This window comes from Hyla sarda, chromosome 3 (assembly GCF_029499605.1).
Source record: "Hyla sarda isolate aHylSar1 chromosome 3, aHylSar1.hap1, whole genome shotgun sequence".
NCBI lineage: Eukaryota > Metazoa > Chordata > Amphibia > Anura > Hylidae > Hyla > Hyla sarda.
In genome coordinates, this window is record NC_079191.1 from 163,013,914 (window position 1) to 163,158,092 (window position 144,179).

Here is a 144,179-nt window from a genome sequence, read left to right on the forward strand (position 1 = left end):
CGTAAATAGTCACCCAGGACCTGGTTAATTCTTTCTACTTGCCCATTGGATTGGGGATGATAAGAAGAAGAGAAGTTTAATTTAATCTTGAGCTGTTTACAGAGGGCTCTCCATAATTTAGACACGAATTGGACGCCTCTATCCGAGACGATCTGTGTGGGCAAACCGTGAAGACGAAAAATGTGTACAAAAAATTGTTTTGCCAACTGAGGCGCTGAAGGGAGACCAGGAAGAGGAATAAAATGTGCCATCTTGGAAAATCGATCAACGACCACCCAAACAACAGTGTTGCCACGGGATGGGGGTAAGTCTGTAATAAAGTCCATACCAATCAGAGACCAAGGCTGTTCGGGGACAGGCAGAGGGTGAAGGAGACCAGCAGGCTTCTGGCGAGGAGTCTTATCCCGGGCACAGACAGTACAGGCCCGCACAAAATCAACAACATCCGTCTCCAGAGTCGGCCACCAATAGAAACGAGAGATGAGTTGCAAGGACTTTTTGATGCCCGCATGGCCTGCGAGGTGGGAGGAGTGACCCCATTTGAGAATCCCGAGACGTTGACGTGGAGAAACGAAGGTCTTCCCTGGAGGAGTTTGCCTGATGGAGACTGGAGAAGTGGAGATCAGACAGTCAGGAGGAATGATGTGTTGCGGAGAGACCTCTACTTCCGAGGCATCCGAGGAACGAGAGAGAGAATCGGCCCTAATGTTCTTGTCGGCAGGGCGAAAATGAATTTCAAAGTTAAAACGGGCAAAGAACAACGACCACCTGGCCTGGCGAGGATTCAGCCGTTGGGCAGACTGGAGATAGGAGAGATTCTTGTGATCGGTGTAAATGATAACTGGAAATTTTGATCCCTCCAGCAGATGCCTCCATTCCTCAAGTGCCAATTTAATGGCCAGTAGTTCCCGATCCCCGATGGAGTAGTTCCTCTCCGCCGGAGAGAAGGTCCTAGAAAAAAAACCACAAGTAACAGCATGCCCAGAAGAATTTTTTTGTAGAAGGACCGCTCCAGCTCCCACTGAGGAGGCATCAACCTCCAATAGGAAGGGTTTAGATGGGTCAGGTCTGGAGAGCACGGGAGCAGAAGAAAAGGCAGACTTGAGCCGTTTAAATGCGTCTTCCGCTTGGGGAGACCAGGACTTAGGATTGGCATTCTTCTTGGTTAAAGCCACGATAGGAGCCACAATAGTGGAAAAATGTGGAATGAATTGTCTGTAATAATTGGCGAACCCCAAAAAACGTTGGATAGCACGGAGTCCGGAGGGGCGTGGCCAATCTAAGACGGCAGAGAGTTTATCTGGGTCCATTTGTAGTCCCTGGCCAGAGACCAAGTATCCTAGGAAAGGAAGAGATTGACATTCAAACAGACATTTCTCCATTTTGGCATAAAGTTGATTGTCTCGAAGTCTCTGAAGAACCATGCGGACATGCTGGCGATGTTCTTCTACGTTGGCAGAAAAAATCAGAATATCGTCCAGATACACAACAACACAGGAATGTAAGAGATCACGAAAAATTTCATTAACAAAGTCTTGGAAGACGGCAGGGGTGTTGCACAGGCCAAAGGGCATGACCAGATACTCAAAGTGTCCATCTCTGGTGTTAAATGCAGTTTTCCATTCGTCCCCCTCCCTGATGCGGATGAGATTATATGCACCTCTTAAGTCCAGTTTGGTAAAGATGTGGGCACCTTGAAGGCGATCAAAGAGTTCAGAGATAAGAGGTAGGGGGTAGCGGTTCTTTACCGTGATTTTATTAAGTCCGCGGTAATCAATGCAAGGACGTAGGGAGCCATCCTTTTTGGACACAAAGAAAAATCCAGCTCCGGCAGGAGAGGAGGATTTGCGGATAAACCCCTTTTTTAAATTTTCCTGGATGTATTCAGACATAGCAAGAGTCTCTGGGGCGGACAGAGGATAAATTCTGCCCCGGGGTGGAGTAGTGCCCGGGAGGAGGTCAATAGGACAGTCAAAAGGCCTGTGAGGGGGTAAAGTCTCAGCTTGCTTTTTGCAAAATACGTCAGCATAGTCCATATAAGCCTTAGGGAGACCGGTTACAGGGGGAACCACAGGGTCACGGCAGGGAGTACTGGGAACCGGCTTAAGACAGTCCTTGAAACAAGAAGTACCCCAGCTCTTGATCTCTCCTGTGGACCAATCAAGGGTTGGGGAATGGCGTTGAAGCCACGGTAGTCCAAGGAGAATTTCGGAAGTGCAATTGGAGAGGACCAAAAACTCAATTTTTTCGTGATGAGGTCTGATGCACATTAGGAGGGGTTCCGTGCGGTAACGCACGGCACAGTCCAATCTTTCATTGTTAACACAATTGATGTAGAGGGGTCTGGCGAGACTGGTCACTGGGATGTTGAACCTGTTGATGAGAGAGGCCAAAATAAAATTTCCTGCAGATCCGGAATCCAAGAAGGCCTTAGTAGAGAAGGAGAAGGTAGAGGCAGATATCCGCACAGGCACAGTAAGGCGTGGAGAAGCAGAGTTGACATCAAGAACTGTCTCACCTTTGTGCGGAGTCAGCGTACGTCTTTCCAGGCGGGGAGGACGGATAGGACAATCCTTCAGGAAGTGTTCGGTACCGGCACAGTACAGGCAAAGATTCTCCATGCGGCGTCGTGTCCTCTCTTGAGGTGTCAAGCGAGACCGGTCAACTTGCATAGCCTCCACGGCGGGAGGCACAGGAACGGATTGCAGAGGACCAGAGGAGAGAGGAGCCGGGGAGAAAAAACGCCTCGTGCGAACAAAGTCCATATCCTGGCGGAGCTCCTGACGCCTTTCGGAAAAACGCATGTCAATGCGAGTGGCAAGATGAATGAGTTCATGCAGGTTAGCAGGAATTTCTCGTGCGGCCAGAACATCTTTAATGTTGCTGGATAGGCCTTTTTTAAAGGTCGCGCAGAGGGCCTCATTATTCCAGGATAATTCGGAAGCAAGAGTACGGAATTGGATGGCGTACTCGCCAACGGAAGAATTACCCTGGACCAGGTTCAGCAGGGCAGTCTCAGCAGAAGAGGCTCGGGCAGGTTCCTCAAAGACACTTCGAATTTCCGAGAAGAAGGAGTGTACAGAGGCAGTGACGGGGTCATTGCGGTCCCAGAGCGGTGTGGCCCATGACAGAGCTTTCCCAGACAGATGGCTGACTACGAAAGCCACCTTAGACCTTTCAGTAGGAAACTGGTCCGACATCATCTCCAAGTGCAGGGAACATTGTGAAAGAAAGCCACGGCAAAAGTTAGAGTCCCCATCAAATTTATCCGGCAAGGAAAGTCGTAGGCCGGAAGCGGCCACTCGCTGCGGAGGAGGTGCAGGAGCTGGCGGAGGAGATGATTGCTGAAGCTGTGGTAGTAGCTGCTGTAGCATCACGGTCAGTTGAGACAGCTGTTGGCCTTGTTGCGCTATCTGTTGCGACTGCTGGGTGACCACAGTGGTGAGGTCGGCGACAACTGGCAGTGGAACTTCAGCGGGATCCATGGCCGGATCTACTGTCACGATTCGGCTGGCAGGAGGTGGATCCTCTGTGCCAGAGAGGGATTGGCGTGGACCGTGCTAGTGGACCGGTTCTAAGCTGCTACTGGTATTCACCAGAGCCCGCCGCAAAGCGGGATGGTCTTGCAGCGGCGGTAGCAACCAGGTCGTATCCACTAGCAACGGCTCAACCTCTCTGACTGCTGAAGATAGGCGCGGTACAAGGGAGTAGACAAGAGCAAGGTCGGACGTAGCAGAAGGTCGGGGCAGGCAGCAAGGATCGTAGTCAGGGGCAACGGCAGGAGGTCTGGAACACAGGCTAGGAACACACTGGGAAACGCTTTCACTGGCACGATGGCAACAAGATCCGGCAAGGAAGGGAAGGGGAAGTGAGGTTATATAGGGAAGTGCACAGGTGAATTCACTAATTAGAACCAGGCGCCAATCAGCGGCACACTGGCCCTTTAAATCGCAGAGACCCGGCGCGCGCGCGCCCTAGGGAGCGGGGCCGCGCGCGCCGGGACAAGACTGACGGAGAGCGAGTCAGGTACGGGAGCCGGGATGCGCATCGCGAGCGGGCGCCTGCCGCATAGTGAATCGCATCCCGGCTGGGAGAGGTATCGCAGCGCACCCGGTCAGCAGGTCTGACCGGGGCGCTGCAATTGCGAGAATGTTGCGAGCGCTCCGGGGAGGAGCGGGGATCCGGAGCGCTCGGCGTAACAACATATACCTGGAAGACACGTGGCATATACTCAATCCTGTCATGAAGGATTCCGACTTCTATGTTGCACCTCACAAAATCTACCATAGAATTTGGGAGAATTTTTTGCTATAGGAGAAGTTCACAAAAAGGCAGCTCTCTACAGGTCAAGTCTTTATTAGTGCAAATTTCCACACTAGATAATTTCACAAGAAGTCAAAAGGTGAAAAAGTCAAGTTGCTAAGTAGCTAAACGTTGAATTGGTGAAGACTTCAAGGTTAGCTCATTTTAAATATTATCTCCGCATGGATAGATGCTTCAAACTGACTGACTGCTTCAAAGCATGAGCAATTGTTATTCTTCTGGACCCCATGGTTGGAGTCCAGAGATAAATGCAACAATCCTAATTCACTCCATCCCCTTTTGTTTATTATTTGGCATTTAATGTATTTCTTTTGGCACTTCCTTATGTTATTTACTTACTACAGCTGTTCCTATACTACTGCTATGTCATTCTACAGGTATTTTCCCCTTGAACCTCCTTGTTATTTGCCATGTATTGTACTTTTAATTTGGCATGCATGTTTTTTGTTTCATATGTCTAATTTCAATAAAAAATATATTTGACAAAAAAATGTGGTTAGGTTGCAAAATAGTTAATTTCCAGTATATAAATTGTGCCTGTATAATGTGCTTTGGCCTTGTGTGATTTAGTAGGGTGACCAATGAAAAGTGTGCACTCTAAGTAGGGATATTAATGAATAGCACAGTACCTGGGTAATTTCATATACAAAAAATAATGTTAAAAAAAAAATAATTACATATATATATATATATATATATATATATATATATATATATATATATACACACACACATATATACACATATACACACACACAACAAGTGTGCAACAATATGTGAATATATACTGTATTCAACCTGGTACTAGGGGGAGGGGTTTCATATATGAACTCCTAAAGAATTAGAAACAAACACTAGAAGAATTGGAATCATTTCAAATGAAATAAAAATATTATATTTTATTGGAATATTTAAAAGCAGAAAAAGGGGGAGCAAACTGACAAAGGGGGGGGGGGGGAATAGGACATAAACAATGGCGTCACTACTTCCAGCACATGTAAACATTGGTAAATAATGTGGCAAAGAAGAAATAGGAACACTGTACAGGTTAATAAAATGTGCGCATACAGTACCAACCTCAAACAAAAATCAATAAAGTGCAAAGGTGCAGCAGGAGTGAAGCCACCTCAACGTATTGGCGATATCCTTTGTCCTGGGGGTGGCATCCTCTCAGTGAAAGAGACTATTTAAACCCATATGGCCCAATCAGAAAAACGGACACATAATCAATGCAAACATTATGTACCTGTGTAGTGCCTCAATAAACACCTATCTCCATTGCAGCGCATGGATCACCGACATCCGGACGCCGCCCGTAGTTCCGGGTATCGCGTCAGCTGACCAGTCATGTGACAATCACATGACGGGCAGGGGGAAATGCGAACCCGGAAGACCACGGCGCCGGAGGCCGGCGCATGCGCACGGAGATGGGGACGGCAGAAAATAAATAAAGTTATGAGTTGAAATAAACAATGTTTGCATAATAAATAAATAATAAGAAAAGTGAGAGGTAAATAATGACTAATAATTAAGTGCAAAATGCATTAATACAATTCATTTGAAAAGAACATGTAAAAATTAATTCTATAGTTGAAGTACATATGTATTAGAAAGGATGATTATTAGTGAATTAAATATTATCATATGTGAAGAAATATGTATAAAAAAATTAAAAAGTCATGTCGGTGAGCAAATATATATGTACAGTGGATGACAAACATCATACACTGTACAGTGCAAAAATAACACACATCCCAAAGGTGAATAAAGTGGATAATTGAATGATAAAAAAGCTAAATAAAAAAATATATATATTATAGATATTTAATAAAAAAATGTGAAAAAAATCTATGTTAAGAGTTTATGTACAACAAAATGAATAACCAAGTGAAAAAAGGAGGGGGGAAAGGAAACGGGGAAAGTGGAAGGAGGAGGGGATAGGAGGGGAAGGAAAGGGAAGGAAGGGAAGGGAAAAAAGGGGAAAAAGGGAACGTGGTTGGATTTCATTTCTTGATTTACTTTTCTTTCCTTTACATCTTATTCTTCCTTGAAAAAGATGCTGTAGGGTGTAAGTGTTACTCCTGAAGGGCCAAAAAAATTTAATGTGGGGGGGGGTCCATTGTTCTGGCACTATGGGGGCTTTGTAAACACATATGGCCTTCAATTCTGAACACATTTTCTCTCCAAAAGCCCAATGGTGCTCCTTCTCTTCTGAGTAATGTAGTGCACCAGCAGAGCACTTTACATCCACATATGAGGTATGTTCTTACTCAGAAGAAATGGGGTTACACATACCGGGTTACACGTACGTTGGGGTGGCGTCACTCCTGCGGCACCTTTGCACTTTATTGATTTTTGTTTGAGGTTGGTACTGTATGTGCACTATTGAGATTTCTGTCCTTTTATTAACCTGTACAGTGTTCCTATTTCTTCTTTGCCACATTATTTACCAATGTTTACATGTGCTGGCAGTAGTGACGCCATTGTTTATGTCATATTCCCCCCTTTGTCAGTTTGCTCCCCCTTTTTCTGCTTTTAAATATTCCAATAATATATAATATTTTTATTTCATTTGAAATTACTCCAATTCTTCTAGTGTTTGTTTCTAACTCTAAGAAGGGAATAGGCTTGTAGATGGTTTCTAGGTTCAGGATTACTGGACTTAGATATGAGTTGGTATTATAGTGTACTGCACAAAACAGTAGTGTTCTTTCAGTGAAATGTGGTTATCTCTGAATATGTTTTTTTCCCCACTTTTTATGCATTCAACATGTAGTTAGGGATCTTCTGCAACATGGATAAAACTTTATTGTCAGTTTTAGGGGTTGGTTTTTAACTAACAATTCTGCAGACTCCTAACAGCTGAATTAATGACCCACTAGCTGAGTTTTTCCTTCCTAATCCTTGTTGGGGAGGAAAATAAACAAAGGAGGAAGCTTTTGACTTCATATCCCGTCCTCATATATTGTTGTCATATCCCGACCTCCTATCCCGTCATCATATCCCGACCTCCTATCCCGACCTCCTATCCCATCCTCCTATCCCGTCCTCCTATCCCATCCTCCTATCCCGTCCTCCTTTCCCCTCCTCCTATCCCGTCCTCCTATCCTGTCCTCCTTTGCCGTCCTCATATCTCTACCTCCTTTCCCGTCCTCCTTTCCCGTCCTCCTATCTCGACCTCCTATCCCGTCCTCCTATCTCGTCCTCCTATCCCTTCCTCCTATCCCATCCTTCTATCCCGTCCTCCTATCCCATCCTCCTATCCCGTCCTCCTATCCCGTCCTCCTATCCCGTCCTCCTATTCTGTCCTCCTTTCCTGTCCTCCTATCCCATCCTCCTTTCCCGTCCTCCTTTCCCATCCTCATATCTCGACCTCCTGTCCCATCCTCCTTTCCCGTCCTCCTTTCCCGTCTTCCTTTTCCGTCCTCCTATCCAGTCTATCTATCCTGTCCTCCTATCCCATCCTCCTATCCCATCCTCCTATCCCGACCTTCTATCCCGACCTTCTATCCCGTCCTCCTATCCTGTCCTCCTATCCTGTCCTCCTATCCTGTCCTCCTATCATGACCTCCTGTCCTGCCCTCCTATCTCGACCTCCTATCCGGTCCTCCTATGACGACCTCCTATCCCGTCCTCACATCTCAACCTCCTATCCCTTCCTCCTATCTCGACCTCCTATCCCGTCCTCCTATCCCGTCCTCCTATCCCGACCTCCTATCCCGACCTCCTATCCCATCCTCCTATCCCGTCCTCCTATCCCGTCCTCCTATCTCGACCTCCTATCCCGACCTCCTATCCCGACCTCCTATCCCGTCCTCCTATCCCGTCCTCCTATCCCTTCCTCCTATCCCATCCTCCTATCCCGTCCTCCTATCCTGTCCTCCTATCCCATGCTCCTTTCCCGTCCTCCTTTCCTGTCCTCATATTTCGACCTCCTTTCCCGTCCTCCTTTCCCGTCTTCCTTTCCCGTCTTCCTTTTCCGTCCTCCTATCCAGTCTATCTATCCCGTCCTCCTATCCCATCCTCCTATCCCATCCTCCTATCCCGACCTCCTATCCCGACCTTCTATCCCGTCCTCCTATCCTGTCCTCCTATGCCGTCCTCCTATCGTGTCCTCCTATCACGACCTCCTGTCCTGTCCTCCTATCTCGACCTCCTATCCGGTCCTCCTATGATGACCTCCTATCCCGTCCTCATATCTCGACCTCCTATCCCTTCCTCCTATCTTGACCTCCTATCCCGTCCTCCTATCCCGACCTCCTATCCCGACCTCCTATCCCGACCTCCTATCCCGTCCTCCTATCCCGTCCTCCTATCCCGTCCTCCTATCCCGTCCTCCTATCTCGACCTCCTATCCCGACCTCCTATCCCGACCTCCTATCCTGACCTCCTATCCTGACCTCCTATCCTGACCTCCTATCCTGTCCTCCTATCGCGTCCTCCTATCGCGTCCTCCTATCCCGACCTCCTATCCCGGTCATCCTATCCCAGTCCTCCTATCCCAGTCCTCCTATCCCGTCCTCCTATCCTGACCTCCTATCCCGACCTCCTATGTAGACCTCCTATCCCGACCCGTAATATGTGTACCAGTTATTGAAATATCTCCAGTCTTACGGAAGTTATGTGGGAACATACATTTCCCATTGATTTGCATGGGAACAAAAACACTGACCCTCACAAATGGGGGTAGTTAAGGGTTAAATTAACTATCCAATATTTTAAGTGGACATATCAGTAACATGTGACCAAGTATTATCGAAATATCTCAAGCCGTTTGGAAGTTATGCAGTAACATATATTTCCCATTGACTTGTATGGGACTTTAAACATAAACCCCTCCCCTGGCAAATGGGGGTGAGTAAGGGTTAAATCAGCTATCCTATGTTTGTTGTTGACATATAAAGCCTCTTTCACACTATGAAATAGTTCCGTTTAGGAACTTCCGTCACAAGTTCCGTCCCTATATCTGCGAAACCCGGCCGTTACAAAACCCCTGACGGCCGTGACAAAATCGCATTGCAGTCTATGGGGTTTTGTAACTGCCCGTTTGCACCCGTATATGCCAGTAATTCATTACGGGCGTTATACAGTGACGGGACATTGTGGCGGAAAAGTTACTGCATGCAGTCACTTATTACGTTCCATGAGGGGTGTAGTTTCCAAAATTGGGTCACATGTGGGGGGGGGGGCTTTGTAAACACATGTGGCCTTCAATTCTCAACAAATTTTCTCTCCAAAAGCCCAATGGCGCTCCTTCTCTTCTGAGCATTTTAGTGTACCAGCAGAGCACTTTACATCCACATATGGGGTATGTCCTTACTCAGAAGAAATGGGGTTACACATTTTGGGGGGCTTTTTTTTTTCCTATTTTCCTTGTGAAAATAAATAAATTAGGGTAACACCAGCATTTTAGTGTATTTTCTTTTCATTTTTCCATCCAACTTTAATGAAAATTGTCAAACACCTGTGGGGTGTTAAGGCTCACTATACCCCTTGTCACTTTCCGTGAGGGGTGTATTTTTCAAAATGGGGTCACATGTGGGTATTTATTTTTTTGAGTTTATATCAGAACCGCTGTAAATTCCTGTGCAAATCACCAATTTAGGTCTCAAATTTACATAGTGCGCTCTCACTCCTGATCCCTGTTGTGCGCTCGCAGAGCATTGTACGCCCACATATGGGGTATTTACGTACAAATTTTCGGGGGTCTTTTTTTCCTTTTACCTCTTGTGAAAATGAAATGTATGGGGCAACACCAGCATGTTAGTGTAAACATTTTTTTTTTTTTTACATTAACATGCAAGTGTAGACCCCAGCTTTACCCATTCATAAGGGGTAAAAGGAGAAAAATCCCCCCAAAATGTTTTAGGCAATTTCTCCTGAGTACGGAAATCAATGCCTTGAAATATGACAGGGCTCTGAAGTGAGAGAGCGCCATGCGCATTTGAGGCCTAAATTAGGGATTTGCAAAGGGACGGACCCAGATGCAAAAATTACACTTGCCTCCGATACCATAATTCCCCTACGGCAATGTTTCCCAAACAGGATGCCTCCAGCTGTTGCAAAACTCCCAGGATGCCTGGACAGTCATTGGCTTGGTTTTGCAACAGTTTGGAAACAGTGCCGTACCAGACATTTTTAATTTTATTGTGTGGGGGGGGGGGGGGGGGTAACTGTGTAGGGGTATATGTATATGTAGTGTTTTACTTTTTTATTTTGTGGTGCAGTGTAGTGTTTCTAGGATACATTCACATGGGCGGAGGTTTACAGCGAGTTTCCTGCTGGGAGTTCGAGCTGCAGCTGTTGCAAAACTACAACTCCCAGCATGCCCCTTTGGTTGCCCGTGTATGCTGGGGGTTGTAGTTATGCAATAACTGGAAGCACATTGCTGCAAAACACTGGGAGCTTTTTACTTAACTCAGTGTTTCGCAACCAGTGTGCCTCCAGCTGTTGCAAAACTGCAACTCCCAGCATGTACAGTCTATCAGTCCATGCTGGAAGTTGTTGTTTTCAACAGCTGGAGGCACACTGGTGGTGAAACACTGAGTTAGATAACAAACTCAGTGTTTTGCAACCAGTGTACCTTCAGCTGTTGCAAAACTACTATGCACTACTATGCACTTACAACCAAAGGGCATGCTGGGGTTTGTAGTTTTGTAACAGCTGGAGGCACACTAACTCCCAGCATGCACTTTGGCTGTCCGTGCATGCTGAGGGTTGAAGTTATGCAACAGCTGGATGCACAAAAATGTGCCTCCAGCTGTTGTATAACTACAACCCCCAGCATGCACAAACTTCCAAAGGGCATGCTGGGAGTTATAGTTGGGCCTTCTGCTGTTGCATAACTACAACTCCCAACATGCCATTGTTTGCATGCTGGGAGTTGTTACTTAGCAACAGCAGGAGGCCAGCCTTACTTCCTGTTGCTGAACAGCGAAGATCCTGCCTGCCGCCGCCTCCGCTGCTGGGGCCCCGATCCTGCTGTCGATGCCAGGGATCGGGGGCCCCAGTTTCAGGTACACACTCCCAGCACCCGCTCTCACACTTCGGAACAGGGGCGGAGCGGGTGCCGTTAGTGACACCCCCACAGCAAGCGTCCTGATTCGTCGGCTGATAATGTCCAGTGCCACCTCACTCCTGCTGCTAAAGGTTGATAGGTGCCATCTCGGACAACACCTAGCATTCTTTTTTTCCGGGTCACCGGGGAACCTGATTGACCGGGGGCTTGTCCCCATTTTATCTTCTACATTAAGCTAGATTTTAAAATATAAGTAATTTACAAATCTGTTAATTTTCTGGAACTGGTTGATTTAAAAAAAAAAAGTTTTCCACCAAAGTACCCCTTCAAGCCCAGGATAGAGAAATAGAATGTTAGGGCCCAATCTGAAATGAGGCCAAGTAAAGGGGATACAAGTTTGATCAAAAAGTGTGCTAACAGCCTCAAATTTACATTTTTAGTTAATAGTGTATATCAGTAATGCAACTCAGAACACTCCATGGGAGAGATTTATCAAAACCTGTGCAGAGGAAAACTTGCCCAGTTGCCCATAGCAACCAATCAGATCACTTCTTTCATTTTTCACAGGCCTTCATAAAAATGAAAGAAGCAAGCTGATTGGTTGCTATGGGCAACTGGGCAAGTTTTCCTCTGCACAGGTTTTGATAAATCTCCCCCTATATCTCCAGTACACATGTGCCTTAGCGTTTGCCCAGTTCTGCTGCAATCTTTACTTTTGAATGTTTTGCATTTGACATAGCAGCGTGCACACTTATCTTCATTGTATTAATAGGGGTGCTGACTATTTTTGTTTTTTGCATGGTTTCAAAGTAGGTCCTAAAAGATTCTGAAGTGGCCTTTACAATCACCTGATCCTTAGAAAATATTTGATGAAATTTATAGAAGGCATTGATATTGGTGATCTTAGAGAATATGAATGTGACTGATAATGGTGATCTTAGAGGATATGAATGTGAATGAAATAATCATGAGTCTATATTCTCTAGGGTCTATAGGGTCTAATGTTTAATTTTACTATAAAGTACAGAAGACAGAAATCTCATTCTAGTTTCAGATGAGCGCTGTGTTCAGGTTAAAGACAAGAAACTGATTTGACTTTTCTCCATTTGATGCAGTTTATTGCACATGTGCGCCACCATTCCATTCATTTTCTATGGGACCTGCTGGAGTTTCAGCTGTCTACATGGCTAACATAAATAATTAATAGAGAGGGGTGCACGTGAGTAATCTGCTTCTCCATTCATGGCAATCATGTGATTGGGGTCTTACACATTCAGATCTCTATGATGACCCCTGGATGTTATAGGTTGATCCAGGTGTTGGTACTGTGAAGAATGAGACCAGCACCAGCAGAAAAAACATATGTAAATGTATTTTATGCAAAGAAGTTGTCCAACACGACAACGATCATTCAATGCCTCTGCTGTATTAAAGAACAATATACTCCTAACGTGTTAAACACAGAATGCGCTTAGTCATTTCCCATGACTAAGGGCATTCTGCATGAAACACGTTAAAAGTGTTTACCTATTTGTATGTTACTTGGCAAGAATATTGTTCCTTAATAATGCAAAGCAATTGAATGATTGCTGTTGTGCTGACAACTTTTTTGCTGTGAATACTGATTGCCTGGGGACGAGGCCGTCAGGATCCGTGCAAGAGCATGATATACAGGAAGGGGTGAGCTGTAGCACTGGAGAAGTCTTAAATGTATTTTATGTATTGTAAAAAGCCAAGCAAATCCCACCATAAATCTCCAGTGGATAGTCCTGAAGAGGTTAAAAGATTGGATCACTGATCACATGTAGTTCACATGAGCATCTGCTGGGACACTGTGTAACCTCTTGCGGCACTGAAGACAATTTGTCTGGAAGGCTCAGCTGGAAAAGTGTGACATACTCCAAAAACATTTCTGAAAATGTCTTTTCTACACAATAAGCCTCTTTATTGATACATAGTTCACAACACAGATTTTTCCTCTGATACTTAAACAGTTGCCAATTGTTTGGGTCCTAAAATGGAATTTACTATTCAAAGTACATTTATTTCAACAGAAGAAATTGCTTTAGGGGGCAGTTCACTGAAAAAGGAATGTTTAAAACTGCATATATGACATAACACATTCAGCCTTTAAAATTTGAACAAAATGAACAACTAAAACTTGTAAATCTTAAAATTTTGACACTCAAACGGGCACCCTAGAGAGTATATTTTATATACTCATATATTTATACATTTGTTTCAATAAAATAATGAATACTCAGTACATATTGGTATGTATGAGAATTATTATTAGAAAGACTATAAAAAAGAGACAAGAAAAATAAGAAAGACTAAGAAATAAGAAAGACAAGAAAAATAAAGTACAAAGTAATTGTTTTGGCACTTGATGACAATAAATTATAACAGTCCTACAACCAGGTAAGGGAAATAAAATGATTATCGGAGGTGATTTCTAAGGTAAGGTGTGAAGGCCTAGCAAGACTGTCCACAGAGTTATAGTGTGGCAATAATCACAGGATCAGCAGCTTAGGGGTTCTCATATAAGGTAAGGATTTTAGTTACATTTCACTAACACTTAATGGGGATCATTTACTAATATGATCACACGACCAATGCGACACAATCTGCTGCAGTGTGTGACCAAAAAAAACTGAAAAAGCCGACATACCCGTCAATTTTCAAAAAACACAGCAAATTTACTAATGTTCAGACTTAAATTGAGGTGAATTTGAGCTCTGAAAAACCTGACAGCTCAGAGCAATTGTAAAGAAAAAAAAAAAAAAAAAACACCGGGAAAGGCAACAAATTGATAAATCCCATGGAAAAAAAACTGTCTAGAAAAAAACCCACAGAAAAAACTACACTACACTCTTAGTAAATGAGACCCATCTTCTCTGTGTTCTTGTTATGTGGGGAGGTTCTCCTCATCCCAAGACATTGTGCTGCCCGGGTCCAAAAGGGAAATGTTGTTTTTCATATGTATGCATGTGAGCCAGGCATACAAATGAAAGCAGCGTTAGCCTGTCTGGGGATCCAAGACAAGTGTCCTGGATCCCAAGTAGCGGCGGCGGCGGGCGGCAGGCCCTTTACCCGGTCGGGCCCTCGGATCATAAATTGAACTGGCCGGTTAGTTCGCTCCCACCTGCCTGTTAAAAATCTTGCATTTTGCTGCCCCTACCCCATTTTGCAGCCCTGTTCAAATTACTTAATGCACATCTTGTTATTATTTTCTTATTTTCCCCTAGAATGCCTAGTAAAATAACAAAAACTTGAACTCACCCCCTCTCCATTCCCTCATAGCTCCAGAATCAGCACACCCCATCTCAGGCCAGTCATTGGCTTAAGCAGACTGCTGACAGTCTGCTTAAGCAGAAGCCATAGGCATGACAATGCCATGCGCCAATCACTGGCCAAAGCTGGACAACAGTCTGCAAAAAGGGTGCCCTGATATCAAAGATATGAAGGAGAGGAGGAAGGTAAATAAAATATTTTGGTATTTTATTAGGCAGGCTGGAAACAAAAATAAAATAAAAAATCCACCAGACAACCCCTTTTTAGTGGAACATAGTATAGTTACATAGTTACATAGTTAGTATGGTTGAAAAAAGACATACGTCCATCAAGTCCAACCAGGGAATTGAAGGGAAGGGTGTAAGGGGATAAGGGAAAGGGATGTCGTTTTATAATTCTGCATAAGCATTAATGTTATTTTGTTCCAGGAATGTATCTAACCCTGTTTTAAAGCTGTTAATTGTTCCTGCTGTGACCAGTTCCTGAGGTAGAACTTTCCATAAATTCACAGTCCTCACGGTAAAGAAGGTGTGTCGCCCCTTTAGACTAAACCTTTTCTTCTCCAGACGGAGGGAGTGCCCCCTCGTCCTTTGGGGGGGTTTAACCTGGAACAGTTTTTCTCCCAATTTTTTGTATGGGCCATTTATATACTTATATACGTTTATCATATCCCCCCTTAAACGTCTCTTCTCAAGACTAAATAATTGTAACTCCTTTAATCGCTCCTCATAGCTAAGATGTTCCATGCCCCATATTAGTTTAGTCGCGCGTCTCTGCACCCTTTCCAACTCCGCAGTGTCCCTTTTATGAACAGGCGACCAAAACTGAACAGCATATTCCAGGTGAGGCCGTACCAATGCTTTATAAAGGGGGAGTATTATGTCCCTGTCCCTCGAGTCCATGCCTCTTTTTATACATGACAATATCCTGCCGGCTTTGGAAGCAGCAGCCTGACATTGCATGCTATTCTGTAGTCTGTGATCTACAAGTACACCCAGATCCTTCTCTACCAGTGACTCTGCCAGTTTAATCCCCCCTAAGACATACGATGCATGCATGTTCTTAGTACCCAGATGCATAACTTTACATTTATCCACATTGAACCTCATTTGCCAAGTGGATGTCCAGACACTTAGTCTATCCAAGTCGTCTTGTAACTTATGCACATCCTCTATAGACTGTACCGTGCTACAAAGCTTGGTGTCATCTGCAAAGATAGAAACAGAGCTGTTAATACCATCCTCTATATCATTGATAAATAAATTAAACAGCAGCGGGCCCAGTACTGAACCTTGGGGTACACCACTAATAACCGGGGACCAATCAGAGTACGAATCATTGACCACCACTCTCTGGGTACGATCCATGAGCCAGTGTTCAATCCAGTTACAAACTAAAGTTTCCAAGCCCAAGGACCTTAACTTACCTGTCAGACGTCTGTGAGGGACAGTATCAAACGCTTTGGCAAAATCCAGAAACACTATATCCACAGCCATTCCTCTGTCAAGGCTTCTACTCACCTCTTCATAAAAGCAAATTAGATTGGTTTGACAACTTCTATCCTTAGTAAACCCATGCTGGCTATCACTTATAATACTATTATCCCCTATGTATTCCTGTATGTAATCCCTTATAAGTCCTTCAAACAATTTACCCACAATGCACGTTAGACTTACCGGTCTATAATTGCCTGGCGAAGACCTAGAGCCCTTCTTAAAGATTGGTACCACATTCGCCTTGCGCCAGTCCCTTGGCACAATACCAGACACCAGAGAATTTCTAAATATCATGAACAAGGGTACAGATATTACTGAACTTACCTCTCTAAGAACCCTTGGGTGTAGTCCATCCGGCCCTGGAGATTTGCTTACATTTACTTTACTTAACTTACCTTGTACCATCTCTACATTAAGCCAGTTCAGTACATTATATGATGTGTTACCAGCACTGACCTGGCCAATGTCAGCTCCTTTTTCCACAGTGTATACAGAACTAAAGAACCCATTCAGTAACTCTGCCTTCTCTTGATCGCCCGTGACAACCTCCCCATTATCATTATTAAGGGGTCCTACATGCTCTGTCCTTGTTTTTTTTGTATTTCTATATCTAAAAAAATATTTAGGATTAGTTTTGCTTTCTTTGGCCACCTGTCTCTCATTTTGAATTTTTGCTGTTTTAATTACATTTTTACAGATTTTATTAAGCTCATTGTACTGTTTAAATGTTATAGCTGACCCATCAGATTTGAATTTTTTGAAGGCTATTTTTTTGTTGTTTATTGCTCTTTTAACCTCATTTGTCAGTCATGTAGGATTTAGTTTTATTCGTTTATATTTGTTCCCCTTTGGTATATATTTAGCTGTATAGTTATTTAGAGTTGATTTAAAGATGTCCCATTTACCTTCTGTATCAGTATTTGAGAACACCTCCCCCCAGTCTATGTCCTGTAGTGCAGCTCTCAGCCCAGGGAAATTTGCCTTTTTAAAGTTATATGTTTTTGCTTTCCCCGTCTGTCTTTGTTTTCTACATTTTAAGTCAAAAGTAACTATATTGTGGTCGCTATTACCAAGGTTTTCCCTGCACAGTTACATTACCAATCAGCTCTGCGTTGTTGGAAATGATCAGATCCAACAAGGCATCACTTCTTGTTGGGTCCTCCACAAACTGGCCCATAAAATTATCCTGCAATAAATTTAGGAATTTTCTCCCCTTTGTAGTTTTAGCCAGCCCCCGACCCCAATCTATATCTGGATAGTTAAAATCTCCCATTATTAGTGACCAGCAAATGTGTCAAGACCTTTCGGGTCTTCTTCAAGAAAATTAGGTCAGCCTATTTTGCATTTGAATTACATCAATTACTACCGTCTGATTCATTTTCAGGATTACAATGTACAACACCTTCAAGACGTTTTAATTAAAGAAGCAAATAAAGAGTCAATATGGTCCTTTGACCCCTTGGATACTTTCAGTAGAAATTTAGTTGGATTTAGGCCTGGAGCATGGCATGATTACCAGGAAGGAACAGTTCATTCAACAGGTAAAGACACCATGCACTGTGACTTTTTATATAGAGTAACAAAGAGTTGGACACCTTTCTGTTCGATTATTGGATTTTGTCCTACATCATAATTTATTTATTTTTTTATCACAATTTGCATGTCTCTGCAGCCGCAATGGATGCATATTTGGCTTCATTCTACACCAACCTCTTTTTGAAGTGTCCCTTGCCAAGCCAGTATTGGTGTCTAGGTAAGCACCAAACCTCTTCCGAAGAGTAATTTCCAAAAGTCTACCCAAGATGTGCAGAGGCATTACATTTTAGGTATTACCCCTGTGTGGGGGCTGTAACATTGGTTCAACCATGATGTCTACTTAAGTCTTTATCAATCCAAAAGACAACAAACCATATCAGATTTAGAAGTACATTGACTATAAGACCTCTCATGTAATATAAGTGCTGATTTGCCCTATGGAAAAGAGCACCCTGGCTAAAAGAGACATTCGGTATAAGTGATCATTTACTTCGGTGGCATGACATTTTCTACAGTATCATACAGAAAACCCTACTAGACTGAGAGACATAGGACTACAAAAAATATCTTCACACATTAGGACAGGTGCATCACCTGTCAGTTCACCCTTTGCATGCTGTGATCACCATTGATTGCAGCATGCAGGAGGTTAAATTGCGAGAAATGACTAAGTCTGATGCAGCCATCACCCTCCACATAAAGTGCATTATATATACCTAACACATATTGATAAAGTGCATCCGTGCATATTGCGTTTAAGAAACATCAATGCTTCACACCACTTCACAGTGTTCCGCATATTAAATTTTAGAATAAAATGACAGTGCTAGTGACAGTAAAACAACATGAGAGAGGCAAATCATACTTATATCATACTCATGATTTGCTGCTCTCATGTTGTTTTACTGTCACTAGCACTGTCATTTTATTCTAACATATGCGGAACACTGTGAAGTGGTGTGAAGCATTGATGTTTCTTAAACGCAATATGCACGGATGCACTTTATCAATATGTGTTATTGATATATTTTTGATACTGTAACCACTGAAATCACATTGTTAAACAATTATGTTTATGCACACCTTTGTATAAATATCCTGTTAGCCACACTGGTTGTTAGAGCTTGAGAAAGACTGCAATTGGGCAGTTGAAACTAGAAATGAGCGAATCGAACTTGGCGAACCCAAATTCGTTACGAATTTCATGAAAAATTCAATTTGCAACGAATATCGCCGCGATTCTATCGCACGAATCGCTTCATTAAACTCCATTTTACAGCGTTCCAGGCTATTGGAGACCTAAGATGGCGGATCCACATGTGAGTACATGGGGCAGGGGATTATGGAAGGGCGGGAAACAGCGGCGGGAATGAAGGTAGGCGGGCTGACCCTGAACCACATGTGAGATGCAGCCTATCAGTGTTCACTGACCCCTGTGATGTCACAGCCTCTATATAATCGGCAGCCATCTTGCCTCTCTTCATTTCATCTATGCACTCAGATGGAGAGGACGGGACTGTGTGTGTGTGTTAATAGCTCATACCACAGCGTTACACTGAAACTGCTAGTCACATCAGCATTAGGGAAAGGCAGGAGTGCAGAGTGCTGTGCTGTTACTCTGAGAAGGATCATTGATAGCTAAACCTCCTATTCACGTTATTGAGCATTGCAGCAGAGAGGGGCAGATAGCTGTCAGCTGCCTCATACAGATCTCCAAGCTGCCTGAACTTTCTGAAGCATCTTATCTCCTCATTTTTTCAGCTCTATTGAGTTTATTTTTGCTCCACAAATCTTCTGCTGCTCAGAATTGTGTGACAGAGTGCAATTTAGGGTTTAATCCCTAGATTTATTTATTATTTTTTTTTTGGTTCTGCACTGTTGGATCCTGCTGCTGTTCAGAAATAAGACATATTAGTGTGGACTTTAGTGCCTTTTTACTATTTTTCACCTGTTACTCTGTCTCTGTGCTAAATTCAGTGTTATACCACACGTTATACACCTGCCGGTGTATTAAAGAAAAAAAAGGGTTTCCTGTGTAAAAATACGCTTAACAGTGGCCTTATCATTGCAAAGGGCCTACATACAAGCAAAAAGTGTACCACATACCACCTTTTTTTCTGTCTCTGTGCCAAATTAAATGTTATACCACACGTTATACACCTGCCAGTGTATTAAAGAAAAAAAAAGGTTTTCCTGCGTAAAAATACGCTTAACAGTGCCCTTATCATTGCAAAGGGCCTAAATACAAGCAAATAGTGTACCATATACCACCTTTTTTTCTGTCTCTGTGCTAAATTCAGTGTTATACCACACGTTATACACCTGCCGATGTATTAAAGAAATTTTTTTTCCCTGAGTACAAATACACTTAACAGTGGCCTTATCATTGCAAAGGGCCTAAATACAAGCAAATAGCGTACCATATACTACCTTTTTTTCTGTCTCTGCGCTAAATTAAATGTTATACCACACGTTATACACCTGCCAGTGTATTAAAGAAAAAAAGTTTTTCCTGAGTACAAATACGCTTTTTCAGTGGCCTTATCATTGCAAAGGGCCTACATACAAGCAAATAGCGTACCATATACCACCTTTTTTTCTGTCTCTGTGCTAAATTCAGTGTTATACCACATGTTATACACCTGCCGGTGTATTAAAGATTTTTTTTTTCCTGTGTAAAAATACGCTTAACAGTGGCCTTATCATTGCAAAGGGCCTAAATACAAGCAAATAGCGTACTATATACTACCTTTTTTTCTGTCTCTGTGCTATATTAAGTGTTATACCACACGTTATACACCTGCCGGTGTATTAAAGGAAAAAAAGTTTTTCCTGAGTACAAATACGCTTTTTCAGTGGCCTTATCATTGCAAAGGGCCTACATACAAGCAAATAGCGTACCATATACCACCTTTTTTTCTGTCTCTGTGCTAAATTCAGTGTTATACCACTCGTTATACACCTGCCGGTGAATTAAAGAAAAAAAGTTTTTCCTGAGTACAAATACGCTTTTTCAGTGGCATTATCATTGCAAAGGGCCTAAATACAAGCAAATAGCATACCATATACCACCTTTTTTTCTGTCTCTGTGCTAAATTCGCTGTTATACCACACGTTATACACCTGCCAGTGTATTAAAGAAAAAAAAGTTTTTCCTGAGTACAAATACTCTTTTTAAGTGGCCTTATCATTGCAAAGGGCCTACATAAAAGCAAATAGCGTACCATATACCACCTTTTTTTCTGTCTCTGTGCTAAATGAAGTGTTATACCACACGTTATACAACTGCCAGTGTATTAAAGAAAAAAAGTTTTTCCTGAGTACAAATACGCTTTTTCAGTGGCCTTATCATTGCAAAGGGCTTACATACAAGCAAATAGCATACCATATACCTCTTTTTTTCTGTCTCTGTGCTAAATTAAGTGTTATACCACACGTTATACACCTGCTGGTGTATTAAAGAAAAAAAAAGGTTTTCCTGCGTAAAAATACGCTTAACAGTGGCCTTATCATTGCAAAGGGCCTAAATTCAAGCAAATAGCATACCATATACCACCTTTTTTTCTGTCTCTGTGCTAAATTCAGTGTTATACTACACGTTATACACCTGCCGGTGTATTAAAGAAACATTTTTTTTTTCCTGAGTACAAATACGCTTAACCTCTTTAGGACATAGGGCGTATGGATACGCCCTGCATTCCGAGTCCTTAAGGACCGAGGGCGTATCCATACGCCCGCGGGAATTCCGGTCCCCACCGCTAGCCGGTTGGGGATCGGAGCCGGATGCCTGCTGAAATCGTTCAGCAGGCATCCCGACATATCGCCCAGGGGGGTCACTATGCCCCCCCATGTCGGCGATGGCCGCAGATCGCTGGACAATTCAGTCCAGCGATCTGCGGCAATTCCGGGTCAATCGGGTCTCCAGTGACCCGGAATTACTGGCTGATCGGGGCCGTCAGAGACAGCCATAGCCTGCAGGGGTGAGGTGGCACTGGTGCCACCTCACGATCACCCTGATTTGTCGGCCGGATTACTGGCCAACCAATCAGGGCGCCTGCTGCGGGTGTCACTCCCGCATCCCGCTCCGCCCCTCTTCCGGAGGACGTGAGCGGGTGCGGGAAGTGCACCCCGGGTGCTGGGGACCCCGATCCCCGGCGTCAATGTTGGGATCGGGGCCCCAGGAGCAGCGGAGGCGGCGACGACGAGGGACTGACCTGTGTGCCGGGAGCAGCAGGAGGTGAGTGACAGCCTCCTGCTGTTGCTTAGCAACAGCTCCCAGCATGCAAAAAGGGCATGCTGGGAGCTGTAGTTATGCAACAGCAGGAGGCAGACCACCACAACTCCCTGCATTCCCTTATGGGCATGCTGGGACTTATGGTTTTGCAACAACTGGAGGCACATTTTTTTCTATGGAAAAGTGTACCTTCAGCTGTGTACAACTCCCAGCTTGCACAAACAGCTAAAGTGCATGCTGGGAGTTGTAGTGGTACATCTGCTGGTTGCATAGCTACAACTCCCAGCATGCCCGTTGGCTGTCAGTGACTGCTGAGAGTTGTAGTTTTTCAACAGCTGAAGGCACACTGGTTGTGAAACTCAGAGTTTTTTTTTTTTACCTAACTCAGTGTTTCACGACCGGTGTGCCTCCAGCTGTTTCAAACTACAACTCTCAGCAGTCACCGTACACCATGCACCGTACATGCTTGGAGTTGTAGTTTTGCAACAGCTGGAGGCACACTGGTTGTGAAACAATGAGTTAAGTCACAAACTCAGTGATACATAACCAGTGTGCCTACAGCTGTTGCAAAACTAAAACTCTCAGCATGTACAGTCTGTCAGCGCATGCTGGGAGTTGTAGTTTTGCAACAGCTGGATGTTCCCCCCTCCCCAATGTGAACGTACAGGGTACACTCACATGGACGGAGGTTTACAGCAAGTATCTGGCTGCAAGTTTGAGCTGCGGCAAATTTTCTGCCGCAGCTCTAGCTGCCAGCGAGAAACTACTGTGAACCCCCGCTCGTGTGACTGTACCCTAAAAACACTACACTACACTAACACAAAATAAAATAAAAAGTAAAAAACACTACATATACACATACCCCTACACAGCAAATCTCCCCTCCCCAATAAAAATGAAAGCGTCTGGTACGCCACTGTTTCCAAAACGGAGCCTCCAGCTGTTGCAAAACAACAACTCCCAGTATTGTCGGACAGCCGTTGACTGTCCAGGCATGCTGGGAGTTTTGCAACAGCTGGAGGCACCCTGTTTGGGAATCACTGGCGTAGAATTCCCCTATGTCCACCCCCTATGCAAGTCCCTAATTTAGGCCTCAAATGCGCATGGTGCTCTCACTTTGGAGCCCTGTCGTATTTCAAGGCAACAGTTTAGGGTCACATATGGGGTATCACCGTACTCGGGAGAAATTGTGTTACAAATTTTGGGGGGTAATTTCTGCTTTTACCCTTTTTAAAAATGTAAATTTTTTTACATATGCAAAAGTCGTGAAATACCTGTGGGGTATAAAGGTTCACTTAACTCCTTGTTACGTTCCACGAGGGGTCTAGTTTCCAAAATGGTATGCCATGTGGGTTTTTTTTTGCTGTCCTGGCACCATAGGGGCTTCCTAAATGCGGCATGCCCCCAGAGCAAAATTTGCTTCCAAAAAGCCAAATGTGACTCCTTCTCTTCTGAGATCTGTAGTGCGCCAGCAGAGCACTTTTCGCCCCCATATGGGGTGTTTTCTGAATCGGGAAAAATTGGACTTCAAATTTTTAGGGGTATTTTCTGCTATTACCCTTTTTAAAAATGTAATTTTTTTGGGAAAACAAGCATTTTAGGTAAAAATTTAAATTTTTTTTTTACATTTGCAAAAGTCGTGAAACACCTGTGGGGTATAAAGGCTCACTTTATCCCATGTTACATTCCCCGAGGGGTCTAGTTTCCAAAATGGTATGCCATGTGTTTTTCTTTTTGCTGTTCTGGCACCATAAGGGCTTCCTAAATGCAGCATGCCCCCCCAAAAACCATTTCAGAAAAACGTACTCTTCAAAATCCCCTTGTCGCTCCTTCCCTTCTGAGCCCTCTACTGCGCCCGCCGAACACTTTACATAGACATATGAGGTATGTGTTTACTCGAGAGAAATTGGGCTACAAATATAAGTATACATTTTCTCCTTTTACCCCTTGTAAAAATTCAAAAATTGGGTCTACAAGAACATGCGAGTGTAAAAAATGAAGATTGTGAATTTTCTCCTTCACTTTGCTGCTATTCTTGTGAAACACCTAAATGGTTAAAATGCTGACTGAATGTCATTTTGAATACTTTGGGGGTGCAGTTTTTATAATGGGGTCATTTGTGGGGTATTTCTAAGAGGAAGACCCTTCAAATCCACTTCAAACCTGAACTGGTCCCTGAAAAATTGTGATTTTGGAAATTTTGTGAAAAATTGGAAAATTGCTGCTAAACTTTGAAGCCCTCTGGTGTCTTCCAAAAGTAAAAACACGTCAATTTTATGATGCAAACATAAAGTGGACATATTGTATATGTGAATTAAAAAAAAATTCTTTGGAATATCCATTTTTCTTACAAGTAGAGAGCTTCAAAGTTAGAAAAAAGCAAAATGTTCAAATTTTTCATCAAATTTTGGGATTTTTCACCAAGAAAGGATGCACGTTACCAAAAAATGTTACCACTATGTTAAAGTAGAATATCTCACGAAAATACTATCTCGGAATCAGAATGATAACTAAAAGCATTCCAGAGTTATTAATGTTTAAAATGACAGTGGTCATATGTGCAAAAAATGGCCGGGTTCTAAGGTGTTAAATGGCTGGGTCCTTAAGGGGTTAATCCAGTAGACCCCAGTCTTGCATGATGCTTCTATTGGCTGACTGAACAGGAATAACATGGTGTCAATAATGTGACCTGGCATTCAGTTAGCAGCATGGTTACATGACATACATTTGTTGGGTCAACACACAGGACACATTCTTTACTTAATTAGAAATAATAGTGGAAAACAGATTTTATTGTGGTGATTAAAACTACCTAACTTGTTCAAATATACTTATATGTTACTTACTGTGGCCATCACTGGGTCCCCATGGCTGCCACTTTCTAGTCACAACTGGAGACCCCTGATCAGTCTGATCAATGGGTACATGTGAGCAGCAACATAACTCAATCTCCTCCTGTTTCCCTGCTGTTAAGTCCTGTAATTAATTACTGTTGATAATTAGTACGATCTGACAGTATTAGCTTCTATCTTTTACTGGTCAAACAAAATGGAGTCCAAAGAGTTTTTTACATGAGACAAACAAGACAAACATAACTAACATTGTTTCACTTCAGAACCTCTTGGCTACAGAGCCATCTAGTGACACCAGACATACATAACAGACAATACATAACACTATCCTCTTCCAAAGACTGCTTGTTACAGTCTTTATGGCATATGTGTCACAAGTGTCACACAATTCTACCATGGCTCGGATCCAACCTGCACCCTCTCACCAGCAGGTAAAGGAGAGGGTGTACCATGTAAGCAGACACCTAAATTGTTTAAAGTGGTGTTAACTATACATGTTCTGCCATCCATATAAGCATCACTGCAGGCTCTTGTATCCTCTTTAATGTTACAGCAACATTTTGTGACTAAAATACAATCTTACGGCATGGTGGCTCAGAGGTTAGGACTGTCACCTTGCAGCACTAATGTTGTTGCATATTTTTGTAGGTTTCCTTCCACATTTCAAAAGCTACTAAGATAAGATTATACACCCAAATAGAGACATTGACCAATTTGGTGATCTCTATACAGAGCTTTAGAAAATGTCAGTGCTATAAAAAATAAATGCATTATATAAACATCAGATCAGAAACCCCAATACCTCTATAATTAAATAGACACTGTCATTTGTAAAAACAAAATGATAGAATGTGAATAATAACATTGTATGTATATTTTTAATATACATTGGCTACAAAATGTGTATATTTTTGGGTGAAAATGCTGTCTTGTTCCTGCAGCTGTTGCCTTTGTGTCTCTCTGTAGATATAAAATACAGAAAGTGTGGAAGGGACAAGCAGGGCTCTGTGCACTGAGGACAAGCAAGGCTCTGTGCAGAAAAGGACAAGCAGGGCTCTGTACACTGAGGACAAGCAGGGCTCTGTACACTGAGGACAAGCAGGGCTCTGTATACTGAGAACAAGCAGGGATCTGTATACTGAGGACAAGCAGGGCACTGTGCAGTGAGGACAAGTAGGGCTCTGTACACTGAGGACAAACAGGGCTCTGTACACTGAGGACAAGCAGGGCTCTATGCACTAAGGACAAGCAAGGCTCTGTGCACTAAGGACAAGCAGGGCTCTATACACTGAGGACAAGAAGGACTCTGTACACTGAGGACAAGCAGGACTCTGTGCAGTGAGGACAAGCAGGCCTCTGTACACTGAGGACAAGCAGGGCTCTGTGCAATGAGGACAAGCAGTGGTCTGTGCACTGAGGTTATGTGACATGCTCCCAGCTTACACTGCAGGCTAATTGACAAGCCAGGAGCCTGCACAGAGCCCTGCTTGTCCCGCCCACACTTCCTGCATTTTGTGCTAGCCAAGAAACGCATGCAATAGCTGCAGGGGCAAGACAGCCTTTTTAACCTAACAATATACACTTTTATCTAAGCGCTCATGACAGCACCCCTGGAGGGAACCTCCTTCCGCCGGACAGGAAACCTGGGAACATAAAAAGGGACACACCTCTCCACACCTCAGTTCAGGTTTCCTGTCCTTCCGTAGGATGCCTGGGAGCTGTCTCCATACCTCTCCAAGGGGCTGAAGATCCAGCAGATGTCTCCTCTGGTGAGCAGCCGTAAGCCTGCCTGTGGGTCCTGCAAGGGTCCAGTGAGGTCCCGACAGCCCTGCATCTCTGTCCTTTCCCCCTTTTTTAGCGACGTTAAGGAGGTGGGGACTGTAGAGTAGCATGGCTTGCGCCAGCTCTCCCGTCTCTGGGGCCGGCACGTCACTTGTGCAGTTATGCCGGTGAACGTGACGTCAGCTCGGCAGAATAGCATCACTTCTGGTTCTGGCTTCATTCAAAACAGGCACAGGATTTCTCCATTTTGAATTCCCTGTCGGCGTTTCCAGCGTCTTGAACCCTGTGGACAGCAGGCAGCCCACAGCAGTATCCAGCAGCCTGCTGCAGTACCAGCCTGCAGGAGCTGAGCAGACCATTCCTGCTTGCCTTGCAGTGTTTTTTTGCTGAAAAACTTCCTCCAGCATGTCGGAACATTTGGCAGAGGGAAGTGGCCACTCCAAAAAGAGTAGTTCCAGCCCGGCTACGGAGTTGTGGATCTACTTCTAGGTGATACTTTCAATTTCATTCTATATTCTGCCAGCTAAGTCAGGCTATTGTTTCCTTTTGTAGGGGAGCAAGAAGTCTTTTTCTAATAAAGAATGTGCAGAATGTAGGAAGCCATTAGATCCTGCCTATAAAAAATGTGCAGTCTGTATTGAAGTTATTTTGGCCCAGGAGTCCTCTGCAATTGCTAGCAACCTAACAGTAATGATTCCGGAAGAGATAGATTCATCCTTTAAAGGATTGGGAGTTATCGGGAATGTGGGTGCTTCAGCTTCTTCTGTGGTCACCCCTGCTATTTCCAATCCCCCTAGTGTTCAAGAAAAAAATATTCCTCTATATTCCTCCTCTAATGAAGAGCAAGAGGAGTTTAAATCCAAATTGCTCTTTTCTCCAAATGATACTGATCAGCTCCTCAAAGTAATCCGCCTAAAAGCAAATCTTGATGAAAGTAGAGAGACAGTCATGGCCAAGGATGCCCTATATGAAGGCTTAGGTCATAAGAAATCCTGTACATATAATTTGCATAAAAGTATCAAGCAAATGATTGATAAAGAATGGGATGATCCTGAGAATTTTTTTTCTCCCCCCTAAACTCCTTAAGAGGAAGTACCCTTTTGAGGAGTCAGTTGCTAAATCATGGGATAGAGCCCCGTTAATTGATGCCCTGGCGGCTAAGATGAAATCCACCTTGCCATTTGAGGATCTAGGAACCCTATCTGATCCAATGGACAAAAAAGCGGGGTTCTTTAATAAAAAGACCTGGGAGGCAGCCTCAGCTTCTATCAGAACCAACGTAGGTGCTTCATGTGTCGCTCGCTCTCTAAGAGTCTGGCTTTCATAATTAAAGACCCAGAAGAGATCTTGGAGTCTTTACCTGTGATTTCCAAAGCAGTAGATTTTTTGGCAGACTTCTCAGTGATTCTGTAACATTGGGTGCCAGAGCAGGCGCTTTATTCAACTCTTCTAGAAGGACCACATGGCTTAGACAGTGGAAGGGTGATGTGGACTCAAAAGGCAAACTATGTTCCATCCCTTGCATTGGAGATAACCTTTTTGGTCCCGTCTTAGATGACGTACTAGAAAAGGCTCCTGATAGGAAAAAAGGATTTACCACTCAAGGGTCATACTTTCAAGACAATAGGAAATTTAAAGTCCCTAGCTAAGGCAGAGGTTTCCTCTTCAATCCCAATAAATAATCTAATCCAAAAGATACCAAGCAATGATGGCTTTCTCCCAGTGGGGGGGGGGGGGGGAGCATCTGTTCAGGTTTGCAGGGCCCTGGGAGAAAATTTCTTCCAGCCCCTGGGTTCTATCTACTCTGAGATCGGGTCTCCTTCTAGAGTTCCGGTCTTTTCCTCCAGACAGATTCTTCTTCACTGGGATAGTGAAAGATTCCCGGAAACAAGAGGCCATGATAGCATAAATAAAATCTCTTCTGCTCAAAAAAGTCCTGGTTCCAGTCCGTAGGGGAGGAGGAAGGGAGAGGATTCTATTCTCCCCTCTTCTTAGTAAAACAAAAAAAAAAAAAAAAAAACAACAACAGTTCTTTAAGGGTAATGATACATGAATGAAACAATTTCCTGTCATACAAAAAATCAGGATAGAGTCCCTAAAATCCATAATTCCTCTGCTATTTCCAAACTGCATGATGGCCTCTGTAGATTTAGAAGAGGCCTACTACCATATTCCCATCCACAACTCTCATCAAAAGTTTCTAAGAATGGCGCTCTTTATAGAAGGGGCATGGGTCCATTTACAGTATCAGGCGCTTCCCTTTGGGGGTCTCTCAAGCCCCAAAGGTATTTACCAAAGTGATGGCGGAGGTGGCAGCTTTCATGAGGACCAAAAACATCCACATTTGGATGATTTACTGATTGTATCAGACTCCTCAGAAACCTTTCATTTGCATATTCAAGTAGTTTGTTTCATATTAAAAAATCTAGGTTGGAATCTGAATCTAAAGAAGTCAAATTAACCCCTTCCAGGCAGTGCATTTTCTTGGGCATCCTTCTGGATTCAGAGTCTCAGCTTTCTCTCCTGCCTCTAGCCAAACAGATCCTCATCAAAGACAGAGCAGAAGTTATTTTCCAGTCTCACTTGTGCACGTTCAGGGAGGCGATGTCAGTACTAGGTCTGATGACTTCTTGTGTTGTAGCAGTGAAATGGGCTCAGTACAGATCCAGGATGTTACAGACAGATCTCCTTCAAAAATGGGATTTATAGAAAAAAGCAAAGGCGCTCCATAGTGGAGTATCACTGGTATAATGATGAACCAGGGGTGGGGGAGGGGTGAGCAGCCACTTACCGCTACAAGTTGTGTACCTGCATACAGAACAATGGATAACGTTTGTATTAGCATGATGTCCCATCTGCAGCCTTCCTGGTAAGTAGATACAATCTAGAAGGAGCTTCGGAATGGCACAGGAATAACCTTGACGCTGATCGGGATGAATGGAGCAGGAGTCGCAGTACTTGAAACAAAGACTTTATTTGGACCAGGATGCAACGCAAAACACTCCTGCTCAATTCATCCCAATCAGCTCCAAGGTTATTCCTGTTCCCCCTTGGGATTTGAATGTGGTGTTAGATGCCTTATCAGGACCACCATTTGAACCTCTGGATTCCATTTCCGTCAAGTTGCTCACCCTCAAAATGCATTTCCTCCTGCCAATAACCACGGCTAGGAGGGTAAGAGAATTACAAGTGAGCCTTTCCTCCTTATCCCAAGATCCTAGACAATAGAGTAGTAATGAAAACTTTACCATCTTTTCTGCCAAAAGTGGTTTCAGAGTTTCATAAATCTCAGGAGATTATTCTTCCCTCTTCCTATGATGAGCCGAGACACGAAGGTGAAGTCAAGTTCCATAACCTTGATGTCAGAAATTGCCTCCTGAAGTATCTGGACTATACTAAGGACTTTCATTCTACAGAAAATATTTTAGTCCAATTTTCTGGCCCTAACAAAGGCAAGACTGCTTCTAAACCGTCTATTAATAGATGGATCAGGGCATCAATTACATTAGCCTACACTACAAGGAATCAGGATCCACCTTCCTTTTTTTCAGCTCACTCTATGAGAGAAGTGGCCTCTTCCTGGGCAGAGAAGGCTGAAGCCTCTTTGGATCAAATATGTAGGGCAGCTACATGGTCCCCAAAACATACCTTTTTAAAACACTATAGGTTGCAGCTATATCCTGTCCTTTAGGCGGTAGTCCCGCCCTGATTGGTTGCTATTTTACTCAACAGGGGTGCTGTCATGAGCGCTTAGGTAAAGATAGATTACTTACCAGGTAATCTGTTTTTCATTAGCTCATGACAGCACCCCTCATTTATCCCGCCCTAAAAAAAGCAAATAATTTTTTATGTTGTTTAATGTATCTAGAGAATGAAAATAATGTTCTATGTTTATTGGCTCTATTGGAGTACTTTACTTTGAACTGAGGTGTGGAGAAGTGCGTCCTTTTTTATGTTCCCAGGTATCCTGTCCTGCAGTTGGAGGTCCTCCCTAGGGGTGTTGTCATGAGCTAATGAAAAACATATTACCAGGTAAGTAATCTATTTTTTTTTTCTTTTTTTAGCCAATGTATAATAGAAATATGCATATAATGTTGTTAGCTACATCATATAAAGGAAATACATGTAGCCCCAAATTGTGCTACTGCACTGACAGCAATTATTAGTGTATTTTCTTAAAGGTGCAGCCACCTGTTTATTGAACAACATGTTAAATATGGTACACACAAAAAATTTCCACATTAGTCCCTTAAACAGTCATATTAAAGGTGAGATCTGGCCATACCTTATTATTCTCAGTGTGAGACAAAAATGTCTCAGATTTTAGTCTCAGACATTTAGGAACCAATCTTAGCTCAGCTTCCATTTCTCAAAATGAGCTGTGATTGGTTGGTAAATGTCTGAGACAAAAAATCATTGGATCCTGCTGATCCCCACTTCCTAGTCTTGTGTGGCAATGATTACGTGGCCAATTACTGGAGGAGACAGGGTCTTAATATAAAATTTGAATAAATGTAGTCAAACAATGTCATATGCAAAAGTATTTTTAGTTTTCAGGATATGATATGGTTTTCTTCTTCTAATAACCTACATTGATGCACAATGCTTGAAGCAATGACAAGTTGTCACTCACTTATCAAATTGGATGGAAAATTACAAGGCGATCCATTAGACATGAAGATGTTTGATGGTACAGGTTGGGTAAGTTTCAAATATTCAAATAAAAACCATAATATATGTTTACGTTAGGCCTGTTCATTAACATATCTGGACAGTTCTAGCAGTCACATATTTTGTCAATAGTGTTGGTTTCTAGTTAAAAGACACCCAGGCATTATATGTTTTGTATACCACAGTACAAAACAGCCCATGTAATGTATAATATACTTAATATATATTATATTTTTCAATGTGTGGTTGTCAGTTGTACATGTCATTGATCAGAATTAGCTCTGTGTGATATACTTGTTTTTCTACAGTTAAGAACGTTGTTATGGTCAAATTCATCTAAAAAAAAGTAAAGCAACTTTACAAATAGCTCTAAGAAAAATATGCCTTCATTTTGTTTTCATAGCTTTCAGAAAAAAAAAATGTAATTCACTAGATAAGGACTGCAAAACTTAAGTTGCAAAAATATACAGCCAGTAAAGTGTACTTGTCATTTCAGGCTGTGTTGTGTGTGAACATGAGGAATTTCTCCCCTGCAGAGTGCATATTACTTTTCATTTCTCCATGAGTTGGGGGGGGGGGGGGGTGGAGAGTAACCTCTAAGATGGCATTTTCGGTAAAAAGTTACACACAAAATACAACAAATCAAAGAAAAGCTTGAACATATTGGATATAAATGAACAGAAAATCACTTTGCAGTAACTTATCTGGTATGAAAAAAGAGGGGATTAGCATATAAGCACTAATGTAAACTTGGTATAATTTAGTCAGCCTAAGAACTACCAGCAGCATAGAAAACATTATAGGGCAGTTTGAGGATGTGAATCAGGAAATGCGGTACAATCCTATACTTAAAATAAGCTTCTCTAGTCCATTTGCAGCCTCTCTGCTTTTGTCTTTCTACAGTACCTCCTCACTCCTCTCCTTTTTTCCTACCTCCCGCCTCCTAAGACTTCTATAAGCAGCATGTAAACAAATTTTTCAGTGAAATTAAACTGTTCCAATTGGATCCCTGCAGGGCATGTGATGGGGTGTTATCTTACTAGTGCCCTGTTCTATGTGTGTTTTACATATTTAAACTCTGTTATAATGTTTATACAATGTTTTATTCTATTTATGCTATTGCAACTGGGCATGGCTTGGAGCAGAAGGGCTAACATGCTCATATACACATAGATAGGAAATTTCCAGACGAAAGAAAAGAGTTTGCTCTGGGCTTGCCTCTCTCTACTGGGAGGAAAGTGAATTGCATTAGTTCTGGTTTAGGAACACTAGTAAGAGAAGGTGTAGTTCAGCCTCACTTCTTGAGGGGCCTGCAGATGAACGTCTTCACTTAGTGGAGAGGAGAATAGCCAAGGAAAGCCTAGATTTCCTGTAGCTCCTGCTAAGAATTCCTGAAATCACATTGGGGTTATATAGTCTTCCTACTAAGAATCCTGTCCAAGACCTTCTGCCTACTAGTCCCATCTGAAAGAGGGTCCGACTGTAGTATAGAAGTCAACAGAGTTGCATGACATCTTTGGGATAAACTTTTCTGGGGAGACAAGTGGATATTGGATGCCACTTCCATAATGCAGGGAGGTATATTCTCCTTGGGTTCATGTGCCTGTACCAGAAGCCGAAGATGCAAGTCTGGGGCAGAAATTTAAAATTGTATTACATTTTCCGGGCGGGTTTTAAACAAGCAGTTTTTGAAAATGAAACCCCACCTGCATAAAGACGTGCTGGTGCTTTAGTGTCCAAAATAAACAGTTGACAATTTCTCTTTAAATAGGTTCTACAGTGTTTTTTTTTCTAAATTACCTAGTACCAGAAAGTTATGCATATTAGCAAATACTACTATTTATTAAACGTAAGCCTTCCAGTATTTATTAGTTGCTGGATGCCTTGGATGAAGGTGTTTTCCAGTCAGATACAGTGCTCCCTGCTACAACCTTTGTCTATGTCAGGAACTGTCCAGAGAATGCCCAAATACACGCCCCCTTCCTTTATTTGTATAGGAGAAGGGGAGATACACGAATACTTTGTCTCCATCTAACCAATAGAGATACATGGAGGGCATAATCCATGTATGAGAGAAACGGGGTGCTGGGCAGAAGATCAGATACTTATCCCCTATCCCCGAAATTCTGTGGATAGGGGATAAGCACTTTTTTTTCCCGTAAAGTCTTCCCTGTAGGTCCATAATTATACAATAATTTGCCAACTCCCTGACAAAAGATTAAAATAATTATTATAATCATTTTTAGGGTTTAATAGACCTTTCCCTTATCTTGCTGCCAGCAGAGAGGCAATACAAACCCTGAAAGATTAACTGATAACTCAGAATCCTCATGTGAACTGGCTGCATATAGAAATTTTTCTCTTGAATACCTTTTTAATATAAGTTCTAAACTTAATCTTTAGAACAGGAATTTGAAGATTATAAGGCAAACACTAAAGAAGAAGACAATTTAATAAATAGCTGCACAATGGTAAAACCTGGACCTAATGCTGCAAAAGCAAGTTCGCTGTATTCAATTTTCTTGTTGCTTTAAATGATTGTTTATGGTACAAATTTAAAGGGGTACTCCGGCACTTAGACATCTTATCTAGAGATGAGCGAACTTTTCAAAAATTCGATTCGGCCGATTCACCAAATTTTCCGAAAAAGTTTGTTTTGTTTCGAATTTGTTTGCGGCGAATCTATATTTAAAAAAAAAGGCTATTTCTAGCCTACATACAGCCTCTATGGGGGTATAGAACACTTTGCTGTGTTCTAAAACGCATATGGAGAGTGCTGGGTTAGTGAAATAATACTGTTATTCAGAATAACATGCAGATTACCGGCCTCACTTTTAGAATCACTGCCGCACAGCAGCACAATTACAGAGCTTGGTGGTGGCATCAGTGTCAGGAGACCATATAGTGACTGAATGACACAGCGTGGAGGTGTTGTCAGCATGAGGAGACGATATAGTGGCTGAATGGCACAGCGTGGAGGTGTTGGCAGCATGAGGACACCATATAGTGGCTGAATGACAAAGCATGGACAGGTTGTCAGCATGAGGAGACAATATAGTGGCTGAATGGCACAGCGTGGAGGTGTTGGCAGCATGAGGACACCATATACTGGCTGAATGGCACAGCGTGGAGGTGTTGGCAGCATGAGGACACCATATAAAGGCTGACTGACACAGCGTGGATGTGTTGGCAGCATGAGGAGACCATATTGTGGCTGAATGACACAGTCTGGAGGTGTTGGCAGCATGAGGAGACCATATAGTGTCTGAATGACACAGCATGGAGGTGTTGGCAGCATGAGGACACCATATAGTGACTGACTGACACAGTGTGGATGTGTTGGCAGCATGAGGAGACCATATAATGGCTGAATGACACAGTGTGGAGGTGTTGGCAGCATGAGGAGACCATATAGTGGCTGAATGACACAGCGTGGAGGTGTTGGCAGCATGAGGACACCATATAGTGGCTGAATGACACAGCATGGAGGTGTTGGCAGCATGAGGAGACCATATAGTGGCTGAATGACACAGCATGGAGGTGTTGGCAGCATGAGGACACCATATAGTGGCTGAATGACACAGCTTGGATGAAGCTGAAGCATGAGGACACCATATAGTGGCTGAATGACACAGCATGGACAGGTTGTCAGCATGAGGAGACCATATAGTGGCTGAATGGCACAGTGTGGAGGTGTTGGCAGCATGAGGACACCATATAGTGGCTGAATGACACAGGTGGAGGTGTTGGATGCATGAGGACACCATATAGTGGCTGAATGACACAGCTTGGATGAAGCTGAAGCATGAGTACACCATATAGTGGCTGAATGGCACAGTGTGGAGGTGTTGGCAGCATGAGGACACCATATAGTGGCTGAATGGCACAGCGTGGAGGTGTTGGGAGCATGAGGACACCATATAAAGGCTGACTGACACAGCGTGGATGTGTTGGCAGCATGAGGAGACCATATAGTGGCTGAATGACACAGTGTGGAGGTGTTGGCAGCATGAGGAGACCATATAGTGGCTGAATGACACAGCGTGGAGGTGATGGCAGCATGAGGAGACCATATAGTGGCTGAATGACACAGCATGGAGGTGTTGGCAGCATGAGGACACCATATAGTGACTGACTGACACAGTGTGGATGTATTGGCAGCATGAGGAGACCATATAATGGCTGAATGACACAGTGTGGAGGTGTTGGCAGCATGAGGAGACCATATAGTGGCTGAATGACACAGCGTGGAGGTGTTGGCAGCATGAGGAGACCATATAGTGGCTGAATGACACAGCATGGAGGTGTTGGCAGCATGAGGACACCATATAGTGACTGACTGACACAGTGTGGATGTATTGGCAGCATGAGGAGATCATATAATGGCTGAATGACACAGTGTGGAGGTGTTGGCAGCATGAGGAGACCATATAGTGGCTGAATGACACAGCGTGGAGGTGTTGGCAGCATGAGGAGACCATATAGTGGCTGAATGACACAGCATGGAGGTGTTGGCAGCATGAGGACACCATATAGTGGCTGAATTGCACAGCTTGGATGAAGCATGAGGACACCATATAGTGGCTGAATGACACAGCGTGGAGGTGTTGGCAGCATGAGGACACCATATAGTGGCTGAATGACACAGCTTGGATGAAGCTGAAGCATGAGGACACCATATAGTGGCTGAATGGCACAGCGTGGAGGTGTTGGCAGCATGAGGACACCATATAGTGGCTGAATTACACAGCGTGGATGTGTTGGCAGCATGAGGACACCATTTAGTGGCTGAATGGCACAGTGTGGAGGTGTTGGCAGCATGAGGACATCATATAGTGGCTGAATGACACAGCGTGGAGGTGTTGGCAGCATGAGGAGACCATATAGTGGCTGAATGACACAGCATGGAGGTGTTGGCAGCATGAGGACACCATATAGTGGCTGAATGACACAGCTTGGATGAAGCTGAAGCATGAGGACACCATATAGTGGCTGAATGACACAGCATGGACAGGTTGTCAGCATGAGGAGACCATATAGTGGCTGAATGGCACAGTGTGGAGGTGTTGGCAGCATGAGGACACCATATAGTGGCTGAATGACACAGCGTGGAGGTGTTGGCAGCATGAGGACACCATATAGTGGCTGAATGACACAGTGTGGAGGTGTTGGCAGCATGAGGACACTATATAGTGGCTGAATGACACAGCTTGGATGAAGCTGAAGCATGAGGACACCACATAGTGGCTCAATGGCACAGCGTGGAGGTGTTGGCAGCATGAGGACACCATATAGTGGCTGAATGACACAGCGTGGATGTGTTCGCAGCATGAGGACACCATATAGTGGCTGAATGGCACAGTGTGGAGGTGTTGGCAGCATGAGGACACCATATAGTGGCTGAATGACACAGCGTGGAGGTGTTGGCACCATGAGGATACCATATAGTGGCTGAATGACACAGCTTGGATAAAGCTGAAGCATGAGGACACCATATAGTGGCTGAATGACACAGCGTGGAGGTGTTTGCAGTATGAGGACACCATATAGTGGCTGAATGACACAGCGTGGAGGTGTTGGCAGCATGAGGACACCATGTAGTGGATGAATGGCGCAGCCCGTTGTTGCCAGCAGCATGAGTAGGCACTAGGCCTTCACAATCCCTAAGTTTAAAAGATGAATTAAGAAATTTAAACCGAAGATTTTGGTGCTACCTGTGAGAAAATGTGAAATTCCCAGACCCAGGCCCAACAGCGGCATCAGTAACCCATATATTGCCTGAATGACACAGCCTGGAGTTGCTTAATGCACGAGTACACACCAGGGTTTTCACAATCCCCCCCCCCAAAAAAAAAACACGACAATTTTGGAAATTTTTGAAAAAGATTTTGGATAGCGGGTGCTACCTATGAGAACATTTGAAATTCCCAGACCCAGGCCCAACAGCGGCATCAGTAACCCATATATTGCCTGAATGACACAGCCTGGAGTTGCTTGATGCACGAGTACACACCAGGGCGTCACAATCCCCCCCAAAAAACACCACAATTTTAGAAATTTTTTAAAAAGAATTTGGATAGCGGTTGCTACCTATGAGAAACTTTGAAATTACCAGACCCAGGCCCCACCACAGCGGCATCAGTAACCCATATATTGGCTCAAGGACACAGCCTGGAGTTGGCTGATGCACCAGTACACACAGTGCTTCACAATCCCCCCCAAAATCAACAAAATTGTATAATTTTTTTTTTAAATGTATACCTTTGTGTAAAAACAAGCGCATAACCAACAGTTCAGAAGACTCTATAATGCAAAAATAATAAACCACACAATGTTTGAAATAAAAAAAAAAAAGAAATTATAGCATGTGTGTAAGCGCATCTGTCTCCAAAAGATCAGATCACCAAAGGAGTTTTTTTTGCCAAAAATGATTAAGCAGAGTTAATCCCTCTCCATATTTTTTTATTTATTTTATTTTCATTAAAAAATCACACGCAACAAGCGTTCCGTTGTGTAACGGTTAGCATTCTGCAAAATTCAATTTTATTACTGATAAAATTATCAGTAAATTTAAAAATAACACTACCCAAGAGTGTTTAATTACCCAATACATTGCACCAGGAACAGTCAGGAGTAGACCTCAGCAGTACCCAAGAGGCTTTAATAACCCCTTACATTGCACAATCAATTGCGAGATGGAGCAATAACAGGTGTGTTATGGCCTCAGATGTCTGGGCCACACTATCGCTCCACTGAACGGATTAGCGTGTCTCTATCTTTCACCGACAGGTGCAGGTAAACCACTACCTCTCTGAAAAGTAAGCTTCCTCGAAGCAGGTGGTCTCCCCCAGGCACGTTTGTCTCCTGAATTTCCACTACTGCCACACCACGCTGACTGCCAACCGTGCTACCGCCTTGCTGACTCAAGGGCAACCTGCAACTCTCTTCTCCTGATGATGATTAAGCCCCTTCTGCACCCGACTCACGTTGGCAATAGGGATCATTATTGCCAGGAAAGAAGAATCACAACTAAGTGCGGGTCATAAGCTAGGGTTTATTAAGTCCCTGGCCATTGTACACACCGCATGTCTCTACTAACAATTGGATGGTTTAGTGAGGTCCTCAGATTGTCCCCGGCGGGGTAGGAGAAAGCCCTGGCAGAGCGCAGAGAATTTTACGAGCATTGTTGAAATTTGCATTAAGCATGTATTTAGCTACTGCTCAACTTCAAAAAATTATAGGCCCAAGGCCAGAGGCACCAGGGAGGCAAGTAGTTCTTGAAAGACACAGAATGATTCTAGAGAAGTCATTCGCAGTACCCAAGAGGGTTTCATAACCCCTTACATTTAAAGATCAATGTTGACATTTGCATTAAGCATGTATTTAGCTACTGCTAAACTTCAAAAAATTATAGGCCCAAGGCCAGAAGCATCAGTTTCCCCCATATTAGGAGCATAGTTGTCCCCCAGATTAGGAAGCATAGATGTCCCCCAGATTAGGAGCATAGTTGTCTCCCAGATTAGGCATCATAGATGTCCCCCAGATTAGGCAGCATAGTTGTCCCCCAGATTAGGAGCATAGTTGTCCCCCAGATTAGGCAGCATAGATGTCCCCCAGATTAGGCAGCATAGATGTCCCCCAGATTAGGCAGCATAGATGTCCCCCAGATTAGGAGCATACTTATCCCCCAGATTAGGCAGCATAGATGTCCCACAGATTAGGCAGCATAGATGTCCCCCAGATTAGGCAGCATAGTAGTCAGCGCGGGCCGGTCAGAGCCAATCAAAGGGCCGTATATGGCAAGCGGGCCATACAATGCCCAGGTCTGCCCCAGAGGGCTTCATAACCAACCATAATTGAGAAATTTTTGTTGTAGGAGCATGGTCAATCTACTCCGAGCCATCTGGCATTGGTGGCTGGAAATCTGGCTGATTTATCCCTGATTCATCTTGACAAACGTCAGTCTCTCCACATTTTTAGTGGACAGACGAGTTTGCCTTGGGGTGACTATGGCCCCGGCCGCACTAAACACCCGCTCTGATGGCACACGACTGGCCGGGCAGGACAGCTTCTCCAGGGCAAACTCTGCTAGTTGTGGCCATAAATCAAGTTTGGCTGCCCAGAAGTCCAGCGGATCTTCAATGGTTGTTGGCATGGCCATGTCAAGGTATGCCACCACTTGCTGGTTCAGGTCCTGCTCCATGTCTACCTGCTGCTGATGAGTTGCTTCACTATGCGGGTGAAGAAAGCTACTCATCAGCGACTGTAGACTCAGGCTGCTGCTGTTTGAGCTGGTACTGCTCCTGCCCCCCTCCCCAGCAGCCATGGCAGTGGAAGGTGAGTGCAGAGAGCCCCCCAAGTCAGACCTGCAAGTGGATGGACCATGTGGCCGATAGGCATCAGCCAACTGACTACGTAGAAACTCTCTGAAGTAGGTCAGTTTGTCCTCCCTCTCAAGCGAGGGTCTAATAAGGTGGAGATCCAGATGTCATCCCTCTGACGAATTTTGACAATTCGGGGGTCACTACGCAAGCAACTGAGCATGCATCGTGCCATTTGTGCCAGTGACTCGGAGGGACTACCTGCCTCCATCTCCACTGCATACTGCCACGGTGTGTCTGGGTCCTCTGTCTCAACTTCCTCATGACTATAGATGAGCGAATCGAATCTGACGAATCCCAATTCGTTACGAATTTCAGGAAAAATTTGATTCTGATCGAATACGAACTTTCAAATCGATCGCACAAATCTCTTTATTAAACTCCATTTTCCTGCGTTCTAGGCTTTTTTAGACCTAAGATGGCAGCTCCACATGTCAGTACATGGGGCAAGGCACCATGCGAGGGCAGGAAGCTGGCGCGGGAATCAAGGTAGGCGGACTGACCCTGAATCACATGTCAGATGCAGCCTATCAGTGTTCACTGACCCCTGTGATGTCACAGCCCTATATAATCGGCGGCCATCTTCCCTCCGGTCATATCTTCTCCATACGAGATAGGGAAAGGAAGTGACTGCACGTCTGTGTGCTGATCGCATACAACGGCGTTATACAGCATCCGGCCACTACGAGTAGCGGTGACATCAGCATTAGGGAAAGATACAGGGCACAGTGTTGCTGCAGTTCTGACCGAGAACGATTCTAGCAAAACCTTGTATTCTCCTTACTCCATATAGCAGGCATAGAGGTGCTGCATAGCAGTCACCTGCGTCATAGATCTCACAGCTGTTTTACCTGTATGGAGCATATAATCTCCTCTTTTTTCACCCCAATTGAGTTTTTTCTGTTGCTCCACAAATCTGATTCTCACAATTGTGTGACAGAGTGCAATTTAGGGTTTAATTCCTGTAAAAAAAAAAATTCTGTGGTGCTGCCCGGTTGGGTCCTGCTGCTGTTCAGAAATAAGCAGGGACGTGCACACATAGGAGTGAAAGAGGGCTGGAGCCCCTGCCCTTTTCCTCACCTGCCCCTCTAGTGCCCTCACAAAAGGAGCTACAGACTCAGGGTGACAGGTGCAGTAAAAAGGATCCATTGCTGGGGAGATTTGCATGTGGTTTAATGGAGGGTGCTGTGCTCTCCCTGCAGGAAGGGGGCGCCACTCACCCTGTCATTATCTGCCATCTGCTTCTCTCCACACGGAGGATACAGGAGCAGTGGAGGCAGAGAGAAGCCCCGCCCACTGTCTGCCCGGCCACAACCAGCCTGTGCAGAGGGGGATGGAGCCCTTACTTACTGTAAGTAACTGAAAATATAAGTGAGTGATTGTATGTGTGTGTGTGTGTGTGTGTGTGTGTGTATATCTTTATGTATGTGCCTGTGCAGAGAGGGATGGCTGGGGCCTTAGTGTAAGTGAGTGTGTATATATGAGTGACTGTATGTCAGTGTGTGTATATATATATATATATATATATATATATATATATATATATATATATATACACATCATACTGACACATACATACACACATAGATTCACTTGCTCACACACATACATATATAATGTGAGCAAGTGAATGTATGTATATGTGTGTATATATCTGTGAGTGATTGTATGTGTGATCCTGTATGTATGATGTGCCTGTTGGCTATATCTTTTAGTATATATTCCATGTTGTATGTATTTGTCAAAGTGTCTCTTTGTATGTGTGTACATTTCTTATGTACTGTATGTGCCCTTATGTTATGTGCTTGTATGTATTGTATGAAGCACATTATTAGGGAATTATTGGAGGGATGTAAGCACATTATATAGAGAATTTATGGAAGCACGGAATATATTTTATTTATATTGGAACATTATATTTTTATGTATTCTGGCACTGTGTATAGATCCTTAACCTGTCAAGGACCCAGGGCGTAAACTTACGCCCTGAGTCCCGGTCCTGCGATATAACGCGGGGTCACACGGTGACCCCGCATCATATCGCGGCGGGCCCGGTGTCATAGTGAAGCCGGGACCCGCCGCTAATAGCACGCGGCACTGATCGCGGTGCCACGCGCTATTTACCCTTTAGCCGCGCGCTCAAAGCTGAGCCGCGCGGCTAAAAACAAAAGTAAAAGTGCCCGGCTAGCTCAGTATAATTGCGGCATCCCGAACAGCTGTAGCACAGGAGAAGGTCTTCTTACCTTCCTTCCTGCAGTCCGATCGCCGAATGAATGCTTCAAGCCTGAGATCCAGGCTTGAGCATTCAATCGCCGAAAACACAGATTGATCCAGTCCTATGGAGATGGATCAATCAGTGTAAAAGATCAGTTAATGCAATGCTATAGCCCCCTATAGGAGCTATAATATGGCATAAGAAAAGTGTAAAAAAAATCATTAACCCTTTCAATTATCCCTTCCCCTAATAAAAGTTTGAATCACCCGGCATTTCCAAGAATAAAAAAAACACAGTGTATATAAAAATAAACATATGTGGTATCGTCGCTTGCGGAAATGTCCGAATTAAATAAAATATACCGCTTTTTAAACCACACATTAAATGGTGTACGTGCAAAAAAATTCCAAAGTCCAAAATAGCGAACTTTTTAGCACTTTTTATTCCACAAAAAAGTGAATAAAAAGTGATCAAAAAGTCTGATCAGAACAAAAATGGTACCGCTAAAAACTTCAGATTACGGTGCAAAAAAGGAGCCCTCATACCGCCCTGAACACAGAAAAATAAAAGTTAAAGGGCTCAGAAAATGACAATTTTAAACGTATAAATTTTCCTGCATGTATTTATGATTTTTTTCTGAAGTACGACAAAATCAAACCTATATAAGTAGGGTATCATTTTAACCGTATGGACCTACAGAATAAAGATAAGGTGTCATTTTAGCCGAAAAATGTACTGCGTAAAAACGGAAGCCCCCAAAACTTATAAAATAGTGTTTTTTTCATAAATTTTGTCGCACATTGATTTTTTTTCCCGTTTCACCGTAGATTTTTGGGTAAAATGACTAATGTCATGACAAATTAGAATTAGTGATGCAAAAATAAGCCATCATATAGAATTTTAGGTGAAAATTTTAAAGAGTTATGATTCTTTAAAGTTGAGGAGGAAAAATTGAAAATGAAAAAACGGAAAAAGCCCGGGTCCTTAAAGGGTTAATGGTGGCACAGTATAGTTAAATAATAGTGGCACAGTATATAGTTCATTAATGGTGGCACAGTATATAGTTCATTAATGGTGGCACAGTATATAGGGAATTAATAGATGAATGATGGCACAGTATATAGATCATTAAGGGGGGTACGGTATATAATTTAAGGGAAACTGACAGGCTGTTTACTCGCACTAAACCCAATACACTAGGTTACAGTGCAGGAGAACAGGAGAAAGATAATGTTATACTTACTAAATGTGGAGCAGCCGTTTTCTAGGTATTGCCCCACATTGCTAGTATGCAAATTCAGTCTTGTGCGCAATGGAGGCGGAGCTTCCTGCCTCCGTCCTGTATGCTGTGCTATGCCTGGATGTCTTTGTATATTTATAATTCTTTTTTTGCCAACTTGTATATTGTAGCATGTAAGCATATATTAGTGCGGTGTCCATCTCTTCAGTGTAAGAACCAGAGCTGTGTGGAGATTCCTGCATAAGGTGGGTGCTGGGTAATTGGGGATAGGTGCTGGGTGCTGGGTGATTGGGGATAGGTGCTGGGTGATTGGGGATGGGTGCTGGGTGATTGGGGATGGGTGCTGGGTGATTGGGGATGGGTGCTGGGTGAGGCTGGGTACAGTGCAATAAAGAGATCAGTCCGGGGCATATAGGAGGAGATTTATTAAAACCTTTGCAGAGGAAAAGCCTTCTGCAAAATGAAAGCAGCGATCTGATTGGTTGCTATGGGCGACTGCACCGCTCTTTCTCTGCACAGGTTTTGATAAATCTCCTCTATAATTCAGTATATTATAGTGCAGCTGTAACATGTTTTCTGTAAATAAGACTGACAGCACAGCCAAAGTGTATATACACATGGCAGACCTCAGAGAAACTGTTCTTGACTTTATTTTACAAAAGCACCAACTTTTATGGGATTAGGAATGTCAAGGTGGCCTGGCCGGAGGTCCACTGTGTCCCTGGGCCGCAGCCCATTAAGTCTGGCAGACGTTTTTTTAAATGATGAGAAGTGCCCTCTTTTTTTACTTGAGCCCCTGCCCTCTAAAATGTCTGTGCACGTCCCTGGAAATAAGTAATATTAGTGTGGACTTTACTGCCTTTTTACCATTTTTCACCTGTTACTCTGTCTCTGTGCTAAATTCAGTGTTATACCACACGTTATACACTTGCCGGTGTATGAAAGAAAAGAAAAGTTTTTCCTGCGTGCAAATATGTTTAACAGTGGCCTTATCACTGCAAAGGGCCTAAATACAAGCAAATAGCATACCATATACTCCTTTTTTTTCTGTCTCTGTGCTAAATTCAGTGTTATACCACACGTTATACACCTGCCGGTGTATTAAAGAAAAAAAAAAAGTTTTCCTGCATACAAATACGCTTAACAGTGGCCTTATCATTGCAAAGGGCCTACATACAAGCAAATAGCGTACGATATACTACCTTTTTTTCTGTCTCTGTGCTAAATTAAGTGTTATACCACACGTTATACACCTGCCGGTATATGAAAGAAAAAAAAAGTTTTTCCTGTGTACAAATATGCTTAACAGTGGCCTTATCATTGCAAAGGGCCTAAATACTAGCAAGTAGCGTACCATATACTAACTTTTTCTCTGTCTCTGTGCTAAATTCAGTGTTATATCACACGTTATACACCTGCCGGAGTATTAACCTCTTAAGGACCCAGGACGTATGAGTACGTCCTGGGTCCCCGTCCTGCGATATAACGCGGGGTCACACGGTGACCCAGCATCATATCGCGGCGGGCCCGGCGTCATAGTGAAGCCGGGACCCGCCTCAAAGCTGAGCCACGCGGCTAAAAGTGAAAATAAAAAGTGCCGGTTAGCTCAGGGAGCTGTTCAGGATCGCCGCAGTATAATCTCGGCATCCCGAACAGCTGTAGCACAGGAGGAAGGTCTCTTACCTTACTTCCTGCAGTCCAATCGCCGATTGAATGCTTCAAGCCTGAGATCCAGGCATGAGCATTCAATCGCCGAAAACACTGATTGATCCATTCCTATGGAGATTAATCAATCAGTGTTAAAGATCAGTTAATGCAATGTTATAGCCCCCTATAGGAGCTATAATATTACATTAAAAAAGTGTAAAAAAATCATTAACCCTTTCAATTATCCCTTCCCCTAATAAAAGTTTGAATCACCCGGCATTTCCAAGAATAAAAAAAACACAGTGTAAATAAAAATAAACATATGTGGTATCGCCACGTGCGGAAATGTCCGAATTATAAAAATATACCACTTTTTAAACCACACATTCAATGGCGTACGCGCAAAAAATTCCAAAGTCCAAAATAGCGCATTTTTGATCACTTTTTATACTACAAAAAAGTGAATAAAAAGTGATCAAAAAGTCTGATCAGAACAAACATGGTACCGCTAAAAACTTCAGATGACGGCGCAAAAAATTAGCCCCCATAGCGCCCTGAACACAGAAAAATAAAAAGTTATAGAGGTCAGAAGATGACCATTTTAAACGTATAAATGTTCCTGCATGTATTCATGATTTTTTTCTGAAGTGATATAAAATCAAACCTATACAAGTAGGGTATCATTTTAACCGTATGGACCTACAGAATAAAGATATGGTATCATTTTTGCCCAAAAATGTACTGCGTAAAAACGGAAGCCCCCCAAAACTTACAAAATAGTGTTTTTTCATTAATTTTGTCGCACATTGATTTTTTTTCCCGTTTCACCGTAGATTTTTGGGTAAAATGACTAATGTCATTACAAAGTAGAATTAGTGACGCAAAAAATAAGCCATAATATAGAATTTTAGGTGAAAATTTTAAAGAGTTATGATTTTTTAAAGTTAAGGAGGAAAAATTGAAAATGAAAAAATGGAAATAGCCCGGGTCCTTAAGGGGTTAAAGAAAAGAAAAAAGTTTTTCCAGAGTACAAATACGCTTTTTCAGTGGCCTCATCATTGCAAAGGGCCTACATACAAGCAAATAGCGTACCATGTACTACCTTTTTTTCTGTTTCTGTGATAAATTAAGTGTTATACCAAACGTTATACACCTGCCAGTGTATGAAAAAAAAAGGTTTTTCCTGCGTACAAATACGCTTAACAGTGGCCTTATCATTGCAAAGGGCCTAAATACAAGAAAGTAGCGTACCATATACTACCTTTTTTTCTGTCTCTGTGCTAAATTCAGTGTTATACCACTCGTTATACACCGGCTGGTGTATTAAAGAAAAAAAAAGTTTTTCCTGTGTACAAATACGCTTAACAGTGCACTCATCATTGCAAAGGGCATACATACAACCAAGTAGTGTACTATTTAGTACCTGTATTTCTGTCTCTGTGCTAAATTCAGTGCTGTGCTATTCCACACATTAGTATACACCGGCTGGTGTACACAGCAAAAAAAAAAAGAGTTTTTTATGCGTATAAATACGCTTAACAGTGTGCTCATCATTGCAAAGGGCATACATAGAACCAAGTAGTGTAATATTTACTACCTGTTATTCTGTCTCTGTGCTAAATTCAGTGCCATTCCACACATTAGTATATACCTGTTGGTGTATTTAAAAAAAAAAAAAAAAGTGTTTTTTTCTGCGTAGAAATACACATACCAGTGTGCTCATCATTGCAAAGGGCATACATACAACAAAGGAGTGTACTATTTAGTAACTGTTATTCTGTCTAAGGCTTATATACTTTGAAAGGACAGCCGTAAGTAATCGCCTGCTGCTGTTCTATACCCTCATAAACGCACTAAGTATGTCAGGCAGGGAAGTGCCAGGACGTGCACAGAGAAGGGGCAGAGGCCTACATACGTCAGGCAGAGTTGGCAGCAGATTTGGGGCGAGTGGCAGCAGGAGTTGCAGCAATAGGCCTGAGCTTCCGTTAACACCCAGCGGTCATGACGTCGACCCATCTCTACTCGTCAATTGGTTTGCACACTCATCCCCATCATCACTAGCGACATCTGACAAGCCCAGTCAAGAGTCAGTGGGTTCCTCAGACACAACCCTCAGTTGGCATGGCCCGGGAGCAGTCCCAGTAATCCCATTGCCTTTGTCCTATGATGTTCCCTCTCCCAAAGAAGTATCTCATGCTTTGGGTTCAGCTCCACTGTTTAGTGAGGACGATGTAATAGAGGACAGTGAGCAGCTAATGGGCAGCCAAGAATGTGAGGAGACATGCGTCGCTTGCTCCGCAAGGCGGCCAAGTAGTGATGCGGTGAGTGACGTGTCAAAATTCGTCAGCGCGATTACTTCTGGATCTCCACCTTATTAGACCCTGGCTACCGGCCCAGAATGGGGGCCTCTTTTACACCCACTGAGAGGGAGGACAAACTGACCTACTTCAGGGAGCTTCTACGTAGTCGGTTGGCCGATGCCTATCGGCCACATGGTCCTTCCACTTCCAGGTGTGACTCGGGGGGCCCTCTGTGCTCACCTTCCACTGCCACGGCTGCTGGGGAGGGGAGGGGTGGAAGGAGCAGTACCGGCTCAATCAGCAGCAGCCTGAGTCTACAGTCGCTGATGAGTAGCTTCCTTCAGCCGCATAGTGAAGCTATTCATCAGCAGCAGGTGGACATGGAGCAGGACCTGAACCAGCAGGTGGTGTCTTACCTCAACATTACCCTACCAACAACCGTTGAAGATCTGTTGGACTTCTGGGCAGCCAAACTCGATTTATGGCCGCAACTATCAGAGTTTGCCCTGGAAAAGCTGTCCTGCCCGGCCAGTAGTGTGCCATCAGAGCGGGTGTTTAGTGCGGCCGGGGCCATAGTCACCCCAAGGCGAACTCGTCTGTCCACTAAAAATGTGGAGAGGCTGACGTTTTTTCAAGATGAATCAGGGATGGATCAGCCAGGATTTCCAGCCACCAATGACAGATGGGTCTGAGTAGATTGACCATGCTCCTACAACAAAATTTTCTCTATTGTGGTTGGTTATCAAACTGTCTGAGGCAGTCCTGGACATTGTACGGCCTGATTGCCACATACGGCCCTTTGATAGGCTCTGCCCGGCCCGCGCTGATTGGGGGACAACTATGCTGCCTAATCTGGGTGACAACTATGCTCTTTATCTGGGGGAGAACTATGTTCCTAATCTGGGGGACAACTATGCTCCTAATCTGGTGAATATCTATGATGCCTAATCTGGGGGACAAGTATGCTCCTAATCTGGGGGACATCTATGATGCCTACTCTGGGGGACAAGTATGCTCCTAATCTGCGGGACATCTATGCTGCCTACTCTGGGGGACAAGTATGCTGCTAATCTGGGGGACATCTATGCTGCCTAATCTGGGTGACAAGTATGTTCCTAATCTGGGGGACATCTATGCTGCCTAATCTGGGGGACAATTTTGCTCCTAATCTGGGGGACATCTATGCTGCCTACTCTGGGGGACAACTATGCTGCCTAATCTGGGGGACAACTATGCTCCTAATCTGGGGGACATCTATGCTGCCTAATCTGGGGGACAAGTATGCTCCTAATCTGGGGTACATCTATGCTGCCTACTCTGGGGGACAACTATGCTTCTAATCTGGGGGACATCTATGCTGCCTACTCTGGGGGACAACTACGCTGCCTAATCTGGGGAACAACTATGCTCCTAATCTGGGGGACATCTATGCTGCCTAGTCTGGGGGACAACTATGCTGCCTAATCTGGGGGACATCTCTGCTGCCTAATCTGGGGACAAGTATGCTCCTAATCTGGGGGACATCTATGCTACCTATTATGGGGTACAAGTATGCTCCTAATCTGGGGGACATCTATGCTGCCTAATCTGGGGGACAACTATGCTCCTAATCTGGGGGACAACTAAACTCCTAATCTGGTGGACATCTATGCTGCCTAATCTGGGGAACATCTATGCTGACTAATCTGGGTGACATCTATGCTGCCTACTCTGGGGGACAAGTATGATTCTAATCTGGGGGACATCTATGCTGCCTACTCTGGGGGACAACTACGCTGCCTAATCTGGGGGACAACTATGCTCCTAATCTGGGGGACATCTATGCTGCCTAGTCTGGGGGACAACTATGCTCCTAATCTGGGGGACATCTCTGCTGCCTAATCTGGGGACAAGTATGCTCCTAATCTGGGGGACATCTATGCTACCTACTCTGGGGGACAAGTATGCTTCTAATCTGGGGGACATCTATGCTGCCTAATCTGGGGGACAACTATGTTCCTAATCTGGGAGACAACTAAACTCCTAATCTGGTGGACATCTATGCTGCCTAATCTGGGGAACAGCTATGCTGACTAATCTGGGTGACATCTATGCTGCCTACTCTGGGGGACAAGTATGCTCCTAATCTGGGGGACATCTATGCTGCCTAATCTGGGTGACATCTATGCTGCCTAATCTGGGGGACAACTATGCTCCTAATCTGGGGGACATCTATGCTGCCTAATCTGGGGGACAACTATGCTCCTAATCTGGGGGACATCTATGCTGCCTACTCTGGGGGACAAGTATGCTCTTAATCTGGGGGACATCTATGCTGCCTAGTCTGGGGGACAACTATGCTTCTAATCTGGGGTATATCTATGCTGCCTAATCTGGGGGACAAGTATGCTCTTAATCTGGGGGACATCTATGCTGCCTACTCTGGGGGACAAGTATGCTCCTAATCTGGGGGACATCTATGCTGCCTAATCTGGGGGACAACTATGCTCCTAATCTGGGGGACATCTATGCTGCCTACTCTGGGGGACATCTATGCTGCCTAATCTGGGTGACATCTATGCTGCCTAATCTGGGGGACAACTATGCTCCTAATATTTGGAAAACTGATGCTTCTGGCCTTGGGACTATAATTTTTTGAAATTTAGCAGTAGTTAAATACATGCTTAATGCAAATGTCAACATTGATCTTTAAATGTAAGGGGTTATGAAACCCTCTTGGGTACTGCGAATGACTGCTCCAGACTCATTCTGTGTCTTTCACAAACTACTTGCCTCCCTGGTGCCTAAGGCCTTGGTCCTATAATTTTTTTGAAGTTTAGCAGTAGCTAAATACATGCTTAATGCAAATGTAAACATTGATCTTTAAATGTAAGGGGTTATGAAAACCTCTTGGATACTGCAAATGCATGCTCCAGACTCATTCTGTGTCTTTCAGGAACTACTTGCCTCCTTGGTGCCTCTGGCCTTGGGCCTTAAATTTTTGGATGTTTAGCAGTAGCTAAATACATGCTTAAGGCAAATTTCAACAATGATCGTTAAATTCTCGACGCTCTGCCAGGCCTTCTCCTACCCCGCCTTGGCCAATCCGAGGACCTCACTAACCAACTCACTAACTAATCCAACCGCTTATAGCGACGGACGGTGTGTACAAAGGGCAGGGACTTAATCAATGTCAGCTTATGACCCTTACTTACTGGTAATTCCTCGTTTTAAGGTTAAATAATTGCAATCCAAGATCCCATAGGGGACCATAGTAGAGCGTCCGCCGCATCCATACATAATACAGGAGCATCACCGCGGGTGTCAGGAGTGATACCCTCAGTGATCTTTCCTTTACTACAAGTACTACTACTCCCAACATGGAGTACACTCTGCTCCATGCTGGGAGCTGTAGTACCTGCATTAATAGACAGATCGCAGCGGGTGTCAGAAGTTACACTCGCTGCGATATGTCTATTAATGCAGATACTACAGCTCCCAGCATGGAGCAGAGTGTGTTCCATGTTGGGAGTATTAGAACCTGCAGTAAGGAACAGATCCCAGGGATGTCACTCCTCCTGACACCCGCTGCGATCCTCCTGATGTGAATGTCGGGATCAGCTGTTCTCAGGGCTACAGAGCCGGGAGAACAGCTGACGCTGAGCCGTAGGTATACATCGTATATCTACTGCCCAGCAATAACTTACAGTGAGCCTGCAATGTGTATACTGTATACACATTGCTGGCTCACTTAACCCCTTGCTGAGCTGTGCGCTATGCGTAAGCCCAGCAAGGGAAGAGTTAATTTACACTGCTGGACAGTGTAGGTTAACCCTTTGGGCGGTATACACTATATACAACTATCTATAGATCTATAGCTGGGAGTTGTAGTTTTGCACCAATTGGTGGCTCCCTGTTTGGGTAGACATTGCATCATGGGTGCTCTCCCCAGCGGAAAGTGCCAGAAATGTCATAACCAATTTTTTGTGTTTTTTTTCTTCTCGTTTCAGATCCGTGTATGCAGAGGATTACTGCGAATTCGATTGATTATGGCGGATTTTTTTTTCTTTTAATAAAATGGTTAACGAGGGCTGTGGGGGAGTGTTTTTTTTAAATAAAATAATTTTTCCAATGTGTTGTGTTTTTTTTTTATTGAATTTTAAGGGTTAGTAGTGGAAGCTGGTCTTATTGACTGAATCCATTACTAAGCCAGGGCTTAGTGTTAGCCCCCAAAACAGCTAGCACTAACCCCCAATTATTACCCCGGTACCCACCGCCACAGGGGTGCCGGGAAGAGCCGGTACCAACAGGCCTGGAGCGTAAAAAATGGCGCTCCTGGGCCTAGGCGGTAACAGGCTGGTGTTATTTAGGCTGGGGGGGCCAGCAACAATGGTCCTCGCCCACCCTGGTAACGTCAGGCTGTTGCTGTTTGGTTGGTATTGAGCTGAGAATGAAAATACGGGGAACCCTATATGTTTAAAAAAAAAAAAAAATATTTAAATAAATTTAAAAAAACGCATAGGGTTCCCCGTATTTTCATTCTCAGCACAATACCAACCAAACAGCAACAGCCTGACGTTACCAGAGTGGGCGAGGACCATTGTTACTGTCCCTCCCCAGCCTAAATAACGCCAGCCTGTTACCGCCTAGGCCCAGGAGCGCCATTTTTGACGCTCCGGGCCTGTTGGTACCGGCTCTTCCCGGCACCCCTGTGGTGGGTACCGGGGTAATAATTGGGGGTTAGCGCTAGCTGTTTTTGGGGCTAATGCTAAGCCCTGGCTTAGTAATAGATTCAGTCAATAAGACCAGCTTCCACTACTAACCCTAAAAATTCTATAAAAAAAAAACACAACACATTGGAAAAATTATTTTATTTAAAAAAACACTCCCCCACAGCCCTCGTTAACCATTTTATTAAAAGAAAAATAAATAATCCGCCGTAATCCATCGAATCTGCAGTAATCCTCTTCATACACGGATCTGAAACGAGAAGAAAAAAAAAACACAAAAAAAATGGTTATGACATTTTTGGCTCTGTCCGCTGGGGAGAGCACCCATGATGCAATGTCTACCCAAACAGGGAGCCACCAATTGGTGCAAAACTACAACTCCCAGCATGCCCATTGTAGTTTAGCAACAGCTGGAGTCTCCCTGTCTGGGTAGACACTGCCAGAAGGGTCTGTTCACATTATACAAAACGGACAATGTTAACAGAGCTTCAGATTAACTAGCCTTGTTCCCTTCTGTAGCTCTGCCCCCTAATGATATCATCACTAGGGGGTGGAGCTACACGGACCTGCCCGGTACTCGAGGGAAGTAAGCGGACTTCGTCTTCTGTATACACTATATACAGCTATCTATAGATAGCTGTATATAGTGTATACCACCCAAAGGGGTAACCTACACTGTCCAGCAGTGTAAGTTAACTCTACCCTTGCTGGGCTTGCGCATAGCGTATACTGTATACACATTTCAGGCTCACTGTAAATTCTTGCTGGGCAGTAGATATACGATGTATACCTACGGCTCAGCGTCAGCTGTTCTCCCGGCTCTGTAGCCCTGAGAACAGCTGATCCTGACATTCACATCAGGACGATCGCAGCGGGTATCAGAAGGATTGACATCTGTTGGGATCTGTCCCTTACTGCAGGTACTAATACTCCCAACATGGAGCACACTCTGCTCCATGCTGGGAGCTGTAGTACCTGCATTAACCCCTTAAGGACGCAGGACGTAAATGTACGTCCTGTTGCGGTGGTACTTAACACACCAGGACGTACATTTACATCCTGTGCATTACCGCGGGCATCGGAGCGATGCCCGTGTCATGCGCGGCTGATCCCGGCTGCTGATCGCAGCCAGGGACCCGCCGGCAATGGCCGACTCCTGCGATCTCGCGGGCGTCCGCTATTAACCCCTCAGGTGCCGGGATCAATACAGATCCCGGCATCTGCGGCAGTGCGCGATTTAAATGAACAATCGGAATGCCCGCAGCGCTGCTGCGGGGATCCGATCCTTCAGAACGCCGCACGGAGGTCCCCTCACCTTCCTCCTTCCGGCTCCCGACGTCTTCTGCTCTGGTCTGAGATCGAGCAGACCAGAACAGAAGATAGCCGATAACACTGATCTGTTCTATGTCCTATACATAGAACAGATCAGTATTAGCAATCATGGTATTGCTATGAATAGTCCCCTATGGGGACTATTCAAGTGTAGAAAAAAATGTAAAAAAATTTAAAAGTAAAAGTTAAAAAAGAAGTGAAAAATCCCCTCCCCCAATAAAAAGTATAAGATCCGTTTTTTTCTATTTTACCCCCCAAAAAGCGTAAAAAAATAAATTTTATAGACATATTTTGTATCTCCGCATGCGTAAATGTCCGAACTATTAAAATAAAATGTTAATGATCCCGTACGGTGAACGGCGTAAACGTTAAAAAAAAAAGTCCAAAATTTCTACTTTTTTAATACATTTTATTAAAAAAAATATAAAAAATGCATTAAAAGTTTTTTATATGCAAATGTGGTATCAAAAAAAAGTTAAGATCGTGGCGCAAAAAATGAGCCCTTATACCGCCGCTTATACGGAAAATTAAAAAAGTTAGAGGTCATCAAAATAAAGGGATTATAAACGTACTAATTTGGTTAAAAAGTTTGTGATTTTTTTTATGCATAACAATAATATAAAAGTATGTAATAATGGGTATCATTTTAATCGTATTGACCCTCAGAATAAACAACACATGTCATTTTTACCGTAAATTGTACGGCGTGAAAACGAAACCTTCCAAAATTAGCAAAATTGCGTTTTTCTTTTTAATTTCCCCACAAAAATAGTGTTTTTTGGTTGCGCCATACATTTTATGATATAATGAGTTATGTCATTACAAAGAACAACTGGTCGCGCAAAGAACAAGCCCTCATACTAGTCTGTGGATGAAAATATAAAAGAGTTATGATTTTTAGAAGGCGAGGAGGAAAAAATGAAAACTTAAAAATTAAATTGTCTGAGTCCTTAAGGACAAAATGGGCTGAGTCCTTAAGGGGTTAATAGACATATTGCAGCGAGTGTAACTTCTGACACCCGCTGCGATCTGTCTATTAATGCAGGTACTACAGCTCCCAGCATGGAGCAGAGTGTACTCCATATTGGGAATAGTAGTACTTGTAGTAAAGGAAAGATCACTGAGGGTATCACTCCTGACACCCGCTGTGATGCTCCTGTATAATGTATGGATGTGGAAAATTAAAAAAGTTAGAGGTCATCAAAATAAAGGGATTATAAACGTACTAATTTGGTTAAAAAGTTTGTGATTTTTTTTATGCATAACAATAATATAAAAGTATGTAATAATGGGTATCATTTTAATCGTATTGACCCTCAGAATAAACAACACATGTCATTTTTACCGTAAATTGTACGGCGTGAAAACGAAACCTTCCAAAATTAGCAAAATTGCGTTTTTCTTTTTAATTTCCCCACAAAAATAGTGTTTTTTGGTTGCGCCATACATTTTATGATATAATGAGTTATGTCATTACAAAGAACAACTGGTCGCGCAAAGAACAAGCCCTCATACTAGTCTGTGGATGAAAATATAAAAGAGTTATGATTTTTAGAAGGCGAGGAGGAAAAAATGAAAACTTAAAAATTAAATTGTCTGAGTCCTTAAGGACAAAATGGGCTGAGTCCTTAAGGGGTTAATAGACATATTGCAGCGAGTGTAACTTCTGACACCCGCTGCGATCTGTCTATTAATGCAGGTACTACAGCTCCCAGCATGGAGCAGAGTGTACTCCATATTGGGAATAGTAGTACTTGTAGTAAAGGAAAGATCACTGAGGGTATCACTCCTGACACCCGCTGTGATGCTCCTGTATAATGTATGGATGTGGCGGATGCTCTACTATGGTCCCCTGCACGGCCGTATATATACACATATTCCTATTTCTCACAGAGAGCTGTGATTGGCTGGAACCATCTGGCCAATCACAGCTCTGCGGGAAATATGAATATGTGTATATATACGTGAGTGCAGGGGACCATAGAAGAGCTGCCGCCGCATCTATACAAGAGGATCACAAGGGACCCCGGAGATCTGTCAATTAGTACAGGTAACTACTACTCCCATCATGGAAGAGTGTGTTCCATGCTGGGAGTAGTAGTACTACCTAAAATTTTTTTTTTTTTTAAAGTGAAAAACACGCACACAATACATTTTTATTATTGTCGGCTACATTTTTAGTGCTTTACCCGCTCACATAAATTGATCCCTGTTTAAAAATTAATAAACATTTCATAATATTTTCCATCACTACTGTATCTTTTTTATTATGATCTTTTTTATGGTACCCTACGAAATTTTAATAAAAAAGGTATCTCCATAATTTCTTAGGATCGCTAAAGTCCAAAAAAGAATAAAAAGATTTACCGAATGTACCCGAATACCGAATGTATCTGAAAAATCAAACTGTATCTGTATCCTTTTTATTATCTTTGTTATTAGAATGAATTCTTTGCGTTCGTTTACAGAAAACAAAAGCATTAGTTATTTACCGCATGCATTTGGGAAATAACGAATGCATTCGTTATTTTGCTATTTGTATTATCTTTGCTATTCGGGAATGTTCAAAATATGTTTTTGTGCATTCGGATCGGTCCGAATGCCCGAAAACGGTAAAATTCGGTAAATTGGACATTAGTGCCGAACCGAATTACACATGTCTAAATTGGACTTTTCCTCAACTTACCACCCTCAATCCAATGGTTAAGTCGAAAGGGTGAACCAGGTCCTGGGGGACTATCTTCACCATTTTGTCTCTGATCGCCAAGACGACGGGGCCGATTTATAACCCTGGGCCGAGTTTTCCTACAACCATAGGAATTCCAAATCCACTGGGACTTCACCCTTCTTTTAGGTCTATGGGCTTCATCCTCGTCCTCTTCTTCCCTTGTCTTCCTCTACCAAAGTTCCTATGGCTGGTGAACTAGTGCGGAATTTCGCTTCCAGACTTGTCACTCCCTTCTATATGCCACGACCCGTATGAAGTCGCAAGCAGACAAGAAAAGACGTCCTCCCCCCGAATTCTCTCCTGGAGAAAAAGTGTGGTTATCCTCCAAATATATCCACTTTAAGGTACCCTCTTTTAAACTGGGTCCAACCTATTTGGGTCCCTATCAAGTCAAAAAAAATGACTAAATCCTGTGGCTTATTCCCTCCATCTGCCCTCCTCTCTCTGGATCCCGAATTCCTTCCATGTCTCCGTCTTGAAGCCTGTCATTCACAATCATTTTCCTCAAAAGAATGTCTCGCCTTCCCCCATCTCTGGTACCTCTGATATTTTTGTTGTTAAGGAAATCTTGGACCCCAAGCTGGTCAGAGGGAAACTCTTCTTTCAAGGGATTGGGAAGGATTTGGGATTGGGAGGAGAGATCTCAGGAACCGCAGGACAATACCCTGGACCAGGACCTTTTCAAAAAATTTCTGAACAGCAAAAGGAGGGGGAGACCGAGGGGGGGGGGGGTTACTGTCATGCTTCACACTCTGGCCATACGCACCGCCGGCCATTACGCCCATAATTAGTTGTACACCTGACACTAATCTATAAAGTCCCTACACCTTCCACACTTTCCTGCCAGATCTTCAGTGCCCCTAGCCTGAGATTAAGCATTTCATTTTGCCTGTTTGCCTTACCCGTGTATCCAGACCTTCCTGCAACGTTATTTGACTCCCCACCTTTGCCGCCTGCCTAGACCTTCGGCTACATTTTACTACGCTACTGCCTTATCCTTTGGTACCTTGCCTTGTCCAGCTTCCTGTGTGGTCAAGCCGTGTCGGGGGTAGCTACCTGGGTGTCACCTGCCACAGCAAGCCCAATCTTCCTTGCAGCGGGCTCTGGTGAAGACCAGCGGCACCTTAGACTCCGCTCTCCCATACGGTCCGTGTCATCAGCCACACAGGTCCGAGGATCCACATCCAGCTCCATAACAGCTGCACTACCTGAGCCACTTGTGTGAGTTGTACACTCCGTATCATGCTACCAATGAAAGCATCGCCAGCATTCAAAAGTGACCAAAACATCAGCCAGGAAGCATAGGAACTGAGTATGATCTGTGGTCACCACCTGCAGAACCACTTCTTTATTGGAGGTATCTTGCTAATTTCCACCTATTGTCTGTTCCATTTGCACAACAGCATGTGAAATTGATTGTCAATCAGTGTTGTTTCCTGAGTGGACAGAAGTGTGATTTCACAGAAGTGGGATTGACTTGGAGTTACATTGTGTTGTTTAAGTATTCCCTTTATTTTTTTGAGCAGTGTTGGATGGGATGTAACAGTATATTTAACCCCTTAAGAACCAAGGGCGTACAGGTACGCCCTTGGTCCTGCTCTCCTGATATAACGCGGGGTTACACAGTAACCCCGCGTCATATCTCGGCGGGCCCGGCGTCATAGTGAAGCCGGGACCCGCCTCTAATAGCGCGCAGCGCCGATCGCGGCGCCGCGCGCTATAAACCCTTTAGCAGAGCTGAGCCGCGCGGCTAAAAGTGAAACCGAAAATGGCCGGCTAGCTCAGTCGGGCTGTTCGGGATAGCCGCGGCTAATCGTGGCATCCCGCGGGAGGGCCCCTTCCTGTCTCCTCGCTGTCCGATCGCCGAATGACTGCTCAGTGCCTGAGATCCAGGCCTGAGCAGTCATGCGGCAGAATCGTTGATCACTGGTTTCTTATGAGAAACCAGTGATCAGCATAGAAGATCAGTGTGTGCGGTGTTATAGGTCCCTATGGGACCTATAACACTGCAAAAAAAAAAGTGGAAAAAAAAGTGAATAAAGATCATTTAACTCCTCCCCTATTAAAAGTTTGAATCACCCCCCTTTTCCAATAAAAAAAACACAGTGTAAATAAAAATAAAAATAAACATATGTGGTATCACCGCGTGTGGAAATGTCCGAATTATAAAAATATATCATTAATTAAATCGCTCGGTCAATGGCGTGCGCGCAAAAAAATTCCAAAGTCCAAAATAGTGCGTTTTTGGTCACTTTTTATATCATTTAAAAATGAATAAAAAGCGATCAATAAGTCCTATCAATGCAAAAATGGTACCGTTAAAAACTTCAGATCACGGCGCAATAAATGAGCCCTCATACCGCCCCATACACGGAAAAATAAAAAAGTTATAGGGGTCAGAAGATGACAATTTTAAACGTATTAATTTTCCTGCATGTAGTTATGATTTTTTCCAGAAGTCCGACAAAATCAAACCTATATAAGTAGGGTATCATTTTAATCGTATGGACCTACAGAATAAAGATAAGGTGTCATTTTTACCGAAAAATTTACTACGTAGAAACGGAAGCCCCCAAAATTTACAAAACTGCGTATTTTTTTTCAATTTTGTCGCACAATAATTTTTTTTCCGTTTCACCATAGATTTTTGGGCAAAATGACTGACGTCATTACAAAGTAGAATTGGTGGCGCAAAAAAAAAGCCATCATATGGATTTTTAGGTGCAAAATTAAAAGAGTTATGATTTTTTAAAGGCAAGGAGCAAAAAACGAAAATGCAAAAACGGAACAAAACCCGGTCCTTAAGGGGTTAATATTATAATGCTTAACTTCCTAAAAAAAAGATGCAAAACATGCAAAATACCTACATAAAAGGACATGACAAAATCACACAACTTTTTTGCCATCCCCACAAGTTATACATATAATTTTTCATTTTATTACCAACAAATTTCACTTCCAGTATTCATTATATAAATGTGTATTACATTTTTTGTATACACATGTTTGTTAGAATTTTTGAAAAATAAAAACACATTGGCATTCACTTACAATTATAAATCATATTTGTACTCATCCATAATTTTTCTTTCACATCTCTTTGTATGTGTTCATTCACCCATTTTTTCTCAAGACCATGTAGCTTGCAGTATTCACCATTTTCACTTGTCATACACTCATCATCACTGCTAATATGTATTTATTTTCTCATATTGGTTTTTCTTCTCCCCTAATTTAGATCTCATGACATTTATGCTCTGGATTTATCTAATGCACTTTCTCCATATTTATTTTTACCAATCCCATTATCCATGTATACATATATTTGTATTAATTCACTTATTTATTTATTTATCTTTGGATTATTATCTCCTGTATTATTCATTTTCTTATTCACCTCTTAGTATAATTAATTTATGTATTAACCCATCAACTATACTCTGGGCTATGTGTGTGTGTGTGTGTATATATATATATATATATATATATATATATATATATATATATATATATATATATATATATTTATTCATATTATGTGTCTAGTTTGATCTGTGTCACAAAGTTGTCGCTGCTTACTGTGGTTGCCGACACATCTCCCCTGTTCATCTTGCGCGGTCCCACAGGTATATATAACTACACAACTATTTGGATGCCGTCACCCCCAGACGAAGGTCAGCAGACCGAAACACATGTAGGGGTGGTAGCATCCTTGGGCCTGTTGTAGTTACTTTGCATTATGGTATGTATTCATTAGCTTGAATCTTAAAGGGGTACTACACTGGAAAACATTTTTTTTAAATCTACAGATGCCAGAAAGTTAAACAGATTTGTAAATTACTTCTATTAAAAGATCGTAATCCCTCCAGTACTTATCAGCTGCTGTATACTAGAGAGGAAGTTCTTTTCATTTTGAATTTCCTTTCTGTCTGACCAAAGTGCTCTCTGCTGACACCTCTGTCCATGTCAGGAACTGTCTAGAGCAGGATAGGTTTGCTATAGGAATTTACTCCTACTCTGGACAGTTCCTAAAATGGACAGAGGTGTCAGCAGAGAGCGCTGTGGTCAGACAGAAAGGAAGTTCAAAAAGGAAAGAACTTCCTCTGTAGTATACAGCAGCTGTACCAGAAGGACTAAGATTTTTAAATAGAAGTAATTTACAAATCTGTTTAAAAGTCTGGCACCAGTTGATTAACAAAAAATGTTTTCCAGTGGAGTACCCCTTTAACTGTTGTGGCCCTCTACCTTAGATCTATTTACGTACATTGTAGTTGCACTTTTGCTTAGCTCTATGTCCCTCTACTAGGACTTGAGCCTGTAGTAGTTTAAAGGGTTACTCTGCCACAGACATCTTATCCCCTATCCAAAGGTTAGGGGATAAGATGTCTGTTTGAAGGTGTCCTGCCACTGGGGACCCCCGCAATCTCTGCAGCGACACAGCTGTCATCACCCCCCGCTCCCTTAATACAAGTCTATGGGAGGGAGCATGATGATCGCTATGCCCCCTCCCATAGACTTGTATTGAGTGGGCGGGATGTGACGTCACGCGGGTGGAACCGTAAGGTCATGATGCTCCGTCCCCTCATCGCCCCGTCATCACGCACAGAGCCAGTGTGCTCTCTAGTGATCACGGTAGGGTGGCGCTGCAGAGATCACGGAGGTGCCCAGCAGCGTGACCCCCGCGATCAGACATATCCCCTATCCTCATCGCCCCGTCATCATGCACAGAGCCAGTGTTCATGTTGTTTTTGCATAGTTATTCATATACTAGGCTTAAATAGCTGGTGATATATTGTTAAATAATACTAAAAGTAATACAAGAAATGACCTTTGAAAGAGTATTTTGTAAGCAAAGTGAATTCATAACTTATCTGCAATAACCTTTTTTTTTCCTCCACAGTGCATGTCTTCCCCAAAATTACAGCGCAGGAAATGTGACATTGAGAGAACATAGATATGCTGAGAACTTTTTAACAGCAATAATATTTCTTATAACTGGCTTCCAATTTATTATTGTGGAAATTGTGTTTGCCAAAGGGAGGCCATTCCGACAGCCTTTATATACCAATTGTAAGGTACCATTATTGTTGAATATATATCTTTAAAAGGATATTCTGGCCTTAGATATCTGATCCCCTACCCTATACAAAGGATAGGGTATAAGATGTCTGATCGCAGGGGTCCCGCCGCTGGGACCCTCCCTCGTGATGTCATTCATGTCTATGGGAGGGGGCGTGACAGCCTTTACATTCTCTTACATAGATAAGCATGGAGGGGGCGAGGCATTGCGTTACGTGGGGGCATGGCATAATTTATCTGTCTCGGGAGCAACACCCAGCACAGAATGCCGGGAGCTCCACCGACATTACAGGGGGTCCCTGGTGCGGGAACCCCTGCATTCAGACACCTTATCCTCTAATCTTTGGATAGGGGATAATATGTCTAAGTCTGAAACCGGGGGTAATTCAGGCATCGGGCCACGAAACGTTACACACCCCTAGGCGCTTCGTCAGGCCGATGAGAAGTCTCAGCGGCCTGACGAAGCGCCTAGGGGTGTGTAAAGGTCCATGGCCCGATGCCTGAGCTCCCCCTGGTTTCCATCCGCCGCCTCCCTGCTCGGACCGGTGTCCGGTCCCTTGATCACTGCATCTGCGTGACCTGCCTGCTACGGAATGGTGAGCGCTCCGCTTTCTTTCTTCTTCTTTTTCTTCTTATGTTACATATGTTACTATCTTGTTCTTCAGCGGGTAGCGGTCACCTCGCTACCGCTATCTCCACCTGAGTCAGACATCCATAGTTTGATTGCACAGTATCTATAATATACAGTGGTGCTGGCTATACTTTCTCTCTTGGCGATAAGAATTTACAAATCTGTTTAACATTCTGGCACCAGTTGATTTAAAAAATAATGTTTTCCAGCGGCGTACCCCTTTAGAAGTTGAGGAGGAAAAACCAAAATTGATGGTCTGTGTCCTTAAAGGAAAACTGTCAGCTAGTTCACCCACACTAAACCCAATATACTGGGTGATAGTGTGGGTGAACTGGAGTCCATACATGAGTCACTTACTTTTTTGAGTGTCCTGGCCGCTTAGTATTCCCTTGCTAAAGTTGTGTTTTCACTCTTCTCAGTGGCGTTTTAAAGATGGGTCCCCCGCCGTCCATCTCGCTTTGGGTCCCGGAGGAAGGGGCCTAAGCCCGCTCCCGTTGTTTGCATTATAATTTTCTTCAACCAGACAGAGCGGTGCACTCAGGGGGCATGTGACTCCCCATCACTAGGATGTGGTGTTGAAGAAAATGAATATCTAAGCAACGGGGCGGGCTTAGGCCCCTTCCTCTGGGACAAAAGCGAGAAGGACGGCGGTGGACCCGCCTTCAAAACGCCACTGAGAAGACCGAAAACATAACTTTAGCGGGGGAGTACTCAGCAGCCAGGGCACACAAAAAAGTAAGTGACCCCTGTTTGGACTCCTGTTCACCCACACCATCACCCAGTATATTGGGTTTAGTGTGGGTGATCTAGCTGACAGTTTTCCTTTAAGGGGTAATCCCTTTTGCAACAGTAACACTGTTCAGATATGGAACATACATTGCGTACTGTTTTGTTGAAACATCCGTATCCCATCCTTCTGCCACAATGTTTTAATGAGTGAAAAAAAAAATCTTGAAGTTTTAATCAGCCCATGTAAATGTCACCCATGTTTTTTTTCCTGTGGATGGATTTTTATATTGGACTGTATGAGTGACTGTGACTTGCAGCCCAAATGCCTAATGTGCCAACTCATGCACCTATGCCCTTGCTTTACCCATTACTGCTGTGAATCTTGATATTACTAACTATCAAGAGCAAAAACTGGGAATTAGCTATCTATATAAGAACTGTAGCTAGATATCATACAGTGGGGCAAAAAGTATTTAGTCAGCCACCAATTGTGCAAGTTCTCACACTTTAAAAGATGAGAGAGGCCTGTAATTTTCATCATAGGTATACCTCAACTATGAGATACATAATGAGAAAAATTTTTGAGTGAAAACCTCCTTCCATGAGCAAGGGCATTGAAGATGAAATGTGGCTGGGTCTTTCAGCATGACAATGATCCCAAATACCCCGGCCGGGCAATGAAGGAGTGGCTTTGTATGAAGCATTTTAAGTCCTTGAGTGGCCTAGCCAGTTTCCAGATTTAAACCCCATAGAAAACCTTTGGAGGGAGTTGAAAGTCTGTGTTGCCCAGCGACAGCCCCAATCATCACTGCTCTAGAGGAAATCTGCATGGAGGAATGGACCAAAATACCAGCAACAGTGAGTGAAAACCTTGTGAAGGCTTACAGAAAACGTTTGACCTCTGTCATTGCCAACAAGGGGTATATAACAAAGTATTGAGATGAACTTTTGTTATTGACCAAATACTTATTTTCCACCATAATTTGCAAATAAATTCTTAAAAAATCAGACGATGTGATTAAATACATTTAACTATTTTTGCCCCACATTTTTGCAAACATAGTGAGAAAGACTGCTATTCTTCAAACAAGGAGGACATATTCTCTCTCTCATTATATTTTATTATTCTATACCCTCTACCTCTAATGTGGTTTTCTTTACATGTGTACTTGTGATACTGTTCATAATTGGTTTAAACCAATATCAAACTATTTGTTTAAGACATCTTTCATGCACTTAGAGCTTAACCTCTTAACAACCATGCCCAGTGCATCCACAAGATCGCGGCAGAGACTCGGCTGTAACACACAGCCGAGACCCTGCTGCACAGCAGTTTAACCCTTACAGCCGTGGTCGGAAGTGACTTCGGGCTGTAAAGGTTATGACAGAGGGAGGGATCTCCCTCTGTCTTCCCTGCAGCACCCCGCAACGTGATCGCGGGGTGCTGTGTGTAATCCCCGACGGGCGGGAGCCTGCCGTACTGCCAGGACCGAAGTAAAACTTCGGTCCCGGCAGTTTAACCCTTACAGCCGAGGTCTGAAGCGACCGCAAGCTGTAAGGAGTTTTGACAGAGGGAGGGAGTTCCCCTCTGTCTCTCTCCTGTAGCACCCCGCAACGATTGTGGGGTGCTGCATGTTACCTGGGCAGCCGGGGGTCTTTATTAGGACCCCCAGGTCTGCCCTGGTTATTGCCTGTAAGGACTTGCCAGAGGCACATCCTGATATGCTGCCTGCCAGTGTAAAACTAGCAGGCAGCATATAACTGCAATGCTTTGGAATACTATTCCAAAGCATTAAAAAAAGTGAAAAAAATATATGAAATAAATAAAAGTGTAAAAAAAAGTGTTAAAAAGTAAAAAAAAAAAAAATAGTGTAAAAAAAATGCATTTATTGAATAAATATAGTGAAAAATAAATAATGCATAATGTGTAGGATCACATGGCACACATCCGTAGCATATTACATGCTTCGGATGCATGCCAGCAGTCACCATAATGAGCTCCCTGCTGCAGCTGGGTAGCTTTGTGTATCCACTCATAGTAGCGGATTTCCCGCCGGCATTCATTAGCAGACACACTGAGCTACTCAGCCGCAGCAATGATCTCGCCCTTGTGGCTGCTGGGGGGAAATCGCGGTGTGAAAAATGCTGCGGATGCTCTCTATGTGACCCTACACTGTGTCCCTTTCATACTGCGTTTTCCGCAGTATGTTAGAGGTATCTATCAGCATCACGTCAAAAAAGTGATGCTGACGTATACTGTAGCAGTTCCATTAATTTCTGACATTACAACGGACACCTATACTGCAGAAATGCAGTATGAATGGGGACTATTCATATAATGATGCCCTGAAAGCCAAAAGGGGCTCCTTTCCTTCTTGGTCCTACCAGGCAGTCAGGCAACCAGATATGGCCTAAGTAGGGGTACTGCCCATCCTGGGACGATCAGGGTGATAAAATATGGGCACATTTCCTCCATTTCAAAAGCGACTTACCAACATGATGTCCCAAAAATAAAGAATTTGTGGGAAAAAAAGCTAATTGCTATGTTTTTCCACTGACTTTGAAAAAATTCTAGCCACACAATAAGGGCACAACGTGCTCACTTTTGCCCAAGGTGAATACTTTAGGGGGTGTAGTTTCAAAAATGGGGTCTCTTCTGGGGGTGCAGTATTGTTCTGACAGCTAGAATGCTTTGCAAGATGAAGTGCGGCCTATAATTTGTATAATGATATCCTGAAATCAAAATGGTGCTCCTCTCCTTTTGGGTCCCACCATGTGGCCATGCAACCATATATGGTCTAAGCCGGGGTATTACCGAACACGGGACGAACAGCGTAATAAAATATGGGGCGCATTTTCTACTTTTCAGATGCAATGTACAAAAAATATGTACCAATGAGGCATTTGTGGGGGAAAAAAGAAAATTTTAATTTTTCCTCTGACTTTGTAACCATTCCAGTCACACAAAAAGGACTCAAAGTACTCACTTTTGGTCTAGGTGAATACTTTAGGGGGTCACTGGTGGGGGTTCAATATGGTTCTGGCAGCTAAAACCCTTTGCGGCCTATAATCCATCCGGCCTAAGATGATGCCCTGAAAGCCAAATGGCGTTCCTCTCCTTCTTTGTTCTGCCACATGGCCAAGAAAACAAATATTGCCTAAGCAGGGGTATTTCCAAACACGGGCCAAGCAGCTCAATAAAATATAGGGTGCATTTCTTTCAATATCAGAAGCAATTTACAAAAATATGCCCCAAAAATATGCATTTGTGAAAAAAGCTAATTTTGAATTTTCAACACTGATTTTGTAATAATTCCTGCCAAAAAAACTATGGTGTTAAAATAGTCACTGTACTCGCTAGCAAATACCTTGAGGGGTCTAGTTTTTAAAATGGGGTTTATTGGGGGGGGGGGGTCCTATGTTCTACCACCTCTAAATTTCTGCAAACCTAGCACATAAAAAAAAGATGTAAACTACTATTTGGTCAGAAAGTATAAATATATGCAACCTATTAGTGTTAAAATAGCAAAAAATCTTTATTTTTTTGAAAAATGTCATGATTTTTTGCATTGTAAAAAAAAACTACAAATGATATCGGCTTACTTTTACTATGTGCATGAAGGACAACTTGTGACAAAAAAACATTGTCAGAATTATAGTGATAGGCAAAACGTTACCAGAGTTATTCCATAATAAAGTCCGACATCCCCGATTTGAAAAAACAGGCCTGGTCTTTCAGGGGCGTATAGGTTTACGTGTATTAGTCCTTAAGGGGTTAAATAATGAAGATTTTATTATGAGTTAATCAATAACATAATTTGTTTCCATACATATTTATTTGTATTAATTGTGTTTTATAGCCTGGAGGTCTCGCCCATTTTTTTTAAATATAATTTCCACATGAAACAGGGGTGATTTATATTTATATATTTTTTTAATACATTTGAGTTAAAATAATGGACATATTTTTGCAAAATACTGTGTTGTTTAAAGTTTAAGGAAAAGTAGCGGTTTATGCAGTCAATATAATTTGTGGTTGTAAGGCTGTGTTCACACGACAGGTTTTTAATTGAAAGTATTGAATACAAAACCAGAAATGGATTGAAAAAAAAGAAGGAAAGAATGAGACTTTTCTACTTTTACATTCCATTTCTGGTTTTGTATTCAATACTTTCAATTAAAAACCTGTCGTGTGAACACAGCCTTACAACCACAAATTATATTGAATGCATAGACCGCTACTTTTCCTTAAACTTTAAATAACACAGTATTTTGTAAAAATATGTCCATAATTTTAACTCAAATTTATTAAAAAAACAAAATATATAGATATAAATCACCCCTGTTTCTCATTAAATGTTTTTTAAATAATAAAAAGTGAAACATTTGGTATATGCAGAAATTGTGTAAATTGGAACTTAAAAGGAGATGAGGAAAAACAAAAACACAAAAATGAAACCTGGCTGTGTACTCAAAACCAAAATGGGATGTGTCCTTGAGAGGTTAATAGTTATTCATTGTGTTGTTGTTTTGTTTATTTTGTTTTCCAGATCTTCTATCAATTATGATTGTTATTCAAATTGCAGTTTATTTATTTGTTGTTTTTGCTGATATTGACACATTATACACTGCTATGGAGGTATAGTATTTTAGTACTTATATTGATAATTCATTATAAGCTAAGCATCCATTCCTAAATTGCTACTATAGAATAATGTTTTTATAAGACCGAAAAAGAATAGGCTCAGCTGTAATAATTTGAATTGGGTGCCACCAAGTGTGCCAATTGTATAATACCAGATTAAGAAAAAACAAGAAAAAGTAGGTATACAAAAAAAGGTGCACACCAAAAAGTACCAAAAGTAGATATTCCGAAAAAAATCCTTTTTAGAAAAACATAGACTAGACACACATTTAAAAACACTTAATACGACGGAACACATGGGGTTTAGGGTGGCATTTGTATATATCCATGCTTTCTGATTTGGTCCTCCTTCCATTATAGTGGGGTGTTATGTATATACTGCTTTTTGCTATTAAGTTTATTAAGTTACATGATTGCAATATTGAACTGATTCATTTGAAATCATACACTTTTTTGTCCATAAGTATTAATTCTGTGTATATATTGTGATTTCAGTCAGGTTTTTTTTAATATTATGAGGGCAGGTGCCCTGTGAGTACTCAAAAGGGCACTCTGTGGTTCAGGTTCATGTGGAACCATTTTAAGTGTTTTTAAATGTGTGTCTAATCTGTGTATTTCTAATAAAGATTATTTTGTAATACCTACGTTTGGTACTTTTTGGTGTGCACCGTTTTTTAGTGTGTCTACTTTTTCTTGTTTTTTCAATAATGTTTGTATAAGGTCATGTTTACACAGTAGAATCTGTTATCATAGCAGTAAAAAAACTGCTCTCTTTTTTAAAGTGTGTAAACATGATCTAAATGGGCAAATCACAATTTTATTCATGTATTCATCTATTTGCAAATAGTACTTTATTCTACATTACTACTTATAAACAGTAATATTATTTTGGGTACAAAATCATGCAATGCCAAGTGATCCAGGATATTACTTTGTAAATCAGTGAGATAAGCAGCAAATACCCAACTGGTCTTCAGTTGCCTCTTTCATTTCATTTTTTAAATGCCTATTTTTCAATTATTTTTTTCTACTTCTCACAACATCATAGGAGAAAGGGGACGTGCAGAGATACATTTTTTTTTTTTTACTATGAAATTCTGCAAAGGCTGCACTTTCCACCCATGTGAAACTATTGACAACTTTTTTTAAGAGTTCATTTTTTACTTTTTTTTGTATAAGTTTGTCAATCAGCAGTGCATAGGGGCAGGGGTACCATGACTTAAAGGGGTAGTCCAGTGGTGAAAAACTTATCCCCTATCCTAAGGATAGGGGATAAGTTTGAGATCGCGGGGGGTCCGACCGCTGGGGCCCCCCGCGATCTCTCTGTACGGGGGCCAGGCTCTCCGCCGAGATAGCGGGTGTCGACCCCCGCACGAGGCGGCGGCCGACACGCCCCCTCAATACATCTCTATGGCAGAGCCGGAGATTGCCGAAGGCAGCGCTTCTGCTCTGCCATAGACTTGTATTGAGGGGGCGTGTCGGCCGCCGCCTCGTGCGGAGGTCGACACGCCCCCTTCCAGCGGGCTGTCGGGGCTCCGTACAGGAGATCGCGGGGGGCCCCAGGGGTCGGACCCCCCGCGATCTGCAACTTATCCCCTATCCTTAGGATAGGGGATAAGTTGCTCACCACTGAATCACCACTGGACTACTCCTTTAAAGGTTATCTTTTTGAGTCTTAGAAGCTTCAAAGTTTTCTCATTTCGAGATGGATTTTAAATTGCTATATGATTTAGTATTTAAACTTCAAAAAAAATATTGAATGTAAATAGCAAAATCATTTTGGGCCCTATCACAAAATTTTTTAGGTTTTCTATTGTTTAATTGTATAGACATTTGTGTAGGTAAGTGATATGATCACTGACTTCATTATTTTTGAAAAATATAAATACACAAATAAAGATATAATTAAATGAGTAAATACATAAATAAATAATAAATAAATACAATTGCAGGAGAGGCTCTTGTGTTTATACCAATTTCAGTTTTTCTGGATTATACAAAATAAATTCTTATAATACAGATGATTCAGATTAAAGAGGTGTAGTTTCTTTGGACACACAGTACTTTATTTTTACATGTAGTCTCGCATTCTCACATTGATTATGGTTACTACCTACCCCCCCCCCCCCTTTTTTCAGCTTTTGGTGCTTTATGTGCTCCTGATTCTTTATTTATTAAAGATATTCTTTTTATCTTATGTACGATTAACCCCTTAAGGACCCAGCCATTTTACACCTCAGGACCCGGCCATTTTTTGCACATCTGACCACTGTCATTTTAAACATTAATAACTCTGGAATGCTTTTAGTTATCATTCGGATTCCGAGATTATTTTTTTCGTGACATATTCTACTTTAACATAGTGGTAAAATTTTGTGGTATCTTGCATCCTTTCTTGGTTAAAAATCCCAAAATTTGATGAAAAATTTGAAAATTTTGCATTTTTCTAACTTTGAAGCTCTCTGCTTGTAAGGAAAATTGATATTCCAAATAGTTTTTTTTATTCACATATAAAATATGTCTACTTTATGTTTCCATCATAAAATTGACAAGTTTTTACTTTTGGAAGACACCAGAGGGCTTCAAAATTCTCCAGCAATTTTCTAATTTTTCACAAAATTTCCAAACTCACAATTTTTTATGGACCAGTTCAGGTTTGAAGTGGATTTGAAGGGTCTTCATATTAGAACTACCCCACAAATGACCCCATTATAAAAACTGCACCCCCCAAAGTATTCAAAATGACATTCAGTCAGCGTTTTAACCCTTTAGGTGTTTCACAGGAATAACAGCAAAGTGAAGGAGAAAATTCACAATCTCCATTTTTTACACTCGCATGTTCTTGTAGACCCAATTTTTGAATTTTTACAAGGGGAAAAAGGAGAAAATGTATACTTATATTTGTAGCCCAATTTCTCTCGAGTAAGCACATACCTCATATGTCTATGTAAAGTGTTCGACGGGCGCAGTAGAGGGCTCAGAAGCGAAGGAGCGACAAGGGGATTTTGGAGAGTATGTTTTTTTTTTAATGGTTTTTGGGGGGCATGTTGCATTTAGGAAGCCCCTATGGTGCCAGAACAGCAAAAATCCCCCACATGGCATACCATTTTGGAAACTAGACCCCTTGAGGTACGTAACAAGGAATAAAGTGAGCCTTAATACCCCACAGGGGTTTCACGACTTTTGCATATGTAAAAAAATAAAAATAAAATTTCACTAAAATGTGTGTTTCCTCCCAAATTTCACATTTTTGCAAGGGTTAATAGCAGAAAATACCCCCCAAACATTGTAACCCCATCTCTTCTGAGTATGAAGGTACTCCATAAGTTGACCTGAGGTGTACTATAGGTGAACTACAATGCTCAGAAGAGAAAGAGTCATATTTGGCTTTTTGAGAACAAATTTTGCTCGGGGGCATGTCGCTTTTAGGAAGCCCTTATGGTGCCAGGACAGCAAAAAAAAAAAAAACACATGGCATACCATTTTGGAAACTAGACCCCTTGTGGAACGTAACAAGAAATAAAGTGAGCCTTAATACCCCACAGGGGTTTCACGACTTTTGCATAGGTAAAAAAAATAAATAAATCACTAAAAGGTGTGTTTCCCCCCCAAATTTCACATTTTTGCAACTGTTAATAGCAGAAAATACCCCCCAAAATTTGTAACCACATCTCTTCTGAGTATGGAGGTACCCCATAAGTTGACCTGAAGTGAACTACGGGCGAACTACAATGCTCAGAAGAGAAGGAGTCATATTTGGCTTTTTGAGAGCAAATTTTGCTCGGGGGGCATGTCGCATTTAGGAAGCCCCTATGGTGCCAGGACAGCAAAATAACCCCCACATGGCATACCATTTTGGAAACTAGACCCCTTGCGGAATGTAACAAGGTGTAAAGTGAGCATTTACCCCCCACTGGTGTCTGTCATATCTTTGGAACAGTGGGCTGTACAACATTTTTAATTTGCACAGCCCACTCTTCCAAAGATCTGTCAGACACCTGTGGGGTATAAATTCTCACTGCACCCATTGTTACATTCCGTGAGGGGTGTAGTTTCCGAAATGGGGTCACATGGGGATTTTGTTTTTTTTGCGTTTGTCAAAACCGCTGTAACCATCAGCCACCCCTGTGCAAATCATCTCAAATGTACATGGCACACTCTCCCTTCTGGGCCTTGTTGTGTGCCCCCAGAGCACTTTACGCCCACATATGGGGTATCTCCGTACTCGGGAGAAATTGCGTTACAAATTTTGGGGGGCTTTTTTCCCCTTTACCTCTTGTCAAAATGAAAAGTATAGGGCAACACCAGCATGTTAGTGTAAAAAGTTTATTTTTTATACTAACATGCTGGTGTAGACCCCAACTTCACCTTTTCATAAGGGGTGAAAGGAGAAAAAGACCCCCAAGATTTGTTAGTCAATTTCTCCCGAGTACGGCGATACCCTATATGTGGCCCTAAACTGTTGACTTGAAATACGACAGGGCTCCGAATTGAGAGCGCCATGCGCATTTGAGGCCTGAATTAGGGATTTGCATAGGGGTGGACATAGGGGTATTCTACGCCAGTGATTCCCAAACAGGGTGCCTCCAGCTGTTGCAAAACTCCCAGCATGCCTGGACAGTCAACGGTTGTCCGGCAATACTGGGAGTTGTTGTTTTGCAACAGCTGGAGGCTCCATTTTGGAAAGAGTGGCGTACCAGACGTTTTTCATTTTTATTGGGGAGGGAGGGGGGCTGTGTAGGGGTATGTGTATATGTAATGTTTTTTACTTTTTATTTTATTTTGTGTTAGTGTAGTGTTGTGTTTTTAGGGTACAATCACACGGGCCGGGGATTACAGCGAGTTTCCTGCTGCGAGTTTGAGCTGCCGTGCAAAATTTGCTGCATTGCAAACTTGCAGCCTGATACTCACTGTAAGCCCCTGCCCATGTGAATGTACCCTGTACATTCACAGGGGGGGGGGGACCTCCAGCTGTTGCAAAACTACTACTCTCAGCATGCCTGAGAATGTTTGGGAGTTGTGGTTTTGCAACAGCTGGAGGCTCCAGTGTGCCTCCAGCTGTTGCAAAACCACAACTCCCAAACATTCTCAGGCATGCTCGGAGTAGTAGTTCGGCAACATCTTTAGAGCGTGATGTTGCCAAACTACAACTCCCAGCATGCTTGAAGTTGTAGTTTTGCAACATCTGGAGGACTACAGTTTGCAGACTACTAATACAGTGGTTCCCAATCTGTGCCCTTCCAGATGTTGCAAAACTACAACTCCCAGTATGCCAAAACTGTCCAGGCATGCTGGGAGTTTTAGTTCTGCAACATCTGAAGGGCCAGATGTTACAGAACTACAACTCCCAACATGCCTGGACAGTAAGGGCATGCTGAGGATGTGTAGTTTTGCAACATCTGGAAGGGCACAGTGGTCCAAAAACTGTGGACTTCCAGAAGTTGCAAAACTGCAACTCCCAGCATGCCCAGACGCCAAGGGCTGTCTGGGCATGCTGGGATTTGTAGTTTACAGGGTCCCAATACAGCAATGCATGTCGCTTTACGGCGATGTGCATTGCTGTAAAGGGCCCGACCGCGGCTGAAGATCTACTCACCTGTCGCCACCGCCGCCATCTTCATCGCCGGGATCCGGGTCTTCAGGGACGAGGTAAGTACCGGGGCCGGTCCCCAGCACTCCCCCGTCCCCCGCCGCGTCCTCCGGTCTTCCTCCCGTCCTCTCCGGACTTCAAGGGACCGGGCAGGACGGGAGGAAGTAACTGTCCCCCTCCTGCGAAGTAACCGCCCCCCTCCTGCGATTGGTCAGTTAACTAACCGACGGATTGCAGGGGATCGGAGGAGGTGGCAGGCTTGCCACCTCGCTCCTATACTTCAGCATGGTCCTGGCTGTCTGAGACAGCCGGGATCATGCGAAATTACCGGGCGGTCGGGTCCCAGAGACCCGATCAGCCCGGTATCGCCGCAGATCGCAAGGGTGATTTCCCTTGCAATTTGCGGTGATCGCCGACATGGGGGGCCTACATGGCCCCCCTTGGCGTTTGCCCTGGATGCCTGCTGAAGGATTTCAGCAGGCATCCGGTTCCGATCTCTTCCCGGCGAGCGGCAGAGACCGGAAAACGCCAGGACGTACGGGGACGTCCTGGGTCCTTAAAGCCCAGGGTGTGGGGACGTCCCTGTACGCCCTGGGTCCTTAAGAGGTTAAACAGAGCTTAAAGGGGTACTCCGGTGAAATTTAAACAGATTTGTAAATTACTTCTATTAAAAAAATCTTAATCCTTCCAGTACTTATTAGTTGCTAAATAATACAGAGGAAATTATTTTCTTTTTGGAACACAGAGCTCTCTGCTGACATCATGACCACAGTGCTCTCGGCTGACACCTCTGTCCATTTTGAGAACTGTCCAGAGTAGGAGAAAATCCCCATAGCAAACATATGCTGCGCTGGACAGTTCCTAAAATGGACAGAGATGTCAGCAGAGAGCACCGTGGTCATGATGTCAGCAGAGAGCACTGTGTTCCAAAAAGAAAATCATTTCCTCTGTAATATTCAGCAGCTAAGTACTGGAAGCATAAAGATTTTTTAATAGAAGTAATTTACAAATCTGTTTAACTTTCTGTCACCAGTTGATTTCAAAAATAAGTTTTCCACAGGAGCACCCCTTTGAACTAGATAAATACTTTTGTTTTTTTAAATGTATTTTAAGTTTGCAATAAAATTTTACTTTCTTTAATTACTTGAATGAATATTCCATACACATCATACACAGAATATTTAAATTTATTTCATATCCAGTGTATACACATATTACATTTTTTTTTATCATATTCTGTGTCATTTTGGTTAATAATAATATAATATTGAAATTAGTATAATTTCCATTGTTTCAATGAATTATTGCAATGAAAAAAGTTTATTTATTTTTAAATACATTTTTGATTTATTCTTTTTCTGTCTTTTTTTCCATCATTCAGCTTGTTTGTACCCCATATTACTGGAGAGTGAACATCTTGATCATGGTCCTTGTTCTCTTTGTTGTGTCATATATTGCAGAGGTAAGTGAATCTGAAGTATGTTATTAATTAATTGTTTACTATAACAAGTGTAACAAAAATATTATATTACCATAAGGTAATATGCAAATAAGCTTTCCTCCAGAAGGAAGAAAGCTGGCACTCTAGTACAACCTATCAGGGATATCTTCCCTGTAGATACTTATCTAGAAACTCTCCTCTGGAATGAGGAGACACCAATCTATAGACAGAGGTTTTGCAGTTTCCCCCTTGTCATCACAGAGCAGAGCACTGGTTAACGGTGTAGAAGGCATTTGGCATAGCTCTCTAGAAACTGCCAGGTGGTAAATCCCTAGTCAAGACTTTTTAATGGGACAGCCATTGACTTACTGGAAAGCTACAAACCTAGGTGACACTAATATGTTTATTTTTTCTAAAGACAGCTAATTTACATATGATTTTGATGAGGTAGCATTGTCTTGCCTTAAAGACTCCCGCTGGCATCTGAATGCCTCCCCAAGTAGAAACAGTAACCTCCCAGAACCATAGACAGCCCAGCATACAGATGTATAAAAAAAACAACAGATAGAGACAGACATTTATGTGAAAGCAATTGTCTATTTTATATGTATATTCAATAGATCAGTGTTAGTCAAATAGTAGATTGTGATTTACCAAGAGACTTCAAATCATTGTTTAGTAGATGTCAATCAGCACCAGGCTGCTTTCTTGCACACTTTAAAGTGTGTCCCTTGACATGTTACCCTCTATCCAAAGGATAGGGGATGACATGTCTGATTGCAGAGGTTTAGGACACTAGGACACTGGGACACCACCCCCCCTCCCCCTCCAGTCCGACGCTGTGACGGGCTGGTGTTATGCGTGGAAGACACTTAGCAGACTGAGTACTCAGTAAAGCAGAGGCTTAAATGCCCTCCATTTGTGACATCACAGAACTGATCTGACTAATTATGAGGTTACTGACGTCTAATGAGGATGTCAAACCAATAGTTATCCTTATATCCTTCCTACATTCCAAATAACTCCTATCCTGATGTCTCTAATAAACATGTCCAATTTATGTCATCCTGGTTGCAGAGAACCTGGTCTGTCTCCTGCTCTTTGCATCCAGTCCACCAGTGCGCATGCACAATTGGGACCACTCACATTCGAGTGGGGTGATGATGAAAATCATGGATCTCATCCCGAACTACACTTGCACAACAGTGAGCAGCACAAAACGCTGGACACTGATTTAATACACAAATTTCATATGCACAACAGTAAGCCGCTCAGAAAGCTGGACACTGATTCTATACATGGGTACCTGCCAGGATGTCAGGGACCGATTGGCAAGGACAGGTAGAGTGAGCCCTAAACTGACCCTAAAACCGCTCTCCCTGCCTACTTGCCCACTCACCCTAAATGGTGAGTCGACAAATGGGAGCCAGTTCCTTCCTGCGCTAAAGTGCAGTGGCGTAAAAACAAATAATAAACATAGACGGTCACAGGCCAGAAACGGAAAACTACTAGACATCCAGATATACCAGACAGAATACAAATACTAACAATGCCAAATATAACTCACAAACAGAATATAGTGAATTAACAAACAGTTCACAAAACCGGATATAAGATAAACGGCAGACATGATAAAAATGAACAAGACTAGAAATTATTTGAATATACAGCAGAATCCAGGAGATGAAGGGGATAGCGGAAGAACTGAGAGCCAAAACACTGAAACTGAATGGATAAAATAGAACACTGTTCACATACATGTACAAGTACAAAAGACAAAGATCAGATCAACCAAACAGGATATAAATATAAGACACTGTTCACACTGGGAAACAGAACATACAAACTGGACTTCATAAAAAGGATACAAGAACACCAAACTCTACAACGTAGAGGAACACTGGTCAGGATACTAGACAGGATATTTCTCAAGATACAAGACTAGAACCGGATGAGTCTGAATAGACTCCAGAAAACCAAACAAGATATCAATTTACAAGGCATAGGTAACAAGCAAGACTCAGACACAGTGTGAATACAGACAAAACTAAACAGACATAATCCCAAAACCGACAAATGTAACACAAACTAAAAGCTACAATGAACAAGACTATTTCACCATGGCTAAAACTCAGATAATATCATAGGATAAATACACGGTGCATGCTCAACCAGACTTAGAAGTGCATTGCACACACAGACATGGTGGCATTAAACTAAATAACCAGCAACTTGAATACAGACTGAGCTGGAGTTATATAGCCACACCCACCTAGCACATGTGTGAAAGGCTTAACTCTTCCACGCCTGCAAGAAAAGCACAGAAAACAGATAATGCATGGAAAACAAGGCCTGAACAGGGCCTAAAACTGGAAAATGCAAAAATAAATAAACGGACATTACACAGGATGAGCGCATCTGCCAGGATTATTCCGCTCATGACATCCAAGCTAGACTATGTCATTCACATAGACCTAAGTTCCAGATTAATAATTAGGGTAAGTATGGGACAATTTAGGATCTGAAAATAAATATAATCACACAATAAGTCTGCCGTGCATTATTGACTGTACTGAATTTCAGCACTAGTACAGGCTGACACTAGTGATTGATGGTACCAAAATCACAATGTTGTCACGATGCCGGCTGGCAGGTAGTGGATCCCCTGTGCCAGAGAGGGATGGCGGGGACCGCGCTAGTGGACCGGTTCTAAGCCACTACAGGTTTTCACCAGAGCCCGCCGCAAAGCGGGATGGTCTTGCTGCGGCGGTAGTGACCAGGTCGTATCCACTAGCAACGGCTCACCTCTCTGGCTGCTGAAGATACTGAAGATAGGCGAGGTACAAGGGAGTAGGCAGAAGCAAGGTCGGACGTAGCAGAAGGTCGAGGCAGGCAGCAAGGATCGTAGTCAGGGGCAACGGCAGGAGGTCAGGAACACGGGCTAGGAACAGACAAGGGAACGCTTTCACTAGGCACTAAGGCAACAAGATCCGGCAAGGGAGTGCAGGGGAAGTGAGGTGATATAGGGAAGTGCACAGGTGGGAGCCAATTAAGCTAATTGGGAAGATTGGGCCAGGCACCATCATTGGTGCACTGGCCCTTTAAATCGCAGAGACCCGGCGCGCGCGCGCCCTAGGGAGCGGGGCCGCGCGCGCCGGGACAGGACCGAGGGAGAGCGAGTCAGGTACGGGGGCCGGGGTGCGCATCGCGAGCGGGCGCTACCCGCATCGCGAATCGCATCCCGGCTGAAGGCGGGACCGCAGCGCACCCGGTCAGTGGATCCGACCGGGGCGCTGCAACAACGAAGATGAGGCGAGCGCTCCGGGGAGGAACGGGGACCCGGAGCGCTCGGCGTAACAGTACCCCCCCCCTTGGGTCTCCCCCTCTTCTTGGGGCCAAAGAACCTGAGGAAAAAAAACTCAATTTTTCCGTGATGAGGTCCGATGCACATTAGGAGGGGTTCTGTGTGGAAACGTACGAGACAGTCCAATCTTTTATTGTAAAAACAATAGATGTAGAGGGGTCTGGCGAGACTGGTCACAGGAACGTAGAACCTGTTGATGAGAGAGGCCAAAAAACATTTTCCTGCAGATCCGGAATCCAGGAAGACCATAGTAGAGAAGGAGAAGGTAGAGGCAGATATCCGCACAGGCACAGTAAGGCGTGGAGAAGCAGAGTTGACATCAAGAACTGTCTCACCTTTGTGCGGAGTCAGCGTACGTCTTTCCAGGCGGGGAGGACGGACAGGACAATCCTTCAGGAAGTGTTCGGTACCGGCATAGTACAGGCAAAGATTCTCCATGCGGCGTCGTGTCCTCTCTTGAGGTGTCAAGCGAGACCGGTCAACTTGCATAGCCTCCGCGGCGGGAAGCACAGGAACAGATTGCAGAGGACCAGAGGAGAGAGGAGCCGGGGAGAAAAAACGCTTCGTGCGAACAAAGTCCATATCCAGGCGGAGCTCCAGACGCCATCCGGAAGAACGCATGTCAATGCGAGTGGCTAGATGAATGAGTTCATGTAGGTCAGCAGGAGTCTCTCGTGCGGCCAGAACATCTTTAATGTTGCTGGATAGGCCTTTTTTAAAGGTCGCGCAGAGAACCTCACTATTCCAGGACAACTCGTAAGCAAGAGCACGGAACTGAATGGCGTACTCGCCAACGGAAGAAACACCCTGGGCCAGGTTCAGCAGGGCAATCTCGGCTGAAGAAGCTCGGGCAGGTTCCTCAAAGACACTTCGAATTTCCGAGAAGAAGGAGTGTACAGAGGCAGTGACGGGGTCATTGCGGTCCCAGAGCGGAGCGGCCCATGACAGGGCTTTTCCAGACAGAAGGCAGAACACGAAAGCCACCTTAGACCTTTCAGTAGGAAACTGGTCCGACATCATCTCCAAGTGCTGGGAACATTGCGAAAGAAAGCCACGGCAATACTTAGAGTCCCCATTAAATTTGTCCGGCAAGGACAGGCGGAGGCTAGGAGTGGCCACTCGCTGCGGAGGAGGTGCAGGAGCTGGCGGAGGAGAAGATTGCTGGTGAAGTTGCGACTGAAGTTGGTGCGCAATGGTGGACATTTCCGACAGCTGGTGGGTTAGATGGGCGATCTGTCGGGCTTGCTGGGCGACCACCGTGGTGATATCTGAGGCAACTGGCAGGGGAACCTCAGCGGGATCCATGGCCGGATCTACTGTCACGATGCCGGCTGGCAGGTAGTGGATCCCCTGTGCCAGAGAGGGATGGCGGGGACCGCGCTAGTGGACCGGTTCTAAGCCACTACAGGTTTTCACCAGAGCCCGCCGCAAAGCGGGATGGTCTTGCTGCGGCGGTAGTGACCAGGTCGTATCCACTAGCAACGGCTCACCTCTCTGGCTGCTGAAGATACTGAAGATAGGCGAGGTACAAGGGAGTAGGCAGAAGCAAGGTCGGACGTAGCAGAAGGTCGAGGCAGGCAGCAAGGATCGTAGTCAGGGGCAACGGCAGGAGGTCAGGAACACGGGCTAGGAACAGACAAGGGAACGCTTTCACTAGGCACTAAGGCAACAAGATCCGGCAAGGGAGTGCAGGGGAAGTGAGGTGATATAGGGAAGTGCACAGGTGGGAGCCAATTAAGCTAATTGGGAAGATTGGGCCAGGCACCATCATTGGTGCACTGGCCCTTTAAATCGCAGAGACCCGGCGCGCGCGCGCCCTAGGGAGCGGGGCCGCGCGCGCCGGGACAGGACCGAGGGAGAGCGAGTCAGGTACGGGGGCCGGGGTGCGCATCGCGAGCGGGCGCTACCCGCATCGCGAATCGCATCCCGGCTGAAGGCGGGACCGCAGCGCACCCGGTCAGTGGATCCGACCGGGGCGCTGCAACAACGAAGATGAGGCGAGCGCTCCGGGGAGGAACGGGGACCCGGAGCGCTCGGCGTAACAAATGTGTACACTAGTATAAATTAAAGGCATCCAAATCACAGTATTATTCCCATGGAATACTAATAACACACATGAGTCAGTAGTTAGTGATGGATGGCTGAATAGCGTACTATTAGAACAAGTTCAGAATCAAAAAACTTTATACAAATGTACAACCAAGCAAAGGTCAAAAACTGATCTTAATTATAACGAGAACAGCCAGGAATCATGATAACCACGTGATAACCACTGTCAAACAATAAAGGCTGTGTACAAAGAACCCTCATTTAAACCAGACGGACTTGACTCTTCTTTCAGAAGAATTTTCTCTAAATTACCCCCTCTAGGTCCAAGCTTAATTTGTCGTATGCTGCAGAATTTAAGTTTCTTGGGGTCGCCACCATGTACCTCCCATATATGTCTGGCGAGTGGAATGTCCGCATGCGTGTTGATACAACTCACATGCTTGGACATCCTCCATCTCAGCTCCTGGATAGTCTTGCCCACATACACTTTTGGACAGGGACAAAAGGCAGCATAGACAACCCCTTTGCTGCAGAAATTTACAAAATCAAAGAGCTTATAGACCTTATGGACACTTCCCTAGTATGGGCCAATATAATTTTAGTACGCCCACTACTTCACTTGACTTTTTGTCAAACGTGCCAATCATCTAATTGACTTTGTAGAGAGAGTACTCCAGTATCTAGTAGTATCTCCAGTTTCAAATAGCTGAGGTCGCAGTGTATCCTAAGCTCTCCAATATGTCTTCTTCAGATGCCTTCGGGGATAACCTTTATCTGTGAATCTTTTAGTGAGTTTTTCACACTCCTGTTTGAACAATTAAGCCTGTCAATCAAATTAACCAAGATAGTTTACAGATCACCAATTTGTCCGGGATCAAATTGAATGCCTCTCAAAGTCAAGTGTTATCGAAGGGTTTGTCTTTTTTTTCCCGACTCCACAATTTGATCTGTTTAATTGGGTAAAAGATGTTAACCACTTTGCAAGAAAATTTCACTTAATAAATACCATCTTATTAATTTGAGAGGTGAATTTACCACCAGACAAAGAGAAGTGGATGCTCTAGAGAATCTAGTGGGTCTCCTTGAGGAGAATGAGGCTGATCTAGTGGTCCCATTGCCCCTTTCTCCTCCTTAAAGGTAAGCAGTAGAATATCTCCTCCTTTTTCCTAAAATAACAATATTGACACTTTTGTACAACATGTCTCTTAAAATTCAATTGAATAAAAAAAAAGCAAAACCTTACAATTTTAACATACGTGAAGTGGGAAGCTTTGAAATCTTTGGAACAAAATGAGGCAATTGAAATAAAGCCATCAGACAAAGGTCGTAATGTGGTCATCATGGCAAAGGAGGATTATATTGCCATGGTTGCCAGGTTACTTGATGATCGTGAAACTTATGTTATACTCTTTAGGAATACCACTAAAGACTATCTATGTGAGCTGAGGCCCTTGCTCCTGGAGGCTAAATCATCTGACCACACTACAGAGGAAGATTTCAAAGACCTGTTCAACCCATCTCTGTGGTAGCTACATTCTATGCACTTCCAAAGGTGCATAAGAAGACCAACCCCCGTAGACCAATTGTCGCTGGAAATGACAATTTAATGCAAGAGTGTAGCAAGTATGTTTACCCCTTAAGGACTCAGGCAATTTTAGTTTTTGCTATTTTGTTTTTACCTCTTCACCTTTGAAAAATCATACCACTTTCAATTTTGCACCTACAGACCCAATTATAATTCATAATGATATTACTTATTTTATTGCATAATCTGCGGCGAAAAAAAAAATATTTGTGAGGTGAAATAATAGAAAACAAAACAAAAAAAGCCATTTTGCAACTTTTTAGCGCTTCCGTTTCTATGCAGTGCACTTTTAGAAATGACACCTTATCTTTATTCTGTAGGTCCATAAGGTTACAAGGATACCCAATTTATGTGGTTTTTATTTTATTTAACTAGTTAAAAAAAATTATAACTACATGCTCCAAAATTAGTATGTTTAAAATTGTCATCTTCTGACCCCAATACTGTAACTTTTTTATTTTTCCGCATACAGGGATGTATGAGGGCTCATTTTTTGTGCCGTGATCTGTAGTTTTTATCGTTTTTTTGTTTTGATGGGACTTTTTAATCACTTTTTATTAACATTTTTATGGTATATGAAGTGTCCAAAAATGCACAATTTTGGACTTTGGTATTTTTTCACGTGTATGCCATCGACCGTGCAATTTAGCTAACCTTATATTTTAATAGTTTGGACATTTACGCATGCGGCAGTATCACATATGATTATTTTTATTAAATTATTTTATTTAAAAAATAGGAAAAGGGGGGTGATTCAAACTTTAAAGGTGTATTCCAGGCAAAAACATTTTATCCCCTATCCAAAGGATAGGGGATAAGATGTTTGATCACAGGGGGGGGGGGGGGCGCTGCTGGAGATTCAGTACCCACATAGAATGAGGGTGCTGCAGGGAGATCGTGGGGGGTCTCAGCAGCGGGCCCCCCGTGATCAGACATCTTATCCCCTATCCTTTAGATAGGGGATAAAATGTTTTTGCTCGGAATACCCCTTTAATTAGAGGAGGGGCTAATTCACATTTATGAACTTTTTTTTTTTTTTACACTTTTTCCTTTTTTTTTTATACCTCACAGGGAGCTATACCGTGCAATCTTTTGATTGCATACTCTGATAAATGCTATGCATTGATCAATGTTATTGGCGCTCTGCTGTTCCATCCTTCTGAGCCACCTTGGAGCAGTAGATCGCCAATCAGATGTGGAGGAGGCAGGTGAGCACCCTCCCACGTCCAGTAAGCTGAACAGGACATCACAATTTCTCCGCTGAGCTGCCGGGATAGTTTCCCTTTAATTTTAGACGGCGCAATCAACTTTGATCATGACATCTAAAGGGTTAATGTCGGGCATCAGCCCGATCGGCAGTGCCTGCCATTAACCCTGGGTCCTGGCTGCTGATAGCAGTCGGGACCCACGGGGTTTAAAGCGTTCTTCGCTCATGAGAATGCTTTAAACCCCGGTAATGGGACTCCGGACATACAGGTATACCCTGAGTCCTTAAGGACTTGGGAATGGGGGCGTACCTGTATGCCCTGCATCCTTAACTGGTTAATGAGATCATTATTTCGTTTGTTAGCACCCTACCTTCATACCTCAAAGACACTGTATGCAAGATTCACAGAATATCTGTTTCTAAGAACACTTTTTTGGTCAGCCTAAATGTCAAGGCCCTGTATAGCAATATCTCACATGACCCAGGCCTAAAAGCAGTTGCACATTTTCTTTGCAAAAAAGGGATTCAGTATAATGCTCACAATTATTTTGTACTTTCACTTAAGCTTGTCCTCCAATTTCTTTATCTTTAAAGGAAAATACTATCACCAAATAGGAGGATCAGCTATGGACATTGTTTGCACACCTACATATGCTAACCTTTTTCTCGGGTGGTGGGAAGTTACTATAGTATTCACTGAGGACAATTCTAATTACACTGAGTACGTTTTATTTTGGGGACATTTTATTGATGACATTTTGATTTTGTGGGATGGTAGCAGGGATCTTATTCACCAAAAAGGGATCATTGTTTTGGATTTGAACATTGTAATTGATGATGGGGGTGGTCTTCAAACTAGCGCCTTTAGGAAGGAGACAACAAGGAATAACTTGTTACGTTGGGTGAGTTGGCACCCCACTCCCCTTAAAAAAGGAATTCCAATTGGAAAATTCCTACGCATGAGGCGGAACTGTTCTCAGAAGATGGTGTTTAACAGGAGTGTGAAAAACTCACTTAAAGATTTGTGGGTAGAAATGATCCCAGATGGCATCTGAAGAAGACATTTTGGAGAGCTAAGGATACACTGTGACCTCAACTATTTGAAACTAGAGATAAAATTAGTACTCTCTCTACAAAAACAATTAGATGCATTGTCACGTTCGACAATAAGTCGAGTGAAGCAGTGGGTGTACTAAAATCCTATTTGCCCATACTAGTGGCAGATGAAGACCTGAGAGGAGTACTTAGAGAGTATCCAACTATCACTAATAGGCGGGGTCCTAACCTTAGGATCCACTTAGTACACAGTCACTTCTCTTTGGAGCCCAAGTCCCCTTTGCTTAGAAATATGACACAAGGAACATGTCCATGTGGTCAATGCAGCTTCTGCTGCTATACCCTGCAGACAAAAAGATAAGTGCTTTGATTTTGTAAATTCCTGCAGCAAAGGGGTTGGAGAAGCAAGTAGATCAAAATACAAATTGTGGATGTGCAGCTATGTATCCGTTTCTCTATTTTTGTTTTACTTGTTTGTCACTGTAATGCTAGAATGATACATATATGACCCCTTTTGGACCAAATTAACATTACATTCTCAATACGCTGAAGGCCTATATTGGGATAGGAAGGTATGTTGATGTATACAGCAATGTACCTGTATATGTTTTTGCAGGACTTAGATTCTGAGAAGATGTACCCCAAATATGTGAATGGGACCTTACATGGATAGAAAATGCTAGTTTTCTTAAATTTTTGAATTCTTCCACACATAAAGACTTATGATTTTTCTTCTTTTTTTAGACATGGTTTATTGAAAATAGAAAACTCTGGCTCTGGATAAAGAGAATATTCAATTGCAAATCAAAGAGCCAATACAGAAAGTTACAATGGAAACTGCAGAAAGATCCAGAGTGGCCTCCACAGAACAGAACGGACTATGCTGTCCAAAAAACCTCTGTAGAGGAATGTGACATTGTTGCTGACAGTAACCCCCATTATTGCACTGCACCAAGTCTTGAAAAAGAATCTGAAGAAACATTTGTAACTGTAATGTGAACATTATAGTGTTAAAAGGTGTAAAAGTAAATGAAATTTGTTTTCCTAGTAAAATGTGAACCAATTATATTCTTATGTAAAATCCTCATGTAGATTCATTTAGATAAAGATATATTCGAAGGTATTTAAAAATGTACTGTAATGCAATAATATATATATATATATATATATATATATATATATATATATATATATCAGTCAGTTATATATGTTAGCACTGCAGTAATCTATGAATATAGCTAAAAATCATAAGTGAACTGCAGACAAGTGAAATGCAAAGCGATAGACCTTCTGGCAAAGGGGTTGTCCAGGATATAGCTTTTCAAATATCCACCTTATACTTGAATAATAAACTTTTCAATACAGTATGTTAACATGTTAGTTAGAACCCTTCCACCTTCCCTATTTTTATGGTGCCCATTGTACTGAGCATCACTGCATGCAAATATTGCAATGGTGCTTACATCCATACATGACCCCTCCTTGACAGTCTGTGCAATGTATTGGACACCTGTACCAGGCATGAACAGGCTGCAGTTGGGTCACATATTTGACATGGTTGTGACAGAAAGCTTGTTTGTGCAGTTTAATGGTGTCCATTACATTGCACAGATTATATGGGTGGGTGGACCTTGTATGGACTTAATCTTAACTGTACTATTTAATGCAGCAGTAGGCATTGAGATCCCCACATACTATCATGCTATGAATTATTCTGAGATCCTTGGGTGTATTAGAGTAATTAAAGTTTAAAAATGCCACTGGGATCTGGTTAACTAGTCCTCAGGGTGGGTCTCGGTGGCTGCTCCCCATCCAGGCAACTTGAGTGACACGTCTCTTCCTTGCAGTGTATGAGTATAATAAGTAGAAGCAATTATTACAATTCCCACAGTTTATGTTTCTATACAAAACAAATAGTGGTTCATATGGTTGGACATGACAATATTAATACACCTAGTACATAAAATAGCACATATTCAGTTTTTTTTTAGAAAATGAGTTGTGGTTTTCTATACTATTATGGTTATGTGCTTTTCTATACTGATGAACTGTATGTCACAACAGAATTATAAAAAATTTTTAAATATGCTGTATTGTACTGGTCTTAAGTGGATACCTACCAATGCCTTTCCTTTTATTTAAGAGTTCCTTGCTTTTGGCACACTAGAAACTTACATTGCCTATAAGGTGGAGTTGATCAACAAAATGTATTGGGAAAATGGGCACATAGAAGCAGACATATTAGCAGTGGAGAAACAATATTTATACTAGAAGTCAAATATACTTTTGCAGAACAAGTTTAAGTTTGATTATGTCAGTGTTACCCAACCAGTGTGCATCCAGTTGTTGTAAAACTACAATTACCAGCATGCCTGGACAGCCTTTGGTTGTAATTTTGCAACAGTACAAGGCGCACTGGTTGGGAAACAAAAATAGAGAAACAGAAACATAGCCATACTGTCACGATGCCGGCTGGCAGGTAGTGGATCCTCTGTGCCAGAGAGGGATTGGCGTGGACCGTGCTAGTGGACCGGTTCTAAGTCACTACTGGTTTTCACCAGAGCCCGCCGCAAAGCGGGATGGTCTTGCTGCGGCGGTAGTGACCAGGTCGTATCCACTAGCAACGGCTCAACCTCTCTGACTGCTGAAGATAGGCGTGGTACAAGGGAGTAGACAGAAGCAAGGTCGGACGTAGCAGAAGGTCGGGGCAGGCAGCAAGGATCGTAGTCAGGGGCAACGGCAGGAGGTCTGGAACACGGGCTAGGAACAAACAAGGGAACGCTTTCACTAGGCACAAGTGCAACAAGATCCGGCAAGGGAGTGCAAGGGAAGTGAGGTATAAGTAGGGAGTGCACAGGTGGAAACTAATCAAGGTAATTGGGAAGATTGGGCCAGGCACCATCATTGGTGCACTGGCCCTTTAAATCGCAGAGACCCGGCGCGCGCGCGCCCTAGGGAGCGGGGCCGCGCGCGCCGGGACAGGACCGAAGGAGAGCGAGTCAGGTACGGGAGCCGGGGTACGCATCGCGAGCGGGCGCCACCCGCATCGCGAATCGCATCCCGGCTGGAGGCGGGACCGCAGCGCACCCGGTCAGTGGATCTGACCGGGGCGCTGCAACAACGAGGATGAGGCGAGCGCTCCGGGGAGGAACGGGGACCCGGAGCGCTCGGCGTAACACATACATTCAACATTTGTATTTTGATCTACTTGCTTCTCAGCATAATTTCAAAAACTAACAGGTTGTTAGTATACATTTTGATAAAAAAAAGTACAAGCCCACTCTCCACGTCAAGGCCACCTAGTCAGAGTGGGTCCCTAACCCCACACTGGCATAGCGCAGGGCGGCGACCACTGCCTCCACAGCATAAATCCCACAGGTTGGGGAACTCTAATCTATATAGAAATTGAGAGGTTAGGGGCCCACCACAATGAGGTTTTGTAAGAAAAAAAAATCATCAAATTTCTAGATCATGTTGATGTGAAAAAACCACAGTGCTGCTTGTTGGCTGATCTGGTACTTTTAGCCCGTTAGCGACACAGTACGTAAAGGTTTACCTTCAATCTATTCTTACATATTAGATTACTGCAAAACCAGTACCCCTACAGTACTAACCTGTATAGTAAAGTTAGCAATTATGATAGAATATACATTAGAGAATTGCTTAATATACTTTCCCCTAATATCCAAGCACAGGATAATAAAGACTTATTCTGTGTTTACTTTTATTTCTGTTCCACAAGGTTACATGTTTACATTATAACTACAAAGTAATATATTATACAAGATCTAAACGAATAAAAAAAAAATCCAAAGCTTATATTAGGGATGAGCGAATCGAATACGATGAATCCAAATTCGTGACGAATTTCAGGAAAAATTTAATTTGCAACAAATGCGAATATCGCCATGATTTGATCGCGCAAATCGATTCATTAAACTCCATTTAGTGTGGTCCAGGCTCTAGGGCATCTAAAATGGCAGATACACATGTGAGGACATGGGGCAAGGTATCCTGGGAAGGTGGGAACAAGGGTAGGTGGGATGACCCTGAATCACATGCAGCATGCAGCCTATCAGCAGCCAGTCACCCCTGTGATGTCACAGCCCTGTATAATCGGCAGCCATCTTGCGGCCAGTCACTTCAGCCTTTTATTGCAGAAAAATCTTTTTATTAAAGATGTTGAAGTGCCTCAATCTGTGATTTATTCAGAAGCACCTTTTTAAAACTCCCTTTAAAAGGGTACTGCTGTTTCGAACATTTATGGCGATAAATATCTAAGATGGAGAACCCCCTTCAACTCTGATGAACTGTATTCTGTATATAGTAATTGTACAAAGTCTAGAAGCCAAGTATTTAAACAGTGAGTCCAATGTCAAATGCATTCTTTATAAAATAAGTATCAGCTTCATTCCACAAACTGAAAGATGTCTGTTTCCTGAAAGAAATCCGGTCTGCAATCCAGTAGGAAGAAATACTTTTACACACAGCACATTCTGTACCTTGGCAGCAAATACACAAATGTTGCTTAATCTGCAAAATAGACATATGAGACATATCTTCCACCGTGATAATGTACCTGTTGTATAACCAAGCTAACCAAATCTCTGTAGCTAAGGATTTAAATACAATCCTTAGTTCTATGTTTAATCCCATCAGTTCTTATTTCTGCAGTTAAATCGATAAAAAGAATAAACAGGAGAGCAGATCATTTTTCAGCAGTAAACAAGCATTGTATGACTTTTTTTTCTGTTATGTTTGTTGGTCAAATTGTGTATTTTTAGGGGAATTAATTACGTTTGTTTATTAGAAAATGACTTTTAATACCACAATACTGGTTTTTGATACTTAATATAACAAGAAGCATTTGTTGCATTGATTCATTAAGATTTTAATCAATACCAGCAGTAGGATATGTGACATTGTATTTGTATGCCATAATTTCATAATGCATGCAAATCTTTAAATACAGAGCACAATGAAGTTACTTTGTATGTATTATGTATGAAAGTTATTCACAAGATGCATTATTGAATGTCAAGATACTGTAGTTTAAAAATGCCTTTCTTATGTGCAGCATATGTTGATCAGCCATGACATTAAAATGTAAATGTAACATTTAGTATCTCACGTAAGTGAGAACACCACTCCCATTTTTGTAAACATTTTATTATATCTTTTCATGTGACAGGACTAAAGAAATTACACTTCGCTACAATGTAAAGTTGTGAGTGCGCAGCCTGTATAACAGTGTTTAATGTTGTGTCCCCTCACAATAACTCGACACACAGCCATTATTGTCTAAACCTAGGCACCTAGGCCACCATTATTTCCAGCACTTCCCTAAGCCTTTTTTGGCATGGGAGTTTACCATCCACTGGATGCTGGAACTTTGGAAACATACTCTGTGGTGTGATAACTCATGTTTCTCTATCTTGCAGTTTGATGGACATGGTCAGGAGAACATTATCAGCCTGACTGCATTGCGCCACTTGTATAGTTTGGTGGAGAAATAATGCTATGGGGTTATTGGGCTAGGCTCCTTAGTTCCAATGAAAGGAAATCCTAATGCTTCAGCATACCAAAACATTTTGGACAACTGTATGCTTCTTTCTTTGTTGGAACAGTTGGAGAAGATCATTTTTTTGTTTCGGCATGACTTGGCCCTAGTACACAAAGCAAGGCATGGTAAAGGCATGGTTGGGTTAGGTTAGTTTAGTGTGGAAAAACTTGACTGGAACACACGAAGGCTTGACCTCAACCCTATTAAATACCTTTAGGATAAACTAGAACTGATGCTGCAAATTAGTTTCTATCTTCCAACATAACTGTCTGACCTAACAAATGCTCTTTTGGATGATTGGGCATTACATTGTAGAAAGTCTTCCAATAAGAAGCTGTTATAACTACAAAGAGGACCAACTCCATAAGCATGTCCATGGATTTAGAATGGGGTGTCCTAAAAGATTCTGTAGGTTTACTGTGTAAGTGCCCCAATATTTTGCCTATAAAATGTAGTTACTGTAAAAACTAACGACAGGGATACATGACATAATAAATCATATACAGAATACCGTATTGCACAAGCAGGAAAGTACAGGTGAAAGTCATATTGTGGTGATCAAAGCAGGACCTGCATTTTGCAGTACCTACTTCAATAAGGGTGAACTTGACCTGAACAGTCCTGCCTGATGCTGACTCTAAAGGGTTTTTTCCTATATTGGCAAAAAAAAAATGGGAGCCATGGAAACTTGACATGATCCAAAATATAAGTCCACCAAAGGAAACATGTGGCCCATGATACAAGCTAATAAAGATTGAAATTAGAAATATAGTGAAAGATATATCAGTCATGAATCTAGTTAACTAACCAGGACGTTTATGCAAAAAAAAAAAAAAACACAGGAATCAATCCAGAATATCTATGAAAGACATTACATTTCTAAACCGTGTTCCAACATTTTTCACACACATTTTGTAGGTCCTTTAGAGAACCTTAGAGTTTAAGACCTTATCAATTGTCTTTTTTTAAATTACAAAACAAATATTGATAGTGTGCTACTAAAAAAAAATTGCATGGCAACATAAGCTCATGAGCATACTGATGGCATCCTGAAAACATGCCAAACCACAGATCTAATGTGACATATATTCTAGTTTTCAAAGGAGGAAATAATTTAAACAAAATAATAAAAACATTACAGGTGAAATGACAACCAAATAAAGAGTAAAATGAGGGGGAATTGGGAATGAAGACAAGGGAGAACAGGGTGACAAAAGCAATAGTAAGATATACTCCTACAATGTATGCAATAGAAAATATTACCATGCAGACAAACAACACTGACATGTCACATATATTCTAAAGCACCTATTTGGGCAGAGTCAAATGGCCATATCAAAATAATAATGTTTGAAGTAAATGAAAAATTCTTTAACCACCTTAATGTGTTAAATCAGACAATTATCGCCATTGTAAGATAGTTACAAGTTTATTTTTTTTTTAAGTTTTTCTGTTTTTTTTTTATTTTTTTTTACAGGTCTATCATGTTCATAAAAGGAGGTAATGGGAATGGGTATAGATGGATGAAAAGGAGGGGATGTGATTTTTCTTTCAAACTCATTTTTATTGAATTTCAAACATACATGGAATTCAGTAAGCACAATGTAAAAGTGTAATTAAATTGTAGTATAATAATCAGCATGTTAACAGTTCTACCATTTCGCATATGAATTAATGTTGTTTTGTTCTAAGAGGCTCTCAACTGTTCCTTAGGTGACCAGGTCCTCGGGTAGACTGTTTCATAAATTCACAGTTATGCATTGCTGTGATGATGCCCGGGCCAATCATATTTGCTCTCAGCCTCTATGTCCTTCTCAGGTGGATATCAATTCCCAGCTATTCCTTGCTTGTGTTTGATTCAGCTTGTTCTATTCAGTATTTTGATCTTGACTTATAACATGTTTAAACTCTGCTTAGTGATTTGGTACCTTTACTGCTATGAGGGTTTGGACCTGGGTTGTTGACTACATTTTCTTTGTTTGTTCATTCCCCATGCTTTGCACCTTCTGCTTTGCCTGTTAAAACTTTGTGCCCTGACCTATTTCGATAACCTCCTTACAGTGTTGTGTATTGTTTTGGACTTTGTTATGTCCTGGCACTTAATGAGAATAGGAACCAACATCTAGTTGAGGTTCAATTTTTTAGGGCGGATACTTAAGTTGCCAGGGAAAGTGGCACTGGGTGAGCTCAGGGTTGCACATATCATTGCCCTATGTGTCATCTTATAGTAAAGAAGTCTTGTCACTCCCGGAGATTCAACAATTTTTTTGCCAGGAAGAGGGAGTGCCCTTTTTTAGGACATTTTACTTGAAACAGTTTTTCTCCATATTTTCTGTATGGGCCATTTATATACTTAAATAGGTAGATCATATCATTCCTTAACATGTCTTCTCAAGACCAAACAAAAGTAATTATTTCCATCTTTCCTCGTAGATAAAATGTTTTATGCCCTTTTAGTTTAGTTGCACGTATTTATACTCTTTCTAGCTCCAGGACATCCCTTTTATGAACCTTCAAATGATAAACTCGAGCTTTGGTTATTTAGCAAAAACTATACATGATAGATAAGGTTTCTATTCTATCATATAAAACATTGATAGATTCATTATACAGTGATTAAGCTTTGATAATATTATTAAAGGGATATTCTAGGAAAAAAAACATTTATAATATATTCTGGCTCCAGAAAGTTAAACAGATTTGTAAATTACTTCTATTAAAAAATCTTAATCCTTCCAATAATTATCTGCTGCTGAAGTTGACTTGTTCTTTTCTGTCTAGCCATAGTGCTCTCTGCTGACATCTCTGCTTGTCTCGGGAACTGCACAGAGTAGAATAGGTTTGCTATAGGGATTTGCTTCTACTTTGGGCAGTTACCGAGACACGTTGTTAGGATTCGGCATGCTGGATGTGGATCCTCTGTGTCAGCGAGGGATTGGCGTGGACCGTACCGGTGGACCGGGTCTAAGCTGCTACTGGTATTCACCAGAGCCCGCTGCAAAGCGGGATGGTCTTGCTGCGGCGGTAGCAACCAGGTCGTATCCACTGGTAACGGCTCAACCTCGCTGACTGCTGAGAAGACGTGGGACAGAAGGACTAGACAGAGGCGAGGTCAGACGTAGCAGAAGGTCAGGGCAGGCAGCAAGGTTCGTAGTCAATGGTAACGGCAGAAGGTCTGGAAACACTGGTAAGGCAATCACAGGAAACGCTTTCACTAGGCACAAGGGCAACAAGATCCGGCAAAGCAGGGAAATGGAAGTGAGGTTATAAAGGCGTGGAGCAGGTGGAAGCTAATTACACTGATTGGGCCAGGCACCAATTAGTGATGCACTGGCCCTTTAAATCTTAGAGAGCTGGCGCACGCGCGCCCTAGAGAGCGGAGCCGCGCGCGCCAGGATGTGACAGGCGGGGACCGGGACAGGTAAATGGATTGGGATGCGATCCGCGAGCGGGCGCATCCCGCTATGCGAATCGCATCCCCGTCGGCAATGTCAGTGCAGCGCTCCCGGTCAGCGGGTCTCACCGGGGCGCTGCAGAGAGGAGAACGCCGCGAGCGCTACGGGGAGGAGCAGGGACCCGGAGCGCTCGGCATAACACACGTGTCATCAGGGAGCACTTAGACAGAAAAGAACAACTCAAATTCAGCAGCTCATAAGTACTGAAAGGATTAATATTTTATAATAGAAGTAACTTAAAAATCTGCAAGACAGGAATGGTCAGCTCTCCAGACACATTAAATCACTCCTCAAGTGCAGACCACCCCGGTGGATGGTCTGGAGATTATGCATCCACAAGACCTCCCTATTTTGCAAGGATCTGACTCTATCTCCTCCTCTCAGATGCCTACGAACACATTCTATGCTGCAGAAAACCATGTTAGATACATCACCACCGTGTACGTCTCGAAAATGTTTAGAAACAGTAGAGGCGTTCACATGCGTTTCTTTAAAAGGCGTTTTGTGCTGCCCACATACATAAGTTTACAACTGATACAAGACATAACGTAAACCGTGAACATAGTCTGACAGTTGATAAACGATCGAATAGGGACGCTCTGTTTGGTTTTAAGATTTACAAATTCTTTAGTAACCTAAGCGTGTTTGCACACCACGCAGCGTGTAAGTACACACTTAAAAAAAACCTTTAAGCTGCAACCAGGCTGGACTAGTATCGCTGCCGGTGGAAAACAGGCTAGGGGACCAGATATTACCCAGAGTCGGAGCACGTCTTGAAGAAAACCTGCAACCGCTCCGTGTGTATTTGGCCAAGATTGGATCCTGTGACAACACCAGCTAATACTTTTTACAATTTTGGTTATCTCATGATATTCTCTACTGAAAGTAGTAACAAACGTGTCGTTATCTTCATTACGCCTCTTTGAACCTGTACTGCCCTTACCAGAAGAAATTAAAAGATCCCTCCTGTCTTTCGCCTGAACCTTGTCAAGAGCTCTATTAATTATTGTCGGGGAGTAACCCCTGTTTAGCAAGCGCTTTGTAACTACAGTAACCTCATTATTGTACAGGTATTGTGAAGAACAACTATGCATTGCACGGGTGAATTCACCCACAGGCACAGCAGCAATTGTATGTCTAGGATGACAAGACTCAGCTCTCAAAAGAGAGTTGCCAGCACAAGCCTTGCGATAAGTAGATGTGTGAACCTGAGGGGTATTCGTTACCAACTGAATGTCTAAAAACGAAACTTGGGTTTTGTTCCATGTAAACGTAAACCATAGATTAAATGGGTTATTGTTAACAAAATCCATAAAATACTGTATCCTACATGCGTCTGATTTTCAAGTTATGACCACATCATCCACAAACCTACCAAAGTAGGCTATGTCTTGTTGGAATGGGTTGTCCTCACAAAAAATGTATTGTAATTCCCACCAGAAAACAAAAATGTTAGCAATTGAGGGTGAGGCTTTAGCGCCCATTGAAGCGCCCATTTTTTGAATAAAAAAATTTCCAAAAGAAAAAAAAATTATGTGATAGCAGATAACGTAAAGCCTCAAAGACAAACTCCTGTAACTCAAGACTATAGGTGGAAAATGTGGACATAATGTAACTGACGGCCAAGATAGACAGATGGTGGGGTAAAGATGAGTACAAAGATTTGATGTCCACAGTGAGCCAGGAGTAGGACGAATTCCACTCTACCTGGTCAACTATGGACAACAAATGTTGCGAATCCTTGATGTAACTGGCACATAAAGGAACCAAAAGCTTTAGAATCGAATCCACCCACTGGCTAAGGCATTCGTTCAAGGAATCGATTCCTGCCACAATGGGTCTCATAGGGGGGGGGGGGGGGGTCGGTCCTTGTGTACCTTAGGCAGTGAGTGGAAGACAGGGGTAGTTGGGTTATGAACCAGGATATAATCATACTGTTTTTGTGAAAATACTCCTAAACCAAGACCAAAATCCAGCACTGCCCTCAGATCCTCCCTAAAAAGGGAGGTTGGATCCGATGGTAGTTTACCATAGGTGCTCTGGTCTTCAAGGATCTTTTTATTCAACACACTATATAAACCTGCGTCCAAACATACCACCATACCCCCCTTGTCGGCTGCTCTCACAACCAGCTGGTTATTATCCTTGATCTGTCTAACAGCCAGATTTTCCTGCTTGGACAAATTACCAGGACCCCTGCGTGTACAGGAATTCTTAAGTTCCACCAAATCATGCATAATTAGGTCCTGGAAATTGTCCATAGCAGGTGATCTGGAGTACACAGGATAAAAATCAGGATTACTCATAAAAAATTCACCAGAAACATCGGTCAAATTGGTTACTTTCATGGATTCTATTTCTAACAATCTAAGATTGCAAAAAGAAATCTGTTCATGGAAGGAAAAACAATTACATTCAGAAACATGCGTTATTGGTGCGTTGGAGTGTGAATTGGACACAGATTCCAATACATCACTGTGAAGAGCACCCATAGTATCACAAGAGAAAGTCTCTGATAAATTAGTGACATCTTGAGAAAGTTCCGGAGGCATGAGGGCAAAGTGTCTCTTTAAGGTCAAGGATCTTACAAAATGATTAACATCTCGGATAGTCTCAAATATATCAAAATGGTATGTGGGTGAAACACCCAAACCTTTGGACAAAACTCCAATCTGGGGCGCAGACAAAATGGTGGCAGACAAATTAAATACCTCACTGATTCCGGTTACTGAGTCCTCGGCCTGCTCTCCTGAGGAGAGCGTCTGGTGCCGATGTTTCCTCCCCGCTCTCCTGCCTCGTTTTTTGGCTTCCTGCCTCGGGGATTGCGATAGGGTGGATTACCAGATGGATTCCTAGTGACCAAAACGGCATTGGACTCGGAAGCATCCGAAAAATCAGACATGGAATCCGAAGTCTCCGACTCAGGTGAGGTAAATTTGACCCTCTGTACAGATTTTGCGTTTTTCTTTTTGCGTAGGATGGACTTTGTGGGGATAACTTTATCCCACTCCCCCCAAGCATATATTTTATTCGACTTTAAGTCATGGAGGTCACGTTGGAACTTTAATTTCTTTGTTTCTACCAGGTTAGCTTCAAGGCGTGCAATATTGTCCTTTAGTTTGGTGTCGAAGTCACAAACAATAGGCATAGTGGAGAAGGAAGTGAGATCCTGCTGGATGGTTTTGATCTCTGTTTTTACATTGGAAAGAGAGTCTCGTTCCGTAGTTAAGAGCACATCCATTAGCTTCAAAGAGCAGGTAGTTAATGCATCATCCCACACTTGTTGTGGGGAGTTTTTTAATTCTTAATCCCCTCGGAATGAGTCTCTCCTCCCTATATTTTTCCATAGTGGTAATGTCCCACCAGAGTTTTGTTTCACGAACCAGCAGCTTTTCCAAAGTGTTCATGTTAAGTTGTTACACAAAGGTAAGAATTACTGTAAAGAGTGCACACCACAAAGTTAGTATATATATATATATATATATATATATATATATATATATGTATATATATATATATATATATATATATATATATATATGTTAAAGGTTGAATGACAACCTGGGTTTATGGGAGGGGCCTGGGTGGTATAAATACCAGCACGTGCAGGTTCAGGTGCACGTTGGACGTCACGCTGTAGGGGATCAGCTGACACGCCAGTCAGCTGATGCACAGGAGTCACGGTTTTCAGGGTAATGGTAAGCGTCCGGGGCCGGCCGGCGTGCCGACATCTGCGGCAGCCCACTCTCCGGAGGTAAGCCGGAGCAGGAAGGGCACCCTAGGTCAGCCCCGGCCCCGGTTTTAGCACTTCCAGTCCTTTAATTATGTTCCCACCCACGCACCGGGTTCCCGTACTCCGTCCCCGATTCCCCCGTCCCGAACTCTCCTCAGCTCTCTTTGTGGTGGCTCCTGGACCCCTCCCCCCCCCCGTTGCCGTTTTAACTCTGCTGGGCGGTGCATAGGGAGGGGCCTTGGCGGCTACTGGGTTGCCCGAGCAGCAGAGGAGATTCTGACCTCTGAGGGTGGGCCCGAATCCCTTGCCTGGGAGTTTTACCGGGGTTACCGCCACCCGTGGCCGAGTGGCAAGATCGGTTTACCCCCACCCCCACCCCGCTCACCAGAGCGGTGCCGCCGGGTCACATGGTGTGCGGGGGGGCGGGGCCCACTGCCGTCTCGGTGCCCGGCTGGTCCTTCACCTGGATTTCTGTGCCGGGTCACCTCCTCCTTTCGGTCGCCCGGCCGCGTGGTCCGGGGGGCGGAGCCCATGACTGTCATGGTGCCCGGCCTGGTTCTCGCGCCGGGCTCTCCTCCTCCTCACTCCCCGTGGCTCAGGGCGGCGGGATCGGCGTCCTCCCCGTTTGCTGGGGGCGGCGTCGCCGAGCCGCGTGGTATGCAAAGGGGTGGAGCTAAAACTTGCAAGCGGGTCAATACACCGGCTTCCCTATAGACGGGGGACTCATCTAAGGGCCCGGCTCCCCGTGACCACAGGGCCGCGGGTATGCCAAGGGGGAAGTCTCCGGTGCAATTCCCCTCCTCCACTTATCACACTCGAGGTTTCCCTGCCGGATGCAGGGTCCCCACGGACCACGTTTAGTGGTGGCTGACGGTTCACGTAGTGGCCATGCCATGCAGCCGCTCACAACATTGTGCCACACAGTCACTCATAACAGTTAATAACGCACAGTCGCTCACAGAATTTTATTTTGTACAGTCACTCGGCATTCATACCTGGCAGTCACCTAGCATTTATACCGTCCAGTCACTCATAGCTTTCACTCCGTGCAGTCACTCATAGCATTTACACTGTGCAGTCATTACATGTTACCATACAGTATACACGCATATATTTTCGTTCAGTATACACTTACATTTACTATATGGTATTCACACTTGCATTTACCATATAGCATACACACTTGCATTTCCGTACAGTATACACGCTGGTATTTTCCATACAGTATACATGCTTGTATTTTCCATGCAGTATACACGTTTGTATTTTCCGTACAGTATACACGCTGGTATTTTCCATTCAGTATACACGTTTGTATTTTCCATACAGTATACACGCTGGTATTTTTCCATACAGTATACACGTTTGTATTTTCCGTACAATATACACGCTGGTATTTTCCATTCAGTATACACGTTTGTATTTTCCATACAGTATACACGCTGGTATTTTCCATACAGTATACACGCTTGGATTTTCCATACAGGATACACGCTGGTATTTTCCATACAGTATACACGTTTGTATTTTCCATACAGTATACACGCTTGTATTTTTCATACAGTACACACGCTGGCATTTTCCATACAGTATACACGTTTGTATTTCCATACAGCATACACGCTTATATTTCCATACAGTATACACGCTTATATTTCCATACAGTATACACGCTTGTATTGACCATACAGTATGCACGCTCGTATTGTCCTTACAGTACATGCTTGTATTTTCATACAATAGAACACGCTTGTATTTTCATACAATAGAACACGCTTGTATTTTGTACAATAGAATACGCTGTATTTTCGTACAATAGTACACGCTGGTATTTTCATACAGTAGGACACACTCGTATTTCCATACAGTTTGACACACTTGTATTTTCATACAGTAGGACACGCTTGGGTTGTCATACAGTATGACACGCTTGTATTTTCAAGAACATGCTTGGATTTTCATACAGGGTACACGCTTAGATTTGCATACAGTGTATACGCTGTGTTTCCTACAGTGTAGGTGCTTGTATCATCCAGGTAGAATGCACGCTTGTCTTGCATACAGTATAGATGCTTGTATTTGCATACAGTATATACTCTCGTTTTCTCTTAGAACATGTGATTGTATTTGCATACAAAAATGCGATTGTACATTCACACAGTATACGCGCTTGTAAGGTAGGCACGCTTGCATTTTCCATATAGATTACACACTTGGGTTTCTTACGATGTACACACTCATGTTTCTCATGCAATATTCACACTGCTGTTTCATACGGTACACATGACTGTAATTTGTACAGTATGAACGCTTACTCTTTCACACAGTGTACATGCTCGTATTTCCAGTACAGTATACATGCTCGTATTGCCAGTACAGTATAGACGCTAGTATTTCCAGTACAGTGTTCTCGTATTTCCAGTACAGTATACACGCTTGTATTTCCAGTACAGTATGCATTCTAGTATTTTCAGGTCAGGATACACGTTCGTATTTCCAGTAAAGTATACACGCTCACTTTTCTATATAATATACGTTCGTATTTTCTTTATACAGTATACACGATTGTATTTTCCGATGGTATTGTCTGTACGGTATGCATGATTGCACTTTCCATAAAGTATACGCAATTGTATCTTCGGTACAGCAGGCACGATTGCATTTTCCGTTCAGTTTACATGTTTGCATTGTCCGTACAGTATACATGATCAGTATACATGATTCAGTGTACATGATTGCATTTTCCTTACAGTATACATGGTTGCATTTTCGGTACAGTATACATGATTGCTTTTTCCGTACAGTATACATGGTTGCACTTTCCATACAGTATACGCAATTGTATCTTCTGTACAGCAGGCATGATTGCATTTTCCGTTCAGTATACATGATTGCATTTTCAGTACAGTATACATGATGGCATTTTCCGTACAGTGTACATGATGGCATTTTCCGTACAGTATACACGATTGTATTTTCCGTACAGTATACACGATTGCATTTTCCGTACGGTATACACGATGGCATTTTCAGTACGGTATACACGATGGCATTTCCATTCTGTAGGCACGCTGGTGGTTGCCATGCGGTGTGCATGCCGGTGGTTGTTGTGGGTGCGCGCACTGGTGTCTACTGTACGGCGGGCATGCTGGTGTTTTCTGTATGGTGTGCCCGCCTGTGGTTGGCATACGGGGTGCGAGCGGGTGTTTTACCATTCGGTGTGTGTGCTGGTAATTAGCACACAGTATACATACTTGTATGTTCCATTCAGTTACACGCTCAGTTTCCATTAGGGATAACACGATTATGTTTTAGATGGTGTGACTCTCAGGTTTCCGATGGGTTAAAACGTTGATGTTTCATTACGAGATTTCATTCATATTTCCATATGCCATGGCATACTATTGTTCACCATATGGTACAACACGCTCATGTCACATACGTGGCATACGCATAGTTTTCCACACGTTATTATACGCTTATGTGTCTATACGGCATAACACGTGGTGTTCCATACGATTAATGCGATCAAATTCCATATAGCTTACACACACCCGTAGGCCTTCCATACGGTATTACACGCTTACCGGGCTATAGTATAACTGGATCATGTTTTCACACCGTGGTAAGCATAGGTGTCTATGGTAATTGGGTTAGACATGTCTTACTGAGTGCATTTTCACCATTTTGGGTCATGTCCCGTTTACAGGTTGTGGATATTCTAAACCTGCCTGCCACGTCTGCAGGGGAATACATCATTTGGGCTATTGTTTCAGACACGTTTTCCTGAGCAATAGCAGCTGCACACATAGAGGAGTATATACCTGATATGCCTGACTCATTCTCAGGTGGGATATACTACTTGGTTATTGTTGCTGACACATTTTCAGAGCAATAACATCACCACACATAGGCAGCTGTATACCTGTTATGCCTGTCACGTCCTCAGGTTGGGATGCACTGTATAGTCGTATGTTCTGACACGTTTCCAGGATACGACTGCCATACCGGTATTAAAGTGATCATTTACGGGTGAACTGAGTCTGGTTGCTATAATATGGGTATGTATACCTATGTAATTTCGCTTACTATCATAGCATTTACTACAGCACATGCGCTACGTAAGTTCGAGCATTCTATGTATAAGTTACTACTTGCATGACGCGATGCTTATCTGCCCTTTTGTTTCGGGTACCCAGTAAAGGTCTCTGTACACGTACGTTATTTTAAGCAGGTTACTTAGTCCTGATTCTACGTTCATGAATAGGTCAGGTTACGTTAACATACCACCGTTATAGGTTCTACGTCAAGCTATCTTACTTTGCATACAGTAGTCATACGCTTACGTCATTGTTGCGGGTATGACACTACGTGCTAGGCATAGTGCTTACTTTCATGGTAACCACAGTGCACGGATCTTACACGTGATGGTCATTTGCATCAGGCACATAGGCGCATTATCAACCATTTTGGATCAGGTTACGTTTACAGGTTACGGATATTCTCACACTGCCTGCCACGTCTGCAGGGGAATACATCATTTCGGCTATTGTTTCGGGCACGTTTTCCCGAGCAGTAGCAGCAGGACACATAGAGGAGTATATACCTGATATGCCTGACACGTTCTCAGGTGGGATATACTACTTGGTTATTGGTTATTGTTGCTGACACGTTTTCAGAGCAGTAACGGCACTACACATAGGCAGCTGTATACCCGTCATGCCTGTCACGTTCTCAGGTGGGATGCACTGCATAGTCGTATATTCTGACTCGTTTGCAGCATACGACTGTTATACCGGTTTCAAGTGATCATTTACAGGTGACCTGTGCACACATGTTAACATGGTTCAGTTAGTTGTTTTCTCCCATAGTTATGGTCGTTGATTTAGGGAATAGTTCATGGTATCGGCCAGGGGCGGACATATCACTTGTTCAGCCGGTTCGGCTGCACAGGGGCCCAGCGTGTTAGGGGGCCCACCTAGTGGCCCAGGTCACATCCTGGGCCTCACAGTCTGGGCCCCTGCAGGGCCCCGGCCAGTACTTCATACTAAATGCTGCAGCAACAGGTCCCGGACCTGCCGCTGACAGCAGTAATTTACCTTTAAACCGTCCGGGCGAGACGGACAGGCCAGGGGCTGATGGGAACAGACGTGCCCCGCGCAGGCATGCACGTCTGTTCCAAACCCCTGACGTCACGTGTCATGGCCTCTGACCCCGGCAGAAGCGACAGGAGCAGCAAACCCTCCCGCCTCACACGGCTGCATCGCCGATAAGGTGAGCAGATAAGGTGAGGAGAGCGACGGTCGGGGGGGGGGGGGGGGATTGTAATGATGATGAAGAGGACAGGAGGGGTGTTGAAGAGGTTGGTGGTGTAAAGATAAGAAGGATTGGGGGTCTGGGAGAGCGTAGTGTGGATAAGGAGGACCAGAAGGGGGGTCAGGGGTGTAGTGATTAGGGGGTTTAATGTTGATGAGAAGGACTGGGGGGGTGTCAGCTGTGTAATACTGATGAGGTGCTTAAGGTATATGAGGTGATGAGGAGACTGAGGATGGAGTGCATGGGGTGATGAGGAGACTGAGGATGGGGTGTATGGGGTGATGAGGAGACTGAGGATGGAGTGCATGGGGTGATGAGGAGACTGAGGATGGAGTGTATGGGGTGATGAGGAGACTGAGCATGGAGTGCATGGGGTGTATGGGGTGATGAGGAGACTGAGGATGGAGTGCATGGGGTGATGAGGAGACTGAGGATGGAGTGTATGGGGTGATGAGGAGACTGAGGATGGGGTGTATGGGGTGATGAGGAGACTGAGGATGGAGTGCATGGGGTGTATGGGGTGATGAGGAGACTGAGGATGGAGTGCATGGGGTGATGAGGAGACTGAGGATGGAGTGTATGGGGTGATGAGGAGACTGAGGATGGAGTGTATGGGGTGTATGGGGTGATGAGGAGACTGAGGATGGAGTGCATGGGGTGATGAGGAGACTGAGGATGGAGTGCATGGGGTGATGAGGAGACTGAGGATGGAGTGGATGGGGTGTATGGGGTGATGAGGAGACTGAGGATGGAGTGCATGGGGTGATGAGAAGACTGAGGATGGAGTGCATGGGGTGATGAGGAGACTGAGGATGGAGTGCGTGGGGTGATGAGGAGACTGAGGATGGAGTGCATGGGGTGTATGGGGTGATGAGGAGACTGAGGATGGAGTGCATGGGGTGATGATGAGACTGAGGATGGAGTGCATGGGGTGATGAGGAGACTGAGGATGGAGTGCATGGGGTGTATGGGGTGATGAGGAGACTGAGGATGGAGTGCATGGGGTGATGAGGAGACTGAGGATGGGGTGCATGGGGTGATGAGGAGACTGAGGATGGGGTGCGTGGGGTGTATGGGGTGATGAGGAGACTGAGGATGGGGTGTATGGGGTGATGAGGAGACCAAGGATGGGTTGTGTGGGGTGTATGGGGTGATGAGACTGAAGATGGGGTGCGTGGGGTGTATGGGGGTGATGAGACTGAGGATGGGGTGCGTGGGGTGTATGGGGTTGATGAGGAGACTGAGGATGGAGTGCATGGGGTGATGAGGAGACTGAGGATGGAGTGCATGGGGTGATGAGGAGACTGAGGATGGGGTGCGTGGGGTGTATGGGGGAGATAAGGAGACTGAGGATGGGTTGCGTGGGGTGTATGGGGTGATGAGGAGACTGAGGATGGAGTGCGTGGGGTGTATGGGGTGATTCAGTGGTGTATCGTGGTTGGCAGTATTATATTGATAGAGTACAGTGGTTGGCAGTATTATATTCAGGGGGTACAGTATTTGGCAGTATTATATTCGGGGGTACAGTGGTTGGCAGTATTATATTCAGGGGTACAGTGGTTGGCAGTATTATATTCAGGGGTACAGTGGTTGGCAGTATTCAGGGGGTACAGTGGTTGGCAGTATTATATTCAGGGGTACAGTGGTTGGCAGTATTCAGGGGGTACATTATTTGGCAGTATTATATTCGGGGGTACAGTGGTTGGCAGTATTATATTCGGGGGTAAAGTGGTTGGCAGTATTATATTCGGGGGTACAGTGGTTGGCAGTATTATATTCAGGGGGTACAGTATTTGGCAGTATTATATTCGGGAGTACAGTGGTTGGCAGTATTATATTCAGGGGTACAGTGGTTGGCAGTATTATATTCAGGGGTACAGTGGTTGGCAGTATTATATTCAGGGGGTACAGTATTTGGCAGTATTATATTCGGGAGTACAGTGGTTGGCAGTATTATATTCAGGGGTACAGTGGTTGGCAGTATTATATTCAGGGGTACAGTGGTTGGCAGTATTATATTCAGGGGGTACAGTATTTGGCAGTATTATATTCAGGGGGTACAGTATTTGGCAGTATTATATTCAGGGGTACAGTGGTTTGCAGTATTATATTCAGGGGTACAGTGGTTGGCAGTATTATATTCAGGGGGTACAGTATTTGGCAAGGTTATAATGATTATTGTCATCATACAGAGGATGAGGATCTACTGACAAATTAAGGAACCAATGATGTCCAGGTGTCAGACTCTGCAGAGAAGATGGAAGAAATCCTGGTGTCTGGACCAGATGAAGAAAAAAAGTAAAGACAACAGAGAAGACGTCACTCACGTCAGTGATATCATTGTGTATCCAGATCCTGCATCTAGAGGGGTGACTGGCAACAATGAGAAACATTAACAACATGGAGAGGAGTCTCGTGCTCACTGAGCAGGCACTCTCGGGAATAGAGGTGGGGGAGAACAGTGGGAAGGAGTTGCAGGACAGTCAGGCAGTTAGCTGGGTTACAGTTAGAAAGAGGGGTAGGGGAAAAAGTGTCAGGGAGGCTAGTCCTGAACTGGCACACCCCAACAAGTTTGCCCGCTTGGCAGATGAGGGGGATGCCATTACAGAGCTAGCAGAACTGCAGCAGGATACCGCCTCAGACCGCCAGGGGGGTGTCTGCTCCAGTAAGGAGGAGTACAGGGCAGGCCAGACAGGTACTAGTGGTGGGGGACTCAATTATTAGGGGGACAGACAGGGCAATCTGTCACAAAGACCGGGATCGCCGAACAGTGTGTTGTCTGCCTGGCGCACGAGTTCGACACATAGCGGATCGGGTTGCCAGGTTGCTGGGCGGGGCTAGAGAGGACCCAGCAGTCATGGTACATATTGGCACCAAGACAAAGTAAGAGGTAGGTGGAGTGTCCTTAAAAATGATTTCAGGGACTTAGGCCGCAAGCTTAAGGCAAGGACCTCCAAGGTAGTATTTTCTGAAATACTACCAGTACCACGAGCCACACCAGAGAGGCAGCGGGAGATCAGGGAGGTAAACAAGTGGCTCAGAAGCTGGTGTAGGAAGGAAGGGTTTGGGTTCATGGAGAACTGGGCTGACTTCGCTGTCGGTTACCGGCTCTACCGTAGGGACTGGCTACACCTCAATGGGGAGGGTGCAGCTGTGCTTGGGGAGAAGATGGCTAGAAGGGTGGAGGAGTGTTTAAACTAGGGACTTGGGGGGAGGGAACCTACAGCAAAGAGGGGGAAGATAGTGTAGATAGAGAGGTGGGAATTATAAATGTACCTGGGGGTGTAGCGGAGGGAGGGGTTAGAATAGTTAATAGGAATAGGCTTCATAGGAAAATAAAACTTACACACTTGAATCCCATTAACCCCAATAACATAAAGGATGGAAATGTAAAGTGTATGTTCACAAATGCCAGAAGCCTAGCAAATAAAATGGGGGAGCTTGAGGCCTTGATACTGGAGGAACATATTGATATAGTTGGGGTCACTGAGACATGGCTGGACTCCGCGCATGACTGGGCTGTCAATCTGCAGGGGTTTACATTGTTTCGCAAGGATAGAATGAACAGAAAAGGTGGTGGAGTCTGTCTGTATGTAAGAAGTGGTATGAAAGTCAGTGTGAACGATGCCATAGTGTGTGATGATTCTGAGGAGGTGGAATCACTGTGGGTAGAATTACAAAAGGAGGGAAATACTGAAAAAATAATATTTGGTGTAATCTACAGACCCCCTAATATCACTGAAGAGATAGAAGTTCGGCTTCATAAACAAATAGAGAGGGCCGCCCGGGCAGGTACAGTGGTAATAATGGGAGATTTTAACTATCCAGATATAGATTGGGGTCCGGGGTTGGCTAAAACTACAAAGGGGCGACAATTCCTAAATTTATTGCAAGATAATTTTATGGGCCAGTTTGTGGAGGACCCAACAAGAAGTGATGCCTTGTTGGATCTGATCATTTCCAACAACGCAGAGCTGGTTGGTAATGTAACTGTGCGGGAAAACCTTGGTAATAGCAACCACAATATAGTTACTTTTGACTTAAAATGTAGAAAACAAAGACAGGCGGGGAAGGCAAAAACATATAACTTTAAAAAGGCAAATTTCCCTGGGCTGAGAGCTGCACTACAGGACATAGACTGGGGGGAGGTGTTGTCAAATACTGATACAGAAGGGAAATGGGACATCTTTAAATCAACTCTAAATAACTATACAGCTAAATATATACCAAAGGGGAACAAATATAAACGATTAAAACTAAATCCTACATGGCTGACAAATGAGGTTAAAAGAGCAATAAACAACAAAAAAAATTGCCTTAAAAAATACAAATCTGATGGGTCAGCGATAACATTTAAACAGTACAAAGAGCTTAAGAAAATCTGTAAAAATGTAATAAAAACAGCAAAAATTCAAAACGAGAGACAGGTGGCCAAAGAAAGCAAAACTAATCCTAAATATTTTTTTAGATATATAAATACAAAAAAAACAAGGACAGAGCATATAGGACCCCTTGATAATGATAATGGGGAGGTTGTCACAGGCGATCAAGAGAAAGCGGAGCTATTGAATGGGTTCTTTAGTTCTGTATACACTATGGAAAAAGGAGCTGACATTGGCCAGGTCAGTGCTGGTAACGCATCATGTAATGTACTGAACTGGCTTAATGTAGAGATGGTACAAGGTAAGTTAAGTGATATAAATGTAAGCAAATCTCCAGGGCCAGATGGATTGCACCCAAGAGTTCTTAGAGAGGTAAGTTCAGTAATATCTGTACCCCTGTTCATGATATTTAGAGATTCTCTGGTGTCTGGTATTGTGCCAAGGGACTGGCGCAAGGCGAATGTGGTGCCAATCTTCAAAAAGGGCTCTAGGTCTTCCCCAGGAAACTATAGACCGGTAAGTTTAACGTGCATTGTGGGTAAATTGTTTGAAGGACTTATAAGGGATTACATACAGGAATACATAGGGGATAATTGTATTATAAGTAATAGCCAGCATGGGTTTACTAAAGATAGAAGTTGTCAAACCAATCTAATTTGCTTTTATGAAGAGGTGAGTAGAAGCCTTGACAGAGGAATGGCTGTGGATATAGTGTTTCTGGATTTTGCCAAAGCGTTTGATACTGTCCCTCACAGACGTCTGACAGGTAAGTTAAGGTCCTTGGGCTTGGAAAATTTAGTTTGTAACTGGATTAAACACTGGCTCATGGATCGTACCCAGAGAGTGGTGGTCAATGATTCGTACTCTGATTGGTCCCCGGTAATTAGTGGTGTACCCCATGGTTCAGTACTGGGCCTGCTGTTGTTTAATTTATTTATCAATGATATAGAGGATGGTATTAACAGCTCTGTTTCTATCTTTGCAGATGACACCAAGCTTTGTAGCACGGTACAGTCTATAGAGGATGTGCATAAGTTACAGGATGACTTGGATAGACTAAGTGTCATGGCATCCACTTGGCAAATGAGGTTCAATGTGGATAAATGTAAAGTTATGCATCTGGGTACTAATAACCTGCATGCATCGTATGTCTTAGGGGGGATTAAACTGGCAGAGTCACTGGTAGAGAAGGATCTGGGTGTACTTGTAGATCACAGACTACAGAATAGCATGCAATGTCAGGCTGCTGCTTCCAAAGCCGGCAGGATATTGTCATGTATCAAAAGAGGCATGGACTCAAGGGACAGGGACATAATACTCCCCCTTTATAAAGCATTGGTACGGCCTCACCTGGAATATGCTGTTCAGTTTTGGGCACCTGTCCATAAAAGGGACACTGCAGAGTTGGAAAGGGTGCAGAGACGCGCGACTAAACTAATATGGGGCATGGAACATCTTAGCTATGAGGAGCGATTAAAGGAGTTACAATTGTTTAGTCTTGAGAAGAGACGTTTGAGGGGGGATATGATAAAAGTATATAAGTATATTAATGGCCCATACAAAAAATATGGAGAAAAACTGTTCCAGGTTAAACCCCCCCCAAAGGACGAGGGGGCACTCCCTCCGTCTGGAGAAGAAAAAGTTTAGTCTCAAGGGGCGACATGCCTGCTTTACCATGAGAACTGTGAATTTATGGAACGGTCTACCTCAGGAACTGGTCACAGAAGGAACAATTAACAGCTTTAAAACAGGATTAGATACATTCCTGGAACAAAATAACATTAATGCTTATGAAGAAATATAAAATCCCATCCCTTCCCCAATATCGCGCCACACCCCTACCCCTTAATTCCCTGGTTGAACTTGATGGACATATGTCTTTTTTCGACCGTACTAACTATGTAACTATGTAACTATGTAACTATGTGTATTTTCCTAACTGTCCCATCAGAGCTGTAGTCACTGATATAATTGTGTAGTCTCCTGACTGTCCCATCAGCTGTAGTCACTTCAGACATGATGGGAGTTGCAGCTTTCCAACATCTCGGGAGCCACTTGAACCAAGGTGATTGGTGGGGGTCACATGAGTCAGACCCCCACCATAAAAATGGGCTGTTTATTTTAAAAGGCCTGGGCCTATTTTTGGTCCCAGTCTGGCCCTGCCTGTAAGTCACTTCTATCACTAAGGATAAGAAGCCAAGGAACCAGGGGGTGCCAAGGGGTGTCGTGCTAAGTCCAGGGGTGCGAATGTTAAGGGGAGCACAGCCCTCTGCCTCCCAGCTAGATACGGGTCAGGCTGACCCGGGGGAGTACTCACTGGGCCGCGCACTGAGAGGGACAGGGGCCACCCGGAGCCCACCTCAGGAGCCGTTCCATCCACCTGTGGTGGACAAGGCAAGTGGCGACACTACACGCGGGGTAAGTGGAGGCCCTCCGGTGGGGTCTAGGTACATGAGGGGGCACAGTGCTGTGGGGGGGGGGGGGGGGGGGCAGGCACATTTTTTGCACAGGGGCCTTCTGCTGTCTGTGTCCGCCCCTGGTATCGGCAGTATATATCTGTAATGTTCTGTGTCTCATGACACTTGGGTTTCTTTTTAGGGCTCCCTACGGTTGTCAGGTTTTGGCCATAATCCTGGAAACTATATACTAGGTTTACGGATAGTGGGTCATGTGGTACAGTAGGATAGGGAGCGGGTTGGTCAGTCCATTCAGCAAGTTCAGGTGGCGAATATGCACATGGTGTCTAGATGGTAGCTAGGGCTTCTGGTGAGGTAGGTGTCATTATAGGGATGTCCGCAGTAATATCGGATACTCGCTGAGGGGGTTGGGAACATGGCCTGAAGGCTGGGTCGGCAGCTCAGGCTCTGGTATCACAAGGGCATATTATACCACTCCCCTAAGCATGCTGTTTTTTGCCCCCTTAAGGCGTACCCCCCGACGGCGGCACGGACACACCTCTGCCGCAGATTAGATAAGGTAGGTTATGTCCGGTATTCTTGTTACAGGATAGGAAATAGGGTTATAGTTATCATGGTATGTTAGGTTAGGTAGGCGTACGTTCCATACGCACTGAAAAGGCCCTGACCATAAGTTAAAGGTTGAATGACAACCTGGGTTTATGGGAGGGGCCTGGGTGGTATAAATACCAGCATGTGCAGGTTCAGGTGTACGTTGGACGTCACGCTGTCCCACCCATCAGCCCTCCCTCTTTTTTCAGGTCTTCCTTCAGCCTCATTCAGGGTATGCCCCCTTAAGGCGTACCCTCCGACAGTGGCACGGGCACACCTCTGCCGCAGATTAGATAAGGTAGGTTATGTCCGGTATTCTTGTTACAGGATAGGAAATAGGGTTATAGTTATCATGGTATGTTAGGTTAGGTAGGCGTACGTTCCATACACACTGAAAGGCCCTGACCATAAATATATATATATATATAACAAATTTTATTAAGTATCACATTGAGAATACAAGACAAAAAGGGCTAAAATCACTTAAAAAGCTCTAAATCGAGCAACCTCTACAACATGGGAGAGGGGCCATGAACCCCCTTCTCACCAAAGTCCCGTCCCTCTATAATTAGATACTATGGCTGCCAAGTAGTGGTGCTGACTGAAAAATGATGCACATGCCCAACATTAGCCTCTACACCAACAATCAAATAAGCTAACACCAAATGATATAGAATAAGCAATGTGCAAAGGAACAAATACATTCATATCACCAGTGCATAGCGACCACAGAACAAAGGAGCCGGAATGATGAGTGGTGGGACGGGACCCCTAAGCCCCACGCGTTCCGTCACCGTTTGTGACTTCCTCAGGGGTCACAAACCCACAAACATAAAAATAACAATGATGACAAAATACAAAAACAAAAAATTGGAAAAAACCTCAGGGAGAAACTGTTTGTGACTTCCTCAGGGGTCACAAAGCCCTGAGGAAGTCACCAACGGTGACGGAAAGCGTGGGGCTTAGGGGTCCCGTCCTGCCACTCATCATTCCGGCTCTTTTGTTCTGTGGTCGCTATGCACTGGTGATATGAATTTATTTGTTCCTTTGCGCATTGCTTATTCTATATCATTTGGTGTTAGCTTATTTGATTGTTGGTGTAGAGGCTAATGTTGGGCATGTGCATCATTTTTCAATCAGCACCACTACTTGGCATCCATAGTATCAAATTATAGAGGGACGGGACTTTGGTGAGAAGGGGATTCATGGCCCCTCTCCCATGTTGTAGAGGTTGCTCGATTTAGAGCCTTTTAAGTGATTTTAGCCCTTTTTTTCTTGTATTCTCAATGTGATACTTAATAAAATTTGTTATATATATATATATATATATATATATATATATATATATATATATATATATAACTTTGTGGTGTGCACTCTTTACAGTAATTCTTAGCTTTGTGTAGCAAGTTTTTTGCTTACTGAGCAGTAGCACCCATGTTATGATTTGGTGAGCCCCCCTCTTTTTGCATAATTCCTGTTAAGTTGTAACTTGATGTCTTTGGATGCTTGCTCCGTATCAAAGATGTTGGTAGCAGTAGACAAATGGGTACTGTAGTCCTCTATGTCTTTGAGTACCAACAGTTCAGGTATCTGAGCGGTTGAAGCTTCAGTGGCTGTGGATTCCGTATCAGACATCTTGAGTCCGGGGCTCGACCGGTGCGGAGAAACACCAATATTGCAAGACAGGAATGGTCAGCTCTCAGGACACCCAACACGGCTATATGCTCCAGCATAAGCAATCGAAAGAAGGTAGGTAGGCAGTGGTAACGATGTAAAACTCTGCTTTATTCGGATCCTCATAAAACCGTGTGCAAGCGGGATTCAGCCAACAGACAACAATTACAGGTAAACGTGGACGCGTTTCGGGAATACACCCTTTGTCTTAACACGATATACCCTACTAATCGACCAGGTTATATATGGGTGTCCATTGAGAAAAGGGAGGAGTCAAAACTAAGGTCCAACCTTGTTAACCCACTCCATTCACTCAAATAGATTAAACCTTACATACATGAAATATGTAACTGGGGATAAGTATAACACATATTTAGTATAAACATGCAAAAGTTATTAAGTTACTGTGAAAAAACAACAAAAGACATAAAAATAACAATGATGACAAAATACAAAAACTAAAAATTGGAAAAAACCGCAGGGAGAAACCGCCCCATGTGAGCACCCACCTACTATGGAACAAAAAAACACCATTAATAAATTTTTTGTTCCATAGTAGGTGGGTGCTCACATGGGGCGGTTTCTCCCTGCGTTTTTTTTTCCAATTTTTAGTTTTTGTATTTTGTCATCATTGTTATTTTTTTATGTCTTTTGCAGTTTTTTTCACAGTAAATTAATAACTTTTGCATGTTTATACTAAATATGTGTTATACTAATCCCCGGTTACATATTTCATGTATGTAAGGGTTAATCTATTTGAGTGAATGGAGTGGGTTAACAAGGTTGGACCTTAGTTTTGACTCCTCCCTTTTCTCAATGGACACCCATATATAGCCTGGTCGATTAGTAGGCTATATTGTGTTAAGACAAAGGGTGTATTCCCGAAATGCGTCCATGTTTACCTGTAATTGTTGTCTGTTGGCTGAATCCCGCTTGCATGCGGCTTTATGAGGATCCGAATAAAGCAGAGTTTTACATCATTACCACTGGCTACCTACCTTCTTTTGATAACTTACAAATCTGTTTAACTTTCTGGAGCCAGTTCATATATAAAAAAAAAAGTTTTTTCCTGGATAACCCCTTTAAGGAAATACCGTTCAACGTTTCTTAAATCCCTTTTAGGCTGGGTTCGTACCGCGTTTAATTTGAGGCAGGAAAATGCAGCCTTAATATTTAAATTGTTAAAAAAAAATTCACTGGAGTACCCCTTTAAAAGAAACTAAAAATGTTTTTAGATTACAACATAAAATATGACAGAAGCTACTTATCAGTATATTGACAAACAGAATTCTACAGGGTGGGCCATTTATATGGATACACCTTAATAAAATGGGAATTTTTTTATTTATATAGCGCCTACAGATTCCAATCCACTTTCCAGGAAACTGTTTATCTAGGAATGCTTGGACCTGGCATGTTCCCTGAGTTTTTCCAGCAAGATGGTGCACCATCATATTATGGGTGTCAGGTCTGAGCATTCCTAGATGAACAGTTTCCTGGAAAGTGGATTGGTGGTCGTGGGCCAGTTGAATGGCCCCCAAGGTCCCCTGATCTGACTCCCTCAGACTTTTATCTGGGAACATCTGAAGGCAATTGTCTATGCTGTGAAGATATGAGATGTGCAGCTCCCGAAACTACGGATACTGGAAGCCTGTGCTAGCATTTCTCCTGCAGTGTTGCTATCACTGTGTGAAGAGTGGGAGAAGAGGGTTGCATTGACAATCCAACACAATGGGCAGCACATAGAACACATTTTATAAGTGGTCAGAAACTTGTAAATAACTCATGAAAGAATAAAGTTACGTTAAAACCAAGCACATCATTGTTTTTTTTGTGAAATTCCCAATTTGTTTGATGTGTCACATAACCCTCTTCCTATTGAAAAAACTAAAGTTGGATTCAAAATGGTTGACTTCAAAATGGCCGGCATGGTCACCACCCATCTTGAAAAGTTTCCCCCCTCACATATACTAATGTGCCACAAACAGGAAGTTAATATCACCAACCATTCCCATTTTATTAGGGTGTATCCATATAAATGGCCCACCCTGTAGTTTAGATTCCTGTTGCTCAAAAGGAGCACCCATATAATAAAGATATGGCAATAGTGATGTGTCTTCCTTGTGATGCCATGTCCATTTCGCTCTATGCATGCATATGCAAATGCCTGGTTAACTTTAATAAAAATAATAATAATAATAACAATGATAATAATAATCATAAGATGATAATAATAATAATAATAATAATAATAATAATAATAATAATAATAACAACACAATCAAAATGCTTATACTCACTCTCTATCCACTGCAAAATGCGCTTCTAATGTAAACTACCAAAACTTGAAGATGTAGCATGGAATGGGTTGGGCCGGTCTGATAAACTACCTATGCATTTATGTCATGTGTATGGTAAGGTAGGTGTATCTCTTAACTGAAGAGATGACACCAGGATGGGAAGAAGGGAAGCTGTATGACACAGTATGATGCTCTGGTCACTCTTCTGCTAGAAAACATTGGGTCCTGACATTCATGTGGATTTCATATACAACCGACCTAAAGAATGCTTTAGAACAGATATTCTCTAATTGCAGTGGATTGCATTGGAGAACATGGTAAAGAGTTCAGAGTGTTTACTTGCCCTCCAGATTTCCTGAGATCTTCCCTAGTCAGACCACAAGAAATCAGTTTGTCCTCTGTGGGTGATTTCCTGTGAACAATAGGATTACATCACTTACCATTAAAAGGGATACTCCAGTGGAAAAACATTTTTTTTCAAATCAGCTGGTTTCAGAAAGTTAAACAGATCTGTAAATTACTTCTATAAAAAAAAATCCTAATCCTTCCAGTACTCATCAGCTAATGTATGCTCTAGAGGAAGTTGAGTTGATCTTTTCTGTCTGACCACAGTGCTCTCTGCTGACACCTCTGTCTAGAGTAAAAGCAAATCCCCATAGCAAACCTTTCCTGCTCCGGACAGTTTGTGACATAGTCGGAGGTGTCAACAGAGAGCACTGTGGTCAGACTTAAAAGAAGAACTTAGCTTTCTGTGGACCATACAGCAGTTGATAAGTACTTGAAGGATTAAAACATTTTAATAGAAGTAATTTACAAATCTGAAAAATGCAATGTAGCCCGGACCTTCTAGGTGAGTATAAAATGGATATACAAGGATCGTGCTTCAATAATAATTATCATTTATTTATAAAAATAAAATTTCATCACTTCTCACAGGGCCCTTGTGAGAAGAGCATACATAATAAAAAGGCAACCTAACAAAATATTAGGCAATAGTATTAAAATTAAAATTCTACACTTGGCATAGAGTATAGAGTAATAGAATAAAATAGCAAAGTAAGAGCTGTACCATACAAATATATTAGAAAATTGCTCTTCTAGATGTTTAGGGTAAATATGTCCCTTTTTTTGGATACAGTGACAAACAGTCTGTATTGATAGCAATTGTTACCGGTCTGTCGATTGTGGCTCAGGCGGTAGATGTTGCTCCCGCAATAGCTAAGTGTCCGTAGTGTATACAGTCCACTGTGTGGTGCCTCCGATCATAAGCCTGGTCCAGTAGGGTCTAAGCGTGGTGGCAGTCGCTGTCGGATAAGGCGCTGGCAGGCGCCAAAGATCGTGATGGTGTCCGGGGACTGCTGGCGCTGGCGTGCGCTAAAGTTGATATTCCTCATCGCTTCATTAGTTGGAAAGCAGGACCATATACTGGAAGGCTGGAGGTTCACCTCGTGGTGCCGGCGTCTGACGTCAGAGCCGGGATGGTTACAGCAGAATAGTTGCACCGGGATGATTGCGCCGGGATGGATCTGAACCGCTGGACCGGGTGAACAGCAAAGCGTGAGCACAAATGGTGGTACAGTTCATAGAATGTAACTGGCCATAGAATTTGGGCACAGTTTTGATACTACTATGCCAGTAGATAAAGACTAGACGCGTTTCAGGGTTGTATGGTATAACCCTTTCCTCAGTAGTCATAATGGTTGCCATAGATCATCAGTTGTTTTATATGGGCACAAATCCCACCCCTTAACACATTGATAGATAATAGTAAAAAACATGAATGGATTTAATGGATCGGTTCACCTAGAGAGCAATACTAGATGTAGAGTAGTGTGTCAATTTTGTTGGAAAATTGTAGCGATGCGTTTTCAAATAAATGAGTTTTTCTTGTATAGTAAAGGAACATAGTATTGTATAACAAAGTGTTGGAAATAAATAAATGAGGGAATACAATGAAATACAATTAAAATAAAACAATATAATAAAACAAAATAAAATGAAACAGGAAGACATGAATGAAAATAAAAATAAAATAAAAATAAAAATAAAAATAATAATAATAATAAAGATAAGAATAAAAATAAAAAATAAAAATAAAAATAAAAATAAAATGAAAATAAAAATAAAATAAAATAAAGATAATGGTAACCTAAAAATAATAATAATAAGACGTCATTGTAGATGAATCTATAGGGGATAAGGTCAGCCCATGGGATAACCCCTTGATGACCAAATAGGGGTGTTCCGATGGGCCGAGTGAATCCCCTATAGGAATCCGAAGAGTTCAAAGTTGGAGTTGAGTCCGCCAGGTTCTAATGTTGCAAATTCAAATATTTTCTTACTTTCCGCTTTGGACATTTTCAATAAGAAACTGCCCCCACGCCAATCTTTTTTGATTAGCTGGAGACCGGTGAAGGAGAGGGAGGACATGTCACTATTATGAACTGTGGAGAAATGTGCAGACAGTGGGTGTTTCAGGTTTTTGTTTTTAATATTATTAAGATGTTCAGCTATCCTCATTTTGAGGGCCCTTTCGGTTCGGCCAATATATTGCTTCTTACCTCCACATTCTATGATGTACAAAACACCTTTTGAATTGCAAGTTATTAGATCTTCAATTTTCCATTTAAAAGTGTTGGTTTGAGAACAAATTTCTACAACTTTTTTGGGGCCCTTTATTTTTGTACAGTTAGCACATGTTCCACACCTAATAAATCCTTTGGTGGTTAGCCAGGAGTTGTTTAGTTTTTTTGGGGGTGGTTTTATGGATGGAGCTATAGTCAAGCCTAAATTCGGGGCTCGGGTGTATACTATTGGGGGACGTGACGGTAGTAGTGGGCCCACCTCTCGGTCTTGTTGTAATAGATACCAATGTTTTTTAATTATTCCTTCTATTTTTTTATATGATCTATTGAAAGGAATCACCAATTTACCTCCAAAGATATCAGCATTAGTGGTTTTTTCTCTTTTTGAAAAAAGACCTCGGTGCGTAATAGTTGTGAGCTGCACACATCCACATATTTTAATTTACAAATCTGTTTAACTTTCTGGCACCAGTTGATTTAAAAATAATTGTTTTCCACCGGAGTACCCCTTTAAATCTCATCAGACAGCTCATAAATAGTGTTGAGCGGCATAGGCCATATTCGAATTCGCGAATATTCGCGAATATATGGACGAATATTCGTCATATATTCGCGAATATTCGCATATTCGTTATATTCTTGTTTTATTTTCACATTTGTAAATATTCGCGTATGCGAAAATTAACATATGTAAATATTCACATATGCGAACATTAACACATGCGGATTTTCGCATATGCGAATTTTCGCACGACAGTCTCACACAGTAGTATTACAGCCTTCTTTACACCACACAAGCTGGAAGCAGAGAGGGATGATCACTGTGAGGTGTACTGTGAAAAAAAAAAAAAAAAAAAAAAACGAATATTCGTAATTACGAATATATAGCGCTATATTCGCGAAATTCGCGAATTCGCGAATATGCGATATTCGCGAATAATATTCGAATTGCGAATATTCGTGAGCAACACTACTCATAAACTGGAACACCACTACCCCCACCACCAGGCTGTGATGTCAATTTTCATCTCAATGTACCTCTATGCATTTTATACGTAAGTAGGTGTAGAGTTATAAAAGTCCCCTGACTCATACTGTCTGTCTCTTCTATCTACTCAATACAGATTCTCTGATTTGTGATGCAGCTTAGTAAATCTGTCCCTTGCTTCCTATTGAGGGGCTGAAGCAGCATTTCATAGAATTTTTTACTGAGACTCTTTAGTTCTTCGAGTTCAATGTCATTGATCTAATATTTGCTGTGCTTACATAGAACTCAGAGCAAAGTACATTAAATAGACTTCACTCCCCTCTTTCTTTATAGTTAAAAGGACTGTGTGCTTTACTATCATGTGAGGGGTTCTATTACAGCTGTTGGCTAAATGGAAAAAGCATTTGTAGTGTTTCTACCAAAGTGATATAAATGTGACCCTGTGATCACTTCGATAGCCTGTCTCAAATACCAATGGTTTATTAACCCCTTGAGGACCAAGACCATTTTCATCTTAAAGGGGTACTCCGGTAAAAACCTTTTTTCTTTTAAATCAACTGGTGGCAGAAAGTTAAACATATTTGTAAATTACTTCTATTAGAAAATCTTAATCCTTCCTGTACTTATTAGCTGCTGAATACTACAGAGGAAATTCTTTTCTTTTTGGAATGCTCTCTGGTGACATCACGAGCACAGTTCTCTCTGCTGACGTTATTATAATAATAATAACACTTTATTTATTGTTGTCCTTAGTGAGATTTGAACCCAAGTCCCCAGCACTGCAAAGCAGAAGTGCTAACCACTGAACCACCATGCTGCCCTTCTCATACATCTGCTATGCATGGTTGCTAAAATGGACAGAGATGTCAGCAGAGAGCACTGTGCTCGTGATGTCATCAGTGTTCCAAAAAGAAAGGAATTTCCTCTGTAGCATTCAGCAGCTAATAAGTACTGGAAGGATTACAATTTTTTAATAGAAGTAATTTACAAATATGTTTAACTTTCTGCCACCAGTTGATTTAAAAGAAAAAAGGTTTTCACCGGAGTACCCATTTAACCCCTTAACCCCTTCCCGCTATTGGACGTATGCATACGTCCAGGCGAATTACACGTTCGCGCAAATGGACGTATGCATACGTCCAAGCGATCTCCTGCTCTGCCGCGGGCAGCGCAGGAGATCGCGGGTGGGACTCAGCTGTCAATTACAGCCGGAGTCCCACCGCAGCTGCCGGGGCCGCCTGTCCCGGCAGCATTAACACCATAGATGCCGTGATCAGTCTGCTCACGGCATCTATGGTGTTTGCAGGGGGAGCGCTCTCCCTCTGCCCATCAACGGCGGCGCCGCGATAAAATAAGGGGGATCGGGGGTGTCCAAGACACCCTCGATCCCCCTTGAAGAGATAGGAGTGAGGTGGCAGGGTTGCCACCCCTCCTATCCCTGCTATTGATCGGCGGAGCGGCCGACCAATAGCAGACTGGGGGCGGGGGGATTAAAGTTCGGTTCCCCGCGCTATGCCCGCCCATCGGTGTCCGGGCACAGCGGGGGGAACCGTGTAGCAGCGGCGGCGGCGGCAGCGGCGGTCACTTACCCGGCGGCGGAGCTCCAGATGACGGCGGCGGCTGTGATCACGGCAGCGGTGGAGGTGAGTATGACGCCGCGTGTCCAGGAGTCTGTTGCCTAGCAACATCTGCAGGGCGACAGTTTAGAGAGTGGTCTCTAAACTGTCGCCCTCCAGATGTTGCAAAACTACAACTCCCACCATGCCTTGACAGCTGTTTGCTGTGTTGGCATGCTGGGAGTTGTAGTTTTGCAAGATTTAGAGGGGTTCAGGCTAGAGATCACTGACAGTGGTCTCTAAACTGTAGCCCTCCAGATATTACAAAACTACAACTCCCAGCATGCTCAGACAGCAGTTTGCTGTCTTTGCATGCTGAGATTTGTAGTTTTGCAACATCTGGAGGGCCACAGTTTAGAGACCACTGTCAGTGATCTCCAGCCTGAACCCCTCTAAATCTTGCAAAACTACAACTCCCAGCATTCAGGAACAGCAAATGGCTGTCTCGGCATGCTGGGAGTTGTATTTGCGTGCCTCCAGCTGTTGCATAACTACATCTCCCAGCATTCCCTTTGGCAATCAGTACATGCTGAGAGTTGTAGTTCTGCAACAGCTGGAGGCACACTGGTTGGGAAATGCCGAGTTAGGTAATAGGTTCTATTACCTAACTCAGTATTTTCCAACCAGTGTGCCTCCAGCTGTTGCAAAACTACAACTCCCAGCATGCACGTTCTGTCAGTGCATGCTGGGAGTTGTAGTTGTGCCCCCCCCCTCCCATGTGAATGTACAGGTTACATTCACACTGGCGGCGGATTACAGTGAATTCCATGCTTCAGGTTTGAGCTGCAGCAGCCGCAGCTCAAACTCCTAGCGGGAGACTCAGTGTAATCCGCCGTCAGTGTGAATGTAACCTAAAAACACTACACTAACATAAAATAAAGAGTAAAACACTACATATACACACGTACACTGCCCCCACCACCACCACCCCTTCCCCCCAATAAAAATGAAAAACGTATCCTACAGCAGTGTTTCCAAAACGGAGCCTCCAGCTGTTGCAAAACAAAAACTCCCAGCATTTCCGGACAGCCATTGACTGTCCAAGCATGCTGGGAGTTTAGCAACAGCTGGAGGCACCCTGTTTGAGAATCACTGGTGTAAAATACCCCTATGTCCACCCCTATGCAAATCCCTAATTTAGGCCTCAAATGCGCATGGCGCTGTCTCACTTTGGAGCCCTGTCGTATTTCAAGGCAACAGTTTAGGGCCACATATGGGGTATCGCCGTACTCGGGAGAAATTGCCTAACAAATTTTGAAGGGCTTTTTCTCCTTTTACCCCTTATGAAAAGGTAAAGTTGGGGTCTACACCAGCATGTTAGTGTAAAAAAAAAACATTTTTGTACACTAACATACTGGTGTTGCCCCATACTTTAAAATTTCACAAGCGGTAAAAGAAAAAAAGCCTCCAAAATTTGTAACGCAATTTCTCCTGAGGACGGAGATACCCCATATGTGGACGCAAAGTGTTCTGGGGACGCACAACAAGGCTCAGAAGGGAGAGTGCACCATGTAAATTTGAGGTCTAAATTGGTGATTTGCACAGGGGTGGCTGATTTTACAGCGGTTCTGACATAAGTGCAAAACAATAAATACCCACATGTGACCCCATTTTGGAAACTACACCCCTCACGGAATGTAACAAGGGGTACAGTGAGCATTTACGCCCCACAGGTGTCTGACAGATCTTTGAAACAGGGGTCTGTGAAAATGAAAAATAAAATTTTTAATTTGCACAGCCCACTGTTCCAAAGATCCGTCAAATGCCAGTGGGGTGTAAATTCTCCCTGCACCCCTTATTACCTTCCGTGAGGGGTGTAGTTTTAAAAATGGGGTCACATGTGGGGGGTCCACCTGTTCTGGCACCACAGGGGGCTTTGGAAATGCACATGGCCAAATTCTCTCTCCAAAAGCTCAATGATGCTCCTTCTCTTCTGAGCATTGTAGTTCGCCCCCAGTGCACTTCACGTCCACTTATTGGGTATTTCCATACTCAGAAGAGATGGGGTTACAAATTTTGGGGGTATTTTCTGCTATTATCCCTTGTAAAAATGTAAAATTTGGGAAAAAACAAGCATTTTAGTGTAAAAAATATATATTTTTTTTTACATATGCAAAAGTCGTGAAACACCTGTGGGGTATTAAGGTTCACTTTACCCCTTGTTACGTTCCCCAAGGGGTCTAGTTTCCAAAATGGTATGCCATGTGGTTTTTTTTTCTGTCCTGGCACCATAGGTGCTTCCTAAATGCGGCATGCCCCCAGAGCAAAATTTGCTTCCAAAAAGCCAAATGTGACTCCTTCTCTTCTGAGACCTGTAGTGCGCCAGCAGAGCACTTTTCATCCCCATATTGGGTGTCTTCTGAATCGGGAGAAATTGGGCTTCAAATGTTGGGGGGTATTTTCTGCTATTACCTTTTTTAAAAATGTAAAATTTTGCTAAACCAAGCATTTTTGGTAAAAAAAACATTTTTTTTTTACATATGCAAAAGTCGTGAAACACCTGTGGGGTATTAAGGTTCACTTTATCCCTTGTTACGTTCCTCAAGGAGTCTAGTTTCCAAAATGGTATGCCATGTCGTTTTTTTTTTTTGCTGTCCTGGCACCATAGGGGCTTCCTAAATGCGACATGCCCCCCGAGCAAAATTTGCTCTCAAAAAGCCAAATATGACTCCTTCTCTTCTGAGCATTGTAGTTCGCCCGTAATGCACTTCAGGTCAACTTATGGGGTACCTCCATACTCAGAAGAGATGGGGTTACAAATTTTGTGGGGTATGTTCTGCTATTAACCCTTGCAAAAATGTGAAATTTGGGGGGAAACACACATTTTAGTGAAATTTTATTATTTTTTTTTTTTACATATGCAAAAGTCATGAAACACCTGTGGGGTATTAAGGCTCACTTAATTCCTTTTTACGTTCCTGAAGGGGTCTAGTTTCCAAAATGGTATGCCATGTTTTTTTTATTTGCTGTTTTGGCACCATAGGGGCTTCCTAAATGCAACATGCCCCCAAAAAAACATTTCAGAAAAACGTACTCTCCAAAATCCCCTTGTCGCTCCTTCGCTTCTGAGCCCTCTACTGCGCCCGCCGAACAATTTACATAGACATATGAGGTATGTGCTTACTCGAGAGAAATTGGGCTACAAATTCAAGTATAAATTTTATCCTTTTACCCCTTGTAAAAATTAAAAAATTGGGTCTACAAGAACATGCAAGTGTAAAAAATGAAGATTTTGAATTTTCTCCTTCACTTTGCTGCTTTTCCTGTGAAACACCTAAAGGGTTAAAACACTTACTGAATGTCATTTTGAATACTTTGGGGGGTGCAGTTTTTGTAATGGGGTCATTTATGGGGTATTTCTAATATGAAGACCCTTCAAATCCACTTCAAACCTGAACTGGTTCATGAAAAATAGCGAGTTTGAAAATTTTGTGAAAAATTGTAAAATTGCTGCTGAACTTTGAAGCCCTCTGGTGTCTTCCAAAAGTAAACACTTGTCAATTTTATGATGAAAATATAAAGTAGACATATTGTATATGTGAATCCAAAAAAAATAATATTTGGAATATCCATTTTCAAAGTTAGAAAAATGCAAAATTTTCAATTTTTTCATCAAATTTTGGGATTTTTCACCAAGAAAGGATGTAAGTTATCACAAAAATTTACCACTATGTTAAAGTATGTCACGAAAAAACAATCTCGGAATCAGATTGATAAGTAAAAGCATTCCAGAGTTATTAATGTTTAAAGTGACAGTGGTCAGATGTGCAAAAAAGGGCTGCGTCCTAGAGGTGAAAATGGGCTGTGTCCTTAAGGGGTTAAGGACTCAGGATTTTTCCGTTTTTGCACTTTCGTTTTTTCCTCTTTACCTTTTAAAAATCATAACCCTTTCAATTTTCCACCTAAAAATCCATATTATGGCTTATTTTTTGCGTCACCAATTCTACTTTGCAGTGACATTAGTCATTTTACCCAAAAATGCACGGCGAAACGGAAAAAAAATCATTGTGCGACAAAATCGGAAAAAAAAACGCCATTTTGTAACTTTTGGGGGCTTCCGTTTCTACGCAGTGCATATTTCGGTAAAAATTACACCTTATCATTATTCTGTAGGTCCATACAGTTAAAATGATACCCTACTTATATAGGTTTGATTTTGTCGCACTTCTGGAAAAAATCATAACTACATGCAGGAAAATGTATACGTTTAAAAATGTCATCTTCTGACCCCTATAACTTTTTTATTTTTCCACGTACGGGGCGGTATGAGGGCTAATTTTTTGCGACGTGATCTTAAGTTTTTATCGGTATGATTTTTGTTTTCATCAGACTTTTTGATCACTTTTTATTCATTTTTTAATGGTATAAAAAGTGACCAAAATACGCTTTTTTGGACTTTGGAATTTTTTTGCGCATACGCCATTGACTGTACGGCTTAATTAATTGTATATTTTTATAGTTCGGACATTTACGCACGTGGTGATACCACATATGTTTATTTTTTATTTTTTTTACACTGTTTTATTTTTTTTATGGGAAAAGGGGGGTGATTCAAACTTTTATTAGGGAAGGGGTTAAATGACCTTTATTAACACTTTTTTTTTACATTTTTTTTTGCAGTGTTATAGGTCCCATAGGGACCTATAACACTGCACACACTGATCTCTTACACAGATCACAGGCTTAACACGCCTGTGATCAGTGTTATCGGCGCTTGACTGCTCCTGCCTGGATCTCAGGCACAGAGCAGTCATTCGCCGATCGGACACCGGGGAGGCCGGTAAGGGCCCTCCCGGTGTCTGGTCAGCTGTTTGGGACGCCGCGATTTCACCGCGGCGGTCCCGAACAGCCCGACTGAGCAGCCGGGTCACTTTCAGTTTCACTTTAGAAGCGGCGGTCAGCTTTGACCGCCGCTTCTAAAGGGTTAATACCGCACATCGCCGCGATCGGCGATGTGTGGTATTAGCCGCGGGTCCCGGCCGTTGATTAGCTCCGGGACCGACGCGATATGATGCGGGATCGCGGCGCGATCCCGCTTCATATCGCGGGAGCCGGCGCAGGACGGAAATATACGTCCTGCGTCGTTAAGGGGTTAAGGACCAGACCGTTTTTTGCACATCTGACCACTGTCACTTTAAACATTAATAACTCTGGGATGCTTTTACTTTTCATTCTGATTCCGAGTTAGTTTTTTCGTGACATATTCTACTTCATGTTAGTGGTAAATTATTGTCGATACTTGCATCATTTCTTGGTGGAAAAGTCCAAAATTTTATGAAAAAATTTAAAATGTTGCTTTTTTCGAACTTTGAAGCTCTCTGCTTATAAGGAAAATAGACATTCCAAATAAATCATATATTGATTCACATATACAATATGTCTACGTTATGTTGGCAGTATAAAGTTGACATGTTTTTACTTTTGAAAGACATCAGAGGGCTTCAAAGTTCAGCAGCAATTTTCCAACTTTTCACAAAATTTTCTAAATCAGAATTTTTCAGGGACCAGTTCAGTTTTGAAGTGGATTTGAAGGGCCTTCATATTAGAAATACCCCACAAATGACCCCATTATAAAAACTGCACCCCTCAAAGTATTTAAAATGACAGTCAGTAAGTGGGTTAACCCTTTAGGTGTTTCACAGAAATAGCAGCAAATTGAAGGGGAAAATTCAAAATCTTCATTTTTTACACTCGCATGTTCTTGTAGACCCAGTTTTTGAATTTTTACAAGGGGTGATAGGAGAAAAAGCTACCCAAATTTGTAACAACATTTCTCTCGAGTAAGGAAATACCTCATATGTGTATGTCAAGTGTTTGGTGAGCGCAGTAGAGGGCTCAGAATGGAAGGAGCAACAATAGGATTTTGGAGAGTGAATTTTGCTAAAATGGTTTTTGGGGGGCATGTCGCATTTAGGAAGCCTCTATGGTGCAGGACAGCAGAATACCCCCCACATGGCATACTATTTTGGAAACTAAACCCCTCAAGGCATATAACAAGGGGTCCAGTGGGCCTTAATACCCCACAGGTGTTTGACGACTTTTCATTCAAATCGGACGTGTAAATAAATTTCTTTTTTTTTTCCACTTAAGTGCAGTTTTTTTTTCCAAAATTTACCATTTTACAAAGGGTAATGGGGGAAAATGCCCCCCAAAATGTGTAATCTCATCTCTTTTTAGTATGGAAATACCCCATATTAGGCCGTAAAATGTTCTGCGGGTGAACTACAATGCTCAGAAGAGAAAGGAAATTTTGCTGAAATGTTTTTTGGGGTGCATGTCACATTTAGGAAGCCCCTATGGTGCCAGAACAGCAGAAGAAAAAAACCACATGGCATACTAATTTGGAAACTACACTCCTTAAGGAAAGTAACAAAAGGTACAGTGGGCCTTAACACCTCACAGGTGTTTGCCAACTTTTTCAATGTGGATAAATGTAAAGTTATGCATCTGGTACTAATAACCTGCATTCATCGTATGTCTTAGGGGGGATTAAACTGGCAGAGTCACTGGTAGAGAAGGATCTGGGTGTACTTGTAGATCACAGACTACAGAATAGCATGCAATGTCAGGCTGCTGCTTCCAAAGCCGGCAGGATATTGTCATGTATCAAAAGAGGCATGGACTCAAGGGACAGGGACATAATACTCCCCCTTTATAAAGCATTGGTACGGCCTCACCTGGAATATGCTGTTCAGTTTTGGGCACCTGTCCATAAAAGGGACACTGCGGAGTTGGAAAGGGTGCAGAGACGCGCGACTAAACTAATATGGGGCATGGAACATCTTAGCTATGAGGAGCGATTAAAGGAGTTACAATTGTTTAGTCTTGAGAAGAGACGTTTGAGGGGGGATATGATAAAAGTATATAAGTATATTAATGGCCCATACAAAAAATATGGAGAAAAACTGTTCCAGGTTAAACCCCTTCAAAGAACGAGGGGGAACTCCCTCCGTCTGGAGAAGAAAAAGTTTAGTCTCAAGGGGCCTTCTTTACCATGAGAACTGTGAATTTATGGAACGGTCTACCTCAGGAACTGGTCACAGAAGGAACAATTAACAGCTTTAAAACAGGATTAGATACATTCCTGGAACAAAATAACATTAATGCTTATGAAGAAATATAAAATCCCATCCCTTCCCCAATATCGCGCCACACCCCTACCCCTTAATTCCCTGGTTGAACTTGATGGACATATGTCTTTTTTCGACCGTACTAACTATGTAACTATGTAACTATGTGTATTTTCCTAACTGTCCCATCAGAGCTGTAGTCACTGATATCATTGTGTAGTCTCCTGACTGTCCCATCAGCTGTAGTCACTTCAGACATGATGGTAGTTGCAGCTTTCGTACATCTCGGGAGCCACTTGAACCAAGGTGATTGGTGGGGGTCCCATGAGTCAGATCCCCACCATAAAAATGGGCTGTTTATTTTAAAAGGCCTGGGCCTATTTTTGGTCCCAGTCTGGCCCTGCCTGTAAGTCACTTCTATCACTAAGGATAAGAAGCCAAGGAACCAGGGGGTGCCAAGGGGTGTCGTGCTAAGTCCAGGGGTGCGAATGTTATGGGGAGCACTGCCCTCTGCCTCCCAGCTAGATACGGGTCAGGCTGACCCGGGGGAGTACTCACTGGGCCACGCACTGAGAGGGACAGGGGCCACCCGGAGCCCACCTCAGGAGCCGTTCCATCCACCTGTGGTGGACAAGGCAAGTGGCGACACTACACGCGGGGTAAGTGGAGGCCCTCCGGTGGGGTCTAGGTACATGAGGGGGCACAGTGCTGTGGGGGGGGGGGGGCAGGCACATTCTTTGCACAGGGGCCCTCTGCTGTCTATGTCCGCCCCTGGTATTTGCAGTATATATCTGTAATGTTCTGTGTCTCATGACACTTGGGTTTCTTTTTAGGGCTCCCTACGGTTGTCAGGTTTTGGCCATAATCCTGGAAACTATATACTAGGTTTACGGATAGTGGGTCATGTGGTACAGTAGGATAGGGAGCGGGTTGGTCAGTCCATTCAGCAAGTTCAGGTGGCGAATATGCACATGGTGTCTAGATGGTAGCTAGGGCTTCTGGTGAGGTAGGTGTCATTATAGGGATGTCCGCAGTAATATCGGATACTCGCTGAGGGGGTTGGGAACATGGCATGAAGGCTGGGTCGGCAGCTCAGGCTCTGGTATCACAAGGGCATATTATACCACTCCCCTAAGCATGCTGTTTTTTGCCCCCTTAAGGCGTACCCCCCGACGGCGGCACGGACACACCTCTGCCGCAGATTAGATAAGGTAGGTTATGTCCGGTATTCTTGTTACAGGATAGGAAATAGGGTTATAGTTATCATGGTATGTTAGGTTAGGTAGGCGTACGTTCCATACGCACTGAAAGGCCCTGACCATAAGTTAAAGGTTGAATGACAACCTGGGTTTATGGGAGGGGCCTGGGTGGTATAAATACCAGCATGTGCAGGTTCAGGTGCACGTTGGACGTCACGCTGTCCCACCCATCAGCCCTCCCTCTTTTTTCAGGTCTTCCTTCAGCCTCATTCAGGGTATGCCCCCTTAAGGCGTACCCTCCGACGGCGGCACGGGCACACCTCTGCCGCAGATTAGATAAGGTAGGTTATGTCTGGTATTCTTGTTACAGGATAGGAAATAGGGTTATAGTTATCATGGTATGTTAGATTAGGTAGGGGTACGTTCCATACGCACTGAAAGGCCCTGACCATAAATATATATATATATAACAAATTTTATTAAGTATCACATTGAGAATACAAGACAAAAAGGGCTAAAATCACTTAAAAAGCTCTAAATCGAGCAACCTCTACAACATGGGAGAGGGGCCATGAATCCCATTCTCACCAAAGTCCCGTCCCTCTATAATTAGATACTATGGCTGCCAAGTAGTGGTGCTGACTGAAAAATGATGCACATGCCCAGCATTAGCCTCTACACCAACAATCAAATAAGCTAACACCAAATGATATAGAATAAGCAATGTGCAAAGGAACAAATAAATTCATATCACCAGTGCATAGCGACCACAGAACAAAGGAGCCGGAATGATGAGTGGTGGGACGGGACCCCTAAGCCCCACGCGTTCTGTCACCGTTTGTGACTTCCTCAGGGGTCACAAACCCACAAACATAAAAATAACAATGATGACAAAATACAAAAACAAAAAATTGGAAAAAAACGCAGGGAGAAACTGTTTGTGACTTCCTCAGGGGTCACAAAGCCCTGAGGAAGTCACCAACGGTGACGGAAAGCGTGGGGCTTAGGGGTCCCGTCCCGCCACTCATCATTCCGGCTCTTTTGTTCTGTGGTCGTTATGCACTGGTGATATGAATTTATTTGTTCCTTTGCACATTGCTTATTCTATATCATTTGGTGTTAGCTTATTTGATTGTTGGTGTAGAGGCTAATGTTGGGCATGTGCATCATTTTTCAGTCAGCACCACTACTTGGCATCCATAGTATCTAATTATAGAGGGACGGGACTTTGGTGAGAAGGGGATTCATGGCCCCTCTCCCATGTTCTAGAGGTTGCTCGATTTAGAGCCTTTTAAGTGATTTTAGCCCTTTTATGTGATACTTAATAAAATTTGTTATATATATATATATATATATATATATATATATATATATATATATATATATATATTAACTTTGTGGTGTGCACTCTTTACAGTAATTCTTACCTTTGTGTAGCAAGTTTTTTGCTTACTGAGCAGTAGTACCCATGTTATGATTTGGTGAGCCCCCCTCTTTTTGCATAATTCCTGTTAAGTTGTAACTTGATGTCTTTGGATGCTTGCTCCGTATCAAAGATGTTGGTAGCAGTAGACAAATGGGTACTGTAGTCCTCTATGTCTTTGAGTACCAACAGTTCAGGTCTCTGAGCGGTTGAAGCTTCAGTGGCTGTGGATTCCGTATCAGACATCTTGAGTCCGGGGCTCGACCGGTGCGGAGAAACACCAATATTGCAAGACAGGAATGGTCAGCTCTCAGGACACCCAACACGGCTATATGCTCCAGCATAAGCAATCGAAAGAAGGTAGGTAGGCAGTGGTAACGATGTAAAACTCTGCTTTATTCGGATCCTCATAAAACCGTGTGCAAGCGGGATTCAGCCAACAGACAACAATTACAGGTAAACATGAACGCATTTTGGGAATACACCCTTTGTCTTAACACGATATACCCTACTAATCAACCAGGTTATATATGGGTTTCCATTGAGAAAAGGGAGGAGTCAAAACTAAGGTCCAACCTTGTTAACCCACTCCATTCACTCAAATAGATTAAACCTTACATACATGAAATATGTAACCGGGGATAAGTATAACACATATTTAGTATAAACATGCAAAAGTTATTAAGTTACTGTGAAAAAACAGCAAAAGACATAAAAATAACAATGATGACAAAATACAAAAACTAAAAATTGGAAAAAAACGCATGGAGAAACCGCCCCATGTGAGCACCCACCTACTATGGAACAAAAAAACACAATTAATAAATGTTTTGTTCCATAGTAGGTGGGTGCTCACATGGGGCGGTTTCTCCCTGCGTTTTTTTTTCCAATTTTTAGTTTTTGTATTTTGTCATCATTGTTATTTTTTTATGTCTTTTGCAGTTTTTTTTCACAGTAAATTAATAACTTTTGCATGTTTATACTAAATATGTGTTATACTAATCCCCGGTTACATATTTCATGTATGTAAGGGTTAATCTATTTGAGTGAATGGAGTGGGTTAACAAGGTTGGACCTTAGTTTTGACTCCTCCCTTTTCTCAATGGACACCCATATATAGCCTGGTCGATTAGTAGGCTATATCGTGTTAAGACAAAGGGTGTATTCCCGAAATGCGTCCATGTTTACCTGTAATTGTTGTCTGTTGGCTGAATCCCGCTTGCATGCGGCTTTATGAGGATCCGAATAAAGCAGAATTTTACATCATTACCACTGGCTACCTACCTTCTTTCGATAACTTACAAATCTGTTTAATTTTCTGGAGCCAGTTCATATATAAAAAAAAAAGTTTTTTCCTGGATAACCCCTTTAAGGAAATACCGTTCAACGTTTCTTAAATCCCTTTTAGGCTGGGTTCGTACCGCGTTTAATTTGAGGCAGGAAAATGCAGCCTTAATATTTAAATTGTTAAAAAAAAATTCACTGGAGTACCCCTTTAAAAGAAACTAAAAATGTTTTTAGATTACAACATAAAATATGACAGAAGCTACTTATCAGTATATTGACAAACAGAATTCTACAGGGTGGGCCATTTATATGGATACACCTTAATAAAATGGGAATTTTTTTATTTATATAGCGCCTACAGATTCCAATCCACTTTCCAGGAAACTGTTTATCTAGGAATGCTTGGACCTGGCATGTTCCCTGAGTTTTTCCAGCAAGATGGTGCACCATCATATTATGGGCGTCAGGTCTGAGCATTTCTAGATGAACAGTTTCCTGGAAAGTGGATTGGTGGTCGTGGGCCAGTTGAATGGCCCCCAAGGTCCCCTGATCTGACTCCCTCAGACTTTTATCTGGGAACATCTGAAGGCAATTGTCTATGCTGTGAAGATACGAGATGTGCAGCTCCCGAAACTACGGATACTGGAAGCCTGTGCTAGCATTTCTCCTGCAGTGTTGCTATCAGTGTGTGAAGAGTGGGAGAAGAGGGTTGCATTGACAATCCAACACAATGGGCAGCACATTGAACACATTTTATAAGTGGTCAGAAACTTGTAAATAACTCATGAAAGAATAAAGTTACGTTAAAACCAAGCACATCATTGTTTTTCTTGTGAAATTCCCAATTAGTTTGATGTGTCACATAACCCTCTTCCTATTGTAAAAACTAAAGTTGGATTCAAAATGGTTGACTTCAAAATGGCCGGCATGGTCACCACCCATCTTGAAAAGTTTCCCCCCTCACATATACTAATGTGCCACAAACAGGAAGTTAATATCACCAACCATTCCCATTTTAATAGGGTGTATCCATATAAATGGCCCACCCTGTAGTTTAGATTCCTGTTGCTCAAAAGGGGCACCCATATAATAAAGATATGGCAATAGTGATGTGTCTTCCTTGTGATGCCATGTCCATTTCGCTCTATGCATGCATATGCAAATGCCTGGTTAACTTTAATAAAAATAATAATAATAACAATGATAATAATAATCATAAGATGATGATAATAATAATAATAATAATAATAACAACAACACAATCAAAATGCTTATACTCACTCTCTATCCACTGCAAAATGCGCTTCTAATGTAAACTACCAAAACTTGAAGATGTAGCATGGAATGGGTTGGGCCGGTCTGATAAACTGCCTATGCATTTATGTCATGTGTATGGTAAGGTAGGTGTATCTCTTAACTGAAGAGATGACACCAGGATGGGAAGAAGGGAAGCTGTATGACACAGTATGATGCTCTGGTCACTCTTCTGCTAGAAAACATTGGGTCCTGACATTCATGTGGATTTCATATACAACCGACCTAAAGAATGCTTTAGAACAGATATTCTCTAATTGCAGTGGATTGCATTGGAGAACATGGTAAAGAGTTCAGAGTGTTTACTTGCCCTCCAGATTTCCTGAGATCTTCCCTAGTCAGACCACAAGAAATCAGTTTGTCCTCTGTGGGTGATTTCCTGTGAACTATAGGATTACATCACTTACCATTAAAAGGGATACTCCAGTGGAAAAAAATATTTTTTTCAAATCAGCTGGTTTCAGATAGTTAAACAGATCTGTAAATTACTTCTATAAAAAAAAATCCTAATCCTTCCAGTACTCATCAGCTAATGTATGCTCTAGAGGAAGTTGAGTTGATCTTTTCTGTCTGACCACAGTGCTCTCTGCTGACACGTCTGTCTAGAGTAAAAGCAGATCCCCATAGCAAACCTTTCCTGCTCCGGACAGTTTGTGACATAGTCGGAGGTGTCAACAGAGAGCACTGTGGTCAGACTTAAAAGAAGAACTTAGCTTTCTGTGGAGCATACAGCAGTTGATAAGTACTTGAAGGATTAAAACATTTTAATAGAAGTAATTTACAAATCTGTTTAACTTTCTGGCACCAGTTGATTTAAAAATAATTGTTTTCCACCGGAGTACCCCTTTAAATCTCATCAGACAGCTCATAAACTGGAACACCACTACCCCCACCACCAGGCTGTGATGTCAATTTTCATCTCAATGTACCTCTATGCATTTTATACGTAAGTAGGTGTAGAGTTATAAAAGTCCCCTGACTCATACTGTCTGTCTCTTCTATCTACTCAATACAGATTCTCTGATTTGTGATGCAGCTTAGTAAATCTGTCCCTTGCTTCCTATTGAGGGGCTGAAGCAGCATTTCATAGAATTTTTTACTGAGACTCTTTAGTTCTTCGAGTTCAATGTCATTGATCTAATATTTGCTGTGCTTACATAGAACTCAGAGCAAAGTACATTAAATAGACTTCACTCCCCTCTTTCTTTATAGTTAAAAGGACTGTGTGCTTTACTATCATGTGAGGGGTTCTATTACAGCTGTTGGCTAAATGGAAAAAGCATTTGTAGTGTTTCTACCAAAGTGATATAAATGTGACCCTGTGATCACTTCGATAGCCTGTCTCAAATACCAATGGTTTATTAACCCCTTGAGGACCAAGACCATTTTCATCTTAAAGGGGTACTCCGGTAAAAACCTTTTTTCTTTTAAATCAACTGGTGGCAGAAAGTTAAACATATTTGTAAATTACTTCTATTAGAAAATCTTAATCCTTCCTGTACTTATTAGCTGCTGAATACTACAGAGGAAATTCTTTTCTTTTTGGAATGCTCTCTGGTGACATCACGAGCACAGTTCTCTCTGCTGACGTTATTATATTAATAATAATAACACTTTATTTATTGTTGTCCTTAGTGAGATTTGAACCCAAGTCCCCAGCACTGCAAAGCAGAAGTGCTAACCACTGAGCCACCATGCTGCCCTTCTCATACATCTGCTATGCATGGTTGCTAAAATGGACAGAGATGTCAGCAGAGAGCACTGTGCTCGTGATGTCATCAGTGTTCCAAAAAGAAAGGAATTTCCTCTGTAGCATTCAGCAGCTAATAAGTACTGGAAGGATTAAAAATTTTTAATAGAAGTAATTTACAAATATGTTTAACTTTCTGCCACCAGTTGATTTAAAAGAAAAAAGGTTTTCACCGGAGTACCCCTCTAACCCCTTAACCCCTTAAGGACACATGACGTACTGGAACGTCATGTGTCCACTCCCGATCTATAACGCGGGGCCACGGCCTCTAACAACGGCCGGGACCCGTGGCTAATAGCGCGCGGCATTGATCGCTGTGCCGCGCGCTATTAACCCTTTAGACGCGGCGTTCAAAGTTGAACGCCGCGTCTAAAGTGAAACCGAAAGCATGCCGGCTAGCTCAGTGGGCTGTTCGGGATAGCCGCGGTGAAATCGCGGCATCCCGAACAGCTGACAGGACAGCGGGAGGGCCCCTACCTGCCTCCTCGCTGTCCGATCGCCGAATGACAGCTCAGTGCCTGAGATCCAGGCATGAGCAGTCATGCGGCAGAATCATCGATCACTGGTTTCTTATGAGAAACCAGTGATCAATGTAAAAGATCAGTGTGTGCAGTGTTATAGGTCCCTATGGGACCTATAACACTGCAAAAAAAAAGTGCAAAAAAAAAGTGAATAAACATCATTTAACCCCTTCCCTATTAAAAGTTTGAATCACCCCCCTTTTCCCATAAAAGAAAAAACACAGTGTAAATAAAAATAAAAATAAACATAAATGGTATCGCCGCGTGCGGAAATGTCCGAATTATAAAAATATATCGTTAATTAAACCGCACGGTCAATGGCGTGCGCGCAAAAAAATTCCAAAGTCCAAAATAGTGCATTTTTGGTCACTTTTTATATCATGAAAAAATGAATAAAAAGCGATCAATAAGTCCTATCAATGCAAAAATGGTACCGTTAAAAACTTCAGATCACGGTGCAAAAAATGAGCCCTCATACCGCCCCATACACGGAAAAATAAAAAAGTTATAGGGGTCAGAAGATGACAATTTTAAACGTATTAATTTTCCTGCATGTAGTTATGATTTTTTCCAGAAGTCCGACAAAATCAAACCTATATAAGTAGGGTATCATTTTAATCGTATGGACCTACAGAATACATATCAGGTGTCATTTTTACCGAAAAATGTACTACGTAGAAACGGAAGCCCCCAAAAGTTACAAAACAGCGTTTTTTTTTAAATTTTGTCGCACAATGATTTTTTTTCCCGCTTCACCATAGATTTTTGGGCAAAATGACTGACGTCATTACAAAGTAGAATTGGTGGCGCAAAAAATAAGCCATCATATGGATTTTTAGGTGTAAATTTGAAAGAGTTATGATTTTTTAAAGGCAAGGAGCAAAAAACGAAAATGCAAAAACGGAAAAACCTCCGGTCCTTAAGGGGTTAAGGACTCAGGATTTTTCAGTTTTTGCACTTTCGTTTTTTCCTCTTTACCGTTTAAAAATCATAACTCTTTCATTTTTCCACCTAAAAATCCATATTATGGCTTATTTTTTGCTTCACCAATTCTACTTTGCAGTGACATTAGTCATTTTACCCAAAAATGCACGGCGAAATGGAAAAAAAATCATTGTGCGACAAAATCGAAAAAAAACACGCCATTTTGTAACTTTTGGGGGCTTCCGTTTCTACGCAGTGCATATTTCGGTAAAAATTACACCTTATCATTATTCTGTAGGTCCATACGGTTAAAATGATACCCTACTTATATAGGTTTGATTTTGTCGCACTTCTGGAAAAAATCATAACTACATGCAGGAAAATGTATACGTTTAAAAATGTCATTTTCTGACCCCTATAACTTTTTTATTTTTCCACGTACGGGGCGGTATGAGGGCTAATTTGCGCCGTGATCTTAAGTTTTTATCGGTATGATTTTTGTTTTCATCGGACTTTTTGATCACTTTTTATTCATTTTTTTATGGTATAAAAAGTGACCAAAATACGCTTTTTTGGACTTTGGAATTTTTTTGCGCGTACGCCATTGACTGTACGGCTTAATTAATTATACATTTTTATAGTTCGGACATTTACGCACGTGGTGATACCACATATGTTTATTTTTTATTTTTTTTACACTGTTTTATTTTTTTTATGGGAAAAGGGGGGTGATTCAAACTTTTATTAGGGAAGGGGTTAAATGACCTTTATTAACACTTTTTTTTTTCTTTTTTTTTGCAGTGTTATAGGTCCCATAGGGACCTATAACACTGCACACACTGATCTCTTACACAGATCACAGGCTTAACACGCCTGTGATCAGTGTTATCGGCGCTTGACTGCTCCTGCCTGGATCTCAGGCACAGAGCAGTCATTCGCCGATCGGACACCGGGGAGGCAGGTAAGGGCCCTCCTGGTGTCCGGTCAGCTGTTCGGGACGCCGCGATTTCACCGCGGCGGTCCCGAACAGCCCGACTGAGCAGCTGGGTCACTTTCAGTTTCACTTTAGAAGTGGCGGTCAGCTTTGACCGCCGCTTCTAAAGGGTTAATACCGCACATCGCCGCGATCGGCGATGTGTGGTATTAGCCGCGGGTCCCGGCCGTTGATTAGCGCCGGGACCGATGCGATATGATGCGGGATCGCGGCGCGATCCCGCTTCATATCGCGGGAGCCGGCGCAGGACGTAAATATACGTCCTGCGTCGTTAAGGGGTTAAGGACCAGACCGTTTTTTGCACATCTGACCACTGTCACTTTAAACATTAATAACTCTGGGATGCTTTTACTTTTCATTCTGATTCCGAGTTTTTTCATGACATATTCTACTTCATGTTAGTGGTAAATTATTGTCGATACTTGCATCATTTCTTGGTGGAAAAGTCAAAAATTTTATGAAAAAATGTAAAATGTTGCTTTTTTCTAACTTTGAAGCTTTCTGCTTATAAGGAAAATAGACATTCCAAATAAATCATATATTGATTCACATATACAATATGTCTACGTTATGTTGGCAGTATAAAGTTGACATGTTTTTACTTTTGAAAGACATCAGAGGGCTTCAAAGTTCAGCATCAATTTTCCAATTTTTCACAAAATTTTCAAAATCAGAATTTTTCAGGGACCAGTTCAGTTTTGAAGTGGATTTGAAGGGCCTTCATATTAGAAATACCCCACAAATGACCCCATTATAAAAACTGCACCCCTCAAAGTATTTAAAATGACAGTCAGTAAGTGGGTTAACACTTTAGGTGTTTCACAGAAATAGCAGCAAATTGAAGGGGAAAATTCAAAATCTTCATTTTTTACACTCGCATGTTCTTGTAGACCCAGTTTTTGAATTTTTACAAGGGGTGATAGGAGAAAAAGCTACCCAAATTTGTAACAACATTTCTCTCGAGTAAGGAAATACCTCATATGTGTATGTCAAGTGTTTGGTGAGCGCAGTAGAGGGCTCAGAATGGAAGGAGCAACAATAGGATTTTGGAGAGTGAATTTTGCTGAAATGGTTTTTGGGGGGCATGTCGCATTTAGGAAGCCTCTATGGTGCAGGACAGCAGAATACCCCCCACATGGCATACTATTTTGGAAACTAAACCCCTCAAGGCATATAACAAGGGGTCCAGTGGGCCTTAATACCCCACAGGTGTTTGACGACTTTTCATTAAAATCGGACGTGTAAATTAATTTCTTTTTTTTTTCCACTTGAGTGCAGTTTTTTTTTCTCCCAAATTTACCATTTTACAAAGGGTAATGGGGGAAAATGCCCCCCAAAATGTGTAATCTCATCTCTTTTTAGTATGGAAATACCCCATATTAGGCCGTAAAATGTTCTGCGGGTGAACTACAATGCTCAGAAGAGAAAGGAAATTTTGCTGAAATGTTTTTTGGGGTGCATGTCACATTTAGGAAGCCCCTATGGTGCCAGAACAGCAGAAGAAAAAAACCACATGGCATACTAATTTGGAAACTACACCCCTTAAGGAAAGTAACAAAAGGTACAGTGGGCCTTAACACCTCACAGGTGTTTGCCAACTTTTTGTTAAATTTGGATGTGTAAATAAAAAAATTAAAAAAATCACTAAAATGCTGGTTTTTCCCCAAAATTTACATTTTTACAAGGGGGTAATAGGAGAAAATGACCCCCAAAATTTGTAACTCCATTTCTTCTGAGTATGGAAATACCCCATCTGTGGATGTCAAGTGCTCTGATGGCGCACTAAAATGCTCAGAAGAGGAGGAGCACCATTGAACTTCTGGAGAGAGAATTTGTTTGGAATGGAAGTCAGGGGCCATGTGTGTTTACAAAGCCCCCCGTGGTGCCAAAACAGTGGACCCCTTCACCATATGTGACCCCATTTTGGAAACTACACCCCTCACAGAATGTAATTATGGGTACAGTGAGTACTTACAACCCACTGGCAATTGACAGATCTTTGGAGCTGTGGGCTGTGCAAATCAAAAATAAAATGTTTCATTTTCACAGACCACTGTTCCAAAAATCTGTCAGACACCTGTGGGGTGTAAATGCTCACTGTACCTCTTATTACATTCAGTGAGGGGTGTAGTTTCCAAAATGGGTTCACATGTGGGGGGGGGGGGTCCATTGTTCTGGCACTATGGGGGCTTAGTAAGCACACGTGGCCTTCAATTCCAGACAAATTTTCTCTTCAAAAGCCCAATGGCACTCCTCTTCTGAGCATTGTACTTCACCCGCAGAGCAGTTTACATCCACATATGGGTTATGTTCGTACTCAGAAGAAATGGGGTTACAAATTTTGAAGGGCTGTTTTCATATTTGCCCTTGTGAAAATGAAAAATTTTGGGTAACACCAGCCTTTTAGTGAAAAAAAATTATTTATTTTTCATTTTCCCACCCAACTTTAATGAACATTTGCCAAACACCTGTGGGGTGTTAAGGCTCACTATACCCCTTGTTACATTCCATGAGGGGTGTAGTTTCAAAAATGGGGTCACACGTGGGTATTTATTTTTTAGCGTTTATGTCAGAACCGCTGTAAAATCAGCTACCCCTGTGCAAATCACCAATTTAGGCCTCAAATTTACATCATGCACTTTCACTCCTGAGCCTTGTGCGTCCGAAGAGCATTTTACGCCCACATATGGGGTATTTCTGTGCTCAAGAGAAATTGCGTTACAAATTTTGGGGGTCTTTTTTCCTTTTTTCCGCATGTGAAAATAAAAGTATGCCGTAACACCAGCATGTTGGTGTAATTTCTCAACAGGCTGGTGTAGACCCCAAATTTTCCATTTCATAAGCCGTAAAAGGAGAAAAAGCCCCCAAAATTTGTAGTGCAATCTCTCCCGAGTATGGAAGTACACCATATGTGGCCCTAAACTGTTTCCTTGAAATACGAGAGGGCTCCTAAATGAGAGAGCGCCTTGTGCATTTGAGGCCAAAATTAGGGATTGCATAGGGGTGGGAAAAGGGTATTCTACGCAAGTGATTCCCAAACAGTGCCTCCAGCTGTTGCTAAACTCCCAGCATGCCTGGACAGTCAGTGGCTGTCCGAAAATGCTGGAAGTTGTTGTTTTGCGACAGCTTGAGGCTCTGTTTTGGAAACACTGCCGTACGATATGTTTTTAATTTTTATTGGGGGCACAGTGTAAGAAGTGTATTTGTAGTGTTTTACCCTTTATTATGTGTTAGTGTAGTGTTTGAAGGGTACATTCACACTGGCGGGGGGTTTTGGCCAGTTTCCCTCTAGGAGTTTGCGCTGCGGCGAAAAATTTGCCGCAGCTCAAATTTGAAGCAGGAAACTCACTGTACCCGCCCGTGTGAATGTACCCTGTATGTTCACATGGGGGGGGCAAACCTCCAGCTGTTTTAAAACTTCAACTCCCAGCATGTACTGACTGACTGTGCATGCTGAGAGTTGTACTTTTGCAACAGCTGGAGGCACACTGGTTGGAAAACCTTCAGTTATGTACTGTTACCTAACTCAGTATGTACCAACAAGTGTGCCTCCAGCTGTTGCAAAACTACAACTCCCAGCATGTACTGATCGAAGGGCATGCTGGGAGATGTAGTTATGCAACAGCTGGAGGTACGCAACTACATCTCCAATCATGCCGAGACAGCTGTTTGGACATGCTGGGATTTGCAGTTTTGCAACATCTGGAGGGATACAGTTCAGAGACCACTGCACAGTGATCTCCAAACTGTGGCCTTCCAGATGTTGCAAAACTACAAATCCCAGCATTCCCAGACAGCAAACTGCTGTGTGGGCATGCTAGGAGTTGTAGTTTTGCAAGATTTAGAGGGCTTCTGTTTAGAGATCACTGCACAGTGATCTCCAAACTGTAGCCCTCCAGATGTTGCTAAGGAACTCAACAGCTACCGTAGGATCCAGGGAGTCACATCGCCCTCCTCTGCTGCCGCTGATCTCTGCCCGCTGCCACCGCCGATGGGTAAGTGGACCTTCAGCGCCGTTCCCCGTCGGTTCCCATGATCTGCCCTGACAACAGTGGGTGGGCAGAGTGGGGTAACCAAACGTTAAACCCCCCGATCTGCTATTGGTCGTCGTAGCAGGGATAGGAGGGGTGGCACCCCTGCCACCTCACTCCTATCCCTTCAGGGGGATCGTGGATGTCTTGGACAACCCTGATCCCCCTTATTTTCTGGGTCATCGGGTCATTGGAGACCCGTATGACCCGGAATCGTTACAAATCGCCAGTGGGAATTCACTGGCAATTTGCGGCGCTCGCCTACATTGGGGGTCTCAGGACCCCCCTGGGCATTTGCACAGGGTGCCTGCTGATAGATGTCAGCAGTCACCGCGGTCCGGTCCCTGCTCGTGGACCTAAATTCCCACGAGGGTACAAGTACACCCTTTGTCCTTAAGTACCAGGGAGCGAAGGCGTATCTGTACTCCCTTGGTCCCCAAGTGGTTAAAGAGGAAAAGATTGTAAGCATATATGTATATAGTGAGCACAGGTGAGAGATATAACTAGCTGTTTCACCAGCAGAATTCATTGAGCTCCTTCAGCCCAATGCTACCATAGAGTATACATATACAAAAATGAAAGAAGCGAGCTGATTGGTTGCTATGGGCAACTCAGCAACTTTTCCTCTGGACAGGCTTTGATAAATCTCCCCCATTGTGTACCCAACATTACCCTCTGGGACATTTATAATAGAGATTCCTATTAAAATATCATCAGAGTTGCTTGTTTTTTATATTTGGACCCATTGACATATAGTTGTCAAAATTGTTGCAGACCATTTTTATTGCCTTCTCTTCTGTTTTAAGGACAGATTTTGACCTCCCGGCTATTATTTCTTACAGCTGTAAAAAGGGCCCGGCCCAAGACATTGTGCTGTCTGGGTCGAGGAGTGGGATGCTGCTTCACCCCCAACCCCCCCCCCCCCCCTGCATATCAGGAGGACATGATCAAAAAAACATAAATCTGGGGTTTGGTATAGTTTACTTTTATGGCATTTACCATACGGGATTAATAATGTTATATTTTAACAGTTTGGACGTGTTGGGGTTTATATTTCTGTGCATTGTGGCACTACTGACTCCGAATACCGTTGATATGCACATGTGTGAATTTGGTTTTATTTGGGTTCACATTTTTCTTTGGTGTATTTTAGTAATATTATTAAAAGCTATGTTTTAGAGCCCTTTTTTGGTATGTAGTTATTTTAACAGATTGGACAATTACGCACACAGCAGTACCTAAAATGTCTATTTTAATTATGGTTACATGTTTTTATATATAGAAAATTGGAAAAGGGGGGTGATTTGAACTTTTATTATGGAAGGGGTTAATGTGTGTTTTTTTTATTAAACATTTGTTAAACTTTTTTTTTACACTTTATTAGTCACCTTAAGGGACTTTTAGGAGGAATCATTCTTCATACAGATCAATGCAGTTTCATAGAACTTCATGACCAGGTCTGTCATGGGCCGCAAATGTGTCAAAAATCTTCTTGGGCGGCTATTTGTGAAGGTACCTCCTGGGTCCAAACTCAGTGGGACCCAATATAGGGCTGACCCTGGCTGCAACTAACACAAAAATGCTTACTATTTTAATGGCTGATAGGAATTACCACCATTTTTTCATACAATGTGTGCTTTTCTATAAACTTTCATACAATACATTACTTTGCAAAAATGTGTTTATAATTTTAACTTAGTTAAACAATAGTTGCTGGTCCCCCCCAAGATTACCGTTTATAGCTGGGGGTCCATTCTGACAGAAAAGGATTGTTTAAAATGGACAGAGATTAGGGACATAATAAGCAGCCAGAAATACATAATTATTCAGTGATCCCTTTCTGTTCTTTTTTCCCCCTTCACTTTATAAGCATTTAAAATGTATGTTTACACATTTACAAATTGAGTTTACAAAATTAAGTTAAAAAAGTAAAACTTTTATTAAATGAAAATAAAATTATTCTCAATACATAAATGTGGTGTGTTTTATTTTACATGTAAATTTTTGCCAATTTAAACAATTATGATACCTACAACCAAAAAAATTATTTAGGTTAGATACATGGGTCTAATATGATTACAAATTAGATAAGTGTTTTATCTAATAATTTAGTTCTCAGGAAGTTAAACAAACCAAAAAAGGACAGTGAAAATAAATAAACATAGCCACTCTACATTGACTCATGAAATCCAGATGTTCCTATCATTTGGTGGTAAAGACAATACATGCATTTTTCAGAATTTAGAGAAACGAATGAGAACGAAATAAACAGAATAAGTGATGTGACTGCATGAGCAACTACGGGTGATTATGATATGGTCAGTCACAGTTATTGACCGCACATTTCCCCTTTAGGAAACAGTCAAAGGGTCGGGTCACACGTCGAATTTTGTTGCATATTTGTTGCTGCACATTTTGAAGTTAATGGGTAGAAAAATCAGCTGTGTACAACATGTGACTCTACTCTTCCATAACATATTAAAACATTTTTTTATTAAAATGGGATGAACATCAATAAGTTTTTATAGTCTTTGCAGTTTGTTAGGATATAGAAAATAATAGTGCAATATGGAAGACAATGCCCATTTCTAGATTTAAACACAATATAAAACAACTAAAAGTTTACAATATGCCCCACCTTCATGTACAGATACCTAGGAATATACCATTGCTTTATTAGAGTTATTATATGTATTTGTGTGTGGTCTAGCTCTAGCAGATATCTATTCTAGGCACATTATGATTAGGAATGACTGAAAAATCAGGAATTTCAAATTTCAGGAAAAAATGGATTAACAATAAATGCGAATATCGCCATGATTTGATCGTGTGAATCCCTTCATTAAACTGCATTTAGTGCGGTCCAGGCTCAGGGGAATCTAAAATGGCGAGGACATGGGGCATGGAATCCAGGGAAGGCAGGAACAAAGGTAGGCAGGATGACCCTGAATCACATGCAGCCTATCAGCAGCCAGCTACCCCTGTGATGTCACAGACCTATATAATCAGCAGCCATCTTGCGGCCTGTCACTTCAGCCATTTATTGCAGAGAGATAGAGAGGACCAGACAGCGCTGTGTGTTGCACAGAAAATAATTTTTCCAGGAGCGATTCACCTTCAGGTCACATCAGCGTACTGTTACACAAAGAGAGGCACAGAGAGCAGTGTGTGTTGAACAGAAAAGCATTTTTACAGCAGCGATTCAACTCCCAGTCACTACAGCATTCTATTACAGAGAGGGACAGAGAGCAGTGTGTTGCACAGCGATTCACCTCAAGCCCAAATCCTGCCTAGAAACACTGATAGGGAAGGGAGTGAGATTGAGAGAAAGTGCAATTTTTGATGTAATACACAGCAATTGTGTGCTGCAGCACTGGTGTGTACTGCTGGTGTTATACACAAATAATGTTTTAAGCATACAGGAGCGCACTGTCCTCCCCTCATAAGTGCATACCACATACCTACATCTAAGTGGTGTATTATTTTGTTAATGTTAAAGTCTTAAGGGCCTAGATACTGTCAAAGGCCAGCCAAAAGTACACACCGGCTGGTGTTGTACACAAATACTGTTTTAAGCATACGGGAGCGCATTGTCCTCCACTCATAAGTGCATATCACCTACGTACATCTAAGTGGTGTACTATTTGGTTCATTTTAAAGTCTTAAGGGCCTAGATACTATGAAAGGCCAGGCAAAAGTACACACCGGCTGGTGTTGTACACAAATACTGTTTTAAGCGTAGTGGAGAGTATTGTACTCCCCTCATATGCGCACTCAGTATGTCAGGCAGAGAAGTGCCAGGACATGAACAGAGGAGTGGCAGAGGCCTAAATTCATCAGGCAGAGGTCACAGCAGACTCCGGGTATCAGCTAGCAGTCGTGTCTCAAAAAGATACCCATCTGCCGTCATTGAATGGTTAATGCGGTCACCCACTTCAGCACAAATAACATCTGACACCCCCAGTCAACAGTCAGTGGGTTCCTTAGACTCAACACTCAGTTGGCATGACCCCGGAGCAGTCCGTGTCCTCCCATTGCCTCTGTCCCATGCTGTTCCCTCCCCCAGAGAAGTATCTTATGCTGTGGGTTCAGCTCCAATATTTAGTGAGGACCATCTAGAGGACAGTCAGCAGCTACTGCCCAGCCAAGAAGTGGAGGAGATATCCGCCGCTTCCTTCACTAGGGGAGCAAGTAGTGATGATGAGAGTGGCATGGGAGGTGGTGTTGCGAGTGTTCAGGCTCCTGAAGAAGGCTCTGTTGAGAAACCTGTGTAGGACATCAGTGACATGCAGACACAACTCAATGATGACGAAGCCGATCGCACTTGGGAGCTGGGTGCAGAAGGGGCTTAATCATCATCAGGACAAGAGGTTTCGGGTTGGCCGTGAGGCAGCAGCTGAGCCAGCAAGGTGGTAGCATGTTTGGCAGTCAGCATGGTGGCAAAAGTGGAAAATCTGGAGCCAAACATGCCTGGGGTAGACCACCTGCTTGGTGGCAGCCTACCTTCCCAGTAGGTAGTGAAACAGGGGTTCCTGGAGTTGGCGGCAGTAGCAGTCAATCAGTGCGTGGCAGTGTGGCAGTTTTTTACCATGCATGCTGAGGAGGTTAGCATGGCCACATGCAAGATGTGTCGACAGAAGGTGAAGCGTGGCCAGAGTGCCAATGTTGGCACCATGGCCCTGCGTCAACATATGCAGCGTCACCATAAAGAGGCCTGGGAGAACCGTGGCTCCAATGTGGTGGTCAAGCCTGCTGCATCACCCAGTGGCACTCCTCTCCCTGTTTCAGCCAGCCAAGGCTCCACCGACTTGGCCAAAGGGAGCTGTGTTTCATACCCATCTTCTGTCGCTCTAAATGCTCCTGCTCCTTCTCCTTGACTGAGTCAGTCATTCTGCCAGCAATCCATCGGCAAAGCCATGGTCCAAGAGACAACAGTATGCACCTACTTATCCAATGGCGCAGAAGCTGAATGTGCATCTGTCCAAGTTGCTGGTGCTGCAGTCCCTCCCTTTTCAAGTGGTGGACTCTGCACTTTTCAGAGAACTAATGGCTTTTGCCGAGCTGAGGTGGAGAGTCCCAAGCCGTAATTTCTTTGCGAAGAAGGCAGCACCACCTGCACAATTTTGTGGAACAGAAGGTGGGCCAGTCCTTGAGCCTGTCAGTGTGTACCAAAGTGCACGGTAGGGCCGACATGTGGAGCTGTAACTACGGTCAGGGACAATACATGTCCTTTATGGTCCAATAGGTGAATGTGGTTCCTGCACAGCCACAACAGCAACTTGGACAGGTCACACTGCTTCCCCCTCCACGCTCTCAGGCCATTGGTGCGGTGACAGTGTGCGACTCTGCCTCCTCATCCTCCACCGTGTCCTTAGCCTCCACTGCAAGGACAAGTCTCAGTGCCCCTCCAGCATACCATGTGTGCAAGGCACGGCTGTATCATGCTGTTCCTCACATGTTTGCCTTGGCGAACAGAGTCACACAGGGGAGGAACTGCTAAAGGTCATTCATGGAGAAGTTGAATCATGGCTTACTCCACGAAAACTGGAAATGGGAACCGACAACGCGAAGAACATCTTGTCTGCGCTGCGACAAGGAAGCCTGAAACATGCGGCCTGCATGGCACACTTGATTAATTTGGTTGTAAAGCGGTTCCTGAAGTGTTCCCCCTATCTCTAAGACATCCTAACTATGGGAAGAAAACTTTGCCTATACTTCAGCCACTCGTACACCGCAAATCACACCCTCCTTGAACTGCAGCGTCAGAAGGGTATCCCCCAACATATTCTGATGTGCAACATTTGGAATTCCACCCTCCAAATGTTGGACCAACTATATGATATAGTTAGATGTAGACAAATCAATAATTAATATAAATATATGTAACTCACGTACTGCAACTTGTATTT

The 144,179-nt window shown here is 42.9% G+C and overlaps 1 protein-coding gene across 1 annotated transcript; it reads left to right on the plus strand.

The window, feature by feature from the left end:
* The first annotated feature begins 11,235 nt into the window (after window positions 1-11,235).
* On the plus strand, window positions 11,236-84,270 carry LOC130360665 (probable cation-transporting ATPase 13A4). Its single transcript, XM_056563211.1, has 6 exons — window positions 11,236-11,339; window positions 17,516-17,672; window positions 17,804-17,884; window positions 66,748-66,836; window positions 73,814-73,894; window positions 83,879-84,270. The coding sequence occupies exons 3-6, from the start codon at window positions 17,809-17,811 to the stop codon at window positions 84,131-84,133; spliced, it is 501 nt and encodes a 166-aa protein (XP_056419186.1). The 5' UTR covers window positions 11,236-11,339; window positions 17,516-17,672; window positions 17,804-17,808; the 3' UTR covers window positions 84,134-84,270.
* The last annotated feature ends 59,909 nt before the right edge of the window (window positions 84,271-144,179 follow it).

Coding starts and splice junctions, on each gene's coding strand:
- LOC130360665 (XM_056563211.1), top strand. CDS start 17,809: ATGGATGCATATTTGGCTTCATTCTACACCAACCTCTTTTTGAAGTGT. Junction 17,885..66,747: donor AAGCCAGTATTGGTGTCTAG/GTAAGCACCAAA, acceptor TTTGTTTTCCAG/ATCTTCTATCAATTATGATT. Junction 66,837..73,813: donor CATTATACACTGCTATGGAG/GTATAGTATTTT, acceptor TCCATCATTCAG/CTTGTTTGTACCCCATATTA.